At 34.2% G+C, this 111,991-nt stretch overlaps 11 protein-coding genes and 2 long non-coding RNA genes across 21 annotated transcripts; 7 read left to right on the top strand and 6 right to left on the bottom strand.

Moving 5' to 3' along the window:
- Nucleotides 1–7,811: 7,811 nt before the first annotated feature.
- LOC114712126 (LOB domain-containing protein 4-like) lies at nucleotides 7,812–10,906 on the bottom strand. The gene is made up of 2 exons (XM_028896598.1): nucleotides 10,633–10,906; nucleotides 7,812–8,475 (listed from the first exon to the last, which is right to left on the bottom strand). The coding sequence occupies exons 1-2, from the start codon at nucleotides 10,807–10,809 to the stop codon at nucleotides 8,188–8,190; spliced, it is 465 nt and encodes a 154-aa protein (XP_028752431.1). The 5' UTR covers nucleotides 10,810–10,906; the 3' UTR covers nucleotides 7,812–8,187.
- An 8,567-nt stretch (nucleotides 10,907–19,473) lies between these two features.
- LOC114712101 (transcription factor JUNGBRUNNEN 1-like) lies at nucleotides 19,474–21,399 on the top strand. Its single transcript, XM_028896569.1, has 3 exons — nucleotides 19,474–19,704; nucleotides 20,245–20,531; nucleotides 20,629–21,399. Exons 1-3 carry the CDS (start codon nucleotides 19,524–19,526, stop codon nucleotides 21,082–21,084), a joined length of 924 nt encoding a protein of 307 aa, XP_028752402.1. The 5' UTR covers nucleotides 19,474–19,523; the 3' UTR covers nucleotides 21,085–21,399.
- An 8,795-nt stretch (nucleotides 21,400–30,194) lies between these two features.
- LOC114712098 (elongation factor 2-like) lies at nucleotides 30,195–34,402 on the top strand. Its single transcript, XM_028896564.1, has 4 exons — nucleotides 30,195–30,332; nucleotides 31,173–31,229; nucleotides 31,320–31,407; nucleotides 31,714–34,402. The coding sequence occupies exons 2-4, from the start codon at nucleotides 31,227–31,229 to the stop codon at nucleotides 34,152–34,154; spliced, it is 2,532 nt and encodes an 843-aa protein (XP_028752397.1). The 5' UTR covers nucleotides 30,195–30,332; nucleotides 31,173–31,226; the 3' UTR covers nucleotides 34,155–34,402.
- Nucleotides 34,403–38,982: 4,580 nt separating this feature from the next.
- On the top strand, nucleotides 38,983–41,403 carry LOC114712099 (protein WHAT'S THIS FACTOR 1 homolog, chloroplastic). Of its 4 annotated transcripts, XM_028896567.1 has the most exons (3): nucleotides 38,983–39,207; nucleotides 39,866–40,005; nucleotides 40,069–41,403. In XM_028896567.1, the coding sequence occupies exon 3, from the start codon at nucleotides 40,197–40,199 to the stop codon at nucleotides 41,361–41,363; it is 1,167 nt and encodes a 388-aa protein (XP_028752400.1). In that variant the 5' UTR covers nucleotides 38,983–39,207; nucleotides 39,866–40,005; nucleotides 40,069–40,196; the 3' UTR covers nucleotides 41,364–41,403. The 4 variants fall into 4 exon arrangements, with proteins under 4 accessions (XP_028752400.1, XP_028752401.1, XP_028752399.1 ...); XM_028896568.1 differs by lacking the exon at nucleotides 39,866–40,005; XM_028896566.1 differs by having other exon boundaries at nucleotides 39,927–41,403.
- Nucleotides 41,404–42,410: 1,007 nt separating this feature from the next.
- On the top strand, nucleotides 42,411–66,439 carry LOC114712129 (DNA replication complex GINS protein PSF3-like; the record flags this gene model as incomplete). The annotated part of the gene is made up of 7 exons (XM_028896601.1): nucleotides 42,411–42,417; nucleotides 54,812–54,822; nucleotides 64,352–64,420; nucleotides 64,514–64,614; nucleotides 65,021–65,113; nucleotides 66,032–66,171; nucleotides 66,293–66,439. Coding segments are annotated over 7 exons (531 nt in total), but the record flags the coding sequence as incomplete, so codon positions are not given.
- LOC114712148 (probable BOI-related E3 ubiquitin-protein ligase 3) lies at nucleotides 53,194–54,755 on the bottom strand. Its single transcript, XM_028896612.1, has 3 exons — nucleotides 54,590–54,755; nucleotides 54,110–54,485; nucleotides 53,194–53,978 (listed from the first exon to the last, which is right to left on the bottom strand). Exons 1-3 carry the CDS (start codon nucleotides 54,643–54,645, stop codon nucleotides 53,325–53,327), a joined length of 1,086 nt encoding a protein of 361 aa, XP_028752445.1. The 5' UTR covers nucleotides 54,646–54,755; the 3' UTR covers nucleotides 53,194–53,324.
- A 2,719-nt stretch (nucleotides 66,440–69,158) lies between the features above and the next one.
- On the bottom strand, nucleotides 69,159–69,769 carry LOC114712096 (auxin-responsive protein SAUR78-like). The gene has a single exon (XM_028896562.1). It carries the CDS (start codon nucleotides 69,711–69,713, stop codon nucleotides 69,342–69,344), a length of 372 nt encoding a protein of 123 aa, XP_028752395.1. The 5' UTR covers nucleotides 69,714–69,769; the 3' UTR covers nucleotides 69,159–69,341.
- Nucleotides 69,770–73,919: 4,150 nt separating this feature from the next.
- Nucleotides 73,920–80,147, bottom strand: LOC114712104 (ribosome-binding ATPase YchF). 3 transcript variants are annotated; one of them, XM_028896574.1, is made up of 11 exons: nucleotides 79,881–80,145; nucleotides 77,201–77,389; nucleotides 77,035–77,088; nucleotides 76,754–76,864; nucleotides 76,462–76,524; nucleotides 76,103–76,357; nucleotides 75,713–75,859; nucleotides 75,601–75,628; nucleotides 75,230–75,300; nucleotides 74,797–74,856; nucleotides 73,920–74,327 (listed from the first exon to the last, which is right to left on the bottom strand). In XM_028896574.1, the coding sequence occupies exons 1-11, from the start codon at nucleotides 80,094–80,096 to the stop codon at nucleotides 74,259–74,261; spliced, it is 1,263 nt and encodes a 420-aa protein (XP_028752407.1). In that variant the 5' UTR covers nucleotides 80,097–80,145; the 3' UTR covers nucleotides 73,920–74,258. The 3 variants fall into 3 exon arrangements, with proteins under 3 accessions (XP_028752407.1, XP_028752405.1, XP_028752406.1); XM_028896572.1 differs by lacking the exon at nucleotides 73,920–74,327 and having other exon boundaries at nucleotides 74,514–74,856; nucleotides 79,881–80,147; XM_028896573.1 differs by lacking the exons at nucleotides 73,920–74,327; nucleotides 77,035–77,088 and having other exon boundaries at nucleotides 74,514–74,856; nucleotides 79,881–80,147.
- A 2,380-nt stretch (nucleotides 80,148–82,527) lies between these two features.
- Nucleotides 82,528–86,359, top strand: LOC114712105 (pentatricopeptide repeat-containing protein At1g79080, chloroplastic-like). 4 transcript variants are annotated; one of them, XM_028896575.1, is made up of 2 exons: nucleotides 82,528–82,552; nucleotides 82,765–85,135. In XM_028896575.1, exon 2 carries the CDS (start codon nucleotides 82,778–82,780, stop codon nucleotides 84,479–84,481), a length of 1,704 nt encoding a protein of 567 aa, XP_028752408.1. In that variant the 5' UTR covers nucleotides 82,528–82,552; nucleotides 82,765–82,777; the 3' UTR covers nucleotides 84,482–85,135. The 4 variants fall into 4 exon arrangements, 1 of the variants encoding a protein (XP_028752408.1); XR_003737199.1 differs by lacking the exon at nucleotides 82,528–82,552 and adding an exon at nucleotides 86,118–86,359 and having other exon boundaries at nucleotides 82,561–84,586; XR_003737198.1 differs by lacking the exon at nucleotides 82,528–82,552 and having other exon boundaries at nucleotides 82,561–84,586; nucleotides 84,772–85,202.
- Nucleotides 86,360–86,379: 20 nt separating this feature from the next.
- LOC114712109 (uncharacterized) lies at nucleotides 86,380–87,233 on the top strand. Its single transcript, XR_003737201.1, has 2 exons — nucleotides 86,380–86,425; nucleotides 87,008–87,233. It is a non-coding gene; the product is annotated as an uncharacterized LOC114712109 (long non-coding RNA).
- Nucleotides 87,234–97,463: 10,230 nt separating this feature from the next.
- On the top strand, nucleotides 97,464–98,892 carry LOC114712108 (uncharacterized). The gene is made up of 2 exons (XR_003737200.1): nucleotides 97,464–97,570; nucleotides 97,999–98,892. It is a non-coding gene; the product is annotated as an uncharacterized LOC114712108 (long non-coding RNA).
- Nucleotides 98,893–99,004: 112 nt separating this feature from the next.
- LOC114712106 (cysteine-rich receptor-like protein kinase 15) lies at nucleotides 99,005–111,587 on the bottom strand. The gene is made up of 5 exons (XM_028896576.1): nucleotides 111,581–111,587; nucleotides 100,306–100,438; nucleotides 99,900–100,137; nucleotides 99,632–99,782; nucleotides 99,005–99,315 (listed from the first exon to the last, which is right to left on the bottom strand). Exons 2-5 carry the CDS (start codon nucleotides 100,337–100,339, stop codon nucleotides 99,007–99,009), a joined length of 732 nt encoding a protein of 243 aa, XP_028752409.1. The 5' UTR covers nucleotides 100,340–100,438; nucleotides 111,581–111,587; the 3' UTR covers nucleotides 99,005–99,006.
- On the bottom strand, nucleotides 101,103–102,632 carry LOC114712128 (cysteine-rich repeat secretory protein 38-like). Its single transcript, XM_028896600.1, has 4 exons — nucleotides 102,533–102,632; nucleotides 102,377–102,452; nucleotides 101,714–102,014; nucleotides 101,103–101,159 (listed from the first exon to the last, which is right to left on the bottom strand). Exons 1-4 carry the CDS (start codon nucleotides 102,630–102,632, stop codon nucleotides 101,103–101,105), a joined length of 534 nt encoding a protein of 177 aa, XP_028752433.1.
- Nucleotides 111,588–111,991: the final 404 nt, after the last annotated feature.

The following is a 111,991-nucleotide window of genomic DNA, read 5'->3' as shown; positions in this document are numbered from 1 at the left end:
TTACATTTGGAGCCATTATATGCGATTCACTCATCGTGATGATTATTGAGAGCCATCAATCAGAGTTGCTCGCTGGTTCTCAAATATTCTAGCACCATTATTGGTAATAGATATGAGGATCTACTACTATACCTCGCTAGGGTTTCAAAGTTTGAGTGATTTTTTCTCATGCTCTATTTGTAGAGTTTATTATATAAATGGTAATTTCAATAGGAGTAAAAAGAGAAAAGAAAGGAAAAAGTGAGACAAACAATGAACAGTTACCTTCCATTAGCATCGTCCTTTTTTCTATTAAGAAAACACAGAAATTTTATCTTAAAGACGGTTTCCTTTCAGGAGACCCTTTCTTAACCAAAAGACATATTTCATTAGAAAGAAATAGCGATTACAAAAGCACCAATTCAAACAAGACCTGGCACAAAATATGTAGTAACTGACTAAAAGCAGTAAAACCCCAACAGAGGAAAAAAAAAAAAAAAAACCAAACTAGCTACAACTAAGACTAGACGAGACGAAAGCTAACGCTTTGTTGATGATTAAGAGTATTGAACAGCTTCCTATTTACCATGATAGTGGCAAATCGGGGATAGTAGTTTAAAAACACTCCATCGAACCTAATTAACCCCAATAATATATATATAAATATATATCTGACTGTAACTCATAGAACCCTTCCTATAATAATAAAATCTTATCATATGATGGGTTCTAGGAAGTAAAATGATCATAGCAGACTTAAACTAGTCACAATAATCAAAACTAATCCACTTGGTAGTGTTACAAAGGGGGGTGGGGAACCACAACCCCCACAAAAGATCACAGAAACCAACCTACGTAGATTGTTCCTAGTTTGTTTTTATTTAGATATCAAGTATTTATGTGCATCGGAATAAGATGAAATTAGAAGGGTGATCTTTCATTATTGGCCGCTGAATGATTAAATTAAAAGACAACTTCGCTAGAGATTGAAGTGGAATATGATGTAAGAAGATGGCTCACCATTCATACATAGAGCTTATGGAATTTTTTTACTGGATGAGAACTACTTGTTGCGTTTAATTTAGACTTTTTATATTTAAAATGTTTGGAATCGGTTTAAAGTTCCTCTACTTTTGAAAAGAGCCTGAAAATGTTATCGGAATTTGATGATCAAAGCCCCCACACAAGGAAAAAAGTGTAAAAGCGCCTCAATTCCTTGATAATTACGTGATCAAACGAGAAGGTCCCAAGATTTCTACTTTTGAAACAAATAGAACATAAACAAATGCTTGTTCATTTAGTGTTAAATTGAGAATTAGTGGGAGTTTCTATTTCTCAAATGTACTTTCACACACACTAATAGTGGAGTTGATGTGAAAGTACTTGTGACCTTATAATATGCTTCAGCTTCGTGGACATAAGGAACTCTTGAAAAACTCCAACAGTAGTGGATTGAGCTTGCATAGTACTCAGTGGGATAGCAGAGTCTTGATGTCTAAAGAATTGAATTCTAATTCCTTCCCAGGTATAATGCCACGCCAAGAATGCAATTCTTATCTGAAATGGCATCTAAATCAATGGCTTTTATACCTTGTTCGAAATTCAAGAATATATACAAATAGATAGATAGTTTTGAAGATAACCAAGCCGGAAATAAAAAATAGCCACAAATATATAAAGAACATTTTGTTGGACGTGTTAATTAGTCAATTGTGATTAATTAGAGAAAATCGAGCGAAATTCTTACATACATATTATAAATGTCGCTTTCATGATAAACACTGTTAGCAAGAAATGATTACGAGCTAGGCAGAGCTCTATAAATCTCCTAGTCTGCATCTGATGTACAAAGTCATAAGTGTGCTCCTTATTATGCATGCGACTAAGTATAGGTCACATATGGAGCTCGTGACTGTTACGTTCCAAAATTGATGGGTTGGCCCCTACATGTCCAAAGGCCTTGTTCCTTTTATCCCTACGGCTATTTGGGCTGTTCATCATTTTTCAGATATCACATTAATGATTTTCTCTTTGAAATGTCAACTTCATATCGGAGTTTTTTTAGTGGTGTCGTTTTCCCAGCTGTGATCCCCCACTCACTCCCCCATCATGCATGTTCAATCAAGACTTTTTGAGTTATACAAATAGCCTCGTCTGGTATCTTTCCAGTTCATCTCTAATATCTATTGGGTTATTCTATCTATGAAAAATTCAAGATTATATTGATTTGTAGTAGTTATTAAATTCTAAAAAACATTTTTAAGTTAGTTAAAATTATATATATATGATAATAAGTTTATCATCTAAAGCACATGACTATATAACTTTGGTCTATAAAAATAATGATACATATACGAAGTGACATTCATAATTATATATGCAACTCATCGTCTCAAGCATTATGTGAAGTATGCGGGCTTATGATCTAGTTTGCTTGATTTATGACATAGTTGGTGCTTTGAGTGCTTATGATTCAGAACGTGTTCATTGGTGGAGTAGGGGCCGGCCGGAAAATAACCTCAAAATTTTGGGGAACCAATTTGTTTGGAATACACACACACACACACACACATATATATATATGCGCGTGTGTGTGTGTGTCCTCTACTGCTATATATGAGTACCAAAGAAAGCATGCTAGTCAAACATGGGCTGATTACCATAAACTATGCCATGTATGCATGATAGATCCTTGATCGGATGGCTATATATAGATGCAGGAGTTGGGAATCCCAAGATTCATTAATTAATTAATGTGGATTTTTTTACGGTAAAGGTATCATTTTAACCCCAATCTCATTTGTCATGTGTAATTTTGATTTTGATTTTTTTGGAGTAAAATTGCATTAAAAAAAAGTATCAGAAGTAAAATTGTACCTAAAAAGTAAAGTGAGGATTAAAATAGCACTGCTAAAAAGATCAAAAATAAAATTTTACTTGAGAAATAAGGTTAGGGTCAAAATTGCACTCTTATCCTTTTTTAACAACTCAAGTTAATTACCATGCATGTCATACTTTAATAATAATCAAGTTAAAAGTAAAACGTAATTTTAATAAGGATCTCATCAATCTTCTATTTTGCTTTGGGCATGCATTTGCCATGCGTGCAGCACAGATGAGAAGTAGTTTTGATGTGCAGGTCAGCATGCATGCACAACAATATATATATATATATATATATGTTCGAACCCCAATTTATGAGTGAATGCCTATATATATATATATATATATATATATATATTCACTTTTATCTGGAATATTCAAACTCTTTGTTCTTCTTTATTGAACTTCTGTAGTTTGGTCATTACCGTTATTATTTATTCACGCTACTTATAATGTAACTTTATACTTCGGATTTTCCTTGTCTCAATATGGGTGAAAAGACCTTAATAAGTGTGTGTTGTGTGGTGGACATGATGCTTGTTCCGAGTAACTGTAAAAGAAAAGAGGTAGAGGGTAAGTAAACTTTCATGCAAAACATATATACTTTGGTGTTTGCAGTACTGATGATGACAGAAATGGCATCGCTATGTCAAACTAGGAAGCCCAAGCAAACTAAATATTGCCATTCTCCATATATCAAGATGAATGAGAATGATTCCAATTCTCCAAATTTTTACAGCTACATACAAATTAGAGAGAGACTATTATTAAGAGTACTGTGTGTGTGTGGAAATAAAGGAAACCAGGAAACACAAAAGAAACGAAAAGAAAAAGGCAAATGGGTGGGTGTCACAAGCAAGGCTTCTCCCAATCGTAAGAAAGCACTAACATATATAGTGAATCGAACATTATTCTCTCATTTCTCCTCTTTAAGTCGTCCCCTCTTATCACATGCCATTATCCACTATGCTTTTCAATCATTCTCTCTCACTCAAGATTTTGAGTTGTATACATTTTCACACTTATACTTTTGATTTGGAATTTCGCTCTTATAAATTTATGTGTGTGTGTGTGTGTGTGTACAAATTATAATAATCGGAATTCAACATAAGTAATAAAGTAGGGTAAATTTGGGTCATTGTTACCGTTACGTATTAAGCTTAGAAGTGTTTGTAATTTAATGTCAAAATAAAAGTGATTAAAGTTTGGTGTCCCTTCAAGTGAAAGGAGGGCAAAATAAGTAGTGAGGAGCTAGTGAAGTGGCCGGATCAAGAGAGCAGCAGATATGATGAACTGGAAACATGTTCAATAGTTTTTTTTTTTTTTAATCTTTGGCCTCAACATGTTGAAATAGTTGAAGGCCAATTATTGCTTCATTCTATTTCTCTTTCAAAGTAACGCAAAAGTTGGAATCAAAATGTGTTTTTTGTCGGTGACAATATAAATGGCCTTATCTCATGATTTCTTTTATATGAACCACGTATAATTTACAAAGAACAAAAGAATGCCACAGATTAAACAAGAAGATTTGGCATATGGTCTTAATTACCTCTTTGCATTTTTCCCAAAATATTCTTTGAAAAGCATATGCAATTTTTTTAACATTAAAATTTCACTCACATGCCTTTTATTTCCAAAACACAATTATTTTTCTTAGACTGAAAATATCTACTACACATAGTCCAGATTTGGCATGGATTTATATATGGCTTAATAAATGAGGAGGACATGTTTGAGACAATGTTGCGAGCTAGGAGGGCATGTTTGGACACTGAAATAATGATGCTTTCTAGTTTCTTCTACTTTTTTTTTTTTCATTTCAGAAATTTGTCCTATTTTTTCAATTATTAAAAAAAAAAAAGGAAATCTCGCACTTCCTAATTTGTTAGCAGACGCAATCCCTCCCATTGTCTATTCCTATAGTTTTAATTCTAGCGGAATGTTGATTTTCAAAATGGGCCACGTACAAGAATTCATATATTATACAAATTCAGATTCATAATACATTGTAAAAATCTATGTTCCTCCAAAATAATCATCCCTTATTGTGATTGTGAAGAAGAATCTACAACGGGTGAAGAATCATGGGAGAAAACAAGGAAACTTGAGATTTCGCAGCCCAACCAATCTAAAAAGTATTTAAGTGAAAACGAAATCATGATTTTAAAAATACTTTTACGATGTACAAAGTAAATATATGGATGAATTTATTTTAATTTTTGAAAAAATACTTTCAAAAAATACTTTTTCACTCATCCAAACGCCTCCTAATGCCTGTTCACTATCAACCTTCATGGTTTGATTGGCCTTTATTTATGAGCAGTGTTGGGAACGTCTTTTGTGTTTTCTGCAAAACAAAAGGTCCATTTCAACTTTGTGTTTGTCCCTTCTTTTTCTTTTTTTTTAATATTCGTTGAGAGCGTCCACTTGAACTTTAAAATTAGCCTAACAGAGCCTAACCCACCCAGAAAGCAGTCTGTGTTCTTTGAAATGTGAACAAGATTGAGGTTTTGGGCCATTGAGTCCATAAAGAAAGATAGGCTTTTGGGCCTTTGTAAACAACCATATGACTTGTTCGGTTGACATTGACGACCGACTGAATTATTGCCCGTAAACTCATAAGAGACCGCGTGCCCACACTGCTTGAATTGGGAAAATGACGTTTTCAGAATCTCCCAGACTTTTAGTTATATGTAATTAACTATTTAAACATCATCAACTTTCATAAATCTCAAAGAAGAATCAACGTCTTTGAGGGGGAAAATTATTTTCTTGGGTGGACAAAAATGCCCCTCCCCGTTGATCATGGAGTTCTTCTTCTTCTTCTGCTTTTGTAGAGACGTTTTTGTTTGAGGGAGTTGCTGGCTCCGACGTCGATGATGAGGCAGAGCATTTTGGTACACTGAAGAAAATAAACATAATTTTCCACCAAGTCTTGATCCCTCTTCGAAATTTTCAGAATTTGCAATAAACCCGCCAAAGCTCGAAGGATCTCCGTGATTGGCCATTAGTATGAACAGATTAGATAGTGATTTAATTTTAAAATTATTGATGATGGACAAATTGGTCTTGGGATTGATCTTTTGGTGCATTAGATTATTGTTGCGATGTTCCTTTCACGCTTTATGGGAAAATATCGGAAGTGGGTCACTTTATCGTATTGGCTGGGAGGAAATTAAATAGATATAAAAGTTCGTACAATTATTAGTATTATGCACTCCTCATATAGGATCTAATTAACTAATTTAAGTAGATTAAGAATGTTAGTTAAATTAGTTAATCTTATAAATATTTTGTAAAACACACTAAGTATTTTTCTTAATTTCCTGCCTCCATCTCCTACTTGATTATTGTTAGAAGAATATGAATAGGGTTGATTTAACAAAAAAATTAATAAACATATGAAATAGATCTTACATATAGGACCAGCATTAACTTCTTAATTAGATCTTATATTAAAGACTGGAGGAGTATATATTAACACACAAAATGACTCACTCAACGACTGTATGGGTTAATTAATAAGGAAGTGAAATTTATTAAAAAGCTCAATATTTTATTCTCGGCGAAATAGGAAAATAATTAATAGCATGCTTGTTTACACCATATAGAGTTGGATTCAAAAGAACTAATTAATAGCATGCTTGTTTATATAACAATAATTTAAGGCTTGGAGGGCTCATCATTTAGTTTCCTATACATAGTGTGTGTTAAATTAAAAGCTTCGAGTCATCTGATGAATGTTGTTAATGATAAGTCATAATTAAGATGCGCCCAAGGCTTAGTAATTAGGGAGAGCCTTAATCATGTTCATTATTATATTGGTAGTGGTAGCTTATTAATTAATCTCATTGGGGTATACTATAATTATGGTTTTGATGCTGGTATTACTTGCTTTGACGGCCGATGATGATGAAATGTTTTTCACCATTCCGTACAATAGCTGTAAAACTTTTCAATATTATTATGGCGGACAACAGCATGCTTCGGTAAAAGTAGGTGATTGATTATTGTTATTATTGTTACTTGTTGTTATTGTTGTTATTACGATGATGATGTGATTATATTATGTGTTCCCAAGCACACCTAATTAATCAGTTTTTTTTTTTTTTTACGCTGAAAAGAAATTCTTAAACTGGGAAACCAGCAGGCCGAAGAACTGTCACCTTGTCACCCAAAAGGAACTCAAAACAGTATGATGGACCCAACAGAACAGAAGAAGAAAACAGCATCATAATATAAATCTCACGCCGATCATAACTTTTGAAAGCATAAGCATATCAATTATTAATTTGTTTAGAAATTATTAGTAGGTGTATATATATGTTGGTTAGACCCTAAAATAATGTAAATTTATTGTAGCTTAATTGACTTTGTCGACTGAATGTTATTATTTGAAACATTAGCTTAATTAATTATGTATATATTTGGGAATTTAAAAAATTCAAATATATAAAAAAGGCCTAACATTTAATGGACAAAGTATTGGCTATTGTTTTACTACCCTTGATCCTTAATAAGAGCTAATTAACTAATTTACATTGATTAAAAAAATTTGTTCAGTTAGCTATTTGTAATAAATATGTGTTATCTTTTTTAGAATAGTCTTGCTTATCATGTGTATAAGCTAAAATTATAATTTGATAAAACCTATAACTACTACAAGGATTACTTTAAAAAAATAAATAAATATAAGAGATAAAATACATTGGAGTTATATACTTAGAATCAAATCAAAATGAATGTTAAATTAATTCTTATATTAAAAACTCGAAGTAGTAATTAAAATTTTCTTTCCATGTGGCTTCTTTCTCATTCTTTTGACTCTTTGTGTATATATAAAAGTTTTGATTTCCAAAAATCGTATAATAACAATTTAAAACAAGACGTGCGAGGGTCAAATTAATTGATACACAGATGACACACGACAAACATATGATTACTAATAATTACAAGTTTGATAATTTACATTGAGGTTAATAATTAATCACGATCATCCAGGGTTATGCAAATAGATCAGTCAGCGGAATAAAAGAGAGGGATGCAAATACAGAGTAAAGCAGAAGGTGTAGAAATAACTACAAGGAGGCAAACAGTTGAAAGCAAAGGCGTGATAGTAATAATTACAATAATAATGAAACAAAGCATGCCCCATATACATCTAATTCTCCTTATTGCTGCTTAACTAATCTAGCTATAGTAATCAGCCAAATAATCGCTCAATCTAGCTAGCCACCGCATGCATGGTCCAGTGATATGAGAGAGAGAGAGAGATAAAGAGAATGGTGAAACATCACTTAATTCCATCTCTGTTTGTGTCTTTCATTAGCAAGACCACAAGGACTCGGTGACATTGTCGACGGCAAAAAGAGAGGACTTGGCGTCATGGGAAGAAGACTGGGGTTGGGTTGAGGAGGAAGAAGAAGGTTGGTTGTGATTTCTGATGTGAACAAGCTCAGCCTGAGCAAGAGCAAGTTGTGTTTGAAGCACATCGACCTGTTGCTGAAGACACGATATGGCCCCCACACATCCATACACTGGGTCCCTCATCCTCGCATTTGCTTCATATACCATTGAACTCACCGCGTCGCTCCTTTGCTCCTCTGGCAGTTCCTGCATGCATCATTTTCAATACACTTATGCTACAATATAATCACTCACAATTACATACTTGGGGAAAAAAATAATAGACATGATCACATTTGGCTATGAACATCCATGTGAAGCACATATGTAGCTTGTGCCATAAGGGGAAGCTAGCTAGCTAGCTAGAGGCTGCATGCTTGGTTTGATTGGAAACAAATCCTTAGCTTAGTCAAAAAGCAGTTCCATATCTGTCTCGGAGATGATAAAGTTGTGTGCTTGCTAATTTTGGACCGAAAGAAGATATAGTAGATAAGTGGCTGGCTAGCTACAAGATTATTTATGTTGTCTTGACTTTAGCTTTTCTTTGAACGGTTCAATGGACTGGAACGTGAAGCCGTGTTGAAATTTGGATTGTTTCGTGAACCAAAAGTTAACCCCGCAATTATTTTCTCGGTCGCATGCTGGAATTCAGAGTTATGATGGGCAACGCTATACATTGATTTGACCTTAATATTTACAAATCAATTGATTCTACCATTATTTGTTTTAATATTTACAAATCAATTGATTCTACCATTATTTGTTGTTTTTTAGAAGAAGTAACGTTTTCTAATATCTGTTATCATATAAAATATGTATCTATCCGTTTGTGATTAAAATCAGCTAGAGCTTAGTCTGTCAACATGCATCTTAGCCTACTAAAATAAACAAAAGATGGGTAGGAAAGGGAGATGATATATAAGATGTCATCAAGATGTCACGCTTACAAAATAAATACTTCTATATATTTCATATATTACAAAGATTTTGCAAAAAAAAATAAATATGTGCGAGTGTTTTATTGAAAATCAACGTCTCTTTTGGGCGTGTGCTCTATAAAGAGTCCCTATCAATGCAACCCATGGTTTTGAAGACAAAAAAGAAAAGATGAGCATGTCAATAATTTAATTTCTTTCTACGACAACATTGAACAACAAGGCAGCTAGCAGTCTTGACTAAAAAGCTACGAGGTGGTCATGAAGGTAGGTATTTAACAAAGTTGGAATATATTTAACTCTATAATTAACCTACAGTATAATTGATCCCCCCACCTCCCTCCCTTACACATCCACACAAAGAATCTCTTGCCATTTGAGAATATCTCTTCAAGACGCAGCAAAGCTCATTTACAATACTCGATCCTTTGTTATCTTTCTTTAGTCTTTATATATGTGTGCTGACGAATCAGTTGGTGTAATGTTAGCAGCTTACTTTAATAAAGAAGAATGATAATTATAGTTAATTAAGGGTGGGGCCTTCAACCGTAATTAACCACTATAACAGAACCAGACGCTAGGAGCAGAAACCAAAAAGAAAGATTCCCCCCCCCCTTTTACTTTGCTCTTTTTGGGTGCATAACTACTGTCTTCTCCGAAAGGAATAAGAGCTCACTAAAGTAAGTTTGCTGCTTAAGAAAGAAATTAATAAACCAAGAGCCAAACAAATTGAAATCCGCAGTTAGCTCTACAATTTAAGGAGATCGAGAAACAAATTAGTAGAGCCCGTAGAATCTGACAAACTAAAGCATTGTACAACAATAATATATGCATCCTTGGTAGGTTCCTTAGGTGAGCAAAACAAAAGATTATACACAGCAGGATATATAATATTATATATGTATAAATCAAGGAATGATGATCAAGAGAGAAGAGCTAGAAAACACAGCATAAATATGCCTAATTAATGATCTAATGTCAGCCACACACTGAAATATCCTTCCAATTAAGCCATAATTTTTGAAGTTGCTATCAGTGAATGAAGAAAAAGTCCAGTTTTGGGTTACGTTTGAATAAATAACCGTTGTAGTAGGACCCCACACATGCATATACACACACACACTCTCCCCCCCTTCTCTCACACACACAATACAGATTTTTTTTCCTGCTGGTGTAGTTCTGGAAAAACCTATAACTATATACTGGCAGTTGAAAACTTTCTCCTTCCCCTTTTTACCATAACCGAAGTGTAAAGGTCATATTTTAAGGAGTAAGTCGTAAATAGTTTTTCATAAACAGTGAATTCCTTTTCTTAATTACCTAACAAGAGCTGAAAAAGACTTGAATTAACATAAAACAGCGCCACTCTGCATATGATTTTTGAATGAAAATGATAACATTATATGTAGTATGAAGTAGAGAATTGAACCTGTAACATTTTATTGACATTGCTGGCACCAAAAACCTTGTGAACGCTTGCAAATTTGTGGGGTTCATCCGCAGGAAAGTAAGGAGCAAAGAGGCAGTCCTGAGCACATCTCCTCCGGAGAAGCTTGCACGCGGCACATGGCGACATTGCGCCATGTTTTCTACCACCTTCCTTCATGAATATTCTTCCAATGAGTTGATTGATGTAATTTTATTAAGCTGCAGGGAGGTTTAAAGAAAAGAGAAACTAAGGGAAATCTTAGGGGAAGGGAAGAAGCTAGGGGGATTGAGGAGGAAGAGTAGGTGATATTATATAAGAAAAGAGAAGTATGTGACAGAGCAAATCTTAAAGGGTCCCACCAAAGAAGAAGCCCTAGATTTTGTTGGGAAGAAAAACGTATTTGATGAGAGCTTTTGCCCCCACATTCATATTATGTGTGTCGCATCAGTTTCTTCATTCTTTTACAGCACACACATGGAAGTTTTTTTTTCCCTTTTGTCAACATATAAGTACTTAAGTTAACAAAGGATCAAAAAGTAAATTGTGGACTTTTGATGGATGGAGTTTTAAATGAATGACACGGTTCATTTCCTATGAATATTGCAGCTTCCTGTAGAATTTATATTGATCATATCAGTTCATATGAGAGTTTGTTTTTAAATAATTATTGAAATGATAAGTGAATTCAGAAAATTGTTACAACTGGATATTAAGTTCTTCCAGAGGAATTCTGAATTTCATAAATATTTAAACTTCCTGTTGCCCAAAAAACATAAGTTGTGAGACTTAATTCACATGGTTTATAATGTTCTCATTCTTTTTAGTCAGTGATGTTGTACTTTAAATTGGAAATGACAGCACCAAGCAGAAGCAGTGAAGAGCTGGAAGAGAGGTTAGGGAAGGAAAAAAAGAAAATGAATATGAAAAAAAAAGTGAAGATGCGTGCATCGAATCAAGACACATATGGCACACGCACTACATATTAAGTGGTTGACAAGTAGGGTACTGATAATACGTAATTACTCACTTGACAAAGACAGATTAAAGTGTTAGCTGATTCATTAAATTTTGATGACCCATCTAATGGTCTCTCAGCCGTATGAATGTTGAAGGTGAGATCGTAAAGGTGTCGCTTTTTAATACTAACTTCCATCTTTAATATAAGAATTAGTTGTTTAATTTGAATGGATTAAGAAAATGAGTTAAATTAGTTATTTGTGATAAATAGGTATTACTTTTCTTAAATATTCTTGTTAATTAATCAACTATATTAGCTACAACTACTATTACTACCAGGACTATATTGGGAAAAAATAAATAAATATGATAAACAAAATATATTAAAATCTTGTATTTATGATCAAAATAAAGGTCAAACTAGCTTTTATATTAAGCATTGAAGATAGTAATATATATTTACTGTAATTATATATATTGGCGAAGGCAATATCTTATAATGTCTTACTGGGAAGAAATCTTATATAATATTGTATCTTCTATCTCTTCAATTAAGGGATTAAGATGGGTTAATATTGTCTGGATACTATTTTAAATATATATATATATTTGCTTTCCGTTTATGTTGCTTAACTTGATATTGAAGCTAAATTATTGGGTCAAATTATAGAAACCTATGTCATTATTTTAGGTTTTCTGATTTAATTTGTAGTGATTTCTTGAGAGATCCTACACTGAAAATTCAGATGCAGAGATCGAGGCGGAGATTTTAAGTCAGAATGTTCAAAAAATTGTGAATATTTTTCCAATCTGATAAAATAAAATAAAAATATAACCAACTTCCTTTTTTTTTTAGCAAGTCATATTATGTTCTGTAAATTTAAAAATTTCATCTATACAAATGCATCAATTTAATTATATTTCTCATCTTATTTTAATATATATTTTCCACTTCAGCCAGTCCGCCGTAGTTTCCTATTCAAAGCCAATGATTTTATGGGGCATCTGGATTGTGCCAAGCCGCCCCGTGGGAGGTATTGAACAAATAATGAAAAGGTATTTTGATTAGGAGATTAGTTAAGTGCAAATTAAATTATTCAAGGTCACATGACATTAATTAATCTCAATTATCAGGGGTTCAGTACTGCTACCACTCGTTTTTTATCTTCTCTGATGGATCAAATAGTATGAGATGGATTTGATATTTGGATGTGCTTACCTTTGTCCTATCTAGCTCTCTCTCACCCTAATTATTGGAACGAACCTTTTTATTATTCAATTAATACTCTTATTCAATTACCATTAATAGCTTCGACATATACCCAGCCAAGCCTAGCTAGGAAAAGAACGGCTATGGGCAGTTTATGTTATTCTTGATTATATTCATGTTTAATTTTTTGTTGTAACTAGGTACTAAACAATAGGTTATAAATATCATCTGCATGTTGTTGGTAAGTTATGTACTCCTCCGGTCCTTAATATAAGACCTAATTTTTGAGTTGATTTTGATCCTAAATATAAAACCTATTTCTTATATTTATCAATTTTTTCTAAATTATCCTTATAAATACTCCGTCAACCATAATCAAATAGAAGAAGGAGAGCATATATTAAGAAAGATGATTATGTTGTTTTAGGAAAAATTTGTTATTTTTCTTATAATTAACTAACTTACCTAACTTCTTCAATCTAGTTAAATTAGTTAAATGAGTCTTATATTAAGGACCGGAGGAGTATCATCTTTTTGTCCAAATCATGCATAGAGTAGATGTGAAAATAGTAACTTTAATTGTTGTGTGCTTACCTCTTATTTAAGTGGCAAGTTGGAAAACATTCATAATAATTAATTTGTGAATTTCGTACTTCGATGCGCTTTTAAGGTGAATTTCTAGTATAGGCTGTGTTAATTGTGAGTTTGTTGAAGATTTTTCTGTCATTTTTTCCAAGAAGAAGGCGGCAGTAATTAATACTCCCTCCGTTCCTTATTATAAGAGACATTTGATGCTTATGGCATGTTCCTATATATAAGAGACACTTAAAAGTTGTCTCTACTTTTTTGTGTTGATTTCTTATTTTACCCATATTTATTGTCTTCAACTCACACACTCTCTCCCTCTCACTTCTCTTTCTTTCAATAATTTAATTATTCTCTTTCATGCTCTCTCTCCTTATTCATGAGGGCATTTTTGGAAAGAATTATATTGATTGTTCTTAACTAATTTTAACTGCATTTTTATCAACGTAATTCGATTATTCGTCTCTTATAATAAGGAACGGAAGGAGTAGTTTTCGTTGAGAAAGCCTCTATGATGATTGGCTTCTCTTTTAAACTTTAGACACAAATAAACACACACACACACATATTTAAGACAGTTTCTTAATCTTTATGCTGTAATCAAATCAACTTAGTTAGGCAGACCTTGGTTCTCAAGTTTGCTGCTAACATTTGTCCAATTCTCGCCGTCACAAACTGTGTTTCTCAACTGTTTTAATTTCCTGCAACATATAGCACAGCGCAGAAGTTGTTTACCAAACAACCTAATCAATTGTCAGAAATTCTACGACGGAAAGAAACTTTCTCAGAAATCTGAAAACAAATTAAACTTGAACATCCAAGGTTCCTATTCCCCTCACCTCAAGCATTAACCCACCGTTTTTTTTTTTTCGTTTTTTTGGGAGAGGTTGAGCCCTGGAGACGCTTCTGACTCAAATCTTGGGGAGGCAGTGCCCCTCATATAGCCTTTTATTGTGGCCCCTCTCTATATGTCTTGCCACAAGCTTAAAAAGCATGTGCAATTCTAGAGAGGGGAAGCTTCCTATGAGGGCCATTATTAACTTTGTAATTAATGGTATTTCGAATCAGCACATATGGCTCATAAAGTCATAATTCATTAAAATTGGATGCCGTTTTGTTCCCCAGCCTGGAATGGTATTTCAATTTTTTTTTTTTTTAAATTTATAACTTCGGAGAAAGATTTTTTTTTTTTAAGTGGATAACCATATCCAAGTACTGGGATTCAAGGTTGCTAATAAACCGGGCTAAACGTTTGAGACTACTCGTGCGGCCCAAGATTGAATATGGATCGAATAACAATCGCTGGTCAGAGTAAAAGGGACAGGCCCAAGATGGAAAAGCCCAATTTATTAATTCCTGAATTCATTCCCAACTTAGTTGCAATCCTCACTCAGATCATGTTTCCGCCTTTGGATGGGGTTTAAGAGTTACTTTCCCTTTTCTTTTTTTTTTTTTTCTCCTTCAAAAATACACTTACTAATTAATGTTCATACATGTTACCTTTAATCCTTAATATAAGACCTTATTTGAATTTTATTTTATTTCTAAATATAAGACTTTAATTTACTTTGTCTTTTATATTTATGCTTTTGTTTTTTCTGAAATAGTCATTTTAATAATTATAGTTCTAATCAATACATTTGATTAACAGGAATATTTTAAAAAAGACAACATCTATTTATTACAAATAACTAACTAAACTTATTTTCTTAATCTCCTCAAATTAGTTAACTAACTTTTATATTTAGGACCTAAGGTAGTATATAAGATGTCTTATAAGGGGAAAATGCTGAAGAATTGGGAGGCTTATTTGCCCTACTAATCCTCACGTTTTTCGGGGCAAAAGTAAAACTCAAGATCATTTATTCATAATGAAATGGTATATAAACTCAACAATAGATCTCAATCACTCGAAAAAGAAAAGATTTTCTTGTTAGTTTTCTCCCCTTTCTGCTTAAGTTGGGTGACTGAATTTGCAAGCATTATAATACCAAACAGAGTACAAAATTCATATGGAAAAGGCTGAATCACTTAAATGTGTAGCAGAAACAGCAACATAACAAATAAGATACTAAAATTAATATTTCAGCTACCCATGGTTGGACAATTCATGTGCGTATTTTGAACCCTAGCCTTTACACACACCATGGGGTTAAATCTTAATTTGGTCCGTCTCATTTTCAATCACGCCAACATAAAATAATAGTACATATAGATGTTTATATAAGTTGAAGGTTCAAATCTCACAAATGGAAGCAACTTGCACAAGTCAAGTCTCCAAATTGGCATACTTGTCTGATCTGTCGTCTCTCCACAAGTAAATGTGTGTGTAACCGGAAAAGCAGCCCAGCCGCCGGGGGCCCGGGGCCTAAGAATATACTACAACCGAATAATCCAATTAATTAATTATTATTAATATATAAATTGTGAAGAAGAAGAAGGTTCTATTCCAGTAGGAGACTGAGGACTTGACTTGTTCTTGTTCTTTGTGGCGATTTTTTGCGTGGGAGAGAACTTGAAGTCAGTTGTTTGACCAACCATCCTTTCATTGCTATTAATACATTTTGATTTTGACCAACCATCTTGATTTCTTCTCCTCTCTTAAATTTTATTACACTCTTATTCTTATTATGAGTCACCTAAACTCATTCTTACACGTTTAAAAATACATTAAAGTGATAAAATTTTCTAAATTTATTCTTATTAAATTTTTTTTCTCCCTCATTCATAAATTATCATAACTTTTTTTTCTTCCTCTTTGATGAAAACTAAATATAAGTAAAAGTGAAAAATGATCATTAAATAGTAAATACCCTATAAATGACTTATATTTAGGATCAAAACTTTTTTCTACATATAACTTATAACACAGTGCATGTAACTTTATCATAAAATAAGAAAGATGTATAATTATTGATATGTATGATTAACCGCCGGGCACATGGTTATGGCCAAAAAAAAAAAAAAAAAGACCTACTAACCACATGCTCTTGTAGTAGGGATTGACGATCATTCATTGACTCCGACTAGTTTAAAATTATCTACTGCTGTCTCCGGCTTACATGAAAATGAGGGAAATTAATGTATTAAAATTACCTTCTATTTTTTTATTTTTTTTCCTTTGAACCAAAAGTTTTCCCATATATTTTATAAATAACTACGTCAAAAAAAGTAAATTAAAAGAGTTAGTTCGTAAGTTTAACTGAGTTTACAGTTAGCACAAATTTAAAAATGAGTTAATATGATTTTTTAAGTTAGAAATGTAAAGACATTAAGCTCGAAAAGTCAATTCATGAGTTTGGCAACAGTGATTGTTAGACCTTCGATTATTTACTTTGGATAGCAAAATAACTTTATTTGATCTTAGGAAAAACTTTATCCAAATCAATAGTCTTATAACCTAATGATATGAATGTTTTCTACAAGTAACAGGTTTTGAATTTGATCCAGTTGTAATTTCAAATTATCAGTATCTACCTTTTTAATTTAAAAAATAACCTAGTCTAAAGAAGCTCAAGTGACCAAGCACTAATTTGGTAGATTATTCATGAGTATATGTCTTTTAAAAACACCAACTTGTATCTATTTCTTTCACATGCGTTACCATACAATCCCCCCTTCCATCTTTCATTTAAATCTACCCACCTTCACTTCATTTCAGATTTTGAATCGTCTATACATGAAAATAAGATTTTGACTCGACTGGAGGAGTCTTCCCCATGGTCTCTCATGTCTTGAAGTTGGGCAATATTTGGGGAAGGTTCTTTTCATGCTACTTCAATAAATAATTGTAATTATATATATGCTGCTTTTTTCTATGATGAAATAATATGTGATATATCTATATATAACTAACCATCGGTCAATGTGATATATATATATATATAATTTAAAACCCAATAATCTAGCTCCTATTTATCGTAAGATCTTAAATCATCACATAATTGCTAAATCAGTAAATGTAATAAGTGAATATAATTGAAAATGAAAAGGGAAAAAAAATCATTCAATATCTACGGTGAGTCGGTGACGCATTAAGAATAATGATTTGTCATATGCAGTATCTTTTAGATATGCGACAACTTTTCTATATCATTAATAATCGGCAAAATCATGTTAGATTCAGAATCAAATGCGGCAAGAAAAAGAAAAAAACTGGAAGAAAAAATTTTGTAAAAGCAAAACCTTGTAAGTTGAGAGTTGAGACACATGCAGAAAACTATTAAGAAAAATAACAGTGATGAAATTTTATATTTCTGGTATATGTAATTATTTGTTTCGGACCAAGAATATTCTTTATTGATACTCACAAAGATCAGTTTCTCTTGAAAGAAGCAAAAAAAAAAAAAACAGAGCCTTCTCAACCAAGTTTATTTCACATACAAGAATTAGAAATCAAACTCAAAAATTTAATTTCAATTAGTAGTAATATTTGGGTATAGCGGTTGTTTGTTTCAAAAAAATCAAATTACGTGTTGTTGTTGGAAATAATGTGTCAAGGGCTCATTTGAAATGGCTTATAAGTAGCTTTTTAATAATAATTTGCAGAATATGAAGTAAGTATGTTAGAAAGATTTTATCTCAACTTACGTAAAACATGCTTATAAACAATTTTAAATTCTAATTCAAACAGGGCCAAGATGTGTTAATTTTAGAATACTTCACTATATATATAAATAAATGAGGGGGACCTTATTGGTTCGTCTTTGTTGATTAAGCATCCTTGGAAGACATTATTAGAATGGTGAGGACATGGCTACGACCAAATGTGGTCAAAAGAGAAAACAGTGCATGAGTGGCGTGTCGTTTTGCCGTTTCATAGTCAATATAAAAATAGTAATTTTGACCATTGCTTCCCCCTATTCATGCTTTTCTCAAACCGAACCCCCGGCTGGCTGTGGTTGTGCTATGTTTTCTCCATGATGATGTCGTGCTATAAGATCAATTGAAATAAACGTATATGCTCAGTGAAATTTAATTACAATAATACAACCTCCAATCCTTAACATGAGAACTACACAAGTAATTTATAAAAATTAAGGAAATCAATTGATTTAGCTAGTTGTAATAAATGAGTGTTGTGTCTTTTTTAAGATATTATTGTTAATCATGTGCATAGGAGCTACCCTTCTTGTGAAAACTCCCTAATATATGCAATTACTATAGGAATCATTTAAAGAGAAATAGATGAATATTAGAAATAAAATAGATTAAAAGCTTCAGTCTAAAAAAAATAAATTCAGATTTTATATTTAGGATCAAATTGAATTATTAATAATTAGTTCTCATATTAAGGACAGAATATGTTGAGAAAAAGGAGCTCTTACTTACTTAAATACTTGGCACGTACGTGGTTTTTGTTGATAAGCTTTTGATTACTATAAAATTCAATATATATCTATATCTATATCTACATGCATTGTATGGGACAAAATCGATTGTTTTTCCTTCCTTTTCTTGCCCAGTAACATTTCTAGAAAGGCTGAATTTAATAAATTAATTAGTTATAAACGTCAAACTCTTATGTTAAGCTGATTGGCCAGTTGAACATAAATAAATAAACTCATTTGCTAAGCTTGGATGTCACACACACGTACATAAAATCTCATTTAGTATAGGCGTGTTTAATTACTAACTAAGCAAGGGACTGAGTTAAATTAATATGCGCTATTGTTGGTTTCCTCTCCTGAAAATCTTTTCATCGGATGGGTTGAACGGTAGCTGCTGAGAAAATAACACCCCCCCCCCCAAAAAAAAAAGGCTTATTGGCTGGCTGTGACTGTGAGGTACGTTTATGCCCCTGTTTTACTGCTTTATTACGGTCAAAGTCAGCCCTAATTGGTTTGACCATAGTTGTCCCTGTCAGCTTCCAAACAAGAGAAGAAAAGTATTTGTACAGAAAAGCCAAGACGAAAAGAAAAAAGAAAAATTCCAACTTCGTGAGTGAATGCGGGTTGTTTGGAGTCTTAGATGGCGTACTTTAAATTAAACAATAGAACAAGTCCAAACCAATCCTTTTCGGCTTGAATAATCCCCACACTATAAGAGAAGATTCTCCCGTTTGTTGAAATTACCGCCAGGCCTTTTTGCTTCAGCGCGAAAGAAGAGTATACAGCAAACACACAGATCATCAGAAAACATGGATCATATGGAAGATTTGGGAAGCACAGAGGAGTTTGAACTTCCAGGGTTTCGATTCCATCCTACAGATGAGGAACTCGTGGGATTCTACCTCAGAAGGAAGCTTGACAAGAAACCCATCTGTATCGAACTCATCAAGCAGATTGATATTTACAAATACGACCCCTGGGATCTTCCGAGTATGTTTCTACATATCTTCCTCTTGATTTCATATCTTACACGCACTCCCTTTCTATTATTTTTAGGAATTTAAGAAACAGGAAAACATAAAGAAGTGTGCAACCAAGAAAAAGTAGAGTGGGTTCTCTGTAACACAACTGATATATGTAGATGCTTACAAGAGGCGAGAGTTTCGGGAAAAGAAACTAAATCATAAACTAGCTAGCTAACATTCTGAGTTGCTGCTGCTGGCAGCTATTTGATTTCTTTCCTTCATTTTACTTTATTTATGAGTACTCCAGGACCACCCTTTGGGGTTATATACACGCAGTTATGTACATTTGCACGCCTAAATGATTACTGATTTCCCATCTTGAGGCGAACATGTTTTTCTGTGTTTGTATTCCTGTTCTTGTAATCAAAACATGTTCTTAATTGCAAGGTGGGGTCGGTTAATGGTAAGGAGGAAACAATATTGACATCAAATTCACTTGAACGTGTTTCAACTTTACTTGTTTCTTTATAGCGAGCTTCATTAATTAGTTAGTTTATAAATGCAGAAGCCAGTTATGCGGGAGGAGAGAAGGAATGGTACTTCTACTGCAGAAGGGGAAGGAAGTACAAGAACAGTGTGAGGCCGAATAGAGTGACAGGATCAGGGTTCTGGAAAGCAACAGGGATAGACAAGCCTGTCTTTTCTGTTGCAGGAGAAGGCATTGGCCTCAAGAAAACCCTCGTTTACTATCGTGGCAGTGCTGGCAAAGGCACCAAAACTGACTGGATGATGCACGAGTTTCGCCTTCCCTCCAACAATAATGACCCTGCCAATAATAATCCCCAAGAAGCCGTAAGACTCAAAGATCCACAATATATATGCCTTTGTCAACTAAAACAGGTGATGATGCTCATGCGATTCTCTCTTTGATTTTCTGTTTGTGCTCCAGGAAATTTGGACCCTGTGTAAAATTTTCAAAAGAACCGTGACGCAAAAAAAGTGCACACCAGATTGGAGACACTTGGCCACAGCAAAGCGTCGTTCCACTGACAAGATGAGCAGATCAATGAGCATTAATAACAGTACTGTGGAGTCTTGTAATAGTACTATTACTTGTGATCGAGAATCATATATCAACTTTGGAGGATGCAGCCCAGAGCAGAAGCCTGTTGTTCATAATAACTACAGTACAAGCAATCATTATAATGATCAAAGGAATCATCACGTCAACCATTTCAGCACTTCATTAACGGCGGCTCAGCAGCCTCATCATCAAGTAACTGCGTCGTCATCACCATCATCATCATCTTTGAGCTTCTGGGGAAACCAGAAGGCTTCCAATGACCAGTTTGCTTTTGACAACCCATGGGATGAGCTTCGATCAGTCATGCAGTTTTGCTCTTAATTAGTCTTTCTATTATGTAAATAATCACCCTAGGGCTTTGCTCCTTGGGTGATTTTGAGGATGCATGCGCTATATATTCTCTCCATCGTCGACTTCCATTTGCAACTACTTTAACCTTTTTAATAAGATGCTAGTAGGTACGTAGTTTTAGTTGAATATCATTACATGCCTATATATTTAGACAGTGTTCAATACAGAGGACAGAGAAGATTTAATTTGTGTTAGAGAGATACTGTTATATATGCAATTTGAGCACATTCGCTTGATATGAACTTTTGTCTTGTTGGTTTGGTTTCAAATGATCTCTTCTACAAAGCTATTTCTTTTGGGATTTATCTTAACGTATTTGAGTGATTAAGATAATCATGATCTATTGGTATAATTAGATGCCATATATCCTTTTTCAACGAGTTCTTGATGATGTAAAGCAATCGTTTAATTTTTCGATTAAAAAAAAAGAATTCAATTTTTGAAATGAGACCGTTTGACATTTTTCTTTTTCTTTTCCCAAAAAAAAAAAAGAGGTCATGCATAACAATGATTTATGGAAGTTTTTAGGAATTAACATTGGTGAATGATCTCCCATTCCCCGTAATGTGAGATTATTGTAATTTTTAAAGGGACAAAGAATGAAAACAAATAAATCATTTTTAAAAGAAAAAATGCGTTTGAAAACATTTATATACGAAATCATAATCTTCTGATGACATACTTATATTTGTATAAACTCGCAAGATTTCAAATGTATACATTTATACACTAGACAAGAGTATTTGATAAATTTCAACTTCGGCTGCTTTTACGAAAGTGGAACTTTGATTTCTGTTTTGTTTTTTCCCCCTTGTCATCAAGAGAACTTTGATTTCAAAGTCTTACAATAATGGGCTTATGACTCTAATCAAGTAATATTTTTAAAAGACCTCTCGTTATTTCTGTAAAAGTTTGTTTTTTAGTATTAACTTTATTATTTTTATTGTTATACTATATCCGATTTTTAATATAAAAGTTAATTGACTAGATTAACTAATTTGAATACATTGAGAAAGTTTGTTAAATTAGTTATTTATAATAAATAGGTGTTGTTTTTACTAAAATACTCTTAATAATTATGTGTATTAATTAAAATTACCATTTGATTAAAATTTTTAACATGTGCAACTACTATAAAAATTACTTTAGAAAAAAATAGTAAAATATGAAAAATAAAATGGATTGAAATATTATATTTAGGACTAAATTAAAAGTTAAACTAACTTTTATATCAAGAACCAAAGGTAGTATTTTGAGAAACTTATTATTAATCAATTTTTAACAAAATTGCTAGTATATCACTTTATTGGAAGATTTCATTTAGGGCAAAGACAAAAAATTATACTATATAATTGCATTAAAAGTGAAAAAAAGCTAGTTAATACTGTATTCTCATCAAGAAATTTAAATAGCATGCCTTTGTCAATGGCTAATTGCCCCAACAAGCCATGCTTAGATAGATAAGGTTTTGAGTTTGAATCCAATGTTAATATATTCATCTGCGCATTTGTATTAAATAAAAAAAAGAAAAAAATAATATGTTAGTCTTTCTTAATAATCTTTTACTTTTTAAACTCACTTATAACCTAATCCCTTAATTATAAATCTCTATGACTCAATTTCTGAACTTTTGACATGTGTGTAACTCAGTAACTCATCTTTTAATTTTTTATATTATTATCCTTACTATCTATAACTCATCTTATGTGGTAAAGTTTTGTTTTCAAATCAGCTCCACATGCTCCTCGTTCCTAAAAACTCCATGCCCCTTCACCACATATTCCGATGCTCCCAATTCGGCGTCATTCCATTTAGGTTTCCCTTCAACTTCGGCGTCATCCCGTTCAGCTTTCCCTTCAACTTTGCAGCACGATGACACCGTCTCCCATGCTTATCAGCAAGAGTCATTCACTCCGAATCCTAAATCATACGTTTTCCCTCACATCAAGTTTTACTCGAGTGTTGTAATATTTCAAGCATCTGTTCGTCATTCAAATGCTTTGGGTTATTTCCGGGCAATTTTTTTTAATAAGCTAGCATAAGTAAAAGTAATTGCGTTTGCTTTTAGCATTTTCTGATGGTCTTTAGTTTCCTGCTTCATAAAGCAAGGAGGGACTATTGCTGACAAGCATGGGAGACGGTGTCATCGCGCTGCAAAGTTGAAGGGGTGGCTGGGCTGAACGGAATGACGCCGAGTTGGGGAGCATCAGAAAAGATGGCGAAGCCCTGAAGTGGCATGGAGTTCTCTGGAAAGAGAAGCCATGTGGAGCTGAGTTGGAAACAAAACTTTACCACATAAGATGAGTTATAAATAGTAAGGATAATAATATAAAAAATTAAAAGATGAATGACTAAGTTACACACATGTCAAAAGTTTAGAAATTGAGTTGTATGGACTTTTAATTGAGAGGTTTAAAAGTGAGTTTTAAAAATTAAAAGACTACTAAGAAAGACTAACATATGAATTTTCTCAAAAAAGAACAAGAAAAAAAGATATTTGTTTAGCTCCATTGAGGGGAGGTTGAGGAGAGGAGAGGCTATGGGTTTGTTTGGTTGGAGGGGAAGGGATGGGAGGTGAGGAGGGTCAATTATAAGTTGACAAGCATATACCCTTCTTATTCGTTTCATGATTTTTTTTTTGTTAAGCATAGGTATAATTTTATTAGAGACAATTCTATTTGAGATAATGTTAGACACCTTTCTCAACAAGAATTCCAACCTTGGTTTTGCAACACCTAATTTTCTATATACTAATAGGGTCACTACAATGTTGTGACTCACTAACACCAAGTTTTCGACCTGGGAAAAGGAGGGCCAATTTTTTTTCCTTCAACATTAGAATCCGTCAATCAAATATTTGAAACCTTTAGAGTAACTGACGAGTGATCTACCAGACCTTGTCTTTAAACATGCTTACTCTCACCTGGGATGATCTTATACAGAGAAATCCTGTAATATAATACTAAAATACTACAGCCATCTTGATCAACAACAAGTACCTGTGCACGACAATACTTGCCTCCTTACGAAGGATACAAACTAACATTTATGACAAGCAAGTAATAATTACTTGCCATATATCATAGATATATAGGTATAAACTGAAATGTTAATATCATTTTATTTTATTAATCATATACAAAATAAAGCATGCATCCCTGCTCTTCAACTAGCCCACTTGCTTACAAATCTACTTCTTTTCCCTTGGAACTGCTTGTCCTAGCTGTATATTATAGGAAGGGAGGATGAGAATTTGGAGAATTCCCGTAGTAGTAATTTCCAACTAACACAAATGCAGATTTCATAAAGCATACAAAACAAGCTAATGCCAAATTTGAATATAACCTTGTAAGCTAATGCAATCAAGCATTTATTCGTAATGATAGATAGACAAGTTGAATAAATAATACGTAAATAATTGGCAGATGCTGCCTATGTCTATCAACTGCACGTGATCACGGCTAAATAATCTATGCAAGAAATTAAGGATTACATGTTCTCATGCTTTAAAAAAGTGATATGACACAAAACAGACATGCAGCAATCATACACAAGTGTAAGATAGGAAAGAACTACTACCCAGGCCTCTTTTGTTCAAACCTTACCGTTATCCTTTCTTTCTTCTTTCTTGGTGAGCCTAGACACATGTCAAAACCTATTACATAGGCAAGGGTAGATTTCTACTTGATCCAATTTCAGTTTATAGAATTGAATAACTTCCTTAATTTCCCAAATCTCTCTAATCTCTACCCTCACTTGATGATTGGTCATCTCTGACAAATTATTAATTTAGTTTCTATACTTAGGGACAATGTCATGTCCCCTTCCCCATTTTATCAAGTGGTTGGTTGCCATGGAAAACATACACACACACATATTGAATATAGCGTCTACACACCATCTTCCCATTCTAACTAATCACAATTCAATCACACTCATATGCGGTTGCTTTCAAGTTTCAATCAAGTAAACTTAAGTCTGAATGACTGTGACTTACGTACAGCCATTTATGAACACACATTCAAACTCCCTTGTTTGAAATTTAGTCAAATAACTCAATCATTTGAATCCACATTAAGCCATTCAGAATTTCAACCAAACACTTGACTACCTTCTATCATTAACCTTTAACTTCAATTATTTGAATTCAAATCAAGCAAGCCCAATCTCTTTCTTAATAAGCTTGACCGAAAGATATGCATAGGTGTGTGTGTGTGTGTATCGACAACTTTGTTTCTTCCTCTTGAATTCTTACGCAATCAATTTGATTCTAATTTCAATTTCAATCAAATTAAAACCCCAAACTTCAAACATCTTGTCTCAATTCCTATAAATTTTTATGTTCATTCTTAATTACTCAATCATCATCCAAACATGCTCATCCCGTTTTGATTTCTCTTAAATTACCTCCAAAATCTCAAACTTAACAGATTACAAATTCTTTTCCTTCTTCTAACCAAATTTATTTAATTTAGGATACTTACTTCAACATTCACAATTGAACCCTTAGTGATCTCCTATACCTTTAAACAATGACTCATAGTTCATAATCATGAATTAGCAAAACCAAGTCAAATTCCATCTCCAATTCATTTTCCTAACTATTACCTAATACCCCATAATGCTTAATTCCTACTCTCAATCTGAAATTATTTTCCACATTCAAACACTCTTTAAACCATTATCCTTTTCCAGTTTGCACAAGATGGATCCTTTGAAGATTGTAACCGGCCTTAATCTACCATTTGACACTTAATACCTAATTTAAATAGCTAACCGTCAATTAATCAAAGAGCATCACTGGTTTCAATCAAACACCCTTCGGTTTTCTAAAATATTCACTTTTATAAAATTTTCCAGCATCAATATCAAAGCTCAAACATCATTCTATTGCTTCTAAGCATGTCTTATGCATCCTTAATCCTTAACTCGATCATTTTAAGTTCTTTCGTAGCATTCACAAATATCAAACAGCCACTGCCCTTTATTTACAGCACATATACATATATATCTAATGTTTTACTCCTTCCATTTACCAAAAATGCACAACATAAAATAGTAAATTCATTAATACAGAATAAGCCTAACTTCCTCTGACTTTCGGTCAACACCCAAGTATACATATATGTATCCGCATTCAAACTCAAAGATCCCGTTACAATTTCTCTTCTTCTTCGCTTTTAGCTAAAATTCCAGATTTAATAGCATTCCCAATTCTCAAATTTATAAGCATTAAAATTAATTAATTTCATCAAACTAAATCCTTTCTACTCTCATAACCCGAAACCATTTGAGTACATATATATATATATATATATATTTTAAGCACTTAGACATTTAAATATCACACTCTCCCATTGAGGAAACAAACAAACCTTTTATAATTACAAGCGTATCTCCAATTTACTAATTAGGAATAGAAACTATATCCAACCGAAATTACCCACATAAACTATGTTACTAAGCTGGTTTATGCTCTCGACTAATACCCAGCAAAACCAAACCGAAATCTTTCTCCTTACAAGCACATATCTGATTCTATCTTCATGAGCTACATAATCTCTGCTTCAGTCAAATCAAAACAGAGTGAAAATCCCACATGCAATCCATTCAACACACTCCATTAACACAACCCATTCTCATCTTAAACCAGCAACTATGAATTCTGTTTTTAGCAGCCAAAACAGATGATGAAAAACAACATTGAACCGAAAATTAACATGGACTACATTATACATATACATATATATATTTATATGTATATCAGTTTCAGTTTTTTCCCCATTTGGCTCCATGAATCCGACACCCATGAACCAGAAACACATGCTATGTTTCAGATTCTCACGGAAGAGGCAAGAGGGAAGACATGCAACAACGTAACTCAAACTTGCAGACCTTGATCCCCTGTTCGGCCACCCTCTAAACAGAGCTAAAAATTGATATGCAAGCTCAAACCCAACATCATATACCTCATTCTTTCCGTACGACACGAATCCACCGGTCCTCCTCTTCTTTCCTTCACTTTCTCTCACTACCCATCTCTCTCTCCCCTCAAACACGCCGAAACCAAGCATCAATCCAGAAAACGAAGACTGAAAGGGACTCATGAGGCTCACCTTAGCTAGAAATCACAGATGCATGCAAGTATAGCCCTCCGATCACCACTTGCGGTGAGCTCTCTCACTCCGCCGGCGCTCTGTTTTCTCTCGCTCACTCTCTCTTCTTCGCGTTCTGCTTGCAAATGAGGTGGTAGGAAGCGTTTTCCGAAGATTAAAAGGGAGTGGCATGTGAGAGGGAACTGGTGAAGCTAAATGACCACTATGCCCATGCCCTTAATTTCCTTCCCTTATTCCAATTTCATCCCTTTTTCTATTTTTCTGAAATATAAGATAAACCCAGAAATTTATCCGTGATATTCTATATGGATTTATATTATCTGTTAGTTTCTTTGATCAATAAAATAATTTCTCTAAAATTTTCAGGTCAAAAGTTGACTCCTAGCTATTTTTCTCAAATTTTCTAGGAAAGTAAGCCATTTTTGCCCCAAAAATTAATTTTAAAATTATTTAAGCTATTTTTTTGGGAATAAACTTCTCCATAAAATTTCCAAGTCCCTAAAATTAATATTCCACAATTTTTTCCCAATTTACTTAGATATTAAATAATTTTAGTGAATTTTTTTATGCTTTTACTAAGTCAAAAAAAGTCGGGTATTATAGGTTTACCACATCATTGTATGATATTTACATCCGAACTGTTATTTTCTAATACTTGAATATTAAAAGTTTGTTACCTAACTCATATATGTAATAAAATATTTTTATATTAAATCATGACTTTATTACTAATAAATTGTTAGTTGAGATGGTAAGAAGCCCCAATTCATTAAAGGAGAACACAAATTTAAATACCAGGAAGCACATTTGTTGAGAAGACTTCTATATTAATGCTCCCGACCTGATAGATTAATTTCAAGCCTAAAGCGGTTTGAGGATACTATGAGTTATATCAAAAGAAATTATGACTTTATTAATTTTAAAATCTGTTATCCCTATAAAATACGATAAAAATATAGAATTAAATTAAAAAATAGATACAACATATTTACAAGTTTATGATATGTTATAAGTATTTACCAATTTATGTAATGTGTTAAAAGAAATGCCAACAGTTTGGCCCCAAATAAAAAAGGAAATGCCAACATGGTCAAGGGTCCCAAGGTTTAATGATAAACTAGAATAACTACGTATGATTAGATTTAAAATAAGTAAAAGATCTTTATAAGACATACTACATATTTAATTTAATTAGGATATATTATTTTATTTGTATTCTTTCAGCACTTCTTATTGAAACAATTATGATATATTTTTTTAAAAAAATTCATACTTTTCTATGTATTTTTAAAAAGATAACGTTTCTTTTGTAAAATAAAATGATAAAAAGTAAGGCATATATATATGGATCGGATTCATGGCCTTTCTTATTCTAAGAAATTCTAATTTCTCCCCACCCCAAAATATTCTTCTTTTGCTTTGTATTTTTAAAAATATAACTTTTTATATAAAATAAAATAATAAAAGTGAGACACATATATATGGAGAGGGAACATATACATATACAAATTTGGATTATTCGGCTATAAAAAATATTAGATCTGTGTAAAATTAATAATCTACTATAATTATATGAGAACCTGACGGCGTAGAAAACGAAAAGGCGCGTGAAGCTGAAAGATTGGATACGTACGATGCATCAGGACGCGTGACTTGCGAGCAACGGTTTGGTAAGAAAATATTGAAAATTTGGCATGGGCAATATAGTCAACATGAGACTTAAAATTTCTCTTCCCTTCAAAAAACTCACTTTAGACTTTTGGAGGGGAAAGGAAAAGGACAAAAAAATCTGCCCGCCCTCCCAAGAAGCCCCAACCAAACATTGCCGGCCAGTGTGAATAATGCATATTTTTCCCCTGGCTGCGGTCAAATAAACACGCTCTTATAAATATATCCAATCATCATTTTATTAATAAAATTTGTTTTGGTCCACTCGTGAACCGTCATTCATAATTATAATACTCTTCATTATTTTTACCAACTCATTCTTCTCAGCAAAAATGAGGAAACACGACCGTAACTGCAACAAATAAAATTCGCAAATATCCATGCTTTCGGTTTCCATGGAAAATCAGGCCAAAAACAAAACTTTCCATGGAAAAACACATCAATCTATCTATTATCTATATATATATATATATATATATATATAATACCTCTACTGTTTTTTTTATAAGACGAAATTATTTGATTTACATAAATTAAAGGAAACTAATTCATGTCTTTAAAATTATCTCGTCTTTTTACAAATATCCTTTAAGTGTTCATTTTCCTGCAGATGCTTTCCTCTCTTAATCTAAAGCACTCTATGCATTAAAAAAAAAATAATTCTTTGTTACAAGAATTATAAAAAGTCTCCCGAGATGTATAAATAATTTGCAGAGTTTAATGACCATGATGCCCAAAGGTGTTTGTGATTTTTTGCCTTCCTCCAGCTTGATACGATTGGGATCATGTACACGATATTTATTCATATTGGTTGGTCTAAAGGGCTATTGTCTTCATTACCAGGTCTATTTAAGTTGGCTTTTGTAATTGTTTTCTTAACAAACGAATAGATTTCAGTTATTATTTAAAAAATTAGATTTTTATGTGATACCCCAGTTTTAATTTTCCTTAAGACCATGAGATGATATTAATTTATAGAGAGAAATTTTCAATTTAATTTTTCTTCTTTGTTTTTTCTCAATTCCCGGAAAGTAAAACCAATTAAGAAACAAACAGTTAGGTAGCTTCATTTAAATTTAAAAAAAAAAAAAAACAACAACAGAACAGCTAAGAAGCAGCACTTGTCAGCATCTTCTCCGTTGACACAAAGGAAAAGTTCCACTGCAAATTGCTAAGAGATTGTTAGCATGGCCCTGTGAAACGATGACACGCAGCACAAGTCCAGAAATGTCCAAGATTCATTCATGTGCTTAGGAATAGATAACTTTCCCATGTAGTGGAAGGAAACGGGACTATCTTATCTCATTCTCTCCGGCGAGACGTTCAGGAAGATATCTATCTGATTGTCTCCGGCGAGACGTTCTCCTGAAAGGCTCCGAGGAAGAATCACCATAATAAGGCTTCCTCACCGCCACTCAGTGCCATCTCTCTAAGGTTCGATTTCGTTAAACTTACAAACTATCGACTTGGTCGCTATCCTCTGTTTTTTATCGTTTCTCTAATAGTTGATCAGTGCTCCCCCTCTCTCTGTGTTTTGTTGTAGTTTCGAGTTAGATTGGCTTTAGATATATGCTTTTGCTTTAGCTTTTTTTTTTTTTTTTTTGGGTGGGTGTGTTTGATCATCTCTTAGCACATATAAGTTTTGCAGCTAAAAGATATAGCTTTCTTCATTTGCTTGTCCTCTATAGGACATGTTTCGCTGGTCATCTTGATCATCGTTAGGACCTTTCTTCTCGATGTTTGTAATGCTTAACTTATTCTTTTAGCACTCGACAGTCTTGAGGTTTTTTGAGGTTTAAATGGGTGATCGAGTTGACTTTGGATCTAGCTCATCTCATTGGTAAATCAGTTGTTAAAAGGGAAAAAAAATTCATCCTTCTGATGCCTATTTTAAGAAATATGCACAGTGATTTAACCTACCTCTGGGTTATTTGAGATAATGCCTTTTTTTTTTTTTTTAACAATCACTGTTTATATTTGTAGCCTCTTCTTGCAAACTGTAGAGAACTTGAAACATTTGCATCTTTGAAGTGTAAAGACAATTTGTCTTCCTCGAATGAAAGTTGATAAACCTTAATGATTCTATATTTGTAGCAATTCCTGTTGTCTACTCACCTGTTGTCTATTCAACAGCTATCATAATTTTTGCTGACTATTTATGGGTATATTTTGTTTTGATTTCCAAGTGAGTTGTCTTGGTAATTCTGCTTGCCCTGCATTGCATTTCATTTATTCTATCGCTTATCTTACTCTGTAATTTTCTTACTTTTGCAGTTTCAAATTAGTTTAATCAATCCTTTTTGCTTTGGAATATAAAGACAAGACAAGATGGTAAGTCAATAAAAATGCTCCTGGAATTTGAAGTTGGTGAATTCATGGACTCTGCGTAATTTCTTTTTAATGTTGTCTTAATATGTGCAGGTGAAATTCACAGCTGAAGAGCTCCGTCGCATTATGGACCTTAAGCACAATATTCGTAACATGTCTGTTATCGCACATGTTGATCATGGTATGGATTAGGCAGCACATGTAATATTTGCTCAATTTTTTTACTGTTTCTGCAGCATAGTATTTAGTCCGGTAATAGATCTTTCTTGTTTCTTGTGAGAGAAAAGGCATAGGCATTTGTATTGTAACGTTTGCTGCATATGTCTTTCAAGATATGTAGAGGCAAAAAATAACTTCATTGGCATCTGGGAAAAAGTGTTTTGTTTTTAACATATGTTATTATTGCATAACCAAGCTGTAATGTCATGAAATCGCTTTTCTTTGATGTCGTGAAATCACACTTTATGGTCTTAATTTCCAATTGCAGGGAAGTCTACCCTCACTGACTCTCTTGTGGCGGCTGCTGGGATTATTGCCCAGGAAGTGGCGGGTGATGTCCGGATGACTGATACCCGTCAAGATGAAGCAGAGCGTGGCATCACAATCAAATCTACTGGCATTTCTCTCTACTACGCATTGACTGATGAGGCTCTCAAGAGCTACAGAGGCGAACGCAATGGCAATGAGTATCTTATAAATTTGATTGACTCCCCTGGGCACGTGGACTTCTCCTCTGAGGTCACAGCTGCACTTCGTATAACTGATGGAGCTCTAGTGGTGGTAGATTGTATTGAAGGTGTTTGCGTCCAAACTGAAACTGTGCTTCGACAGGCACTTGGAGAAAGAATTAAGCCTGTTTTGACTGTGAATAAAATGGACAGGTGCTTCCTTGAGCTCCAGTTGGATGGAGAGGAGGCTTACCAGACCTTTCAAAGGGTTGTTGAGAATGCCAATGTGATCATGGCTACATATGAAGATCCCCTGCTTGGTGATTGTCAGGTTTATCCTGAGAAAGGAACAGTTGCTTTTTCTGCTGGTTTGCATGGTTGGGCTTTCACTTTGACCAACTTTGCTAAGATGTATGCCTCTAAATTTGGAGTTGATGAGTCAAAGATGATGGAAAGGCTGTGGGGTGAGAACTTCTTTGATCCAGCAACCAAGAAATGGACCACCAGGCACACTGGTTCATCTACCTGCAAGCGTGGGTTTGTTCAGTTCTGTTATGAGCCTATCAAGCAGATAATTTCCACTTGTATGAATGATCAAAAGGATAAGTTGTGGCCTATGTTGCAAAAGCTTGGAGTCACCATGAAATCTGAGGAAAAGGAACTGATGGGTAAAGCATTGATGAAACGTGTCATGCAGACCTGGCTCCCAGCAAGCAGTGCACTTTTGGAAATGATGATATTCCATCTTCCCTCCCCATCAAGAGCCCAAAAATATCGTGTTGAAAACCTGTACGAGGGACCTCTCGATGATCAGTATGCCACAGCAATCAGGAATTGTGATCGTGATGGACCCCTGATGCTTTATGTCTCAAAAATGATTCCTGCATCTGATAAGGGCAGGTTTTTCGCTTTTGGCCGTGTCTTCTCTGGCAAGGTCTCCACTGGTTTGAAGGTCAGAATCATGGGGCCAAACTATGTCCCTGGGGAGAAGAAGGACTTGTATGTTAAGAATGTGCAAAGAACTGTCATCTGGATGGGAAAGAAGCAGGAAACTGTTGAGGATGTGCCTTGTGGCAACACAGTTGCTATGGTTGGTCTGGATCAATATATTACCAAAAATGCTACATTAACAAATGAAAAGGAAGTCGATGCCCATCCTATCCGAGCAATGAAGTTCTCTGTCTCCCCTGTGGTACGTGTTGCTGTTCAGTGCAAGGTTGCGTCTGATCTTCCAAAGCTTGTTGAAGGTCTCAAACGGTTGGCCAAATCAGATCCTATGGTTATGTGTACCATCGCGGAGTCCGGAGAGCACATCGTTGCTGGTGCAGGAGAACTACATCTCGAGATATGTTTGAAGGACTTGCAAGACGATTTCATGGGCGGAGCTGAGATTATAAAGTCCGACCCTGTTGTGTCCTTCCGTGAAACTGTTCTCGAGAGATCTTGCCGGACCGTGATGAGCAAGTCACCCAACAAGCACAACCGTCTATACATGGAAGCAAGACCCATGGAGGAAGGGCTTGCAGAGGCAATTGATGAAGGCAAGATTGGACCCAGAGATGACCCCAAGAGCCGTTCGAGAATATTGGCCGAAGAGTTTGGCTGGGACAAGGATCTTGCCAAGAAAATCTGGTGTTTTGGACCCGAAACCACGGGGCCTAACATGGTGGTGGATATGTGTAAGGGAGTGCAGTACCTGAATGAAATCAAGGACTCTGTTGTTGCCGGATTCCAGTGGGCATCAAGAGAAGGTGCGTTGGCTGAAGAGAACATGAGGGGCATTTGTTTTGAAGTCTGTGATGTTGTTCTTCACGCTGATGCAATCCACAGAGGAGGTGGTCAGATAATTCCAACAGCAAGGCGAGTCTTTTATGCTTCCCAGTTGACTGCTAAGCCCAGGCTGCTTGAGCCTGTTTATCTGGTGGAGATCCAAGCTCCTGAGCTGGCTCTGGGTGGAATCTACAGTGTTCTTAACCAGAAACGTGGACATGTGTTTGAGGAAATGCAGAGACCTGGGACCCCACTCTACAACATTAAGGCATACCTGCCTGTGATTGAGTCTTTTGGGTTCTCGAGCACATTGAGGGCTGCAACATCAGGACAGGCTTTCCCACAGTTGATATTTGATCACTGGGATATGTTGTCATCGGATCCACTTGAGCCTGGAACGCAAGCTGCACAGATTATTGCAGACATTCGCAAGAGGAAGGGCTTGAAAGAGCAGATGACTCCGCTTTCAGAATACGAGGACAAGCTTTAAATTTGGGTCTATTTTACCCGTTATGAATCTGATTGTCTCCCGCATGTACGAGTAATAATTTGGAAGCCCAGCATCTTGAGTTTGCTTCTGCGTCGTTTAATTTGTGTCATTTTCTAGCCATATTGCATAGGGATAACATCCCTGCACCGATATTTGGGAAACATCCTCCAATACATGATTGCTACATAACAATAATACTCGTTCTAATGACTTTTCTTTCAATAATGATTTGCTATTGTCATACGGTAGGAAGGAAAATTCTGTGTGGTTTGTTTTTCTCTTCCGTGGGAGAATTCCATTTAACCCCTCTAAAGAGATCTCGGAAGTGCTTGGAGCACTTAAAAGTGTTTTTAAAAATTATTTTTCTGTAAATCGAGGTGAATTCATCTTTCATATATCGTAAAATTACTTTTAAAATTATGATTGGGTTTTTGATCAAATATATTTTTTAATTTGAAAATGCTTTCATAAAAGGTAATTTAAAATTAAATTGTGAAGCTAAAAGACTAAATTGACCCTGCGAGAGAGAGAGAGAGAGTTTTATTAGATCCGATAAGGTGTTATTATCTTTTTCATATTGATTTATTATTTTAAAATTTTAGAAGTAAGACAATCAACATATTAAAAGCATTTTAAAATATTTTAAACTCAATCACTAATACACACACATATATTACATGATACATGGAATATAATCATTTTATCATATTAGAACTCGCTCACGATTTTATTCTCATTTACATTCGCATTCTCTCTTTTTTTCAAAATCCAAACATATATTTTTTTAATAAAATGTTTGACTTCATAATCTTTTTTTTATAACATTAGTGACTGTCTCACCCAAAAAGGGAGTGAATTGGATGAGTTATAAAAATTTTAACTAAATTGAAACAATGAAATTAGTAAAACAGAGAGCTTTAGAGTTAGAAAGATTTCACCGCAGATCAAAGATACCGGATTTATATTGGTTCAGTCTTAACCACTTAACTTACATCTAGTTCTCAGAACACTTTCGAGATTTCTACTATGATCCAAGATTAACCGGGCTCTTGGTGCCTCAGTACAACAATTGATCTTCTCAATCACTCCCCCTTACTACCCGTAAGGTTACAAACCCACTCAAGAGTCATACTCTTGAGTTACACTCAGAAAGTGATTAAAGTTGGTGTATTATTCTCTCTCACAGAGTAAATGAATGAGAAACACTGAAGCTCGTTAAAAACGAAAACAGAGTATTAAATACAACAGTAAAATATTTTCAGAAGGTAGCTCATGTATTCAATATCTGCATTCAATGCTTCTTTGCACCTTTTATAGTTGCAGAAGTTTAATAACCGTTAGACAGAAGAGCTTCTAGCCGTTGAGAGTTCGGTTGCGTGTTTTTCTAGTTGCAACGGTATTCGCCATTTATTGCTTCTAACATGGTAGGTTACAGGCTACTAAATAATCATTGGATAACTGTTGAACTTTCTTCGTAATCTGTAAAAATACTTCACTCTAATAAGTTTGTCTTTCAGAATGAAACTCAAGAAGATAACTAACCAATTGGGAATAATATTTTTATGGTAGATGAGAAGGAAATCAATCAAACAATAGATCCAATAACTATGAACTAATCATCCTTGATAGAAGACATGATTGATAACTGGTTTATCGATTACGATATCGATTAATTAAGATGAAAGATTTTTAAACAGATAAGTATATTTATCGATCAAGTTATGGATTAATACATGATCGATCAAGTGATCGATAAATGAAAAAAATAATTTCAGAAAGATTATGTAGAGAAAATGCTCAAGGTCACCTATGATTTTGAAACCCTTAATATAGAGCATTAGGATAATTAGCAAGGCTGACAAAAGCTCGAAGAGAAATATTCAGAAGATTCTTAAATCACACCGCAGCTTCTAGTATTGAAAGAGCTAAATCATTGATCGAATAAGTGATTGAAAAATGTTTGATCGATCAATTTATTGATAAAGATAAACAAGAGAAAATTTGATTTTCAAAGTACATTGATCGAATACTTTATTGATAAATGGATGATAGAAAATTTGATCGATAAAAAAGTTTTAACAAAGATTTTCTCAAAGAGCACAAATCCTAAGATGATGAGTAAGTGATTGATTAAAAATTGATCGATAAAGTGATCGATAAAAATATAGTGGAGAAACTTAGTTTTTGAGATGCAAGGAAAAGGTTTGATCGATCATGTTATGTGAAAATAGAATGGATGATCGATCATTTTATTGATAAAGAAATGATCAATCAAGTGATCGAAGAAATGTTTCAACATAGTTTAATCTAGTAAAAGGGTAATGATCAATTGTTTGATCGATAAACCATTGATCGATCAAGTGATTGATAAAGGGCTTTTCAAAAACACTTAAACATTCAGAGAAATATCGATAAATAGGTAGGTTATTATATAATGACAGAACAAGTTATCGATAAATCTGTGATCGATAAAGTGATTGATAAATGATTATTAAAACAAAATTCAACGAGAGAAGGAAGCTTTACCATTTATCTGTCTCTTCATCGATGACTTTTTTATCGATCAAGTGATCAATAAATACTTACCAAAAATTATGTCCTATTATTTGTCAGTTGTTCGATCACTAGATTATCGATCAATTGATCAATAATTTTCTGCAAACTTCTATACAAAATAGTGTTAACAATGATCGATTAATTGATCAATCAACACATACAAATTGATTTATCTATCAAGTTATCGATTAGCATTTCTGCTAAATTTGTTGTTCACACAAGAACTTTATCTATCATATGATCGATAAACCTTTGATCGATTAGATGATTGATCAACTTACTAAAACATACATTCCTTAATTCGTTATCATCAAAACCTTAAATCTAAGATATAGATTTTAGTAAAGTGTTTTTAGGCCTCATTTCATTAAAATTTAACAGATATCTTTGCAGTCAACTTTTTTTATCCTTTTAATTTTCTATACATTTCATTTTACTTTACGTAAATATTGAACAAAACAAACATATTTTTTCATCAAATTTTAAATGATTATTCATTTCATAAACAAAATTTTTTTTTATAGCAACAATTAGTGCATTTACAAGTTGATTATAACAATTTAATGTTTATTGGTGCAACAGCTGGAAAAATTACCATTTCCTTCACTTACTACCAATCGTGGTAAATTTTCGTATTCCTCTTGTGAATCACTTAATCTTGGTAGTTAATTCTCGTATTTCACTTATAAATGCTAAATGTCTCACTTATTGCCATTTGTTGTAAATTCATGTATTTTATTTGTGAATGTTAACTCCTTCACTTATTGTCAATGGTTTTAAATCCCTGAATGCCTCTTATGAATCACTAATTGTGAATTCAATTAGCTTAGTCATCAATGCTTATGTTTAGTTGTAAACTAGCTCATCTTTGCTATAAACCACCTAATGTTTATTATAAATTTTTGTATTTTGGTTGTGAAAATGTTTAGTTTGATTGTGAATGTATCAGTTTAGTTGTAAAGTCACTTATTTTTACTGTGAAAAGTCATATTATAGTTATGAATATCCAATTGTCAACGTGAATTTATAGATGTCTTTAAATGATTCTTTCACGCGGTGCTAATTTGAAAGGTAAAAAAAAAACAAATCATTCGTGGATGGCAACTGGCAACATTATTTTGGCCCAAAAAAATGTCAACGGCAAAATTGTAATTTAATGAAAAACACTGAGCCCTTTTGATAAACATTTAAAAAAAAAAAAAACCACCAAACCTTCCCTAGAGCTGAAAAAACAAATGAACTCGCGGGCTAGTCCGTTTAGATCCAATGATTATAAGGATCAAGCTTAAAATTTTTCTCTTTAAATACAAAACCAGTTTAAAAAGACTAGCTCTATAAGACTGAAAGTTTAAGCCGACCAGTCGTGTGGGCCTGAGGATCAGCTCGTTTAAGCATTTTTATATTTTTTTTTGTTTTTATATAAATTTTTTGTATAATTCTAATATTATTAATTTTTTTAAATTGTTAATAACATTTCAAATATTTAGTTATTATTATCATTTTGAAATTAAATTTCACATAATGGTTTGATTTATTTGGTTTTAGACAATAATTTGTCTAATTAAATTTTAAAAAATAGGTTAATTTGGATTTTAATAATGATTTGATTTATATTATATGTGTTGATATTTTTAAACTATATGAATATTTTTATACTTATATAATTTGTAATTCTATAATTTGAATTAAAAATTTATGAGTTTCAACAACAATGCTTTTCAAACTAAAGTAAAATAATAGCTACATCACAAAATTTAAAAAAAAAAAATTTGATATTTTGTTATGAAAGAAGAGCATACTCATGAAGAAGAGTAACTGATTATAGTGATAATGAAATTTAAAATAATAATAATAATGTTTATCTATTGCACATTTACACTATTGATAGAACTTTTTGATGTTGTTTTCTTATTTATGAATGTTTAAGATATTCTTAAATGTTAATAGATATTTAGATATGATATATTTTGTATTTGTAACTTAATTTTATTCATATTTATGTCTTTTACTAATAAATTCATTAGTTTATTTTTATTTTTTATAAAAATATAAAAAATATGAAAAATAATAATTTTTTTTAAATGCACTGAAAGCCCATTTGACAGTTTTGAATCCGTCACAATTAAGCCTAACAAATTAGAATATTTTTAAAATTTTAATAAGGTAAAACCAATCTTTTTCGCCCATGGGTCCTGTCCGGTCATTTTTAAGCCTGCTAGCTTAAAACCTGAACCTAACAACTTGAGCCTGTGGGCCAGCCGGGTCGGGCCGGCCGTATTCTCACTTCTACCTTCCTCTCCCGGGCTACTCTCTGCATCTCTCGCACTTGCTGTACTCCGGTCTCCTTCGCAGCCCTCTCCGACTTCATGCCTTCTCCGTCTCCCACTTCGTCACTCGAAGCGTTACCCTGCAGTTCGCACTCTTCCGTTCGGGCTCATCCTCCCTCTGGCGTTCTCTTCTCGGCTTGTTTATCAGGTCTCCGCAGCTTCGACATAGGGTATGGGTTCGTGAGATACAGCCTCATTAGTGTTCATGAAAGCAAATTAAGTGTCCTTATTCATTGGCCTTGAAGTGCCTGTTGTGTTTTGAATTGTTTATTCCTGTTTGATTCAACAGATTGTTCCTTTGCAGAAATGAAAACTTGTAAGAGATAACCACTTGGTAACAATCCATGTCTGGTTTAAAAAGTGTTGTACGTGGCTAAGCTGAGTTGCTTTATTTGACAATCCATGTTCTTCACTTATCAACATAGAGGAAACATGAATGCTCTGTAATCCATTTTCCATGTTAGTTTATGAACTAAAATGAAGCTTGTGCCCATGAACTCCGTCCCCCTTTTGTTACCGCGGTTAATTTGTTCTAAAAAATGTTTCCATGATTGTGTGATACGTATAAACAATTATTGGTTCTCTGATTTTTCAAGCAAGTTTAAGAATATTTGACTCCTCTGCTGCCGATTTAAATTTAATTGCTGAGTATAAGGCTGTGCGGGTGGTTGTGGTGTAAAGATATCATTTATATATATATATATATATGACCATCTTAATGATTTGCAATTGGTTCTCTCCTCTCATCCTATCTGTATACAATTATATATGCATATCTTGAGTGACGAGCATGTACAAGCTTGACATATAATTGTGATATAATGGCAGAATTGAGTTCAAACACCATAAACATTACATGGTTAAGCCGCATCTATCTCCCTGGGTTCAGGGTTTCTCCCAGCACAAAAGTAGTCAGCTGCAGACGGAGGAAGCATGGATTTTGCCTGCAATGATACTAAAACCTATAAGTAATTTTTTGAGTAAAATGTTCCTCTGGTTATTTTGTGTCTGATCATTTTGTGCTATTCCAGTGTATTTGATCAGATTTGTGTGGATTCAACATCGTCTTCCCCTTCGAGAATTGCAAAAAGTGTTCATTTTAGCTGCTTGCTGACTCATCCATCTCCAACTTCTCTTTGAGCAAAGGAAGAATAGATTCATGCATCGTCATCTCCAACTCAGACCAATCCCTATTCCCACGCCTGCTTTCATGTGGTTGGCTATCAGACAGAAAGCTGGCGGTGGTAGAAGACCCAAAAAGAAAATCTACCACAGGGTACCTGAACTTGACAGGGTCATGGAATTACAGAAGAAGCCATCCCTGATTCTACAGTTGAAGTCCATTATCCAATCCCAAAAAAACCAATCCATCCTTCTACGTGACCTTGAAAAGCATGTAGGGTTTGTGCAGAAATGGAATTTTATGTCTATTATAGAGAGGTACCCCTCAATTTTCCGTGCTGGTGGTGGTAACAGAGAACCTCCTTTCGTTTGTCTCACTGAAAAGGCCAGAAAGATTGCCGGTGGAGAAGCCGAGACCAGGGCTCTTATGGAACCAATTTTGGTGAGCAACCTGAGGAAGTTATTAATGTTATCTGTTGAGTGCTGTGTTCCACTTGAAACTATTGAATTTGTTGGACCAGAATTGGGTTTGCCGCATGATTTCAAGACCTCCTTGATTCCCAAGTACCCTAATTTCTTTTCTGTGAGAGAATTCAATGGGAGAGCTTGTCTTGTTTTGGAAAATTGGGATTCTTCATTGGCTGTCACTGCTAGGGAGACTAAGTTAGCTCGGGAAGGAATTTTGAAGCCTGCTGAATATCAAAAGAAGGTTAAGATATCAAAAGATGGAAACTATCTAGGTCCACATGCATTTAGGGTGAGTTTTCCGTCTGGTTTTAGACCAAACGTTGGTTATCTTGAGCAATTTGAGAAGTGGCAGAAAATGGAGTTTCCTTCTCCTTATTTGAATGCGAGAAGATTTGATGTTGCTGATCCTAAAGCTCGCAAACGAGTTGTGGCAGTTCTTCATGAGCTCCTGAGTTTGACCATGGAGAAGAGGATGACATCTACACAGCTGGACGCATTTCATTCAGAGTATCTTTTACCATCTAAGTTATTGCTTTGCTTGATAAAGCATCAGGGTATTTTTTACCTCACTAATAAGGGTGTAAGAAGTACAGTTTTTCTCAAAGAAGCCTACCATGGTTCCAACTTGATAGATAAGTGTCCTTTGTTACAGTTTAATGATAAATTTGTAGCACTTAGTGGTAGACGTAACATTGATCTTTGTGACACCAAGAATTCTTTGCATACTGTTGTTTAGAGGTTGAATTTTAATCACCATATTTTTCGGTGATCCGCCATCTCTGACCCGCTTAAAAATGATCAGGAAATTCAACCTGTAATTGTATACAGTGCTCGGGCATATCTTTCTTACATAGAATTTTCTCTAAGAAATACTGCGATGGTCCATTGGCCTGATAATTTCAGATACACAGAGCCATTGAAGTGTTGGTTAGAACAATTTAAAAAAAGGTAAAAATCTCTTAGTCAGAAACAAAGCTGTTATTAATCTTTCCTAAATCAGGCAATTCCAATTGTTTTCACTTGGCAAGTTTCATGGACAATGTGATGCACAAGAACTTTATCACGTCAGTTTCTGACCCTTGCAATAGTCCAGATGCATTAACTTGACAATTTGCGCAGCCATGTCAATCCATGTGCTTTTAGGTAGCTCATCATTTTTCTGCAGACTTTTTATTTACTTTGTAAAATATCGCCGTTGAGGTTGCTATAACACGCGGTGACGAGCAAGATAAAAATTATGCTTTGAATGCTATAGTAAGTTTCTTAATCGGACTTCTGTTTGTGAAGTTATTTCGCCAGTGGATGTAGACACAGCTCATTTCAGGGCCTGTTCTTGCGCTTCTCAAAATAATATGTGCACTGCATCTTTCTCTTTTGTGGAAAAGAGAAAAGAGAATATTATTATTATAGGAATGGTTAAATTATCCTTTAATGCTGCAGCATGAGTTCTTCAATGTTTTCTGCAACCATGGTCTCCAAATCATCACTTGCATAGATTACACAGGTGTAATTCGTTGACAAAGAAATTAATGATACTTTAAAAAATAAATAAATTACATTTGGCGGTTAAGAACACTAAACAGAGAAGTTACAGGATCACAACAACCCTGCTAATTTGATAACAGGTGAATTACTAAAAAACCATACTTATGGGGACTTCCTTGTTCATAAAAGATGTCATATTTTACACTGTTCAAATAATTTAGCTCATTTTTTCTTTGTAAGTTTAGTGGGATGAGGCTTTGTAGATATTGTTATACTTAACTGAAATGAGCAGTGATACAATCTCTGTGGGTACTGTGACACCACTGCCAGATGTATACGGCGGTGTCATTTACAAGATATGGTCGATATTGAACGGGCAGAAATATTTGCAGAAATCAACTTCTTTTCATTCTGAAGCAATTCACTCGTCTGAAGAATAGTATCCTCAAATCTATCGGGATATTATTAAAATATTTACTGTACTAGCGCTCGTTCATGCGCTAAACATTGCCAAAAGAACATGTAACTCGGAAGTCCATCCTCTGAATATGTACAGATCTGCTGGTCTGGCATTGTAAGCAGGAATCGCCTTGTTGAATGGTTGACAGAGGGGTTTTGAAAACAGCTCCCTTGATCTTCTAGATGGTTGTGGTATACGACTTTTCCATTGATCATGTAAATTACTTGACCATACATATTGTTGTAGGAATCCAATACCACAGCAGGAATGAACAGTGAGCACAAGGCACGTTTTCACTTGAAGCATATGAGTTTGAGGCTTTAGTCACTTTGGCATGTGATGACACTTTACAAAAGGAAACTAATTTATGACTAGTTCAAACCATTACTTGTCTTTTTGAGGTTGCCCGAGGAATATGATCTGTTACAACATTGATAGACTGGGTTGGCTATTACACCTGTTAGCAGGTTTAGGTGGATTTGTGGGCATTTAAAATTCTTCCACTTTGCATCCTTTTTTGAATATAGGAATTTCATTTTCCTTTTGCTTGAAATTTTGGTATATATTTTATTCCAAGATCTGCAGCAGCTGATCACCAATACGAATGAGTGTTTGTTGTTCATTTCTCTCTCACTGTCAAAATAGTGGATGCACTCATAATGATACCTTTCGGTTCAGTGGGACAACCAAAGAATTTGCGACCTGAAAGGTGAGAATCCTCAGCCAAAAACTAAGGTAAGATTTTTGCCCCATCTGAATTCTTGTTGCGCTTAGTTTGAATAAAATTTTTTTTAATGATTTTAGTCATTTAAATTAATTGAACGTCAATATTTTTGCTGCAAAATAATGTTGATTTTGCTGTTTAAAATTAAAAGAATCTCTGAGCAGTTTCAATATTATATTTTAAAGGTTTCTCCAGCATCACCAAATTTGCCTACCTTCTGTCCAAAGTGGACCTCATCAAATATCAACGTCAACAATGCCCCGACAGCAATATCTACATGGGAGACTATACCTTGTCGCTTGAGATCATAAGAAACACAAATTTTGATGATCACAAATTAATATGATGGCCTTGAATCCCATGATGGACGTGATGAAAAATTGATGTTCAAGTGTCAATCCAGGCCTAATTAACTTTATGTCGTGATGAAAACACTAAAACGTGCCTGTAGTTCACTCTTTATTCAAAACTGTACAATTGTTATCCCCAAAGAGACGGATGTTAAATAAAGATGATGCAGGACATTTAGTGATGGAGAAGGCAACGGTTGAAATGGATTTTGGTAGCTCTTGAGGTGCTTGTGAGGCATTGCAAGAATAGAATAAGATGAAAGGTAAAGTGAACCCACTCCACTACAGCTACTACTTTTCACTGATGAATGAAGAAGACAATTATTATTAGGGTAGGGATGGATGTGTTTGGCTTTAAAGAATAGCAGTAGCATGGTGCTCATCATAAACGTCAGAGTCAGGGCATGGAAATCAGAAAGATTTGCAAGTGAAAGACACTTGTGTGTGTATTTGGAGTGACGTGTGTTTTGCTGTGATGAGATGCCTTAAATTGGCACATACTTTCCTGAATCACATGCATGTCAGTGTTTTTCTCAGTTGGCACTGTCAATCAAACCAATTGCCTCCATCTCGCCACCATTTCTGTGGTGTCCCCTTTGCTTCCCCTTATTCAAATTCCAATCCATCCACGCCACACCGACTTACTTGCCTTTTACCTTTCCCTTGTTTCTGTTTTCTAAGGTACTTTGTCTTTATTCCCATTCCCTCTTCCTCTCTCTTTGTAGTTTTCTCAAGATTCAACAACTACTTAATTAATTTATGGAATGAATACAGCTTTTCTAGATTTTACTATAATCACATAATTTAATTTACAAAATTTATACAGTTCACTTTTTTGTTTTACTGAAAAGATAGACTCTGCAAACTTTTTCATAAACCAAACAATTTTTTTATGTAAAAAACTATATATATTTTCTAAAGCTTAGGATGTACATAACTCTCCCTTGATGATAAAAAGGAGGCTTGTGTAATTTCCATCAAATTAAAGGGAAATGTGTACAATTGACTCTTTAATTTTAGGGAGAAGATGAATGATGCAATCCCTTATGAGAAAAAAAAATATAAGAACATCCAAAAGGACACATAGCAAATGAATGAGGTCTGATTAGGTATTAAATGGGTGGGGCATGATATCTGAAAAAACATGAACAATGAAATATAATGGTGCACATGGATTATTGACATGGACACAGTTAAGGTGATGACAAAACAAGGAAGGGGGAGGGGGGTGGCCACAATTCTAAGGTGTGGAGTCACTATCTGTTGTTATTCCGCCAGTACTCTCTCTTATACACATCAACCTCAAACACTCACATCTTATTATTAAATACACACACATGGGCCTTCATCAAACAGGTAGGTTTCCCACTTGATTTTGCTGATCCTTTGCATATGTCTTGTGGATTATTCTACTCTCTCTCTCTAACCCCACACCCCCAATTGACTCATCATTCAATTCACTCTCTTCCTTCCCTTTATAATGCAATTGGGTCCCCTTTGTTTTGTCACTTTTAAGAGCCTCCATCATCTTCCCTTTTTGGTTGCTTCGTTATTATTATTACTTGCATCTATCAACTCCCATGTGGGCTCCACCCCTCAATTATCTTCATATATTGATCATGGGTCTTTTTTATGCTTTGTGGAAAATTTTAACAGCAAATCAATTGCATAGATTTAATATGAACCGTTGTCCAATTTCACTAAAATTATACATGCATGATTTTCTTTCTTGTTTTGGGCTAAATCTCCTTCCTAGATGGTGCTGAAACTTGCATAGGCATTCTTAAAATGTAAAGAGTAAATTATTGAGTGTTGCTGAAATTAAGTGAACTTGTTCAACAATAGCACATGTGAATCAACCAAAAAGAAAATACAATAGAGAACTGCTAATCATGCAACACAGAAATGGACGACCAACATTCAAATGGCATTGCCATTTTAATAACATATTGATTGTGGTCCGTAATTTAATTTGTGACATCAAAGCCTGAAGTGAACCAACAGATTAACATGACAGAGATTTGGTGTAATTACATTTGGATGTGATGTTGTGATCTTCTTCCAATAGTGATCCCTCCACTAATCATGCTTTTGTATAGTATAATGTAGAGCAGATTGAGCACCGAGTGGACAGGCATATATCTTGAAAGTGAAGCAGACACAGTAATCATAGTTCCTCTGAAAATACACATGATGTTTGATTTCAACTGAAACAACAGTAAATCCATAAATTGTGATGCTTTATGTATATATGAGGAGGCTTTTCTGTTTCTGTGATTTGAACCACTCCCAAGGAGGACAAAACAAAAAAGAAAAAGACAAAGTTGATGGGAAGACAGACATGAAAGAGGAATCACAGTCACACTGTCATTCTCATACATCACGTTACGTTGGAGAGTTTAATTCCAAACAACAGTGATATATACAAATTAATGAATTATGGTGTCCACGATCAGTGTTGTGGGCCTGCCTGGTCCTCTCTCAGTTCACACCATCAATTGTGGACACCACCATCCTTGCTCTCACATATTCATGATAATACCAAACCAAACTCTTTCTTTTCTTTTCTTCTTTTCCAAATATTCGGTTTTCAAAGTGATAGCTGATATATACCTGTAATAATGACTCTCTCGCTGTTACAATGTGAAACTTTCAAAAGAGCAACAGTGCAAAAATCTTCCCCTTTCCTAGGCACCACTACTTTGGCACTATGCAGACAATATAACAACTTTCACCCAAATGATCACATGGACATCCTTCAAATTTTGTTAAAATTATAAAGAAAATTTCAACCAAATTCAACATCTATGCAATTTGTTTGTCTATAGGATATGTCAAGTAATAGGAGGCCTATATAATTTGAAGGAAAAGAAAAACGAGAGATCTATATAATTTTAAAAAGCCAAGAGAAATTAGTCTTTACTGTTTATGGAGTAAACACCTTGTCCATGATTCTCCCTAAAAAATTCATCCAACTTGAGTCAATCAAAACCTAATTTGACTTTGAAAAATATGGAAAAAAATAGTAATAAAAGGAACTAAAGAAGAAGATCAACCCCAATATTTGTTTTCTTAATATGCATCCATCTGCACTAGAAATCCTAAGTGCTCCACATTCTTAAATTCAACCAAATCAAGAGGGCATCAGCGTTTGTACTAATTATTAACAGCTGGACAAGGAGGAACAGTTAAAGCAGTTTATGGACAAAGTCCAAGTCTCCCACTCGGCCACTCATAACAAAGAAAGCAAGAAAAAGAGGCACAATGATTTTAGGCAAGATGGGTTTGCATTTTGCAACCACAGTCTGCCAAAAGAAGCCAATCTCATCAGTAATGGCATGACTAAGCCTAACCCCTATGAGCTATATATATATATATATATATATATATATAGAATATACGTACTCTTGGTCTTCTTTCTCGCACATGAATATTGATTAGTGGGACAAGATGATGATAATGATGATGTTTACACTTCATCTCACACGCACCAATCTGTCTAAAGTCTAAAGGAAAACACATTGTTGTTCTACTTTTGATAACCCTACTAGTGGCCGGGTGGTGCCTCTCATTAATTTAAATGACATATAGTGACCTTATCTTCAGCCATACTCCTAGCTACCTCCATCATGATCATCCCCGTAAAGTAGAGCCATGGATGGAAGGTCTTCATTGAAACTCCCAGATTAAGCATAATATTATATGGCTATATGTATATGTGCCGGAGATATGACTTTTAGGTGCTTTCCTTTTGGGAGGTTGAGAATTAAGCTGACCCACCATATATATACCCCAGCTTTTTCGTTTAAATTAAAGAAAGCATATATATGGGCATATCAGTATCACAGGGTCATTATAGTGGCAAAGTTAAAGCAGAATGAGAGGATGCGGGAAAGTTAAAACACGGACACCAGCAAGGCTGTGGCTTAGCCAATCACTAATTATATATAAATGTGCTTGGATTGCATCATCCCAAAGTAATCCATTCTTGGAGTGAAGTGCAAAAGATTACCTTTACCTAATAATGGCTAATATATATAAATCTGTGCAGTGAAACAAATCCCATGTTACTTTATTCACTAGTTGTTTGTGTTTATTTTATGATTTTTGTTGCGTATACGATGGGATTCAATATATTGGAAGTATATATATGTATGGTTGCAGGAGACAATAAAAAAGAGGGCATATATATATATATATATATATATATCAACTTATGAACGAGTGGAATAGATATTTGGCCCTCTAAAAAATAAGAGGGAATTGGTATGTGAATGAAGTGTTATAGAAGGAAGAGAATGGGATGTGAATCAGATAAAGGAGAGCGGACCCACCTTCATGCGTGTAAAATTGTAAACAAGACTATTATTCATCGAGTACTACTGCGTGGCTTCTTTATACTCCGTACAGGACATGGAAGCCAGATTTTAAAGTAACAGTAGGAGAGGGGAAAACCGACAAAATAAATCAAAGGTGATTAAGGAATATGAAAACACATATGTTGAGAAAACAAATGAAATTGGAATATGATGGTGTGGTCATGGGTGGGTGGGGGCAGGTGACGATGCATTTGAACTATTCCTTCCTCCTTTTTTTTTTTTAATGGAGGACATTTCTTGACATATGAAACCAACAATAAACAAATATAGAAGGAGGATGGCCGTTTGGTCAAACTGAGATAAAATTAAGGCAGAATCAAAATGGAGGAAAGAGGCCACGTGGGAATTGATGTGCCATTGTGGGTGTCTCTATCAAACAAAAACATTTTTTTTAAATTTATTCATTCGTTTCATTTCACGCGTCTTTTTCCTTCTAGCATCATAATCTTACTTACATTAAACACTTGGATAATTTAATCTTATGTATTTAACATAGCCTTATTTATCTTTATAAACAAGTCTTATCTCATTAAGTGAGATCGGCTACATAAATCACATGATGTCATTGTGTTTTATCAGCAATCAAGTTTTTAGATATGTTTGACTTAACTAACATGAAACATCTCATTATTTTGACCCTAAATATAGGACCCAAATCCACTTTGTCTTTTATATTCATACATTTTTTTTCAAAGCAGTTCTTCTAACAATGGTAGTTCTAGCCAATACACATGATTAGCAAAGATATTTTAGGAAAGACAGCACCTATTTAGGACAAATAACTAATTCAACTTATTTTCTTAATCTCCTCAAATTAGTCAACTAACTCTTATAATTAGGATTCGAGAAATTTAACATAGTCTTATCTATTTCTATAAAAACAAATGAATTTCAAAAATATTAATAATACTTACAATCTCAAAGTTGTTTGGTTTAACTAACACTAAACATCTCTTTAAATCTTAACTTCAGCCAGAGGTTGTAAGTTTATCTCTTCATGGGTGAATGATGAAAAAAAAAAAATCATATTAATAGCATAATTTATTATATATAAAATAAAATTTGCATATCTTATTAATTGAAATAGAAGTAAATACTTGCAAGTTTGCTTCCTATTAATGTAGCCACAGCAATAATACTGTTGCTGAATTCATTGCATCTCTCCATCTCATCACTTGCCTAGCCAGCTAAATCTTGTTTTCATGACTAGCCACCACCCTGAAATTAAACATGCTATAGTTATTGTCAATTAATACTCTATTATTGATCTTAAACTAATGAGACAAGTTTCAAGTTTCCAGGTGCAACGCACCCTTCACGTACGACGCTTGCCTTTTTTTCTTTTCTTTTCTTGTGTTTTCACGCCATTCAAGCAAAGCATTATTGCCTCCCTTTCACAATCCCAATTATATATCTATTTTACTCAAATATATATACACACACTCACAAAGTAAACAGTGCCATGATATAAGCAGAATCCCATTCTCTATTTATTAATTATTCTTTCATTTGTGCATGAAATTGACATTTGGATGCCATATTCATCCATCAACCCCCACCGTCATTGCTTTTCCATTTTGATTAGAGGCGGAGACAAATGTAAGGTTCGTATGAGAGAGAGCAGATAATAAATGGAATATATGAATAATGTGGGAATGATGGTTAGGTCAAAGACATAAAGACAGAGAGCGACGTAGGTTTTGGTTTTGTGAAATTTGTCAAGTTGATGAGAGGTCATTATTATTAGTACTATTATTATCATCATGGTTGCCCCTTTCAACTTATCCACCACCCATTCAATCTCTCCTTTAATTTTCATCATTATGTATCTGATTAATCATAAATCATCATCATCATCCCGAGAAATCAATCAAATAGTGTTTCTTACAAATCCAAATCAAACGGTGGCTACGTACATTTGTATGTAATACTACGTACTCCTCTGGTCTTATTTATACGGTAGAGAGAAAAGACTTTTTTTTGTCCTATTTATAGGGCACTGAGAGAAATTTTTTTGTGAATGTACAATTTCACCCCTCATTTATTATTGTGTTGATTTTGTTCACATGAGGTATAATACATACTCCCTCCGTTCCTTATTATAAGGGACATTTGATGCTTATGACATGTTTCTATATATAAGAGACACTTAAAAGTTGTATCTACTTTTTTGTGTTGATTTCCTATTTTATTCATATTTATTGTCTCCAACTCACACTCTCTCTCCTTTCCACTTCTCTTTCTTTTAATAAATTACCATTGTTCTCTCTCATGTTCTCTCTCCTATTAATGAGGGCATTTTTGGAAAAAAATTATACTTTTTACATATTGATTGTTCTTAACTAATTTTAACTGTTTTTTTTATCAACGTAATTCGGTTATTCGTCTCTTATAATAAGGAACGGAGGGAGTATTAAATAGGAATAAAATTGAATAGTTATTAAATTTTACATGAGAGTTAATGAAGTTTAAGATTTTTTTTGATTTGTGTGAAACATGCAGGAAGTGCTTTATAAATAAGAATAGAAGAGTGGATTGGCTAATGAGCCCCTGGTTTTTGCAGCCTGCACAACCAAACGAGACTTTAAAATGTGTGTCGACGTAGGAGTATTAATTCCATTAGGGAGGAATTATATAATATATATAGAAGGTGTGACAGATAGAGACCTCCCGATTTGAAATTCGGCCGCAATTAAATATATACAGAAGGATCGGACCACCTTCCTTATGCCGAAGCCGACTGTGATGTGTGACCACACAATATTCCCCAAGATGAGCTATATATCTCAATTCCACACGGCATTTTCATTATTATTATTATTATAATATATTATATTGGGGGCGTCATCAAATGCACAGTAATACTCCTCTGGTCCTTAATATAGGATCTAATTTTTAAGTTGGTTTTGGTCCTAAATATAAGACCCATTTCTCATATTTATTAATTTTCTTTAAATTACCCCTATAGATACTCCCTCAACCATAATCAAGTAGAAGAGGGAGAGGGGGTATTAAGAAAGATGATTATGGTGTTTTAGGAAAAATGTGTCACTTTTCTTGTAATTAACTAATTTACCTAACTTCCTTAATCTAATCAAATTAGTTAAATAGGTCTTATATTAAGGACCGGAGGAGTATATATTTAATAAAATCAATCAATAATTTTATTACGTTGTGGTGGAGGCCCTCCAATAAAGCTGAATATTAGCTTAGGCTATATATGCTTCGTGAGGTGATCGACATATCCAATTGAATTGAACGCTTCCGCCGTCTAAAATATATGTTCCAGTCAAATTCACCAGCCAACACTCATCATATCATCATCCCCCTTCATATTATAATTTATTTACCCACTAACTTCATTGGATCTTCTACGTACCCACCCCAATTGTGTTTGTATGTATGGATAGTTTATTTGTCATAAAAACTACAGTCAATATAACTATTTTAAAAAGTCTCATTCGTATGCGCAGTTTATTGTATTATTCTTTGACGGAGTGTATGATAAATATAATTGCGTACGTGGTTGTGAACGATTTAGTTTATTGCCTAATTTGGATGCGGTATCATTGTGAGGGTGGTGATATATACATTGTATGGCCGGAGAGAGACGACAAGGAGGGGAAACAACGAGAATTGGATGGGGCGGCCTTCGAAGGGAAGTTTTGTGAGGAAAGAAAATACTCTTTTGGTCCTTAATATAAAACCCATTTAACTAATTTGATTATATTAAGAAAATTAGGTAAGTTAGTTAATTATAAGAAATATGATATGTTTTTCCTAAAACACCATAGTCATCTTCATTAATATCTTCTTTCCCTCTTCTATTTGATTGTGGTTGAGGGAGTATCCATAGGGGTAAGTTAGGAAAAAATGATAAATATAAAAAATATGTCTTATATTTGAGACCAAAATTAACTCAACAATTATAGGTCCTATCTTAAAGATCAGAGGAGTAAAACGTGGGAAGAGCTGTTTCTGTGTTTGATTCAAGTGAATCCAGACATGAATATTGATTTTCGTTGTTGAAGAAAAGAAAGAAGAGAGAGAAAGCAGGAGTTGTAGAGAAAACATGGAGCTCATACATAGTCATACTCTTGTATCGGTTTAACATGTTTTACCATAAATATTTTTAATCTTATATTCTGTAAATGAATGCATATATAATTATACTTGGTGATTATAGAGATGGCTTGATAATATGGTGGACTGGTGGTGGTCATGAAAAGATGACAATGTTTTGTTGGGAACCAAAATCATCGTAATAATTAGGTCATATATTAAGGACAAAAAAATAACAGGAAAGGGTTAAAATGGGGATCAAATGCAGGTCTTGGAAGAAAAGCATACGCAGGGATATGTATATTTGAATATGAAAAGCAAGGGGGGGAAGGTTTCTGTTTTGGGTGAAAACGTCGGCCACCGGCAACTCAGATTCCTAAACAGAAACAACCCCTCCCTGGCTTCCTCTCAATTACACATCATCATCATCATCATTATTATAATGCAACCCAGTAGTTGAGGTGGCAACTGCAACTCCACTACTACTCCACTTGAACTTGATGATGAGCATCACCAGTAATTAATTAAATAAAGATGAATCAAAGCAGCAGCGTCGTCGTGGGTGGGTGATTGACTGATTGGATTCAATTAATTAATTGAATAATGAATAGAGGGCATCAGAATCACGTGCAGAAGAGGGGATGCCGCTCTTCAAGCGACACACGAGGCTCCCACTGGGACCCCCCGAGCAATATCTCCTCCTCTCCCCCCTTCTTCCTCCCTCCTCACACTTTCGATTATTCCTAATTACTACTGTTATACTCATGCCAATGCTTCCTTCTGTCGTCGACTCCCATCACATTTCCCCTTTTCTTATCACACAAGTGACACCCAGGTTTATATTCACTGCGACTCCTTCCCCCTCCACTGTTCATCTCTTCACTCTCCCCCATGCATTCATTCGCAGCTGCTCCCCGCCATTTCATCTTTTCATTCATCTCCCCCCCCCGGGGAAAAAAATCTCAATTAATATAATTACACATATTCATCAGCTTAGGCTGCTAATTAACACTTCCGAATTCATGAACACAACAATCTCCGGTGACCTGTCTACTGATATATGTACGTTAAAACTACAAAATATATGCAAAACAAAGGAAAGAACTAAGGAAAGAGCGGACCATCTTCATATATATACTATGAATCAAAGAAACTTTTTATCTGTTTTCTTCACTTTGTGCAACTTGTTTGTTTCTCTCTCTCTCTCTCTCTTTTTTGTGGGTAGTATTTTCAAAATTCAGGACATGTTAACATGAACGCTACCGGTTTTGAAGGATTTACAGATGGGACAATAGTTGAGGGAAGACCCGCAAACAGTACACAGGCACAGGTGCCTGCACGGCAGCATCAGCACGCACGATTCCTCTTTCCCGCACTTCCTGCACATTCTGCCACTGCTTTTCATCATCCCTCCCTTTATCCTTCTTTTACCTTCCTCCTCCTCCCCCTTTTCCTCCGTGCCCACTCCCAACCTGCGCCACCCTTCCCTGTCGCTGCCTCCGTCGTCTCGGAGGTCATCAACTTCGACGCCGCCTGTGCTTCCGCAGCAGGACTGTGCGTCGTCCATTAGTTCTGCCCCTGCGGGGACGACGGTTGCGCCGTCGTCGTAGTTCAATCGACGCTCGTCCCTGAACTGAGCCAATACTTGCTCCAGATTTGTGCGGAGGGCATTGGCTGTGGCCTCGTTGGTCTGCGCCAAATCCCGCCATATTTGATTCTCCACGCACAGCGACTTCACCTTCTCCTCCAGAGCCCAGTTCAGTTTCCCAATCTTGGCCATCTCTTCTTCCTTCGCCCTCAGCCTCTTCATCATCCCCGCTTCGATTGCCTCTAAAATCCTCCTCGCCTGCCTCTTTCGCTTCTCCTCTAAGTCTGCCCTCACGTTTTCCATCTGTAACCGAATCCCAAAGAGAGCAAGGATCAGAAACTCTGAACAATCGTCCCAGTCGGATTGAAAAACCAACAAGTAGGACAAAATAGATGCACACGGTTGAGGTGATGACGAAGTAATTAAGCACTCACATGATGGGCAATGAGACGGTCGATATCGAGTTGTTGCCGATGGATCTGGAGAGAAATGTCCTGGCCGAGAAACGAAAAAGCGGCACAGGCGTCATCATTGTCGGCAGTATTCTTGCAGGAGAGGAGAGGGTAATTCATAGAATCTCTGGAACGCTTTCTGGACTCCAGGGGGAGATTGTGGGAGAGGCCACTGTCGGATTTGATGGGAGTCTTCTGAGGAAGAGAATCGACGATGAGAGAATTGTAAGGCGCCGGAAGGAGAGGATTGCAGTCGGTGGCGGTGGTGGTCCCCGATAACGGTAGAAGGGAGGAGTTATAAGCGTTCATCTGGGCGCTGTAGAGATTCATGCTCGGCTGAACAGAACCAACAATGTCTCTGCAAATAAAACAAATCGGATGCCGGTGAGATGGAGATACAATCAACGGAAACACAAAGAGAAGAGCAAGGAGAGAAGGAAGGGAAAGAATGAAGGAACATACCGATTGGCTAAGAGTTGCGAGGAGAATTGATTGAGATGGTGAGCTTCGACGGCCATGAGAGCTTGAGAGAGTGGGGAAGAGAAAATATGACAGATGGTGAGGGGATGATAGGGGTGTGTATGTGTATATATATGTATGTATATATGTGAGATGGAAGATATAAATATTTGGGTGGTATATATGTGCGGGGGCCGGGGGGTGAATGTGAGGAGAGAGAGTGAGTCCGATGTGATGTGGAGTGGCAGGCGGTGAGAGAGGAAAAAGGCATGCATTAGCATGGTGGGGTTTATGAAGGGGTTTGGCTTTTTCCTCTGCCTTTGAAAAAAAAAAAAAAATAATAATGAATTGATAAATGTGGAGAAAAGATAAAAGATGCCATGGATTCGGTGACCACAAAGTCGCGTCTGGCTACTTGACTTTATTCACGTAACCCGCACAGACTTTAGCGATTTTTTAGTGTATCCTATTCAGAGTTCGCCTATTCATATCCCTGGCTTCTTCCTTCTCTCTCTTTCTCTGTTTCTTTTTTTTTTTTTTAAAATAAAAATAATTATGGCAGCTACTTATTTCTTCATCATAGTAATTCTTAATTATTTTAATTATTTCTTTTCATGAATAAAGCTCGAATTATATTTTTCTTAAGAGAAATTATTATAAAACACAAAAGCGGAGATGGAGTCCAAGGACACCCCCCACTTGACTCCGTCCGAGGGTGGGTGTACTATGTCCGGGAAGAACGTGAAGAGGCGGGGCCCAGGGCGCAAGGACGTGCGAGGTGCCACCTTGGCATGGGGTCCTTTTTTTTTTTTTTTTGGGTGGTGAAATGGGTCCTTTTTGTCTCTTTACTCGCAGATTAGAGGAGGCTGGGGCGATGACAAAAGCTTCCCCGCCACGTGTCCTAATTTTGGATTGAAATCCAGAGATGACAGGTTTTCGTCACATTATTCAATAAAAGAATTATTAAGATTTGAATAAAAAAATAATTTAGTGCTCCAGGAATTTTACTGTTAGTGAGATCGTGAATCATGTACATTGACATTAACGGAAGTATATTATTCACCACTTGTTAAAATGCCAATTTTTATGAATTTTGAATTTGAATTATATTTAAAAATATAACTTTCTTGTGAAAAGGAAAAATCAAATTTGAATTCAATATACATGCCGCAATCATCTTGAATAGAGACCCTTTCAATATGAGCTCATGATTTCTTTTGGTCATTCTGATATAAAGTCAAATAGGCTGTGATATTAATCTTCATTAATATATCCAGATTAATAGCTTTATCTAGCAAACAAACAATCATAATCATAATCATATAAATTAAACGTGAAGAGTTAGAGAAATTATATATATATGTATGTAAATGCGATTATCTCGTCATGAATACAAATATAAAATTCAGCGGCCTGCGTGATTTGAATTCAAACTTGGGTGAGATTTACACAGTAAAAAGGGTGAAGTAGTGTATGAATATATATATATATATATATAAAAGGATTATGCATGTCATGCATGTGAAAGAAATTAAGAAATAAACAAATAAAATTGTGATATAATTAAATGAAAGTGCGGTTGAAGGAAGGAACGTACGTACACGTTTCAAGAAATGAATGGAGGGATTATATGGAATTGGGTGCAGAGATTTTAAAAATGCTGTGATCCATACATACGAATTCGTCCACATTCAGGCTCCTCATAAAAGCTAAACGACCTCTCGCAGTTACGGCTTTGGATAGACATCAATATTATCCGTGGAATCACGCCCTCCGCCCTTGCCTTCTACTGCTCCTATTCCGATTTTTAATATAAGACTAAATTATTAAGTTAATTTTTATTCTAAATATAAAATCTGCTTTTCATATTTATTCTTTTTCTAGATTATCTTTATTGATATTCCTTTAACCATAATCAAGTAAAAGAAGAAGGAATGATATTATTAAGAGGATAATTATGGTATTTTAAGAAAAACATATCATATTTCTTATAATTAATTAACTTATCTAATTTTTTAATATAATTAAATTAGTTAAATAGGTCTTATACTAAGGATCGGAAGAGTTTTATATTAACTATCCCTTCCCCACCCCCATCTAAATTATACATACTAAATATATAGTAAACATATAATTGGTTAATTAGATTATCATATGTCGATCATGCTTGTGCTCGGACGCTCTGAGTTTTCATCGCGCGCTGTGGATTTTACGTAAATTAAACAGCCTTCTTTGGATATGCGTCTTTTAGTTTTAGTTTCGACAGATACATCTAGACAGACAGACACTTAGTACTGTGTTATAATTAATCTCTGATCTCTTAAAATTACCCCATATAATGAGTGAAGTTGTTCTGCTTCAGAGCCTCAGTCAATCTCCCAAATGGATACGACACATCCAATGTAAAATCGACAAAAAGTGACCGAAGAGATTCCATGAAAGAGCAGAATTAATTAATTAATTAATTAATTAGGTTCATGTTTCGCAGTCTGATCCGAGAGTGATACTTTATATGTGCTGCCAGCTGCTCTGGGACAGGCGTTGCTTCTTCATCATAATGATCCGTTCATAGGTTGGTGCCGTTCTGGTAAATTCCTCAATTAGGGTTTTCCCATTTCTTGGACATTATCATCACCAGCCAGACTCCCATATATGGAGCTTTCCCAGAAAGTTCACTCTCCTCCATAAACTATAAAGGGCTTGGATTAATTAAATATTATTATGTGTCTGCGTGATATGATGGGGGGCACAAGGACAAGCGAGGCATTCAATTATGTGTATTTGGATTACTATATTATTATTATGCTCTGCAAATTGCAGTCTGGGCTCCAACAAAAGAAGACCATGCCATGCTGCTCCAGATTTTTTGGCTCTTTCTTTAACACTTTCTCTTTGTTTCCACCTTAGCTTGCTTTAAGGAGACAAAATGACAATTTCTTGACGCCCTCCTCGATTTCCCAACCCAGCAAGCCACGCCTTCCTTATTATATACGTAATTACTCCTACTTTTAGCTCCTTCCTTCAATTAACTTTATATCAGTTTATTATTTGTTACCATTGTGTAAGAAATATGAATAATGTGGGTTAATAGTAAATAAGAAAGACAGAGTAGATCAAGAGAGTTTATATATATAGCAGAGAGAGAAGATTTTTTTGGTTCTATTTATACATCACTTTATTAAATTTTTATCACGAATGTACCATATTATTCTTCATTTATTATAGTGTAGATGGTTATTTTTTTAAAATGAGTATATAATAAATAGAGATAAAGTTGAAAAGTTGCTATATTTTAATGAAGAATTAATGCAGTTTAAGATTTTTCTTAATCTCTATAAAACATATTCAAAATACCTTGCAAATAGGCCAAGAAAAGTATTTACCAAACCATGTCCATCAACTAGCTTAGATATTATGTTTAAGATAAAAAGAATTAGTATTATTGTAATGTCATTCATTCATTCGAATGCAACAAAACACGATGGCGTCGAGTAAATATTAGTAAATATTAAATGGGAAGTCACGACGAATCACCGCTCTATAATTATCAAATCACATCCATCAAGCAAATCCTATATTTAGGATACTTGTTCGCTCGAATGAAACAAAACCCAGTGGGAAGCATTAATTAATGTGCCAACTAAGGATTCTCTAATTTGGTTCTTTGTATTCAAACGGATTAACATATGCACAGCAACGTAAGGATCATCCGAGGAGGGTTTATATTGATTAGAGTATTAATGTTAGCTACGAAACGGCTTCATTCTTAATTTCTTCTACCTCTCGATGTTCCCAATTTCTTAGTGTGTGGCATTAACGCTACTGGATTTGATGTTTTGCTAAAACGCAGAGAATATTAATTAGTTTACTCACATATATTACTTTGAGTTATAGAAATTAATGGACGGGACGTCATTACGAAGTTAATTACGTTTGGATATTGTTCACAATATATATTATAAATATACAACACAAATGTTTTAAGAGTTTTATTTTTTTTCCATATATTCTTTTATTGATATTGTGATGATTGGTACACATAATGGAGGGCCGTGCATCATTTTCGATGATCTGAGAACACTGCGCATAACCTGTTCAAGCATGGGCCCTTGGCATTAAATAAAGATTGAAAAGAAATAGTATGTTGGAATCCAATTTGAATAGCAAATAGAGTACTATATATGTATCTACAATTACTTGGCAAAGAAGAGAGAATTGGCAAATTAAAGCTTATCGTGAGGTTTCTTTAAAGTGAGGGTTAGACTTCAAGAGAGATATAATTTGATTTGAAGTAGATGACAAGTAGCTAGATTGATTCCATCCCCTCAACTCTCTTCATTTCCCTTTCAATGCCCTAACTCCATTATTGCCCATATAAGGTCTGTGTATATTACCATATTGACCCTACTTTAATCTAACCAGCAACTAGATGGCAGTGAATGGAAAAGTAGACATATGTTGGACAAACAAAGGAGGATTGCGGGAAGCAAAGTCATAAAAATACTAACTACATTTTGATACCTGCTTTTGCTTTATTATTATATATTTTAGGGGGATCATGTGTGTTTGTGCTTGCCTCCTTTTTAGGGCAAATCGTTTGCATCTTGACTTGTGTGTGCGAAATATATACTTTTCTTTATTATGCATCCATCTTCTCTCTCTCCCCCTCTCTTTTTCTCATTTCAACTTAAAGTTTATATATATATATATATATATATATATATATTCTTCATGTGATCTCCACCCCTCCATGCCATGACTCCACATTATTGAGAATCTCTCCCTTTCTTTCTTCTTTTTGGGAATCTCATTCATCTCCTCCACAATTCAGGCATATAATATATAAAAACCAAACTTTGAATATGTCAATCCTCTCTTTCTATGTGTGTGTCAGTGTGCGTGAAAGAGAAAAAGAGGTTGGTGATAATTAATGAATGAGGTTCTTCGTCGTGAAACTGAAACAAACAGTTCCTTCTCTCCTTTTCCTAGCTTGCTTTTCAAAGTTTGGTTTTAGGATCACTTCCAATATTGTGGTTTGGTGCGAACAAGTCTGTTCCTTTAACGTTATCTCAAGATCATTTACTGCCTTCACATATATATATATATATATATATATATATATAGATGATTGCTGATACAACGTTTAGTATCATTATATTTAACAACGCCCATCACATAGACATGTAAACTATAACTCGAGATCGATCACACTTGATTCGAATTGAAGGGTGCATATGATGACAAACTTAAAATAAGTTGAGCTATCATTATATCTTGTGTTGGAAACATACCTTACTTGTGGAGATCTGATACTTGAAAAAGAGGGTAGGTTTGCATACATCTATTGATGGCTAGCAAAAGCAAGTGACCGTTAGGTCCGAAAGAGATTGCATTCATTCATTCATGGGAAGGGTGGAATAAGTGGACCCAATATTATTGTCCTGAAAAATAATAAAGGTAAGAGTACCGTTTGATTCTTTTTTGGCCATATCTTTTTACTGATGCGTGTAACTTCACTATCAGAATTCAATTCCCAGTGAAAGCTGATTGGAAGAGAAAGTTGGGAGATCTTGGGAAATGGGGTGCGTAGAGACGTGGTCAATGGAATAGTTAGTAAAATACTTTCCCCCAACTGAAGAATGGATTTCCCAATACATATCTATCTTCTGCCATGGGGCTTCATAATTCCATGTGCATAATATATATATATTCCTTATCCCCACAATGGAACAGCAGGTCATTTCGCATTCATTGATCTCCTATCCCACGCTATGCATTCGATAAAAAAAGATGCTTATTCCAGATCCAGGAACCAAATTTGCTGGTTTGGCTCATAACTTTGTACTTCCAACTTTTGGGTTTGTCGGAGTGAAATATACATATACTATATATGTGTGTGTGTATATGTATATGTCTGCTAATATGCTTTTGGGATTCCCTCGTCGGAACACCCACCATCTTTTAATGACAGTGCTGAGCTTTTTCTGCATCAAACAAACACACACACATGTTTATCCGAGTGACTGACAACTATGTATGAGCATGAGTGAGATGTGAAAAGATTAAAAAGTTTCATCAGCTTGTTAAGTGGAGGGTGTTTAATACTATTCTTTTGGGTTCCCCACTGTAACCATTATTGTTGGTAATAGTACACTGAAAGGCTTTTGTTCCCACCAAGTGATGAAGTGGGTTTGCTGGCCCATTCAGTAGCTTTCAGGTAATCTCACCAATAATGAGAGAAACTAACTTGCGGGCCATGAACAGCAAAAAACTTTAATTCTCTCCCCTTGGTGCAAGCAGGTCATATATATCTTCACTTACTACGTGTCCCAAGAAAACTATGGAAAGGATGACAATTAAAAACCTTGTAAAAGAAAGAATTGATGTAAAATGAGGACTTTTAAATTGTGAATTCTGAAGTCTGAGATGTGAACATATCCATACTTTGTGTAAATTTTCGTACAAAGTCCTCAATTATAATTATATCATTCTACTTCGATATGTTCGCCACATGTATTTGTATCTGTAGAATGTAATAGCGTGGTTGATGGAAAGGAAGAGTGAGAAAGACAAGAGAAACTGATGAGAGAGCATAGGAAGAATTGGTTTTGATGATTTAATTTGATAAATGAATTCGCTCCGCCAGAAACAACAAACGGCCGGAGGAGCATCGGTTGCACCGTCGTGCTGGTTTGGATGCAGACAAATTAAAAACATAAGCCCATCACATACACCTACCTATACATATACATATACAGATACTTATACATATACATATATAACAATAAATGGCTCTCCATGCACCTTCCAATATAATCACTCTCTTCATCTTTCTCACCGCTACGCACCTTTCTGCTTCATCACCATGATGAGTCCCAGCAATCAACAACATTCACTCCCTTGTAAGTTTCTCTTTTTTATATATTTGTGAGTGAAATTGATTATGAGATGCAATGATATATATATTTATATATATATATATGGTGCAGAAGGACATCCTTCACCTGTGGGGTATCCCCCAAACGGTACGTCCCAACAGCAGACTGTTAGTAGGGGTGATGACTTCTGGAAGGGTTGGTATGTATGCATTGCGTTATATACATATGTTCCTACTTTCATGTGCCCTCAATAACAATCCCCAAAACAAACATACATACATACATATATCCTGTAATAATTGCCGTCTAAAATAATTATTCTTTTTTTTTCCCTTCTTCTTTGTAATTGCAGTCTTGCTGCTATTTGTTGCTGCTGTTTCCTGGATTGCTGCTGTTTCTGATCTCACCTCATTCACTCAATATTCAACTTATAATTAAGGATCTTTATTTCTTCCCTTGGATCCTATTCGTATATTTATGTACTTGTTCATGTGATCCTTTCCTTACTGCTTCCTTGATTACCATATATATCTCACCAAGTCTCGTGCTCTCCCTAATGGATCTTGTTTTTTTTTTTTTGAGCTGACTAATATATCTCATATTATATTATTAACACACTGCTGACATATATAAATGGCTAGAGATTTCACAACGTACATGCATAATCCCAAATCCAGAGCAGTACGTGCAACATAACAAGGCCTTCAACCAATCTTAAGCTGACAGTTTTAAACAACATAAAGAGAGTTTTAGTTCATGCGAAAGCACAAGTACTAATCGCATCACTAATAGGAAGGCCGTGGAAGCAACAAAGGCCTATTAATATGTCTAATATTTTCTGCACAAAATTTTCACTCCATTTATTATTTTTGTTAAAAAATATTTTTTTGACAATATAAATTATTACTTGTAAATTAATATGAAAGTGAAAATATGGAAATAATAAGGTTAATAACTAAATCTCATTTTTCTTAAAAATCCATATCACTTAAAAATATTCTTGTTTTTACAACAAACAGTTTAAAAAATTTAAATATAAAAGTATCATGTATGATTTAATCACAACTTCATCAGAAGTAAATTTGTAATGTTGGCAAAAAAAATTTAAAAAAGAAAAATTAAAGAGATGCGTCAAGCTTACAGCAAGAGTCAGTCCAAACTTACAGCAAGAGAGAACCAATCCAACTGAAAGAAAGCGGCTGCGCCGCACCGAATAAAATTGGGCTGAGTTATTCTGAGATAAGCCCACTTGCGGGCTGAATCCAACCCGAATCGAATCAGAGTTTATTATTATTATTATTATTATTCCCGCAAAAGTCATCTTTAAACGGCGCCGCGCGGCAGATGGAGGAGGGAAGACCCTTTTCCCGCGCAAACCTTATCCCTCACTCTAGAGGCGTCGTCATTCGTTCTCAGTACTTTGGAAGGATTTGATTCTGGCTTATATCTGGTATCTTTCATCTATGTTTATTTTGCGTTTGTATTGACAAAATTATAAATTTCTTCAGTTCTTTGACATTTCTCTTCCATAGGTTCTGTTATCTTCTTGAATCTTTGATCTTCTTGCGCCGTAATTGCTTGTCCAAATTCTTTTCGTGTCCTCTAACTTGGGATGATTGTGACTCTGGTAAAGCATTCCAAGTCAATTGGTCTTCCACGGAAATTGTACGAGTTAGCTGTTTTCATGTTCGTGCAGGTTTCAAATTAATGCCTGAATTTTGTTTTGATAATGCATGTGGATACGCGGATTGTCATAGGTCTCTCAACAAACACTTCCAGATCAGCCCACCTTCGGCCATATAAAGAACAGACTTACGCACAGATGAAACTTTAAAGCTAAAATACATTACTTTAGATGTTATACATCACATTGGTACAGATAACATTACACAAAACCCACTACAAATGACACTGTAAAGGAAGGAAAATGATTACACTCTCAGATTCTTACACAAAGGATAAGAGCAAAGATACAAACCACACACAATGACATTACAATGTCAACAGAACAGAAACTCTAGAACCCCTTTCGTCCTTCCAAACTCCTCTCTATGTACACCCACTCCCAACTTTCTGATTGCTTCACTTGCCCTATTCATCTTGACTACCTGGCTGGCTTTTCTCCCCTATTTTTGTTACCCCTTCTATTTTCTTCTAAACCATTAGTTCCACCTTTTCTGCCTTTTCACCACTCTTTTATGTCTCCTTCTTTGAGTTTTGGGGGCAATAGGTGATGGCGTCTTACCAGATTGCATTTTGTATCAAAATTATTTAAATTTCTTTTATTGCTAGCAAATAAAGCAAATCAAGTTCTTTGCCGTGAAGGTGCTTTGGCTGATTGCTCCTAGTAACATTATCTGTTCAATAAGATTAAAGATCACAATGCACTGATATTTTTCTGGTGTTCGTATGCAGTTCTCCACTAAGTTGTCTTTAATGGGTCAAGATAAAGTGAAAGAGTAGCAATCTGCAGGTCTACGATGACAAAATACTATGACATTGATGACATTATCACAGAGGAAGAGGTAGTCATCAGACTCTTAAATTTCTCCATATACTTTCCTTTATTTCTAGCACGTCAAATTGAATGAGGGATGTTAGTAAGATGTTTTTAAGAATAATATTGTAAATAAGTGAATTGATTTAGTAGTTAGCCTAAACTTGCTATGTTTCTGAAGACGTATTATTAGTTGGGAGTAACAAATATCAGGATAAAAGTGTAATATATCCTTGTTTGGCATTAAAGAATAAACGTAATGATTTGTTTCCTCTCAGTCTTTTTCATTTTTCAGTTGATGTTTTTGAGTTATACAGTTGCTGATCTGTATAGAGCTACCCTAATCAGTTTCTTATTTTAATACTATAACTTGTTATGTTCTTGCTACAGACTGTATCAGTTATATTCCAAAAGGCAGCGTCAGGAGTGGGAATAGATCCCAGTTCTGAAAATGATTACGTAAGAGCTGCTGATCAGTTATGGTTGAAAAACAAATCGTTGCACCATGTTACTCTAATGATTTAACCAGACTCTAGCATGTTTGACTTTCAGATTGAAACAGGTTCCAAGGTGGAGCTGCCTTTCTGGCTTGCTCATGAGCTACAATTGAGACAAGTAGTATCGATCAACATTCCCTCTTGTTTTGATCAAAAGTAATTATCAAATCATAGCTCTTTTAGCAATATATAGGCTTCGCTTCTTGTAATATTTAAAATTCATCATTACATTGACAATGAGTTAAGAAGCAATGCCAATTTAGCATTATTTGCTCAATGACTTTGACTTGATTTGGATCCAATGCTATTTTTCAACCCTTTTTCTTAGGTCCCGATTAATGGTCATTGATTGAATGTGTATAGTGATGAATTTCCATTGCTTTTATAGAAGTTATGAACATTATTAACAGAACGTGTGCCCAAATCATCATCTGCAGTTGTGTCCCGATGTACAAGAGGAATGCTGTAGTTAATATTGGATCAGTTTTGATGTTAGGTTATAAAATGTTTGCTTTATTTATGCTTGCGTCTGCTCGTAATAGTTGTTGGCTCTTGATTTCAGAACTAGACTGGAGATTCAGGCTGATTGTGCCAGTGTGGATCTGAGGTCTCGGTGTCCATTCTTTTATGAATTTGGATGCAAGATAGCACCCGTGTAAGTCTCTTCTATGCTGTATTTTTCAGTTTCTTGCTTACCAAAAGGCTGTTAATTTCACTGAGGTTCTGAGCTTACTGTCATATTGCCACTGACACATACTTAGGCTTACGGTTCTATGTCAGATAATATTATGCGGTTGCTGCCAACCTCGACACCTTGGATGGGCCAAAACTTTCAGTCTGTCCTATCTCACAATGCAAAAAACATTTTCATTCAAGTCATCATCACTGTAGTTTTCAATTTAACAACCAAATTTCAAATGAAGAGTGATGAAATGCCAAAGAATTACTGGTTACCACTGTGTCTGAGCATGGGCCTCTATAATGAAATTGTTACCAACCTTTTTCGTTCTGCCTTCTCCCCATCCTTATCCTACCCTCCTGGCACCTTAATAAATGAAATGATATAATTCAAGGCCCCCTAAACCTTGGGTAATGAGTAATGGTGGTCACAGACCATTTGTAATTTGCCTAAACGTCCAAGATCTATGATTAAGTGACTTGTCTTGGGAAATTTTTTTATCCTCTTGTTGTATTTTTACGTGATTTTTTTTTTTTTGTGTTTTTAGATGAAGAATTTCATCAATACGAGATGTCAAGTGATTTGTAAATTATTGGTTGCACATACCATTAAATACGTCTATTATGTATTTCATATTTAAAACAAAAAATTATGAATAACTTGTAAAGAACATTATTTTCATGCTATTGCCAGTGAGTTAGAAATTTATGGAGTCAAGGTTCACAATTTGAAACGCCCCCCCCCCCCAAAAAAAAAAAAAAAGATTGAAAACACTGGTTTATTTATGTGATTTGAGAAGCACACATTCAACTATCAAATAATTCCAAAGTTTTAGTAGGTTTTGTTTTCTTTTCTGTTTCGGGTAAAAATAGTTTCGTTCTCTTTTAATGGCAGGGTTGGCGATAGGACAATTGGATTTCTGCTCTTGTCTGCATTTAAGAATAGGTACAAGGAACTACTCACCAAGGCGCATACTGCAGCATTTTCAGCGGCTACCAAAATCTGGTCAATCCTAACAAACGAAGAGATCAATTGTGAGTATTATTCTGCTTTTGGAGCAAAACATATATACTATCTTCGTCTACAGCTCCACATTTTTCTTTTATTGAAGCAGGTTGATCAGTGTAGCTTAATTTATGCCCATACTTTTTGTAGTGTATGAGGCAGCTCAATCCTCCATGGCATCCTTTAAGAAGTGGCGAATTGGGGGACCTAGATTTCAGAAAGCCCCTGTTCTTGGAAGAAAGAGAAAATCAACTGAATAATTACTCCTTAAACTTGTCAGGCGTCTTTGACAAAAAAGAATTGTTAGGCTTCTATGAATATCTCATTTCACCTCTCTCTCTGCGTGGAGTAACTTCTATAAATTCAGCTTATTATTTCAATTACTCATGACTCGAGGAAAAAAATTTAGTATGTGTTGCGGTAGTTTGATGATTCCCGGTGAAGGGTATGAACACCAGAGATTGGCCACTTAAAAAGATTTGATTTTTCTTAAATAAGAAAATGAAAAAGGAGGATACTGAGTTTTGATCAAATACTTCTTTTACCAGTTCTGGGCAATTATTTTTATTCTTTCAATTTTTCAGCAGGATTTAAATGTTTAAAAAGTGAGTGCCATCTAAATATTTTTCAATTATCATTTTCCCCATGCATTGTAAGAGAAAAAAGATGTCGAGTTTGTCATATATTGATAAATAAATAAAGATAATGAAAAGATACTTCTATAGATACATTATTGTGTTTTTTTTTAATAATAAACATAATAATTTTTAAAGTGATGTAATGATAGAGCTTTAATAGATATTATACATTTAGTTTTTTTTTTTGTGAAAAATATTTTCTCCATACGGTTGATAAAATTGGGTAGCTAGTAGCTTTTTAATCAAATAACTCGTTGATTTTAGTTGTCCCACCTAGGCATTGATTTTATTAAAGTGTACCTGGCAATTGAGTAAAGGAATACCTATTCTTAATAATTAATTAAAGTTGAAGTCGGTTTATTTTTAATAAATAATTATAATGTCACATAATGTTTGAATTTCATAAGCTCAAGCGATGAGATAACGCTTAATCATTAGCTGATCCAATTTGCACGCTAAATATGCATACTAAAATGTACTCAGTCTACCCATATTTTAATTTATATTATTTATTTCTGAAGTTAAGAGAAGCCCATTTAGGGTCTGTTTGGGATAGTATTCAAAATCACTTATAAGCACATTTTAGGTTAATTGAGATAAAACTCTTCTAATATATATACTTTATATTTCGCAAATCACGATTGAAAAGCTACTTAGAAGCTATTCTAAACGCGCTGTCTCAAAAAATAAATAAAGATGCTACTAAACCACATGTTATAAATTTATGGGATCACTAATTCATATCTGATATGCTAAGATCTATGAATGACATTCCTATTGTTAGATCTCATTATTACAATAAAGATGTTACATTCCAACCTAAAATTGTCGGATCACAACTATGGTAGCTTCCTCCCCAACGCGCAAATAGTTCCTTTCTAATGTGTAATCATAATTTTTAATCCTTAAATATTGCGTAAATAATAGCTAATAAATTAATAAAAATGCAATGAGTCTGAGTTGGTGGACACATCATTGCTAAATCTGCTAACACATTTTAAAGATCCACCTGTCGCATTATTCTAATATAGTTAGGTGGTGTTTTTAAGAACAACCTTAATTTTATGTCGCCATACAAAATAATTGGATATGGCACATTTAAAAGAAATTCAAAAAAATGTAAAGAAGTATTCTTCGTAGACATATAGTTACACTTTAGGGTGTTTTTTTTTTTTTAAATATATGAAAATATGCTGTAAAACAAAAAGATATTCAATTCAGTTACGTTTGAGCTAGACTTTAATCTGTCTAGTCTAGAGATCTATTTATAAACTTGGCAAAAAAATATATATATCTATTTATAAAACATAGGAACTAAGAGAGACGTAATCCACAAATATTAAACTTCTATATATATACTCCTCCGGTCTTTAATATAGAACCCAATTATTGAGTTGGTTTTGGTCTTAAATATAAGACCCATTTCTCATATTTATCAATTTTTTTTAAATTACCCCTATGGATACTCCCTCAACTATATATAATCAAGTAGAAGAGAGAGGGGGTATTAAGGAAGATAATTATGGTATTTTAGGAAAAATGTGTTACATTTATTATAATTAACTAACTTACCTAACTTCTTTAATATAATCAAATTAGTTAAATGGGTCTTATATTAAGGACCGGAGGAGTATATATATTATGCAAACATCTTATACAGCTCCTTATACTTCTGAAAATTTGAATTTTCCATGTATATCAAAAGCATGAGGACACCCTTTAAAAGAACTAAACTAGTTTAATTTTATGTATTACTACTCTATTATAATACCACTTCCGGTATTTAATATACAAACTAGTTGAGAGTTGAAGTTGTTTTAAATACAAGACTATAATATATTTTGTCTTCTATTTTTTTCTTTCAAAATATTCCTATTAATTATAAAAGATTCTCAGCGAGGGATAATTCTAATCATTTAATACAAATGACTGAAGAGGATAATTTAGAGAGATCAACATACATTTGAGATAGATAACCAACTTAACTAATTTTTTCAATATTCTAAAATTAGTTATCTAACTCTTATATTAAAACCCAAAGATGATGATATTTAGCACTAAAAAAGTAATAAGATATATAATTTCCTCTTATCATCGATCAAATGAACAATCCATGCCTCTATACCTATTTCGATTGCGCTAGATAAATTGATTTGATTACATTTGATGAACCAGAACTGGAACTTCTTCCAGATTAATTAGAACTACTGAGTTAAGGAGAGGGCGGGGGGGAATAAAGGATGAATAGCTAGCATTAAGCATGGTTTCTCGCAGGGTCTTAACGGTTTTGTTTCAAAGTTATGCATGGCTGTACGGCCTGTACACTCCAATTGATCTCTGCTACACTAAAACCCAGAATCTACACTACAAACATAATATGATTGCGTAAAGGCCATTTATTCATTAGCATGATGAAAGAATCATATATGGAGCCCAAGAAATGAGTTAGAACTTGGAACCGGGCAATGTAGAACCATTAGAGATGATGCTAACTTGAATAAGAAGATTATAAGGACCAAAAAAAAAACTCGAGAGACACAAGAATATAGAATTTTAATTAATTAGAACACATAGAGCTGTACCAATTCTTCCAAAGACTCAGAACTAAACTTAGGATCTGCATTCTCCAGCATCCACAGCAGATGATCAAAAAGAACCACCTCACAGTTCACCACCAACACATCTTCCTTTTGCTTCGACTTATCGATCAGAGCATTCAGCAGAGGATGGTTCAGATACTTAGAGCTTATCACGTACCTCTTCCTCGTACTCCCAACATATATAATTACACTGTGCTCGTCTTCTTGTTCTTGGCTTCTCCACATGACATCTTCCTTGGTAGATTTGGATCTCAGGCTGCTGTACGAGGATGTTCTTCCTAATTGCCTGGACAAGCTCTTGCACTTTCTGAGTATTAGATCGATCTTCTTCATGGTGATTCTGGGTTTTAGATGACCGAGGGAAGGAATTAGGAGGGGAAGAGAAAGAGGGTTCAAGCGGAGGCTTAAGATACACTCAGAGAAAGTGTAAGGACTAAGAAGGCTTTCAAGAGACGGATATGGAGGAGGTGGGTGTGAGGTCGTTGTTTTTTGGTGCCAAGTGTGGGGTCTGTTCCCGACCAAACATTATTATTAGTGACATAAACAAGTTATCTTTTCTATGAAACTATGATCGTTTTGAGGTTTAGCCTGCACGCGGAACCGACAATGAGGCTCCCTTACAACTAGCTAGAGCAATGACCGATGAGCTAAGCGTGAGTGATGGATATCCCATTTGGATGGCTTGTAATTATTTTGACTCCCGCTCGGAAAACGAAATGACAAGACAAAACACATCAGATCCTTCTAATAATGACAAAAATGGATCTTTCATGCTCCTCGATCTGCAAAACTTAAACTTGGAGTAGTTTGTGCCCACATGTCCCACTTATATTTTAGTTCTTCAACAAAAGGAAGCAAGTTTGAATGCAAGAGGAGTGGATGGAACGTCTTTTCTTCTCATTTTCTTGGATAGGCGCATGAGGATGACTATATAGGATTAACTAGGCCCATGTGGCTAACCTAGCTAGCTCTTATCACTAATGTGGTTGACTATAGTTCAAACCAATAAGACTCTAGATAAATATATAGCATGACAAGGCATTACAACCTAAAGATAAGCTTAAAGATAAGAACTGAAGGTGCAAGAGCTATAACAGTTTTCAATGAATTGATTAAGGAGGCTGTGTATATGCTTGGATGCTATATATAACTTTAGTTGCACGGTGCGTAGCACAATTAATTCATTAGTCAAATTGTACAGGAATAATAATAGATATTCTTACTTGATAAAAGCATATATAGGTGGAATTCTTAACAATGAAGTATAAGTTTCATCGGCTTTATCTTAAAGGGTTTTAATTGAAAAGAATATCGTACTTAAAAAATATTCCTGGGATTCAACAATTTGCAGCAAGATGCATGCATGGCGGCGCGAGGTGGATGTCCCACAGGAATGGAAGCTTGAGTATAACTGCTTCGTCTTCTATGTATTAAACACACACACACGTGACACATTATATATGCTACGCATATTGCTTAGGACTTAGGCCTCTGCCCACACAAAGACACAACCATGATTTTTTCTTAACTTCATCTTATCATCAAGATTTTGCACCGACTTTTAAGGTTACCCACTTTTTTCCATAAAGTGAGTTTGGGTTTGCTTTTTTCCCCCCTTGTTTAATTATTTTCGTTATATGGAAATATTTACAAGTATGCCTCAAGTAAAGTAAAAAAAAAAAAAAACAACTTATAGCTTGGTCTATTTAATTTTCTTATTTCCAATCCATAAAAAAGAACGGAGAGAAACCAGTGTAATTAGCCAGCTAGCTGCTGGATACAATCATGGAATTATATATTGATTGCTTCATATATAATCATGGCATATATATATTTTGTCAGCAGAAAAACTAGTTGAGTTGGTAAGGAATCAACGTTAAGAAGATGGTCTTGTTGAATAGAGATCGATAAGTTTACTTTTGAGCTCTAAGCCGACAATTCTAATAAAGTGTGTTGTTGTTGTTGTTGTTGATACTACTATAATTAATTGTTACTTAACAACTTTTTTCCCGAATTATATATGTCTCCACTATGTGGTTTCAAGTTTTCTTGTATTCGACTCTCCTTGTTTCCATATCTACATTTTAAAGTAAATTAAGTTTAATTAAATAGAAATTTTTGCTCTTAAACTACTACCTCCGGTCCTTAATATAAGATTTTGTTTGATTTTTATTTTGGTCCTAAATATAATATCCTAATCTATTTTGTCTCTCATATGTATTTTTTTCCAAGGTAGTCCTTCTAACAATGGTGGTTCTAACCAATATACTTGATTAGCAATGATATTTTAGGAAAGATAACACTTATTTATCACAAATAATTAACTTAACTTATTCCCTTAATTTCCTCAAATTAGTTAACTAGGTCTTATAATTAGGAGCGGAGGCAGTATATATTAATTCTTTCAAGGGCGCCGCCTTTTCTAGTCTATCACATAGTTTAACATCTCTCATAAAAGTATTAAAAAGGATCCAATCTTATCCTCCTTAAACATAAGTTATCTTGACCAGAACAATTATTTTTTTAAAAAAAAAAGCACCAGCAAGTTACAAATAGATACCCGAAAATTAATACTATCTCCGGTTCTTAATATAAGAACTCGTTTGAATTGTATTTTAGTCCTAAATATAAAACCTCAATCTATTTCGTCTCTTATATTTATTCTTTTTTTTTTCCAATACAGTCATTGTAATAATAGTAGTTCTAACCAATACACTTGATTAGCAATGATATTTTAGAAAAGATAATATCTATTTATTTCAAATAACTAACTTAACTAATTTTCTTAATCTACTCAAATTAGTCAACCAACTCTTATATTCAGGACTGAAGGTAGTACCTATTAAGTCTTTAAAAAATGGTATTTTGGTTGTTACATGCATGGGTAAAAGTAACACCAGTCCTTTAATATTTATTTATAATTTCGAACCTTAATTTGTATTAATCATTTTATAGGGTATTTATATTTTTTAGGGTATTTTCCGTAATTTTTCTGGTTAACTAGCCGTCAAAATAAGGTTTAGTAGAAGGACAACATTACGTTCACACCACTTTTGATATTCTAGAGATGATATTGTGTTACTTGACAGTTTAGGATACTTAGTGCTCCGAGAGAATAGTTTAAGGACAAAACTACCCTTAACTGGTGCCCAAGGTGAATCAAATCAATTCAATTTGATATGAAGATGGCAAAGTTTAGGGGAAGTCACTGACATGGAATATATAAATATATATATATATATATATATATATTGGCCTTGTGACACGGAATAATTCACTCTGTAAAATTGTGAAAGTAATACAAAATTCACATATATGATATATTTTAATCTGAAGTGAAAGGTATGCCTTTAAAGATAAATAAGAAAAGAAAAAAAAAATTAAAGAAAGAGAATAAAAAAAATAAGTTACAGGAAAAAGCTTTAATATACGGGGGCCATATTATTTCAAATCATCAAGATTAAACATTTGTTACCATGCTTATGAATATAATGTTCGCACCAAACCAGCAAAAATGTTAGCAATAATTTTGTTGGAGGGCATATCATATCATATTATTAATAATGACCCGTCAATACCCTGTTATCATCTGTCGCAGCATAACTTCGTGCTTCAACCTATCACAATGGAAAACAAAATTCATCAAACTTTCTCACTTCAAATGTTTAAGATCTTAAAATTTTATGTTCTTTTAATTATTAAAGGTAATACTCCTCCGGTCCTAATTATAAGACCCAATTGACTTATTTGAGGAGATTAAGGAAGTAAGTTAAGTTGGTTATTTATAATAAATAAATATTGTCATTCCTAAAATATCCTTGCTAATCAAGTATATTGGCTAAAACTATCATTATTAGAAGGATTATCTTGGAAAAAATGCATAAATATAAGAGACAAAATGGATTGGGTCTTATAATTAGGACCAAATAAAAAGTCAAATTGGGTCTTATAATAAGAACCGGAGGAGTACTATATTCCGCCGGACTTGCTACTAAATTGTAAAGAAATATGAGTATCATATTCTAAAACATACGGCTTTAAATAATAATTACGTAATAACCACTATAATTGAACAGTAATTTTGTGAATTTCTTAAAATCAAATAACGGATTTGCTCTTAAAATAATTACACTTTTTTGAATTCTTGTTGAGGTGAAATTTTTTACACACTTTAAACTAAGTGAAAGTGTGATAAATACATACATGTATGCGTATACGTACAGATAACAAAACTAAAACTTTGACGTCTTTGATTATTCAGGGTTTGTAGATTCATAAAACTGTTATTAAGGTAAGAGCAAGGAGATAGGGGCCACCACCAGCTTATCATTGTTAAGCATATTTTAAAAAAACAAACAAGAACCCCATTTAAGCTTAGTTTTTAAGTCATAAAATTCAGACATTTTTGGCTAAGACAGACCAAATTAATAAATGATGACAGATCAATAGCAGTAATCATTCAATTACTTGGAAGCAAACTAGTATTCATCACGTCACATCAGTGACAGTAAAGATATCGAGTGCTACAGATAGTTGAGAATTCAATATTCGAATATAAAATAAGAAAGAAAATGATATCATCCTCATACATTTATATTTAAAAGCCTACCTGTTAACTTGGAAGTAATGCAATAAACAGCATATTCATATCTCTTTTAGGCATGTGTACAAGACTAAACGAATAACTATAGAAGTATTCTGCTGGTTAAAAAACTCCTTACAGGAAAAAGAATTCAGAGTTCTGCCAAAAATACAACAAAAAGAATGCCTTTCAAATCTATAATCAGCAATTGGCTGAAAAAATTCTCTATCTGTTGTCGTGGATGGAAATATCAACTTCTCTGTTGATCCTCACTTGACAGCAGCAAGTGCAGTCTATCATACGTTGAAACGAAACAACATGACATCTCCTTCTTGTACAATGTAGTCTTTACCCTCCGATCTCAGCTGCAAACGACAGATTAAATTGGAATAAATTTCCAGGAGAAATCAAAATAGTTCCCAGTTCAGAAATTTGTACAGGACCCCCAAAAGAATGAAGAATTGAAGACAATCCAAATCTTCTTCATAACAAAAGAGGATGTTTACATTCTAAAAGCAATAATAATAAAAAAAAACATGATGAAGTTATTTGTTGTGTTGCTTTTTCCCAGAAATGCATATGGATGACGGATGACCCAATTCGTAATGGATGTTGAATCATGCTAAATCTCAATTACAGTAATCATTCGAGAAAAATTGATATACCCAAACCCAATATAGATCCCCCGGGCATGTCATCATCACAAGTTTGACCCTTACTCCACGAAATCTCGTCCCAGATGAACGCGTATTTACAAAGCTGGATTAGCCAAGAGATAAAAAATGTAGACTTTGCATGCCAAGGGCGATGGAGATAAAAAAGAAAACAACTTACAAGTCCTTTTTCTCTAGCTACAGCAAGTGAACCAGCTGAAACAAAATCTTCATAAGACACCTAATTTAAAATTGAATAAAAAATAAAGGTGTTAGCATAAATATGCAAAAAAAAAAAAAAAAAAACAAGTCTTTTCCTAAATTACGCATAGTTCCTATATGTATAATGCAAGCGGGGGGGAAAAAAGGGTCCAATTGGATTTAGTTGTCAATATCAGCTTTTTTTTTTTTTTTTTAATGGAAGTATCAGCTTTCATTGAATATCTTATATCCGAATATTACTACTACCTTGATTTTAGTTCTCTTTTTTTGAGAATCCATATACTATACCAGGGCTCTCTCTCTCTCTCTGGTTTCTCGTTTTTATGATGCTTGCGATGCCATGTTATATGTTACAACTTATTGCAATTTCAGAACTGTATCCTGTCACTTACTGTTTCTGCTCGAATAAAGCCTTTCTCAAAGTCAGAGTGAATGACTCCAGCGGCTTGAGGTGCAGTCATTCCTAGAAAAACAGAGGCTTAGTAGTCAAAAAACAGCAATGCATCCTCGGAAGTGACTATATATCATTACCAATGTTCTATAACAAATATGAGCTATCTAAGATCTTACATAGTAAACCAGGCCATCTAAACAAAGGATCAGTCAACAAAACATCAGCAGATGAAACAAACTTCATGTTAAAAATTACTCAAATTTATATATCCCCAAGTATTTGAACATGATGCTCAGGGCAGGCTGAAGCCAATGCACAGTCACATTTTACTATAATGCAAATTAACACGCTCACATGCAAACAACCAACCTGCAAGTATTGTCCATGCCTTTGTTTCCTGAGTACACATTAAAGGGGAAAAATCAGCTGCGAAGTAAATTATGATAGATATTAAAATACATGCTCCCTGCTTTTCTCTCACCTTCTCACCAGAAGTAAAGTAAGTTCGCAACCCCAGAAGGCTATAGGTTGCCCTAATTAGATTGCCAAGACCACTTTCACTAACACCAAGAGATTTCAAGTATTCTTGTCTTTCTTCAGTTGGTAGCTCAGTAAGCTCTGCTTCAACCTGCAAGAACAAATAATAACCTCATCTTACTAGCCTGTCTATATTGACAATATCAAGAACGTCAAGATTTGTTTTCTTCCTTTTCTTTTCCCTCAGTGGCTCACAAGATGCAGACAATCCACCGCATTACTGAAAAATTAGCATTGGATGAACTCCCCAGCATCATTTCACGCAAATGGACCGACTCATAAGAAACATGTTCTGAACAGTGTAATAGTTACATGCTCCTTTCTAAATGCATACCTGTGCTGAAATTGTCACAATTCCTGATTGCAATTCAGACGCTAGATTCATGACTTCCTTTACATTCTCATTGCTTGAAGGATCAGCTAGTTCAGATTCTGCAACATTAGCCACGTATATGACAGGCTTCATGGTGAGTAAGCAGAGATGCTTTACGGCATCCCTTTCAAAATCAGTTAAGGTCACAGAACGTGCAGGTTTTCCATCCATGAGTGCTTCCCGAATCTTTTCTAGTGCAGTTTTTTCTGCTTCCTCCTAAGATCAAGAAGTTTTAAATATATTTTAATAATATATTTCAATCCCATCAATTAACAGGATACAAAAAGTCACAGGCGATAATTGCACTTCACAACCGTTACCTTGAGTTTAGATTGAGAATCTTTTGCCTTGCCCTTCTTTAGTTTCTCCAATCTTTTGTCAATCTGCATTTCATGGAAGAACAGAATTTCCATTCTTTAGTTCTCTAGTTGGTTTCATCATAGCAAATCATAAAACGCAGGCGTCATTACACATATAGAAGGCCATATACAATCAAAGTACATACGATTTTTAAGTTATTTAGCCGTTAACATAATTTTGGATTTTTAAAGTGGATCCCAAAGGAACGGGAAGGTAGTTAAAAAAGTGTACAGTGAAATTAAATAAGCTGACCTGATCCAAGTCTGAGAAAACAAGCTCCAAGTTGATAACATCAATATCAGTCTTGGGATCAACTTTCCCATTCACATGAACAATGTCATTGTCTTCGAAACACCTCACAACCTAATGCAATAATCAATAGATTCATAACAACATAAGATCACAAAATAAAATATAATACTCATTAAAACCTGGATTTGCCAAACCTCATTTATGATTAGCAATACAAAGAAATAACAAGTGTAGCAGCAATGACAACAATGTAACAATGCCAAGGAAATGGTAAGAGATACCTGAAGTATAGAGTCAACTTCACGAATATGGGACAAAAACTTATTACCGAGTCCCTGAAACACTTGTAGTTAGGAACAGGCTCAGAGTAGAGGAAAATGCAGATCAATTATGAAAACAAGTGTTTGACGACACATACACTACAAAGGAGAGAGATCATGAGAATACCTCTCCTTGACTTGCACCTTTGACTAGCCCTGCAATATCTACAAATTCTATAGATGCTGGGACCGCTCTCTGAGACTTACTGAGATCAGAGAGCACATGGAGACGAGGATCTGGAACAGCAACAATCCCTACATTTGGCTCTATTGTACAAAAAGGAAAATTAGCTGCTTGAGCCTTTCCATTTTCAACCTAGAAATATACGATCACAATATATCAAAATTTGATGGATTACCATAGCAACAAGAGCTACACAGAAAAATTTACATAGAACATCCATAAAACAACCAGGAAAGTTACCAGAACCCGGAGAAACTGGTATCATTTTTATGTTTTCTATTTTTTAAAAATGTGGTCACTATACTTTGTCAGATAGTTGAAAATATACAGATGTGCAAGATCCCTGCCAGCAAGTTGCTTGTACAAGTATGCGAACGAAATCTATAAAATTATGCAATAAAGCATCATTCTTGTTCTGAGCATTCAGAAAGAGTGCATCTTTTAAATTGAGCTATCCATAAACCTAAAATAACAACCAAAATTGTAGCCTAGATCTCTTTTGCAGATAACTCCAACTTCAGCAACCTCATTTCAATCTAATAGGGCATCTGCAGTTACTGAAGCACCAAGTGATAAGCTGGGTCTCTCATAGGATCATATGCACAAGGATGTTGAGAATGAATTGCTCAAAGGATTCTGCTGCAAAGATATAATAATCTAGTGCTCTAAAAGTCTGTGATGATATAAAAGGACCAGTCAATTGAAAAAAGAAGCGCATTGGCAATTTGCCTTATAATTGCTACAAGAACTATGTCTAACTACATCTCCAGTATCAAAGAATCATGTGTGTTGAGTTGATGTCTCAATATTTTAAGAAAACAGGTCAATATAGATGAACTTTACAAGGTAACAGAAGTGGGAAAATTGAACCAAGAAAATGGAAAGATAGTTCCATCTACAGGAACTCATTTTGGCTTTGCTGGCTGGGAAGTTGCAGGATGTAATTTATATCTCTCTCCATTTCTATCTTCTTCCTCTTTCACTACATCACTTCAGTCACATCATATGAATGATGCTTGCATCTTTCATCTACTGTGAACAAGAATTAAGGTGCCTATTAAATTTAGGAGTTTGGAACACGCATCAAGGCTATTCAACAGTCTCCTTTTCCATCCAACTCAGATCAAAGCTGATAGGAACCGAGTAGAAACAATGATAAGCAGACAATGAAACAGTGAACGGGCTCCTGATAGTGAAATAATACTCGAATATGATTAATCAATAGCAATCCTCCTACTAAGTGGGAGATAGGAAGTTACAAAAATGGTTCACACACTCACAGCTCATACAATAATCCTGACATTCGAGAGGTCAGCTCTCTCCTCACCATACTCTCATGCAAAAAACGTCTTACCCCCCTCAAGCTACAACGGCTAAAATACTTAAAAGTAAACAGCACAGTCTCCCAAAATACAACAACCTAGTACACAGACCTAAAAGACATTAGAGTGTGCTACTTTCTCCAAAAAGGTAGGAAATAGAAGTCAACTCCCTGGTTGCTTAGAAAGGACTGTTGCCTTTTGCTTGCTTCTGCCTCTGTCGCCTCTTATAGGTATTTTTAAAGAGGTTGATCCTATCAAAAGCGTACGCACATGGCTACACCATTTGGTTCTCTTTTGTCTTTCTTCTTCAACTATGACTGTATCATACAAAGTCACCACTATTGTCAATTCGTATTCACTACTTTTATCATGTTATCTTGATATTCCCATGCTCCTTTACAATTTTCATAACTCAGGCCCCCTTGATATTGTTCCAGACTAGAGCAGTTCCATGTCATAAATATAATGAACTAATTATATCAACTTTTGACTAGCTTATCCTCAACTTAAGACCACAATCGTCAATAAATATGTGTGTACAAAATAATTTTTTCTTTCTCATGTAAGCACTACATCATAAACGCCAAGCAACATGAAAGAGAAACCGCTTTGATGTTTGACAGTGTTAAAAGTATGAACTAACAGTATCAAAGCTTCAAAAATGATTCTCAATGAGTTAGGCAAACATAGACAGAGAACTATCCAAGGAAAATATAAAAGTGCACCTTTTGTGTCAAATAACAATCAGGACCATTCGCCAATGGCCCTCTGGTCTAGTGACATGAATGTAAGAGGTCAAGGGTAACCCCAGATGTTAGAGCCTGCCCCTCTGAATCAAGAAAATTAGCGACCATTTGGAGATTTCAGAAACAAAGAATAACTAATTAGCAATAGATCCCCTCTGCTTCATAAAAAATCAGCAAGCCTAGTATGGTTAGGAAACCAGTCTCTACTTATCAGCAGACTGAAGCAGAAAAGAGATAACATATGGTCAAAGATGATTTCTTTTATTCATTCAATGACAGAGGCAGAGTTACGGCAACATCCAAGTAAACTAAGTAAATAGGGAGTCATACTTCAATCCTAATAAAACGAAAACATTGAGCAAATGAGCTAGACTGAGCATTCCAAGGCCCTTCTGTATCGTGATAGCCAAAAAATGGGACTTTAGAAAAGAAAGCTTCATTATGTCAATACATACTCAAATTTTAAAATACAAATCCAGTCCTTATAGTTTCTTCTCAATATTTGAATCACAAAAACATAATGGCAGAGTAGAAGAAAGGAAATGAATGGCTTACAACGGCGTTGAAGAGAGTGGATTTTCCGACGTTAGGAAGACCAACGATACCGGCTCTGAGGCTCATGCTTATCTTAGATGAAGAGAAGCGCCGCCTATAACCAAAAATGCCTGTAAAGTGAGAGTTGCCGGTAAAAAGAGGTTGATTTCTGTGCAGGGTCAACTTCAATGGATGCACTAAACTGGGGATTAAGTGATTGCAAGCCGCTCTCGCCATTGCAGCCAAGACCAGAGATGCACCCAAGGAAGCAGCCGTAGTGAAGATTGAAGACGCGAGATATTTATCTGCATTGCACCCTTTCCTTTGCACACAATTTTTTTGGCCAGAAAATACACACTAAATTCTATATTTAATTTTTTGGACCAAAATTCTATATTTAATGTATGTAAAAAAAAATGAGATGTGAATTTCTAATTCAAAAATCGTAGCCACCTAATCTTTAATTATAAAAATTAAAAATTAGATATCTTTGGTAATAATCATATTTATTTCATATTGTCATAGGTTTGTCTGTGGTTTATAGGTTTATAGGGTGTTTACTTTTTAAAAGCATTTTCATTTAAATCAAAATAAAATTATATATATTTATTTTGTATATCGTAAAATTATGATTTAGTTTCTATTTAAATACTAGGTATTTCTTAAAATTATGGTTTTGAATAAAAACCATCCAAAACATCTTTTTTTTTTTTTTGCAAAATTGCTTTTGAATTGAAAACCATGATTTGGGAGTATAAATAATAAAATCATGGTCTTCCATAAGTGAATTTTTTTTTCCTTAAGCATAAAACCATAGTTTGAGACTTTGAGGGTGCATATATATATATATATATATTAATTATATAAATGCTATCTCTGTTTTTTTAATGTAAAAGCTAGTTGAAAATGCAATTTAATTTTAAGTATAAGATTTTAATTTATTTTGCCTTATATTTAAGGTCTAATATTGCTTTGAACATTTTTCACTTAGGAGCAATATTATCCTCAAAATTTCATAACTTAACAATGTTGTTCCAATCCATTAACAAAGTTAATTTTGACCATATCTAGACCTATTTATGCTGAGGTGGATACATGTTTTTAATGGTCAAAATTAACTTTATCAACTAGTAGGTTAACTTGCTATGTTTTTAAGTTTTTGGAATAACATTAAATTCAAAAGAAATTTTCGGCCAACATTACTTTTGAGAAAAAAACTTGTCGATCAAAATTAGGTTTCTATTGAAAAAAAATATTTCACCTAGTCGGTAAAAATGCAAGAGCCTTTGAGTGTGGAAGTTGTAAAATGATGTCTTAAGAGTAATCTGGCACAATAACACGCAAAGTATTATATATCTCTTTTGTTTTGGAGGCAGAGTGACTTATCCGAGTTAATTTGTCTTGAAATCATCTTCCACATGGCTACATGCTATAGACTCGTGCAATTTTCTGAGACAACCTTAGACTATCCGTTTTGATAATTCATGTGACTGATGCTATATTTGTTAAACTGATGTAAATTAAATCGAATTATTGGTTTAACAAAATAAAATATTTTTGCGATCACTAGACTAATAAAGTTATTATGCTCAGTATGCTTAATGTGAAAAGGCAGTAAGAAAAATCAAACTACTATAATCACAAGACTTCCAAGGATTTTGTTTATTGCCAAATTAAACTTCGGAGCTCGGATTTCAGGGAAAAAAAAATGTCAAAATGCCATGTTGAGTTGGCACAAATTGTGAGAAAGAGTATAGGTTGAATTTCTCCATGACCCTGGTTAGTTACGTATTTACTTATGATTAAGGTGTATCCAGTATTTTAAAATATTTTGTCAAGTGTATCTGTATTTTAAAATATTTTGTGGTGTATTTAACACCTTAAGACATTTTTTAAGTGTGTTTAGTATTATAAAGTATTTTTAGTGCATTAGCACTCAAAAATATTTTTTAGTGTATCTAACACTAAGGTAAAAAAAAAATTTCTGAGTGCTAGATGCACCTAAAAAATATTTTAAGATGCTAGATGCATCATAAAATATTTTAAAGTACTAGATGCACCATAAAATATTTTAGAATATTAGATGTATCTGGAAAAATGTCTCAGGATGCTAGATTCATTTTAACCCCTTTTTTTTATTGCAAGATCTTTTTCATACATTCCCTCCGTCCTTTATTATAAACAACATATAACTCCATTATATAAATAAAAAAATTAGCTAAAGAAAATAAATAGTTAAAAATTAGAAATTCTTCTTTCAAAATACCCTTATTTATGGAGGGGATATAAGAAAGAGAATAAGAAAATTATTATAATAAAAAGAATTATGAAAAAAAGAAATATGTGATAGAGAAAGACGATGGTTTGAGAAATAAGACAATAAATATATTAATATTAAAATAAGTAATTTATGGAAGAAAAATAAAAAATTTGTTACGAAAATTTAAAACAACTTATAAATATTATTTATATTTAGAAATAAGAAAGATATGGAAGTTGTTGTTTATAAAAAAAAAATAGAGGAAGTATAAAATCTAATGAAGTAGTTGCCATTGAATGAAATTGCTAACGATGGAGAATCGGAGACGCGAACATTGACCATTGGCATTAACCGTTCCGGATAACTTAAGGAGGGAGTTGTGGTTGGGACAGAGCGATGTCACAGAGCCGAGGCAATTGAGAAATGCTTGCTGGTATCTCTCTCTTTTCTCCTTCGTTCTTCTCTTCTCTGACCTAACTGTAGAGCCACTCGACATTTCTTCCTTGCCTCTTTCATCTGCTTTTCTTTCGATCTTTCGTTTTGTTTTTATTAATCAGTACTTTCTGCAATCTTGAAGCCGATTGTAGTTTTTCCTAGTCGAACTAACCTAAAGCCTTGAGTTTTTGTTTTACATACGGATGTTAGCTAGGATTCAACCATGGCAGCGCTGCTGAATACCGTGTCTCCAGCCGCAAATCTGTCATCCAAAACGAAAAGGAATGGTTCTAGCTTTCACTCCCTGATTCCAAACATTCATGCCCTTTCACTCTACAGGGGTTTTCCTAGGGTTTTGTCATATACCCAGATAGCTATTTCTCCTAAAGATACTGTTTTTACTCTGCCGGATTGGAGGATTGGGAAGAACGACCCCAGAAGCAAGGAGCTTAGAGTTAATAATGCATTCCTCCATCTAGAGCATATGGTAGGCAAAGGCCACAAGCCTGATGTAACTCAAGCAACTCAGCTGTTGTATGATCTTTGCAAGGCTAACAAAATGAGGAAATCTGTCAGGGTAATGGAGATGATGGTAGGGTCAGGTATTATACCTGATGCGGCTTCCTACACATACTTGGTCAATTATCTATGCAAGAGAGGTAATGTTGGGTATGCAATGCAATTAGTTGAAAGAATGGAGGAACGTGGTTTCCCAACTAATACTGTTACCTATAACACTCTAGTTAAAGGGCTGTGCATGCATGGGAGTTTAAATCAAAGCTTGCAACTTCTAGATCGATTAACAAAGAAGGGGTTGGTTCCAAATGTATTCACTTATTCTTTTTTACTTGAAGCTGCTTATAAGGAAAGGGGATCTGATGAAGCCAGGAAACTTCTAGATGAAATAATTGCCAAGGGCGGGAAGCCCAATTTAGTGAGTTACAATGTTGTGTTGACAGGTTTATGCAAGGAAGGACGGACAGAAGAAGCTATTAAGCTTTTCAGGGAATTGCCAGCAAAGGGGTTTGATCCTAGTGTTGTGAGTTATAACATTTTGCTGAGGAGTTTGTGCTACGAAGGGAGGTGGGAGGAGGGAAATGAGCTTTTAGCTGAGATGCATGGAAATAATCAGCCTCCCTCTGTTGTTACCTATAACATATTAATTACTTCTCTTTCCCTCCATGGAAAAACTGAACATGCTTTCAAGGTTTTAGATGAAATGACAAGGAGCGGATTCAAGGCAACTGCAGCCAGCTATAATCCGATCATTGCCCGCCTCTGTAATGAAGGGAAGGTGGATCTTGTAGTTCAGTGTCTGGAACAAATGGTACTTCGGCATTGTAATCCTAATGAAGGGACATACAATGCTATTGCGATGCTTTGTGAGGTGGGGAAGACACAAGATGCATTCTTCATAATCCAAAGCTTGGGTAATAAACATAATTCCCCCATGCATGATTTCTACCAAACTGTCATTTCAAGTTTGTGCAGGAAGGGGAACACGTATCCAGCTTTTCAGCTACTATATGAAATGACGAAGTATGGATTTACTCCAGACTCTTATACTTATTCATCTCTGATTAGAGGAATGTGTAGAGAGGCCATGTTGGATGAGGCCATTGAGATATTCAGGGTTTTGGAAGAAAATGAGTACAGGCCTGATACCGATAACTATAATGCACTTATACTTGGTCTCTGCAAGTCTCGAAGAACAGACTTGTCTGTGGAGATGTTTCAGAGGATGATAGAAAAAGGGTGCATGCCTAATGAGACAACATACACCATTCTTATTGAAGGGCTTGCTTTCGAAGGAGAAATGGATATGGCTGCCAAGCTTTTGAAGGAGTTGCATTTGAAAGACGTTCTGAGCCAAAGTACTGTTGAAAGACTCGACATGCAGTATCGCTTCAAGGAATTGTCAGAATAAAGAGAAACACCCTCATGGCAGATAACCGCACAAAGGAAAGAGGATCACGACTTATTTCAGATCTGAATGATTAGGATGGACCATTGAGTGTAATCGTGGTTACAGGTAACATTAGGATCTTGAACAGCCATCGAAATATTGCTCCTAAATACTTGGAAATTTTGCTCGAGTGTTTAGAGATAACTAAATAAAGGTGTGAGCATCGAATTCAATGATGTCTGCTGTCTGCATTCTCTCTCATGCTACAGGTTTAAGTAACATTCATGTAAATTTGGCGTCTTAGTGCGCAGGAACTAGGATGCACATGTACTCATCGTCCCTTTCTGTCCAGATTTTCCCGGAAAGAAAACCTTAACACCGTAGTATGATGATTGAATGGCTCCTCGTAACATTTTTCCTTGTCTACAGATCTCATGGTCCTGTGAGCATATGCTTCGAGACCTTCATCAGTTAAAAATACTTACCTTGGTGACTCGTATTGCGCTCTTTAAAACATCCGAAGTGCTTTCTGAGATGCTGCATGTGACCCTATGTATATATGCACTTCCCTTGATAACTCTCGGCTCCCCTTCACTTCAGATTGCCGCTCAGCTGTGAATAGCTGTGCTGCAATTTTCTTTTGGGGACTGGCTACTTAAATTTCTTGCCCTTTTTGCTTATTCTCGTACGGAGCTTGTTCGCACTGAGTTTAATAATCCAAAAATGATATCGTTAAGATACAGATACCAAAACAAAAGTGCAAAAGCTGGCTCAAAGAAAGAGGCCTTGTTGATAGTTGTCCGTTTACTTTTAAGTTTTAAAAATAAGTAATTTTCAAATTATTTACAGATTTTATGAAAAAAAATAGTTATTATTTGAATATTTTACTAAAATTAGAAATTAATTTGTGTTTGGTATCATAAGGAAAAATGACAAATAAAGACCATTGAATATATGAAATGGTGAAATGGGTACTTGAGTTGATGAAATTGTCATCAGAGACTGAGGGTGTGTTTGGATAAAACCAAACCATGGTTTGGAGAATAGATTTTAAAAAAAATAGATTTTGGAAAGAATAGATTTTGTGAAAAAGTGATTTTAAGAAGTGTGAGTGTTTGGATAGTTGTTATTAGAAGTACTTTTTATATATACAAATTGGCATAAATTAATATGATAATTATAGAAAAAATATATTTTATGATATATTTTAATTTGAAGGAATAAAATTGTTAATAATATATTTTTTTATTAACATATATTAATAATATATAAGATAATATAATTAATAAATAATTAATATGTATATATATTTATAAGATATAAGATTAAATATGTTTATAAAACATATGTTTATAAAAAAAATAAGATACATATCCTATAGGTTCCCACACTCTCCCTTTTTTCTCTAAAAGTAAAAAATTTCTGCTTTTCTCAAAACCATAGTTTTGGAGTCAAAACCATGGTTTTGAACCCAAACCATGGTTTTGATTTTTTTAAGGGTGTTTGGCTAACATTTTTCCCAAACCATGGTTTGGGGTGCTTGCCAAACACACCCTGAGTCTTAAATTAAAATTATAAAATTAAAACTAAAAGATCAAAAAACCCTTCTTATTTTCTGTCTTCCGTGTCATCTTCCGTTTCTGTTCTTTTTTTGGAGGTCGCGCTTGAAGTTAAGAGAAGAGACAAAGCCGCCGGACAGGAGAGAGGACACAAAGATTTCATTTGGTTCTGTTGTTGCTTGCCGCTTTAACCTCATCTCCAACCGTCGCCTCTTCTTCGACCTTGGCGTGGGCATGAGATTGGTTACTTGACTCTGGGACGTTCTTGAAGGTGCTGTGTGAAGCGTAAAACAATGGTTAAATAGCACTAGCAGATAGGTGACTCGATCGAGTATGGTGGATGATAGCATTAAAGTTGACGTGCTGAAATCTTCAAAACCAATGGCAGATGCTTTTTGCATTTGGGGTATTCTTTGCCACTTTTTTCTATGTCAGACTTATCTAATATCTATTGGATATGTTTCTGACACTTTCCTTCTCTCTGAAATCAAACAAGTCAGTTTTTTTTTTACTATCCATGTCCCATCCCTCGCTAATCTCTAGTGTGTTTTCATAGATATGATTCTTGACATCTCAGTTTGATATGCTATGCTTGATCTTATTGTTTCTTGGAAATTGTCTACTTCTTAATCATAAATTCCTTATCCTACTAGCCTTATTATTCTTGCTGTTAACTGGCTTGTCGATTCGGGTAAAAAAAAAAAAAAAAAACTGGCTTGTCGATTTGATAGGGGTTGTTTTCCTGTGCTGTGAGCCTGTGAGTATAGTACTGTTATGATCTAATTTGGTATACTTAACTTGTCATATATTATATTTAAGTTGTAATTTTCTAAATTCAACTTGTTATTTGCAATAGCTAAATTGTTATTTAATATACTTGTTATATGTAATATTTAAGTTGTCATTTACTAAACTCAACTTGTTATTTAGAATAGTTAAGTTGTTATTTAATATCCTTAACTTGTTATTTGCCATACTTAACTTACAGGAGTTGATAAGGGATGAAAGACCAAAAAAGAAGGAGGAAGTTTCGGTAGATAGTTTCAATAGAGAAATGTGGATACATCATACATACTGTTACTTCATTTAAGATAGGTTTAATATTTTTTATTTTGTTGATGAGTAGCCACTGTTATGAACTATTAATGATAGTTATATATGACTGAAATGACATTGGGATTTATGATTGTTTAATGTTTTAGTTTGAGTTGTCATCATTTTCACATTTCACTATTAAATGACAATAGTAGTATGCAAGTTGTTATTCCCATAACTTGTTTGGTAGAACAATATGCAAATGTCTTAATACAAGTTCCAAAAATCATTATGCAAATAGTCATTTTCATTTTATAAGTTATTCTCATTATATATTTAGTAAAATTGTTAACAAATAAATTAAAAATGGTTGCATATCTCCTTGGGCAAATGGTTGTTTAGTAAAATAGGTAATTACAAGTTTAAAATAGAGAGTTACAAGTTTGAAATAGAAAATTACAGATCTGTAATAGAAAATAACAAGTCTTTAACAAGAAATTACAAGTCTGGAAGAGGAAATAACAAGTTTATAATAGAAAATAACAAATTTGAAATAGCAAATTACAAGTCTAAAATGGAGTTGTTATTTCCTATTGTAGATTTGTAATTTCCTATTATAAACTTGTAATTTCCTATTCTAGATTTATTATCCCCTATTGTGGACTTTTAAGGAGTTACAAGTCTGAAACAAGAAGTTACAAATTTAAAATAGGAAATTACAAATCTGTAATAAGAAATAACAAATCTAAAATAAGAAATTACAAGTCTGAAATAAAAAATAAAAAGTCTACAATAAAAAATAATAAATTTAAAATAGCAAATTACAAATATGAAATGGGAAATTACAAGTCTGTAATAGAGAATAACAAGTCTAGAATAAGGAATTACAAGCCTGCAATAAAAAATAATAAGTCTGAAATAGAAAATTTCAAATCTACAATAGAAAATAACAATTCCATTACATGGAGAATTTATTTTATTTAGAGTAATTATTTTTACAAATATTTTTTTATTATAGCAAACTTGTGGCTCCATGTCATCGACTCTGGATTTAAAAGCCATCCTCTACAACCTTGCATAACTAAGAGAAAAGTTATTACTATCTTCTAATTAAGTTGCTATGTATAGTAAATTAAAAAAACACACATATGTTTATGTTTTGGGAACATGATGACAAACACACAGCCAAAAGTTGGATTTGGAGCTTCTAATACTCCATCTTTTAATATTTCTTGTATTGCTCCAATGTGAATATTTTCTTCTTTTTTTTTTGGGTACAAATGTGAATATTTTCTTAGTCATCAGCTTTGTTTGAAAAATCGTTCGGTCCTAAATGCAAATAGGAATCCGCCATTCTGGCCTATTAGGCTTTGCTCCAGTAAATGGCTCTCGTTCCTGCTGGGAAGAGTGTGACACTCATTCCTTCGTCTACTGAGGAAAATGATTTAATGATGCGAAGCTCAAAAAAGATTAAACATGGAATGGAGAAGGGTGATTGCTCAGATCTGAATCAATGGCCAAAACTTGGGGAGACTCCTGTCCAATCCAAGAAGTTCGGGTTAACTTTTGCAGAAACTCTGAAAGGTGTCAATCATCAGGATGATCATTCGGATGACAAAAAGGAAGAAGAGGATGCTGTATCCGACGATAGTATGTCTGAAGATTTGCATTCGGATTCCGAAGCTAGTAAGAAAGAGCCCTTGGTGCGAATAAGGGAAGATCCACAAAGGAATTTTCCTACATTCCATTTCTCAAGTAGGATGAAGAAGAGATTGTATCAGGCTTGGAAGAAAGCGATGATTGTGAAGCTCTTAGACCACAGCATCGACTTCAAAGCTTTGGAAGCTAGACTCCAGACACTATGGGTGAAGCGTGGAATAATAAACTTGATCAACATTGGCTACGGTTACTTTGTAGTCAAACTATCAAATCGAGAGGATTATTTCAATGCATTAATAGGAGGTCCATGGATGATATATGATCACTATTTGACGGTGAGGCCATGGGAACCAAAGTTTAATCCGGCGAGAGCTAAAATAGATAAAGTGGCAGTTTGGGTACGGTTACCGAGGGTATCTCTAGAGTATCATGATGAGGAGGCTCTCACTTGTATTGGAAATAGGATTGGAGAGACGATAAAAGTTGATTTTAACACATCCTCTCAACTTAGAGGGCACTATGCTCGGATTTGTGTGATGATTGATTTGGGTAAACAACTGATGTCGGGGTTTTCTTTAGACGGTGAGGACTACTACTTGGAATATGAAGGACTCCATTCACTGTGTCTGCACTGCAGGGTTTATGGGCACCGTAGCGAGACTTGCAGTGCAAGAAAGCAGAACATGGAGCATCAGAGAGGGAGCCAGAATGACGGTGATTTGGGTGCACAAAAAACAAGGATGGACATTGATGACAAAAGGGGCAGTGATCAAGAGATATGGAGAGTGGTGCAGAAGCCCCGACGATAGCGAAGGGGAAAGGAGAAAGCAGGGGAAAGTCTTTGGCAACCGAACTCCGGGACGAGGTTTGAGGTTTTGGCTGACGTGGATAATAATAATTTTGAATTAACGAAAGAAATAGAAGATAATGCTTTACCTGCAACGTCGGATATGGGGAATGCACTTTTGCAAATGTAGCCACTACCAGCATATGGTACGCGCGGGGCAAAAAGGCTGCGCAGAGCAGAAAGCAAGCCAAGAATAACGGTTTGCCCACTGAGGTGGTCCTAATGGGAATTCCTGACAGAGCGTTACAGCGAGCAGAACAACGGGTTGAGCAGGGGAAGAGAGAAAAGAGATCTCATGAGATGTTTGTGAATCACAAGAGAACTAACGAGATACTCATGTTGACGCTGGATGACACGAAAAATGAGAACCCTGTCAAACGTAAACTAGACGCTGATGGGGACGATAATATCGAGCATGGTAATAGTGAGGAGGAGCAGATGGATTACATCAGTAATTTTGATCCACTTCCTCATGATCCGGGAGATAGAGTAGAGAGGGAGGAAGGAAATAGGCCTGAGCATAGTGGGCCGAGGATACCTAGCCCATTGAGTGACGAGGCGGAGAGAGCCCAACGTGAAACCTTTGTGGTGCCTGAAACGCAGTTCTAAGCTGGAGTGGGCCGTGCTTAACTGGACATACCCAATTTATGTTTATGGATCAAGTATTATATTGGAATGTTAGAGGGGCATGCGGTCAAGGCCTCAACAGAAACTTAAGGACTATTTTTGGCAAGTTAACGCCTTCGGTCCTGATACTTTCTGAAACAAAATGTGAGAGGGATTCAAAGTTGCGTTGCATTTATTCCTTGGGTTTCGATAGTCTCTTTGCTGTTCTGAGCACCGGTCGTTCAGGAGGATTGGTTGTGGTCTGGAAGAGTGAGTTAGTCCGAATCTTAATTCTTAGCAGCAACAAACAAATGCTGCACTTAAGATGTGAGTTCTCAGGGAAACCAGCGTGTCTGATAACTGCTATCTCTGCAATACCACACTCGAACCTCCGTCAGACACTTTGGGAAGAATTGAAATTGTTGGCCCAGAGTATCGTAGAACCATGGAGTGTGATTGGAGACTTTAATGATATTGCTGAAGCTTCAGAACGTGTGGGCGGAGGCTGTGTTAACAGCAAAAGAATCAGATGGTTCAATGACCAATTAAAGGATTGTGGTTTGACAGATCTGGGTTACAAAGGTCCTAAATTCACTTGGAAAGGGCCAAAGCTGAATAGATGCTCTCGAATGTATCAGAGACTAGACCGAGCTCTGGGTAATGCTCTGTTTATGTCTACTTTCCATAACTATTTAGTAAAGGTACGCCCTCGTACAAATTTTTCTGATCACAATCCTTTGATTTTGTGTTTGGATGCTGAGAATCTTCAATTTAGAGGTACCAAACCTTTCCGTTTTGAAGCTATGTGGATTGAACATGAGAACTTCCAAAGCTTTATGGCAAAATCCTGGATGCGGGACGAGGACATTAATAAAAGTCTGTCTAATTTTAAAGATTCCATACTTGTTTGGAATAGGGAGGTCTTTGGTTTTATAGAAAAAAAGAAGAAGAATATTCTTGCTAGATTGGCAGGGATTTAGAAGGCTGAAGCTTACCCATACTCTTCTTTCCTTGTTGATTTGGAAACTGAATTGCAATCTGAATTGGAGGAGGTGCTTAGTTTAGAGGAGATTAAATGGTTCCAGAAATCCAGATCTGAGTGGATAACAAAAGGGGATCGAAATACTCGGTATTACCATCTTAAAACTCATAGGAGATGGAAATGGAATAGAATTCTCTCCTTAAAGGACGAACAAGGTGCTTGGCTGGGTGATGAAGTGCAACTGAAAGAACTAGTAGTTAATTATTTTAAAAGGCTGCTCTCATCTGATGAGATGAGTTGCAATGTTCTGAAAACTACAGCTAACTTTCCTAGAGTTGATGGAACCTTGCTGGCTTCTATGAGCTCTCTACCTACTGAGGAGGAAATTAAATCTGCTTTATTTGCTATGAGCCCTTACAAAGCCCCGGGGTTGGATGGCTTCTCACCTATCTTCTTTCAACACAATTGGAAGGTGGTGGGTCCATCTGTTTGCAGATTTGTCAAAGGTATTTTTGAAGGATCCTTGACAATGGATAATTCTAATAAAACTCTAATTTCTCTTATACCAAAAGGAGAAAATCCACAACTAGTTGAACATTTTCGTCCCATCTCCCTTTGTACTGTTCATTACAAATGTTTAACCAAAGTCATTACACAGAGACTCAAAGCTATAATGAATGATTTAGTTTCCCCTTTCCAATCCAGTTTCATCAAGGGAACGCATATACAAGATAATATGGTGATTGGCCAGGAGATCATGCATATGATGAGTAAGGCTAAAGTGAAAAGAGGGCTTGTAGCGATGAAAATCGATCTTGAAAAAGCATATGACAGGCTCAATGGGAGTTTTATTCGCACTGTGCTCTATGATGCTGGCTTTAAAGATAAGTTTGTGGGTCTTGTAATGGCTTGTGTAACTTCAGTAACTTATAATGTTTTGTGGAATGGCTCAACAACTGAGTTTTTCACTCCTAAGAGAGGTCTTAGACAAGGGGATCCTATTTCTCCCCTTCTCTTTGTGTTATGCATGGATAGACTATCCCATCTCATTTGTGATGCTGTTACTACTGGTCGTTGGAAGGCTATTTCAATCGCAAAGAATGGTCTTTCTATATCTCATTTAGTGTTTGCTGATGATCTGCTGCTCTTTGGAGTTGCCTCTGAGAAACAAATTACTTCTATGATGGAAGTTCTGGATCAATTCTCTCAGGCTTCGGGAGAGAAGGTGAATAGAAGCAAATCCTCTTTATATTTCTCTCCTAAGGTTGATACGAAAATTAGGAGGAAAATCAAAGAGATAACACAAATGAAAGTTTCTGCAGAAATAGGGAAGTATCTTGGCTTTCCTTTATCAAAGAATAGAAGGAGTACTGAAAAATTTCAGTATATAGTTGATCGGGTCAGAGCCAAATTAGCTAACTGGAAAATGGAGAGTTTGTCTACTGCAGGCCGTATTACTTTGGCTAAGTCTGTATTGAGTTCAATCCCAATGTATCCAATGCAAGTGTCTCAAATTCCAATGAAGATCTGTGAGGAAGTGGAACGATTACAAAGAGACTTTATATGGGGACATAATCAGGATAAACACGCATATCATCCTATAGGGTGGCAAAATGTCACTTTGCCTAAATCCTATGGTGGCCTCGGGTTCAAGAAATTAGCTTCAGTTAATTCAGCTTGTGGTGCAAAGCTAGCCTGGAGATTGATGATAGGAGAGAAGGGTCTTTGGGCTGATGTGTTGAATCAGAAATATATGGTGCATAATGAAGAAAACCTTTTTAAAGCTGGTCTAGGAGACTCAAATCTTTGGAAGTTTATCTGTAAGCAGAAAGAGGTGATTGACAACGGCTCTAAATGGCAACTGAGGAATGGAAAGTCAATTAATTTTTTCAATGATTATTGGCTGTTTCATGACAAAAAAATCAAAGATTTCTGTCGAAGACCTCTATCTGTTGGAGAGGAGAACAATATGGTGATAGACTGGGTAGAGTTTGGCACTTGGAATTTTAATAAGATGGAAAATATAGTTCAGCCTAAGGTTCTAACTAGACTTATTGGAGTGATGCCTCCTTTTGACGCTGCTGGAGAGGATTGCATAGTGTGGAAAGCCTCAAATTCTAGTATGTTTACTCTCAAGAGTGCATATTATATGATTGAAGAGAATCCAAAATCTCTGTATAACCCAGTTTATAAATTTATCTAGAAATGGAGAGGTGCTAAAAGAATTCGCTTCTTCATCTGGAAGATTTTCCATGGAAGACTTCCCACGAACTTATGGAGAAGTAAATGGTCTCAATGTTCCCTCATGTGTTCTTATTGCCTTAATGAAGTAGAAAGTATTTTACATGTTCTTAGAGACTGTGATTATGCAAAGGCTATATGGAATAATTTTGTGGATGATAAACATGTGAACAGATTTTATTCAGTCTCCTTAAGAGATTGGATTTCTATCAACCTCAAAGATAAGATGGGTGCTAATGGAAATGAAGACTGGGATCTGATATGGGGATTTACAGTTTGGAAGCTGTGGAATTGGAGGAATGCAGCAACTTTCGTCAAGGATGCTGAAAGGCCTATTAATCCAATTGCAGTAATTAATTATAGTTGGAAGAATTCTACTGCTGCTAAGTCAATTGTGAAAGGCGGTGGTAGGATGCAAAATCTGGATAATACTAATTTATGGACAAAACCTCCTGAAGGCTGGGTTAAGGTTAATGTTGATGGTGCGGTGTCAAGAAACTCACAAAAGGTTGGATGTGGAGGAAGTGTTAGAGACCATCAGGGAAATTGGATAGTGGGTTTCTCTTTTCAACTTGGGTTATGCAATGCTGTGGAAGCCGAGACTTGGGCCATCTATAAGGGTCTGAAATTGGCTTAGGATTTTGGATTTAAACATATCATTTTGGAGTCAGATGCTAGAAATCTGATTGACTCACTGAATCAGGAAACCTCCAACCGTTATAGCAGTTTACTGATGATGCAGATCACCGAGTTACTGAAGTTTGACTGGGAGGTAAGGCTTTGCCATATTGCTAGGAATGCTAATGGAATTGCAGACAAACTAGCAAAACAAGGAATTTTGGTTTCCTCCTATTTTGATACTTGTTCGAGCAACCTGAGAAGTCTCATGGAGAATGACTGTCTAGAATCTACTTCCAGCATAGGCTAGCTCTATGTTTTAAGCCTTCTTTGTACCTAAAAAAAAATGCAAATAGGAAGATATTAAAAAGAGAAATAAATATGCATGGTTTGAGAAAGAGAGGCTTATTTGAAGCAACTAGTATTCTTACAAATAGTAGGAAGGGATGTTATTCTAAGTAATAAGTGAAGTATAACAAATCACAACTCTATAAATAACAGTTATTTCAAGTAACAATACTGAATATGAAAATAACATGTTTACTATTGTAAATAACAAGTAAAGTATAACAAATTATAACTCTACGAATAATAACTATTCTAATTAACAAGGCTGGATATGAAAATAACAAATTCACTATTGTAAATAACAAGTGAAATATGACAAATTACAACTTTAGGAATAACAACTATTTTAAGTAACAATACTGAATATGAAAATAACAAGTTCATCATCTAACTTGTGTCCCCTGATTACAGTAATAGTAACTGGTGCTCCAGAAGTAAAACTTGATAAAATTCAAAGCACATAATAGAAAGCTTTAACATATCCAAAATCATATAAAGGTGATCAATTGAACATGCGATTAGAAAATCATTAATGATATAATGAACAAAATCAATTTTAATTTCATTGAAGAATCAGCGCACAAAAACATATAATGATAGAAAGAGAAAATCTTGTATAGTTTGTATTAGATAACCTACCTGCAAACACATGACTGAATATAAGCAAAGTCTTGTCCAAAAAATTTTGGGAAAACTAATCTGGGGGTCCTTGTAATTTTTACCAATTTTTAATTAGGTCCTTTAAGTTGTTTTCTTTTTTATCAACTCCTTCAAGTTTGGGCCGTTATATCAGTTAGTCCTTATCACTTAAAACTGTTTAATGAGAACAAACGGACCCTTCACAGCGTTAGAAGACACCCGCACTACCATTTCAAAGATTGAATAAAAGATACTATGAGAGTTACTAACAAGAGTTGGTCCAGTTGGTAAGGAGTCAGCTCATAACCTACAAGGTCGTGAGTTCGAATCCCACTGCCGATGTGAGGACCTTGTTGGTGGGCGATCTGTAAGTACCTCTGTAAGCGCTCTCTGAGCCTGGAGGCATGCCCTGGCCCTGGTGAGCCCCCGGGACCCAACTCACCTAAACTTTTGTTTACCAAAAAAAAAAAGATACTATGAGAGTTGCTTCTTCATTTCAGATGAGTGGCTGCCATCTTCACCAAAAAAAAAAAAAAAGATGAGTGGCTGCCAAACCCCATTCCTCCACACTCATTGTACAAACCGAAGTTTTGTCCGTAAGGAAGAACTTTGCGAACTTGAAATCAACAAACTCTTGCTGGAGGAAGAATACAAGGGAATTGGATTAGTTCCATGTTATTGATGGAATCAGTTTCTTCGAGCTCTATGCATTGAGTACAAAACTAATATTTTTATAAACTTTTCTCTACATCCTTCGACAAACTAATATTTTTCGTCAATGAACTCTTCATCTTCTTCCTCATAATTTCTTTGGTATCTGGATTATTTTCCTTCTAGGATTCCCCATGGGTGGGGTTCAGATGGTTTATGTTGAACAGAAGCAAGGCTGTCAATGAAAGTTGCAGTTTCACAGGTAAGAGTGGAAGGGTAGGTGATGATTAATAGAGAAGAAGGTGATGAATGTATAACTGCAAACAACCTTAAGGCCAACGAAGCAGAAAGATGGATTATATTTTGAGTATGCTTGTGTGCATGCATACATCTGTCCTCTCTAACGTCTGCAAAGAGTCCGTGAGTCCCCGCTAAACGGTTTTGAGTGATAAGGGCTAACTGATATAACGGCTCAAACTTGAAGGACTTGATAAAAAAGAAAAAAACTTAAAGGACCTAATTAAAAATTGATGAAAACTATAAGGAGTTTTGGATTAGTTTTCCCAAAAAATTTTATATTAATTTTGGCTGGTGTTAGCCATATGGGTAGCAGCTAGAAACAGATAGTGAGCAAACCACTGTTCAACTTCCTTTCGATCAAATTCCTAAGGAAACAAGCTAAAGAAAAAGAATAAGCAATCATAGCTTGAAATAAAACGAACCTGAAATTCTCAGTAATTTTTGGAGACAACATCAGCTAACAACTCCATCTTGTATCAACAATCTTTTCACAGAGGAAGAAAAGAAAGTGAGAGAAGTGAGGGAGAGATGGGGAGGCATTGAGGAAGGAGATGAAAAGGAAGAGGAGAAGATAAAGAAAAAAAGGGGGAAAAAAAAGAGAAAAAGAAGAAGGAAATAACATATTGGTATTTTTCTGTCATTTCATAATTATAATTTAAGATTTGATCTCTGACCGCAGTCATGTTGATTTAGGATTCATTTGGCCATTTCATATATTTAAAGGTTTTAATTTACCTTTTTTTCTTATAAATATGCATTCTTTAATAATATGAGGAAAACTAGCTTTATGGCGGAGGTAACATAAAATATTTGTGTTTATGAGGGCTACTGCGTACTAGTCGACGTCTGCTCCTTTCCGGCTGCCCTACCTCCTCCCTCCCTGGTTCTTCGCGGTTCTTCCTTCCGCTTCATCACAATCGCAGCTATTTCTCTTCACTCTTCAGTAATCCATTCTTTCGTCCTTCGCAGGTAATCTCACCTTTTCGCCTCCAATTCACTGCTCTTGCTTCTGAATGGGTGATTTCGTGTTGCTCAGATTCATAAGCGCTTCTTTCTCGCGTCTTCTAGCATGAATGCATTTTTTTTTCATTTTTGTATTTTTTGCCAGAATTTTCTGATGAATGATTGTAATCTGCTGGAAAAAAGTTTGATGATGTGTTTGATTCTCCCAGCACTTATCACTTTGTGAATGAAGTTTCAGTATTGTAAGTCCTGTACTGGAAAAATTAGCGGGTTGTTTTGTTTATTTGGCTTGGAATTTCGTTTTGAAATAATCCGAAATGGCTATACTCTGTTTTCCTGCCAAATCAAGCGTCCATGAAGCTGATTTAGGACCCAGTTTACAACTTGCACCTGGCTAGCCAATCCAATTCCAAACATTTGAACTCTGATTTTAGAAGTTTAAGGAAACAAAGGTGTGATTCAAGGTTATGATATGTTTGTCCAATCAGCTTGTAGTGAATAATTGAAGCAATGTTTCTTCTGTTTCACTTGATGATGTTTCTTGTATTATTTTACCAAAGCTTTTGATTGAAGGTTACAATTATAATTATGTGGAAGAAACGTAATTTAGGGAAAGTAACATATTGGGTCAGCAAGAACCATTTTGCCGGAGAGACCTTTAGGTAAATCAAAGTCCACCAAATCAAAATTAGCGGGTTGTTTTTGTTTATTTGGCTTGGAATTTCGTTTTGAAATAATCCGAAATGGCTACTTACTCTGTTTTCCTGCCAAATCAAGCGTCCATGAAGCTGATTTAGGACCCAGTTTACAACTTGCACCTGGCTAGCCAATCCAATTCCAAACATTTGAACTCTGATTTTAGAAGTTTAAGGAAACAAAGGTGTGATTCAAGGTTATGATATGTTTGTCCAATCAGCTTGTAGTGAATAATTGAAGCAATGTTTCTTCTGTTTCACTTGTATGATGTTTCTGTATTATTTTACCAAAGCTTTTGATTGAAGGTTACAATTATAATTATGTGGAAGAAACGTAATTTAGGGAAAGTAACATATTGGGTCAGCAAGAACCATTTTGCCGGAGAGACCTTTAGGTAAATCAAAGTCAAAACCACCAAATCAATTGCATAAAGAACCCTAAACCCGGTAATCAAATTCAGATGTGGAATTCTGAACCCTATGAACTGGAAACTTATGAACCCAGAATGTCAAAGAAGTTTTGGAGGCTGCGAAGGGAATTGTCTGTGCTAAATTAAAGCAATTTAGGAAGAAACCATAGAGAGAGCTAAAAACGACCCACAAGAATTATATTTCTGCAAAAGTTGTTTTTGCCTGCAATCTTCTTAAACTGTTTGAATAGGCTAAATCTTATGAGGAAACTTAAGTGTCCTTGCAGGCTATATTAAAATGAAATGAAATATGTAATTTTATCTCAGAAAAATAAAACCCACTAATTAAATAACGCACAAGTTCTTATAAGCACACAATTTCATTAATGAAATCACTTGTATTGAACATAACATTCTTATTTACATGATGGGTTAAATAGCATGCTCTACAACTACTTTATTTGGACCTAAGCCTTGTCTTCACCTGCTATTAATATATTGATTGGTTTGAGGCCTTTATTCGAGTTGCCTTCCTTGGCCCATGGAGGTCTCCTTAGCTCTTGATACGGTAAGTTTTTGTAGTGCCTCATTTAGTGACATGGATTTAGATGTTGTGATTCTTAACTGGCCTAATTGGAAAGACTCTATTTGCGCTTGTCACTTTCTCTCTGCCATTAGTACCCTATAAGATGAGAGATACCAGGAGAAACACTTCTAGATCTGGTAAATGTAGTCATTGAGCGATAGACAATCTTATTCATTGAGACTTCACGAGGCTGTATACCCAGCATTCAAACTTCAACAATGTCATCATAATTATTAAAATAATGTTTCTTATGCATAATTCTTTCATACACAAGGGAAAAAATAAAATAAAATTTCTTTCATAGCCACTCTTATCTACATCCATGCCATCATAATCTTACCAAAAGAAGGTCTTGTCTAGTCCTTAGGATCAGCTAGCTAAAACTTCAGAAATAGTTACTCTTAGGATCATCTAGCTAAAACTTCAGATATAGTTACTCCATGGACAGAGTCACGGCTGGTATTTTTTGATGAAGGCTCTTTCTTCGTGAAACCTCTTCCAACAGAAAATGCAGGTTGTGTTGGCCTTAGAAGGTTCACTGAGTCACTTGCAAGCATAAGTACTACACTTGACATTGTTGGTCTGTCCGCTGCATCTTCTTGCACACATAAGAGGCCGATGTGAATGCACTTGAGAACTTCAGAAGGTTCAAATGACCTTTCTAATATTGCATCCATTAGATCTAAGCCCTTCCCTTCACACCAAAGCCTCCATGCCTACATGGTAAATGCGTTTTTAGGTTAGATAAAAAGCAAATTTTATAAGAAAAATGCTCTGAGTTTTAGTTAGTTTTTCAAGAAGTCGGTTCAGGATTTTTCAATACAATTATGGCACATGGAGCAATGTTTCTGAAGTCATCAAGGATATTTCAATTGCTTGAAACGAAAAGACATATTTTGTTTTTTCAAAGTTGGAATCAGATCTTGGCCTAAGAAGATGAATTGTGTTGTTTCTGTTCAAAAGCTTGAAAATTCCATTCGATTTGTTCCCTTTAGTATATTGTTGAGGAAGAGAGGCAGTCAGAAAGCATACATATGTGAGAAGGCTTTGACGGTGCTGTGAAAGATAGAATCCACCATTCTTTTTTCCACTAATGATTTCTAGTAGGAGAACACCAAAGCTGAAAACATCTGATTTTATTGAAAACAAGCCTTCCATAGCATATTCTGGAGCCATATAACCACTGTTCAAAATAAAAATAAATCAATGAATATAGTTAATTTTATGTTGTGTGTTCATATGAAAATATTGGCTTTCAAATGCTATAACAATAACAGAAAGCGTTTTAAATTGAACTTACTAGGTACCCACAACTCTAATAGTATTTGCTTGCCTTTGGTCGCCTCCAAAAGCTCTTGCTAATCCAAAATCAGAAATTTTTGGATTCATTTCATGGTTTAATGGTATATTACTAGCTTTTAGATCCCTATGAATAACCCTTAGTCTAGAGTCTTCATGGAGATATAAAAGTCCTTTTGCAATTCCGTTAATGATGCTCAATCGCAGCTTCCATTCCAGCTGGGAACGCTTCTCCATATCTGAAAGCAATAAAATTATAAGAATTGCAGACTCTGCTGATACTCAGATGAAATGGGATTAATGAGAAAGTTGAACGGAAGATTTTTATAAATATAAAATGCCACCCATACCCAATAGGGATGTTTGTAAAAATTCAGTGAAACTCAGAAGAGGTAAGTGTAACTTACTGAAGAGGTGAAAATCGAGGCTAGAATTAGGCATGTACTCATAAACAAGTAGTTTTTCATTTTGCTCAATGCAGCAAGCTAACAATCTCACAAGGTTCCGATGCTGCAATTTTGCAATCAAGATCACTTCATTCTTAAATTTAATCCTTGCCCTGAAGTTTTTGACAGCCTCTTTACTGCTATTTCCTTCCCATCAGATAAAACACCCTGCAACCACCATTTTTTTTTTTGCTTTCAAAAGTAAGAAAGTTGAAAGAGAAACAATTAAACTAGAATAAATCTGACTTATCTTTAAGCTTTCATATTTATAGTCACATCCTCTTGCTTTTTTGAATTTTGCAAAGCTACTGTCTTTCAAAGGAGAGATTCTACCTTGAGCAGTTTTTTTACCTTAAAAACTTCCAGTAGCTTGATCCAATAATGCAAAATTACCTAAAGATTAATGATTTTTTTCAAAGCTTAATATAAGAGATGTTAGTGCAAATTTTTTTCTTTTTACGGGGATCCAAGTAGTGTGAAGAAACCTCTCCTAAGTGCCAAGTTGGAAGAACTAACATGTAAAGTATTTCATACTATTTCAATTGAAACTAAGTATCCCATACATTATCACCATCAATTTCCACCTATGGAGAGTTGATGTCTCGGAAGGCACTTACTGTGCCCACTTCATTCACCTTCTATGTTGATTAGAGTTGCCAACTTAAAAACTCCGATACTAATGGATGGGCATCTTAAAGTTGAGAACTCTTCAACATAAGTTAGATATTGAGATAGGAGGACTAACTGGCTTAAATACTCTAGTAGAACATCTCATTATTCATAGTGGGATCTGAAATCCCGTAACCCGGTCTCCCCTGGTTTTCAGAATTTTAAGTGTAGGATTAGGTTAAAGAAAGTTCTAACATAAACTAAATCTAAGAATGTTGTGAAGGCAGAAGGTGAAAATAACTTAAATAAGTAAGTATATATGGTATATAAATTCAGTACCTTGTAAACAGAGCCAAATCCAGCCTTTTTTTCAGGGACATTTTCAGTACTCATAGAAAGGTTTTACTGCTTGAAATAATTTTCAAGAGGAACTCGTCTTTAGTTCACATAACAACTCATGACAATGAAAGATGCAAACGGATTTGCATATACAATCAAACTTTTGATAACTATTTTTAGAATAATCTTCAAGAAAAGAGGTTATTTTCACGTTTATGTCAACATATCATATTATTTACAAGTGTGAATAGCACTATTTATTTTCCGAGTTCCATGAAATGCACAAAATTGCACCTACCATATCATGAAAGAAGCAAAATGATACCTGGCTGGGGCGCTGGAGCAATCAACCCGGGATAATTTACAAAGAAAGGCTGAGTCTCATACATACAATACAGCTAGGAGAAAAGATTCTCCAAACCTTCTTGCCTTCACAGCAATTCTCAACATCTTCTAGCATATTGCTCAGACATGTTCTGCACTCATCACTGGTTATGTCTCTGCTGCACTGAACCCAACCATACCTTTTCTGGGTGCCATTTATGTTGAAGACGTGTGTCCCAAACATCAGGTTTGTCTTTGAACCTGTCTGTATCAAACCGTTCATCAGAATCGTAGCGTCACTGTCGAACTCTCCTGCACTCGTGAAGTTTTGTGATGCATCAAACATGGGAATCCGAGGCCTTAGCGTTAGATTGTCGAAGAAATCCTGGTTTGAGTACCTATTTAATGCTAGCAGAATTTCTTTCATGAATCCAATCGGTAGCATAAATTCATGTAATCAATGCAAATGGTATAATTGTAGTCTGATCACGATGATGAATTCTTATCTTATTTATTCAAGAGAATTAATATCATCTTTAGTCCCTAAAATTGGACTTCATTTTGGTTTTGGTTCTTGAAACCAATAATCTTAGTCCTTGAAATTTGATCTTATTTTGGTCCATCTAAAACACTAGTTTCAAACTTTAGAGGCTAAAAAGGGTATTAACCCGTATTCCAGATATAAATTTTAATTGACAACTTTTTGTTTAAGTAACCCGTACAAAGTTGCTTACAGAAATATAAATTTAACAAGATATACCTGAGAAGGCAAAATGGGTACCATAAAACTGCAGTAGCATTATTGGGACAATGCTGTTGGATCAATCTGCTAGAATCTTGAACACAAGAATGACATAAACTTGAATTCACATCCCTCTACAAAGATAAAGCCCATACACCTTATCTTCATTACTACCTGCAGTTCTGTTACCAAATCCATTGCTGGTTGAGGCAACAGAAGAAAGTGAAGACATGAGATTCTTGAGATTGCTTTGGTATTTGCTTGATGGAGCCATACCACTTCGGTCCAAACATGCATATCTATAATCAAGCGGCTCTGCGTCTTGTTCTGCGAGAACAACTCTGTTTTCTTGTAGTATTCGTCTTGGAGATGGATTTAGTATTATTGAGCTGAAGCTGGTTGCATGGGCTGCAATAAGTAATAAGGAGAGACAGTGGAAGAAGAAGAATGAGAGAAAAAACGAGGATTTGTGTGCCATGATTTTTATTACCATGACCGTTTGTGTGAGATTTGTGGGAGTTTAAGGAGGGATTTATTTAGCCCTGTAAAGATGATAGAATTTTCAAAGGTTTGGAGTTTATGACCCGTCAAGGAAAGCGATTAAGCAAATCATGATGTTAAGATAGTCACGTAGTAGGTGGGGTGATGGCTTGATTCTTTTGACCACGCAGAGAATAGATTTTTTTTCCCCAAAAGAAAATTGTTGTTGGTTGAAATGAGAATAGAAAATTCGAAGTTAAATAACCATGAAAATAATGTTGACTATTTAAAATTGTTCAGTGATTAATCATCAATAAATTAGAAAACCATTCTTCCACTGAGACCCAACCCACAAAAGCGCCCTTAAAAGCTGAATTCCATGGTTGTGAGCCCATCTAGTTCAAGGACACAACATAAATGTCTATCACTATCAGGCCCACCTGTTGCCACCTTTGCGATTTCCTGGTTAGAACCAAATTCAGCAAAACGGTTCTAGGATTTACCCCAAACCAACATTTCACCATCAAGAATACCTGTCAACAAGAATTAATTTAAATAGGGGTTTCATAGATTGGCAAAAAATATGGGTTACATAGAAGTTAAAATGGGAAAGAAACTCTACCAAATTTTTAATATAATTTTCTCAGTATGTATATTATTATTATTATTATTTTATTATTATTATTATTATATTATTATTATTATTATTAAACTTTGTTGTAATATTATAAAAGGAAATTCAAAGAAAAGAACAAAGAGCAAAAGATCAAATTTAATTAGCACGTGATGGATTATTACTGACTAGTGCAATTTTTTAAATAATTTCTCTTGTAGAGAGCCAGAATATGAGAAATTTCATACATTGAGAAGTTAAAAAAAGAGAAAGATTTGACCACATGTGCATTGTTCAAATTATACAAATTGTTTATATTTTTACGATTCAAGTTACAAACAATTACAACATTGTTGGTCAAAATTAAAAATTCAGGAGTTAAAAAACAATATTTGGAAGGTAAGCTGTCTTTCAAGGGCAAAAAAAAAAATGGTGTATTTTTTGGCCTTTAAAAAAAATGGCGTTGAAACATTAAAGCGCGTTTGAACGTCTAAATCATGATTTATGCCAAAAAAGAAAACATTTAAATCATGTCTCGTTGAAAAACGCGTCTTTTACCCCTATAAATAATAGGCTTTTTTAAAAGACAAATCATGGTTGACTCCAGTTGTGTGATTACGTTTATTAATTCATTTACTTTAAATAGTATAATTTTCAAATAAATTAAACTGTGGAGGAATCTTTACATGAGAAAAACTATCCTATTCATAATAAGTTGTCACAAACAACACAACATCCTATAATTTTATAAAGACTGGTAGCATTTTTATCACAGGAAAAACTACAAAAGCATTGTTATAGAATATTGCAAACATTAGAATAATTTTAAGACTCATCTTTTTTGCACAACACAAGATTAAAAATCAAATTTCAAAACAATTGATCAGCTGTATTTTTTTTATTACAAAAAGTTATCCATAGACCAAAATATGCTTATTTAGTATTGAAAAAAGGATTTAGCATTTTTTAGATTGATCTGGTTTTGTGCATTGCCAACCAATTTTTCTCTTGTGCAAGAGCATGCCCTGATGAAATGTTTTTGGGAAAATCGGGGATAAATCCCCATTTGAAACTTTATTGGGGAATGGTCCCTGAAATTTGGTGAAAGATTCAGGTCCTTCAAGACAATTAAATATGCTCAAGAAATGATCATAATGTCCTTAGCAAATATAGACTGCACATAAGGGATTTAGTTACACTTAAAGGAATATTGTTTGCATGTGTGGAAGTTTATTTCCACATAACATATTTTGAACAGAATAAAAAGATAGGCTGCATGTAAGGAAATTTAGTTACACTTCAAAGAAGATGCTTTGCACATATAGAAATTTAGTTACACATAACATATTTTGAATAGAATATGAGATAGATTACATGAAAAGGAATTCAATTGCACTAAATGAAAAATGCTTTGCGAGTATAAAAATTCAGTTACAAAAGAAAAGATACATTGCACATAGAAGTGGGAATACGGGCCAGCCGGCCCTACAAGGCCAAAATTTTAAAAATATCCCAATTTGCTAGGCTCGGTCCTTAAGTTAACAGGCTCAGGGCAACCTCACAGGCTTTCGGCCTATTTAAGGGGAAAAAAAAGAATTATTTTTCATATTTCTCACATTTTCTATAAGAAAATAAAAGTAAATCAATAAAATTATTGATAAAAGACATAAATATGAATAAAATTAAGTCACAAATACAAAATATCTTCATATATAAATATTTATCAACATTTAAAAATATCTAAAACATTCATTAACAAGATAACAACATCTAAAAGTTTCATTTATAGTGCAAATGTGCAATAAATAAATATTGTCATTAATCTTTTGAAACTTTATCATCACTGTATCAATTACTCTCCTGAATAAGTATGATTTTCTTTCGTAGCAAAAATATAAGGTCTTTCTTCTTTATAAGAACTTCACTTTTAAATTTTGCAATCTAGCGATTATTTTATTTTAATTTGAGAAACATCGTTGTTGAAACTCATAAATTTCTAATTCAAATGATAGAATCACAAGTTATATAAATATAAAAATACTCTCTTATTAAATATATATAGTTTAAAAATATCAACACTTATAATATAAATCAAATCATTATTAAAGTCCAAATTAACCCATTTTATAAAAAATTTAATTGGATAAATCATTGTCTAAAACGAAATAAATCAAACCATTCTATGAAATTTAATTTTAAAATGATAATAATAACTAAATATTTGAAATATTATTAACAATATAAAAAATTAATAATATTAGAATTACATAAAAATTAAAAAAAAAAAAAAAATTATAAAAAGGCCTAAAAGAGCCGACCTTTGGCCCTGTAGGACTAGCCTGTTTAAGTCCTTGACCCTACAGGGTCAAGGCCTGTTTTCTATTTGAGAGAAAAATTCTCAAGCCCGGCTCTGATAATTTTCGAGCTTAGATGGGCCGGTCGGACGGGTTCAGCTTATTTTCTCGGCTCTAACAATCAAAGAAACTTACTTGCATTTGACAAAAGATGCTTTGCACATATGGATGTTTAGTTGCACAAGATTTGTACGTATAAACATTCAGTAGCACAAGCAAGGATACATTCCATACAAAAAAAACTTAGTTATACGTGATGGGAGATGTTTTGCACGTATGGAAGTTTCGGTGCACAAGAGAAGTTGTGCAACTAAAATTCCATTCTCTTATGCAATTGAACTTCCATACGTACCAATCATCTTCCTTTTAGTGTAATTAAAGTTCCCTTACGAGTAATATATCTTAACTTTTTTTGTGCAACTAAACTTCTATACATGCAAAATATCTTCCTTTAAATGCAACTAAACTTCTTTGTGTACAATGTATATCTCATCCTATTCAAAATATGTTACGTTCAACTAAACTTCCTTAAATGCAAAGCATCTTCATTCAAGGAAAACTGAAATTTTCATGTGCAATTTATCTTCATTAAGGGTATTGTGGTCATTTATCCTTCATAGATTTCTAGGGATCATTTCCCAACAAATATTTCAAATGGGGATTTGTCCCCAATTTCCTTTTATAGTTTTCCATCGATAATTGATTTGACTCAGCACATGAAGAACCTTACAAGAACCTCAGAAAGGGCTGTCCTGGGGGGACCACAAGGACATCAATAATTCTAGCACAGCACTCATGGTTTTGCCAGGTCGTTGCCGAATGTGGGTGTGTTTGAATTAGCTATTAAAAAATAATTTATTGCCAATTTAACTTATAAAAAACTGAAATTGGATAAAAACTAAATTTGATAAGCTGAATTGTGTTTGGATTGGAGTTTAGAAAAGTTAATTTGTAAAAATAAGATTAGTAAAAAGTTGTTTTGATTATGGTTGAGTAAAAGTAAGTTTGGTCGTAAAATGACCAAAATGGATATGAGTTTTAATAAATAATGAAATATGATTAAAAAATAATCTTACATAATATAATAAATTTAAAATAATTTAATATGAAGAAGTGCAATTTAATAAATGAATTAAATTTTAAAACTTTAAAGAAATCATAAAAAAATATTTTGAAGATAAAGTGAAACATGATTAATTATTTTTTTGAACTAAATTAACTAATTAATTATTCTTACGTAAAGAGACTGAGAGCCTAGTGGTGGAAACTTTTTTTTTTACTTTTCTGAATTTTTAAACGTTTGTTTTTCAATTTTCATCTAAAAATAAAAATTAGACTATTAGAGACACCCAACTAAGCGTACGAACCAAAGTACCAGGAAGATTTTTTTGCTCATTAACGAAGGTGATGTTATTTTTTTCCAATAACATCTAATCACGTGTCATAGTATAATCGGCAAAATAACGTCAACGGAACCAGCGGTCAACTCGTAGCATTAACTGATCCAACTTTTCCACCCAGGGTAAGGGAAAGCCACATGGTGTTTATCTTCTTATTTTGAATATATATATATATATATATATAAAAGCTATTTAATTAATTTATTTAGATTAAAAAATTAAATAAGTTAATTGATTATAAAAAAATAGGGAGAATCCCATTTAAATCTAGCTGAAATACCAAAATTCAAAATCAGGCCTATATTTTAAACAAATTCCTAATCAGGATTAAAGGCCTAATTAGGAATTTAGAAATGTTCTTAAAAGTCAAGAACGCCCCTTTATAATTGAAATGAGTTGTTACCTTTATATTTTTTGATTATTTTTTTTTCTCTTTTTTTGGTTGACTTTATATTTTTCTCTCTCATAAGTTCTTTGTCTACCTCACAAATTCTTTTCTTGAAATACAAAAACAGTAAATCTTTAGTAAATGATAGGAAATTACAACACAATCATTGATTCATATTAATAATTACTCCCGCACTCTAATCAATCTAACAGTGTTGGTCAATGCTAGATTTTAATTTTCAGTGGGTTTGATTTTTGCTCAATTTTAACATTGATCCATCCTCCATATACTTAATAATATACACACACATGTACACTTGGAAAATTGGTAAAATAGTGTGTACGGAGGATCATAATGTATAATTAATTTGTTCTGAAATAGTCAAAGGAAAAGGCATACGATTGTCATGAATAAATAGAAAACTATTTGAAAAGCCCTTGCGTTAAGGATTATGGACCATTTGACCCCTTATTCAGACTGGCACCTTTTACAGGTTGATTAGGGTGTTGGAATAATTATTAATGTGAATTGAGAACAGTGTTATAATTTTATGTCATCTATTATGGATTGAGAACTTTCTTATTTTAGGAAAACGACCTGTGGAGGAGAAAAATATAGAACTAAAACTCATTTTAATTATAGAGGGGCATTTTAGACTTTAAACAACATCCATAAATCCCTAATTAGGCCTCTTTGCCTCATTAGGAATTTGCACAAAGTGAAGACCTAATTTTGAATTTTAGTGTTTTAACTGGATTTAATTAGGATTATCCCTAAAAATATGATATATTTTTTCTAAAACACCATAATCATCTTCTTTAATATCTCCCTCCTTCTCCTATTTAATTATGATTGAAAAAATATTCATAGAAACAATTTTAAAAAATTGATAAATATGAAAAATAAACCTCACATTTAGAACTAAAATCAACTAAATAATTAGATCCTATGCTAAAGATGAATAGTTGGAGAATTAGATTTAACACAAGACCCTAATTTACTTTGCTTTCTAACTTAATGATTTTTCTCTAAAATATTCCTATTGTTAATAGGTAATGTCAATATACATGATTAAATATATTAATTTAAAAAAACACTATATATATTATAAATAATTAATTTAACTAATTATTTAATTTTTATATTAAAAAGCAGAGTTAGTATAAAATGATTATAAATTACAATACAGCATTAATAGGTAAGCGAGAAATAGAAAAGATCTTCTAAGCAAGAGAAGTCATGGGTGGCAGGTACTCGGCACACCTAATATTTTGGACCTACTGTTTTTGATAGTAGAATTTATTGGAGGCAATTAATTCAAATAGACAACAAAAGAAGGTAAAGTTCAACCATTAAGTATTTTAATTCAAAATTTAAAAATTGAGATACTTGTTATAGTCTTGTCGGCATTTATGATCCTATCCAACTCTATGTATCTCAGATTGGATTGAGATAAATTTCCCGTTGAAGTTGAATAGATTTATAAAATTGTATATAAATATTTGGTGGTGGTGTTTTTTTCATCTTTCATGGTTATGTGAATTATTTTCAATCTCTAATAAATTTTCTAGTTGAAATAATGTATGTACAAATAATTGGATATTTCATGCTAAAACAATCTTTCAAAAAAGAAAGGTTGGAAAACAAACTTTTACACGAGGATTGAAATTTATTTTTAATAACTGTTAGTTGAAATAGTAAATGATATCATTTTTGTAAAAAAAGAAAAAGAATATAAGTTCAAATTCTAAGAAGTATACTTGTTAGGAGAATTTTAACTTTAACATTCAATGTGTGACAAAAATTAGTCTCAAATCCTTGAAAAAACTGAGTTTACACAGAAAAAGTTATTTTTAGTTTTTAATAAGCTAATAGTGTGACCCATTACCATCTCTTCAGCGGCCACAACACTATTTTTAATTTTTAATTCTTAACTTGGGATTTTTGTTCTGTAGCATTGGTACTACAGCTTACCTATTTTTCATTTTCTTGGATATTTTAAAATTTTTAGCCTGCCAGAGTACAAGAAAGAAAGCACTTTTTTTAAGGCAGAAAGAAAGAAAGCATTTAAAATAAAATAACACCTAGTATCCCAATCTTATGTCCATGTAAGCTCAATAGTCAATACAACTATAATCTTTTTAATTGTACGATTTTATCCATATTTTTGTAAAATTTGATTCAATTTTGCTTTTTTAAGTTCATTGAATATCTCCCCCGTTTTTTTTTTTATCTTAACAAGTAAAATTAACCATTTTGCTTCCTTTTATATTAAATTATTAACAATTTTCATGCAAAGTAAACAAATTCCAATCACATCATAAAACAAAAAAATACGTAAGATTGCTTCAAATTTAATAGATCATGAGCAAAACTGCAGTAAATGCCGAGGATGAAGATGTTGATACATCAAACTAAATTTTTTTAACCCTAATTTATATATATATAAAAAAAAAGGTGCTAATACACCAAAAAAAAATCGGAGTGTTGGGTGCCTTTAACTTTTTTAAAAATAAAATGCAGTCTGACATTTTTAAATGTAGGATAATATATCATCATTAATCCTTACGTTTTCAATTAATTTTATTTTTTTTCTTTGTAATTTCAAATTGTGGTTTATTGTCCTTATTAATTTTAGTCCTACAATTTCATAAAAGCTTGGTCTATGTATAACAACGTTAACTAAAAGTTAATATTATTAAGTATAGGAACATAAACCAAAACTTATAAGGACTATAATCAAAACTTATTAAAATTATAGTAACTAAAATCAAAACTTATAAAGACTAAAATTAAAACTCATTAAAAGTATTGTAACTAAAACCAAAACGCATTAACAAATATAAATAGAAAATTTTTTACCTTTTGACGGAAAATTAGGACAAGTCCATGTTTGCCCATTTCCCTTCTTCTTGTTTGTTTTTTTGTTAGAAGGACCTCGTGCAATTATTCTTTGCGGATGCAATTCTCTTTTTTTTTTTTTTTTTGAGTGAATGCAACCCTTTTTTTTAACTGTGTACGAGAAGACAGAAATTGCTGGTCAAAAATAAAAAAAGAGAAGATAGAAATTAGGGTAAAATGCAAGGCAAAGGCACACGCCACTGTGCTGGGTTATTCTCGTTATATGCTAAATGGATACAGTGCTGATAATTTAAAAAAATTAATAAATATGAGAAATATGTCTTATATTTAAAATCAAGATCAACTCATATATATTTTTCTCTAAAATATTTCCCAACTTAATAATTTTTCTCCAAAATATTCTCATTGTTAATAGGTAATGTCAATACATGTGATTAAATATGTTAATTTACAAAAAACAACACATATATATTATAAATAACTAATTTAATTAATTTTTTAAATTTAAATGATTATAAATTATAATACAGCATTAAAAGTCATGCGTACTCGGCACAAATATTAGAAACACAAAAGTAACGAAGCCCGGGAAGGAATAGAGTGCAGATCCTCTCAGCGACCTCGTCCCTCTGCATCCAATATGGTCCATCTAAATTAATCCAAGAGCTCATAATCCGCCACATCATCATGCTGTTTCAACTAAACTCTCTTTTAAAGAAATTTTGGGTGGAACACCTAATTTTTTGGACCTACTCATTTTGACAGTAGAATTTATTAGACGCAACTGATTCAAATGGACTACAAAAGGAGGCAAAGTTCTACCATTAAGTATTTTAATTCAAAATTAAAAAATTAAGATACTTAGTATAGTCTTGTCGCCATTTATGATCCTATTTAACTTGATCTATATCAAACTGGATTGAGATAAATCTTCCCGTTGAAGTTGAATAGATCTATAAAATTGTATATAAATATATGGTGGTGGTGTTTTTTCATCTTTCATGGTTATGTGAATTAGTTTGGATCTCTCATAAATTTCCTAGTTGAAATGATGTAGGTACAAATAATTGGATATTTCATGTTAAAAAAATCTTTAAAAAAATCATGCTTGGAAAAAACTTTTACGCGAGGATTAAAATTTATTTTTAATACCAACAAACAAACTGTTAGTTGAAATGGTAAGCGATATTATTTATATATATATATATATATATAAAAGAACATAAGTTTGAATCCTAAGAAGCACACTTATTGGGAGGATTTTAATCTTAACATTCAAAGTTTGACGAAAATTAGTCTCAAATATAAAATGACTTAAGAAAACTCTGAGTTTTCACATAAATAGTTCTTTTTAATTTTTAATAAGCTAACGGCGTGACACATTATCATCTCTTCGGCAGCTACAATACTATTTTTAATTTTTAATTTTTAACTTGGGATTTATATTTTATGGCATTGGTACTACAGCTTACATATTTTTCATTTTCTTGGATATTTTAAAATTTTTAGCGTGCCATAGAGTACAAGAAAGAAAGC

The sequence above is a fragment of the Neltuma alba genome, unplaced genomic scaffold (genome assembly GCF_004799145.2).
Source record: "Neltuma alba isolate B1F8T4 unplaced genomic scaffold, ASM479914v2 tig00011337_pilon, whole genome shotgun sequence".
NCBI classification, from domain to species: domain Eukaryota; kingdom Viridiplantae; phylum Streptophyta; class Magnoliopsida; order Fabales; family Fabaceae; genus Neltuma; species Neltuma alba.
This window is presented reverse-complemented; position numbering and strand designations above follow the sequence as displayed.

Bases quoted from the DNA above. Each gene is read 5' to 3' on its own strand.
- LOC114712126 (XM_028896598.1), bottom strand. From the start codon at position 10,809: ATGAAGGAAGGTGGTAGAAAACATGGCGCAATGTCGCCATGTGCCGCG. The intron at 8,476-10,632 runs GTTCAATTCTCT...TGATGCATGCAG, and splicing joins ATGTCAATAAAATGTTACAG to GAACTGCCAGAGGAGCAAAG.
- LOC114712101 (XM_028896569.1), top strand. From the start codon at position 19,524: ATGGATCATATGGAAGATTTGGGAAGCACAGAGGAGTTTGAACTTCCA. The intron at 19,705-20,244 runs GTATGTTTCTAC...TTATAAATGCAG, and splicing joins CGACCCCTGGGATCTTCCGA to AAGCCAGTTATGCGGGAGGA. The intron at 20,532-20,628 runs GTAAGACTCAAA...TTTGTGCTCCAG, and splicing joins ATAATAATCCCCAAGAAGCC to GAAATTTGGACCCTGTGTAA.
- LOC114712098 (XM_028896564.1), top strand. The intron at 31,408-31,713 runs GTATGGATTAGG...TTCCAATTGCAG, and splicing joins TATCGCACATGTTGATCATG to GGAAGTCTACCCTCACTGAC.
- LOC114712099 (XM_028896568.1), top strand. From the start codon at position 40,197: ATGCATCGTCATCTCCAACTCAGACCAATCCCTATTCCCACGCCTGCT.
- LOC114712148 (XM_028896612.1), bottom strand. From the start codon at position 54,645: ATGGCCGTCGAAGCTCACCATCTCAATCAATTCTCCTCGCAACTCTTA. The intron at 54,486-54,589 runs GTATGTTCCTTC...TTTTATTTGCAG, and splicing joins TCGCAACTCTTAGCCAATCG to AGACATTGTTGGTTCTGTTC. The intron at 53,979-54,109 runs GTGAGTGCTTAA...ATTCGGTTACAG, and splicing joins ACCGTCTCATTGCCCATCAT to ATGGAAAACGTGAGGGCAGA.
- LOC114712096 (XM_028896562.1), bottom strand. From the start codon at position 69,713: ATGAAGAAGATCGATCTAATACTCAGAAAGTGCAAGAGCTTGTCCAGG.
- LOC114712104 (XM_028896572.1), bottom strand. From the start codon at position 80,096: ATGGCGAGAGCGGCTTGCAATCACTTAATCCCCAGTTTAGTGCATCCA. The intron at 76,865-77,034 runs GTATCTCTTACC...TTATTGCATTAG, and splicing joins AAGTTGACTCTATACTTCAG to GTTGTGAGGTGTTTCGAAGA. The intron at 74,857-75,229 runs GTAAGTGACAGG...ATTTTAAATTAG, and splicing joins GCTTTATTCGAGCAGAAACA to GTGTCTTATGAAGATTTTGT.
- LOC114712105 (XM_028896575.1), top strand. From the start codon at position 82,778: ATGGCAGCGCTGCTGAATACCGTGTCTCCAGCCGCAAATCTGTCATCC.
- LOC114712106 (XM_028896576.1), bottom strand. From the start codon at position 100,339: ATGCCTAATTCTAGCCTCGATTTTCACCTCTTCA. The intron at 100,138-100,305 runs GTAAGTTACACT...TATTGCTTTCAG, and splicing joins CCTCGATTTTCACCTCTTCA to ATATGGAGAAGCGTTCCCAG. The intron at 99,783-99,899 runs GTAAGTTCAATT...TATTTTGAACAG, and splicing joins ATTAGAGTTGTGGGTACCTA to TGGTTATATGGCTCCAGAAT.
- LOC114712128 (XM_028896600.1), bottom strand. From the start codon at position 102,632: ATGGCTCCATCAAGCAAATACCAAAGCAATCTCAAGAATCTCATGTCT. The intron at 102,453-102,532 runs GTAGTAATGAAG...CTTGTGTTCAAG, and splicing joins ATTTGGTAACAGAACTGCAG to ATTCTAGCAGATTGATCCAA. The intron at 102,015-102,376 runs GTATATCTTGTT...AGCATTAAATAG, and splicing joins TACCCATTTTGCCTTCTCAG to GTACTCAAACCAGGATTTCT.